The sequence below is a fragment of the Melopsittacus undulatus genome, chromosome 4 (assembly GCF_012275295.1).
Source record: "Melopsittacus undulatus isolate bMelUnd1 chromosome 4, bMelUnd1.mat.Z, whole genome shotgun sequence".
NCBI lineage: Eukaryota > Metazoa > Chordata > Aves > Psittaciformes > Psittaculidae > Melopsittacus > Melopsittacus undulatus.
In genome coordinates, this window is record NC_047530.1 from 6,061,424 (window position 1) to 6,172,927 (window position 111,504).

A 111,504-nucleotide genomic window follows, 5' to 3' on the forward strand; every position below is an offset into this window, starting at 1 on the left:
TATGGGCCTTAAGCTCCCACTGAACTCTACAGTCTGCTTTATAGACCCGTGAAAATTATGGAAATGAGTGAAAAGTAAGGCTTTAAATTTAAAATGAAAGTTGTCTTGTCCAGATATTAGTGCATTTAACTGTTCCTTTTAGTGACAAGCTGGTGCTACAGAGCAATCTCCTTTTGGAGGTAAGGAAATCCCCATCTATTCCACCTCAGTAATGCCATGCTGCCACTGGCTGTTGTTAGAATCACAGAACCATAGAATAGAGAGACAAGAGGGAGGAACTTGGATGAGCATTCAGGTGCTTGTTCTATACAGAAAGACTGCTTTAAAATAAGAGTCACAGAATAATTAGGGTTGGAAAGGACCTTAAGATCATCCAGTTCCAACCCCCCTGCCATGGGCAGGGACACCTCACACTAAACCATATCACCCAAGGCTTCATCCAGCCTGGCCTTGAACACCACCAGGGATGGAGCATTCACAACCTCCCTTGGAAACCCATTCCAGTGCCTCACCACCCTCACAGTAAAGAACTTCTTCCTTTTATCCAATCTAAACTTCCCCTGTTTAAGTTTGAACCCGTTACCCCTTGTCTTATCACTACAGTCCCTAATGAAGAGTCCCTCACCAGCATCCCTGTAGGCCCCCTTCAGATACTGGAAGGCTGCTATGAGGTCTCCACGCAGCCTTCTCTTCTCCAGGCTCAACAGCCCCAACTTTCTCAGCCTGTCTCCATACAGGAGGTGCTCCAGTCCCTGATCATCCTCGTGGCCTCCTCTGGACTTGTTCCAACACTTCCATGTCCTTTTTATGTTGAGGACACCAGAACTGCACACAATGCTCCAAGTGAGGTCTCACGAGAGCAGAGTAGAGGGGCAGGATCACCCCCTTTGACCTGCTGGTCACGCTCCTTTTGATGCAGCCCAGGATACGGTTGCTTTCTGGGCTCTGAGTGCACACTGAAGCTGGCTCATGTGAAGTTTCCCATTGACCATTGTTGTTGCCTTTCTGAATCTCTCATTGATGGGCTGTATGCCAGTGAGTTTTAGTTCAAAACGCGACCATATGTCTTCCTAATTTTCTTGCATTATAACTGTATACCTTTCTAGTCCATTCCCTCCTGCTTCCAGGCAGGTAATACATCACTTTATGGCCCTGACACCATATTTAGTGTTAAGTAACAACTTCCCTACCTTAAATACTGCCTCCCGCTGCCTTAATTACTGCACAGGAACAGGCAGTGGGGCTTGGGGAGCCTCCAGCTGACTCAATCACTTCCAAGTCCTTGTGCTACTGTACCAGGCCTGAGGTCCGGCTATGGATGTGCTATCTGTAAGCACACACCTGAGCTCTCCCCTTTGCCCAAGGCAGGAATTGCCTCTCCGCTGCTCTAAACAGCTTCTCCCTGCCGGGCACTGCCTCCTCCCTCGCCATGCGGGCCTGAGGGAACACCGGGAGCAGTCAGGGCTGACGGGGCCCGTTCAGACTCGTTGTTCACAGAGGACAACGCCGTGAACGCCGAAAAGCGGCGAGGCCGGAGCGGCGGAAGGGACCAGAGCAGGGCGCTGACCCGAAACAGCCGAGCCCGGGAGCGGTGGGGATTTGCCACTGAGGCGGCTTCAGCGGCTAATGGCGGACAGCGCCGTACCGTTGCCATGGCGATGGAGCCGTGTGTGCTCAGGCGGCACCCGTAGTACGGCCCGGCCCCTCCGCCATTGGGCCCGGCCGGCACCCGTCGCCGCGGTGGCGTCTGGGAAGGAGAGATCATGGCGGCGGAGCCGAGCAAGACGGAGATCCAGACTCTCTTCAAGCGGCTCCGGGCAGCGCCGGCCAACAAGGTAGCGGGGCTATGCCGGGCGGCTGCCGGCCTTCCGAGCCGGACTGACGCCCTGCGGCCGCGGCCTGGGCTCGGAGCGGGCCTCGCTGGGCTCCGGGCCGCTCTGCGGCGGTGGGGCAGCCGGGTCGGGGGCTCCGAGAGCCATGGGGAGGCCCCGGGGAGAGGGGTCTGGCCGCGGCGGAACGGGGCCAACGGGTTGTGGGAGCGGGTGGAGGAGCGGAGCCGCCGCCTCAGCCCCCCCCGTCCCTTTGCCTCCGCTCTAGTCGTGCTTCGACTGCGGCGCCAAGAACCCGAGCTGGGCCAGCATCACCTACGGGGTGTTTCTGTGCATCGACTGCTCCGGTGTGCACCGGTCCTTGGGCGTGCACCTCAGCTTCATCAGGTGCGTGCGGCCCGGCAGCGGCCAGAGCCGACCGGGGTCACCCGGTGTGGGAGCGGGGGGGGGGGGGGGGCTCGGTTAGGGAGCAGCGTTACCGCGGAGGGATCGCCTCGGGTTTGGGGATGTGGGCGAGTAGCGTCCTCAGTGCAGGTTTTAAGTCAGCCCTTCCAAGATGGAGTTTCCAAAGCAGTTCGGCTACGTGTTACTTTTGGTAACCTTGCAGAAACGCTGTTTGGTCTCTGGATTGTGGAAGCTGGGAGGAGTGTGGTGTGTGGGTATTGCCATTAAAACAGCGATATGAAGGTTTCTTGTGTTGCTTAGCACGGCAAAAAGAGGAATATTGTTTAATCTTTTCTGTATCAACCCGGTGGGGAAGATGGTGTTGAATTTTCAGCACGTTGTTCTTATGTTAGTTACTTATAAAACTTAGTATGTTAAGTAATAGAGCTGTGATCTTTACTTAGTCAGAGCTAAGTTGAGTAACTGGTATGACACATGCTCTGCCACCTAGCTTTACGTGGTTGTTTTCTCAGTTGCTTTGTCATGTGTTCTTGCCTAATCTGTGGGACGGGCTGAATATGAGCCTCTCATGTTGTGAGATCACATGTGGAATGAAAGCTGTTGGCTGTGCTTTCTTAGCTCAAGCTCTGCCCCCTCGGCAAGCAGTACAAGTGAGAAGTCTAAATTTGGAGGCTGTTACTTGGTGTGAAACTGAAACTGAGGAATTTTTCCTCACTTTAAGAGTTCAAATTATGGGGAGCAAAGAAGTTACCACTGTGTTCTTTTCCCTTTTGCCCCTTGCATTCTGGGGTAGTAGTGGGATGTCTGACTGTTCTAGCTCTGGGCTTACTTTTGCATTTGGTATGTTAATAGAAATAATTGGCTCTCACACAGGTCCACAGAGTTGGATTCCAACTGGAGCTGGTTCCAGCTGAGGTGTATGCAAGTGGGCAGCAATGCCAACGCGGTGAGGAGCCTCTGTAGGCATTTTGCTTGCTTTCCCTCTTGCTAATCCACATCCTCTGGGTTTTGTCCCTTTCCTCTGTGTGGCTTTCTCGGTACCAACCTCATCTGTTTGGTTGTTTTTCTTCTGGCTACCAATCTCATCTGAAATGTGTGCTGGAGGGAGGTGTTTGTCAAGTGTGCTTTGGAAGTCAGGCTGTGTGATCTTGGAATGCACTGTTTTCTGATGTGCAGATCTGTCATTTCCTTAACTCTCATGTAAGTGAGAGGCATAGCTCTCTTAAATGAAAGGTGTTGGTAACACTGATCACTTTGAAAGTTGTGACTCACAAGTATCCTGCTGTGGAGGACAGGGATTGATTTTCCCATGGGGCCTAGAGTGAGACTTCTTGGAGGGAGCTGGTCAATGAGTGGCTGGTTCATGCTGTGTGCTCAGTGTATCTGCTCCTATCTCTGGGAAGCTTCTTTTCTCTGTTGAGTTTGTCTACCACGTGCTTGAATGATCTTCTCTTTCCAGACGTCTTTCTTCCGCCAGCATGGCTGTACAACCACAGACGCCAATGCAAAGTACAATAGTCGAGCTGCTCAGATGTACAGGGAGAAGATCCGGCAGCTGGCAAGTGCTGCCATGGCCAAGTATGGCACAGATGTAAGTCTGAGCAGCTGTCTCCTGTTAGATGTGTAGTGATGGGTGTTGGGTCTTGTGGGATACATTCGTTTTATTTTTCCCCCTCTCTTCAGCTGCTTGTAGATGGACTGAGTGGAGCCCCTGGGCACTCCCCTGACAAGAGTGATGCTGATTTCTTCATGGAGCACACACAGGTGAGAAGAACTGTCTAAACCAGAGAGTCAAGTAGTCACCTGTTCAGCCAGGAGCAGTCCCACTTCATGTAGAGGGACTCTAAATTGTATATTCCTTCAGCAGTAACATGGAAGAACTAGGACTCAGTCATCAGTGTGGGACATAGTCACAGATCTAAACAGTCCCTCATGGGGCCTGTAATACTCATGTCCTTTGAGTATAGGCATATTTTGGAGTTTGGAACACATTTCCTTTGGCTATAAACTGAATACAGGTCACAAAACCTGAAGTAAGTTCAGAATTGTTTGGCTCTTTCTGCAAATGAGTGGAATGAACATCTCCTTGCAGTCTTCCAGTACCTGGGATGTAGCAGATGTCAGCCAGAATACTGCACAGTCTTCACCAGAGGTGGAAAAAGCAGCAAAATCATCAGAAAGCAGCGAAGTGTCAAGTGAGTTCCTTGATGAACAATTATTTCAAGACCCTCACTTCATTTCCAGATTACATTTCTATGCCACAAATGGAAGGGCTGAGCTTTTCCTTTGGCTCAGGTTTGAAGGAGCAGAAGCTTTGTGCACTCTTACGATGTTCAGTGGAGACTTCTAAATCCACTGTTTTGCTTGGGATCAGTACTCAGCTTTTCTTGACATGCACAGAAAGCTGTTTTGGGAATTAGTTCTGTTTCCCTGCTCCCAGACATTATTTGTCCAAACACTCTTTTCTACCCCTTGGATTTGGTGTATTTGGAAATGATGTATGAATGTAGAGCAGAAAACTGTTTCTAGGATGAATGATGACGAGACCAAGTATGTGGGGGCATGGCTGTGACTGGAAACAGCTTTGTGTGTTTCCTGCAAAGTGTTTGCTTCCTTTTCATGTGTTAAAAGCACTACAGAATGAATAACTTGCTCAATGGAGATCAAGTCGTTGTGCTTGGGAAATTGCACATATTGCACTGTAACTTGGCTTGTTCGGGGTGGTGGGGAAGGGCAGAGAAAGTAAAACTCTCTTTAATGTAAGTGGAAGTGTGAGCACATGTAAAAGAGTGGGGTTGAGAATCAATCTGCTGAATGTTCTCTCTGGTTTTGTGCCCACAGATTCCAGCCAGGGCCCATCTACTGACTTGTTGAGCACATCTCCTAAAGCTCCTCTAGGTGAGTGAGACTTTTCACTGTCTCTTAGGCCAGTCTTGCTCTTATTCCTACTGTTCAGCAGTAAGCTCAGTGGAGCTGGAACTGATGAGCCAATTTTTGGAACATCTAAAGGAACTTATCTTCCTGTGGAGCCAGTACTGAGGATCTCCCTGAACCCCCAAACCAAGCCATATTTTACTGGAGGTTTCCTCTTCAATTGGATGATAGAATTCAAAGCTGTCACCTTCCCAAAAGCTTGGTTTCAGTTTTTGAGCTTGGACAAAGCTTGGCATTTGCGTATCTAGAACTTGGCTGGTCAAGGCCACATGGCTGTGGGGTTTGGTTTCTGTGGGGTGTCCCCCCACCCAAACCTTTGGAGGCAAATGAGTTTTTGGCTGTCAGAGTAAAAGAACCTTATATCTGATTCTCCACTGCCATTACTATCCTGGCTACACACACAGCATCCAGCTAGACCTTCTTTCCTTATTGAAAGTGTGTTCCTAGCCCACGGTGGGTTCATCCTGGGTGGAAAGCCTGTGTCCTCAAGTGTCTATTTATTCCCCATGTTTTGTGTCTCTTCCTCAGACATGTCCATGTGTCTATCAACACAAGAGCCTGCTCCTGCCAGAGGTAACTGGCTTACAGCTGGCCTGTGCTGGCTGCTTGTGACAATTCTGCTGCCCCTTCTGTGATTCTGCCTTCAACTCTTAACTTTAGCTTTCTGTGCTTGGAGGGAGGGAATGAGCCAAAGCTTACATGCATCATGTTGGGATCTAAACCATTCCATATCTGGAAAGGGATCTTGCTGATGTTTCTGTTAAATGCTTCCTGACAGTAACATAAAAGCCCCAAACAACCCCAAATCAAATGTTAGGAATAGCAAGCTGAAAAGAGTCTTGGGTAGTATGGATGTTCTGCTTTCTCCTATTTCAAAAACCTATGGTGAGGCTAGAAAACTTACAGGAAAGGCTGCCAAAAGTGATCTAAAGTATGAGTTGACAAAGGTCATGTGGGTGTAGGAAGTAAGAAGACACTTCTATGGAAGAAAAGCCCAACAAGGGTGGTAAGATTTTGGAGTTACAGGTTGGAAGTTGGGAGAATGTCCTGGGCAGTCCCTCTGTGTTTGCTTTGTTCTGACACTTTTCCCAGCCATCTGCTGCTTGGCTCGACCTTGGCTGGTTTTACAAGTGTGGCACGCTCCATGCCTTTGGAGTGACAGGTTCCTGGTGCCAGGTGTTGGGGAACCTGTTGCTTTTACAGCTTGCTGCACTTCAGGTCCATTTTGTCATTTGTTCATGTAGACATGACCTTGGAGTTCTTGCTTCTTTATCCCTAAGGCATTGGTGAGGCACTGGCCTTCATATAGTCTGAAGCTGCAATGGACATGCTTCTATAGGCAACCAGCCTGCAATTGTGGAGCTTCTAAGTGCATCTTTCTTGGCTGGGTGAAGTCACCCAGGCTTCTGATGTGAAGCTGCATGGTGTGCCCTGGACTCTCTAGCAGCTGGATTGTGGTGGATGTTTGTGTGGATTGCTGACTAATTTTGGCTTCTTAAATTAATTCACTTCTGCTTCTTTGCTGCTTCCCTCCTCTCACAGAACTTAAATCCTCCCTCATTGGAAAGAAGAAGCCAGGAGCTGCCAAGAAAGGGGTATGTCTGAGCTCTTGTTTTATGGAGAAGGACGTAGAGCGTGTCTTTTCCCTGGCCCTTGCTTTCTGCCCCTAACAAAGATGCTTACTGAGAAATCCATTTGGGAAAGGGAGAGACCTTTGATTATATCACTGCTTATTTTGAAAGATAGCTTGTATATTAAGGAACAAAAGCAGTTAGGTTTAGATCATGATTCATTATGGTCTGAAGTGTATGTGGCTGATCTCGTAGCACTGGCTAATGGGTTAACTTGTGAGTGTTCTTCCATACTCGTGTTGCAAGCTCTCTCTGGGTCTCTAGGTTGTGTCTGCACAGGGAGATCGAAAGCCTGATGAATACAGCAAAGAGTAGGATTTTGGTCTTTGGAACAACTTATGGTGAAGAAATCACAATCTTTTGGTTTTGTTTTTCAAGCTGGGGGCAAAAAAAGGCCTTGGAGCCCAGAAGGTGAGCAGCCAGAGCTTCAGCGAGATCGAGCGGCAAGCCCAGGTAGCAGAGCAGCTGAGGGAGCAGCAGGCAGTGGAGTCCAGGAAGCAAGCTGAGGAGTCCATGTAAGTGCCCTGTCTGGGCTGAATACCTTGCACACGTAAGGCAGAAGTAATAGAGGTTGATGCTGTTCACCCTAGGACCACCTAATGTGAGTACAGAACATGCTGCCTAGTAGGATGAGTGGTAGCTGTAAGCCAGTATGGTCCTTATGGCAGGGCTCAAGTTATATTGCCTTATTTTACTCAAATTAGCATCCCTAGAGGAGTTCAAGAAGCAGATATGGAAGAATTCTGTATTTGTTGACCTTTGGCTATGACTGAAAAAGGCAAAGCTGAACTGGATGGGGCATTCTGTCAGGGGTGTTGGAGGAGTCAGTGCTTACACTAAGCCTAGTAAAACTTGAATCCCAGCAGAGATGAGATGGGAAGACAAGAAGTAGCTTCCATGCAAGGATTTATGGCAAAGCTGTTACGGGAGTGGGTGTTTTAATGGGTTGTCAAGGTTACTCTCCCCCTTGAACAGCATGGGCTGAGGGGGAGGGTGATGAGCTGATCCCCACCTTCGCTCTTCCTTTAGAGTCACCTCGATGCGACTGGCTTATCAGGAACTGCAGCTCGATCGGAAGAAGGAAGAGAAGAAACTTCAGAACCTTGAAGGGAAGAAGCGTGAACAAGCAGAGAGGCTGGGCATGGGCTTGCCGTCAAGGAGGTATTTAACTGCGTGGCATAGAACAGACAGGTGCCTTAGAAGCATCCTGCTCTGGAAGTTTTCTGAAGGCAGTAGCTTGCTGCCCTTACCAGATAAGGTTTAAAAGTCCCCATATGCTGGACTATGTCTCAAAATGCCCCAGAAGGAATGGACATTCTGACGTTCTAGTTCTTGTTTGAGCTTTTCCAAAGACACTTGTGGCCTGTCAGTGTCTAGCTCTAGAGCCCTGTCCCCCTGCAGAATACCTCCCTCAAAAAGGTATGTCAAGACTTCTGAGGGAGTGGGATTAAGCTAGATAAATGGTGAAGTGGGCTGGCATCCCACAGCTCTCCCTTGAGACTTGGGGCACCTGCCCTGCCTGTGAAGGCCAGATTGAGTTTTAGGGCTGTAGGGTGACTGTAGGGGCTGGATGCTGTTGGAGCCAGGGTCCTGACTGCCTGTCTGTTGTGCTAGTTCTGTGTCACACTCGGTGATGTCTGAGATGCAAGTAATTGAGCAGGAGACACCGCTGGTGGCAAAATCTTCCCGTTCCCAATTGGACTTGTTTGAAGATGCTGGAAGCTTCACATCTGGACCCCCCAAGTAAGACTTGGCTTCAGTGTAGTATTTGGTTTATTCCTGAATTTAATGTCTGGCCTAAATTACCTTATTTTTGGTACCTAGATACAAATACAGTCCCTTCTCATTTGAAGATGCATTTGGCTCACGATGGGAAACAGACTCTTCATGGGGTATGGACAAAGAGGAGGAACCTGAGGTGACCATTTCTAGTATTCGGCCTATTTCAGAGAGGTAAAGTGCCTGTCCCTGCTACTATACCTTGCTTGTGCTTGGGACAGAGGGATGGGACTAGGACCTGTGGGGAGAGATGCTGCTGTGTGGTGACAGGAGACTTGTGCTGCAAAAGACAACTTGGATGGGCAAGCCCAAGAAAAAGGGCTTGAATGAAAGGGGCACTTACTTGCCTGTCATGATACAGCCTTTATGGTCATCAAGGGCTGGCTGTCCTGAGGTGGGGTGTGGAGAACTCTGATGGTAGCTAGCACCTGAGTATTTGTTGCTTTCTTTTGGTCAGCTGGGGTCTGAGAAAGGTCTGTTTCTTTACTGTGTTGGTGAGCTGAAGCTGAATGTCTCCTCTGTTGTTTCCTCAGACCCCCCAGTAGGCGGGAGCCAGAGAACAGGACATTTGTTGTGGAATCCAATGAAGCTCGGCAGAAGTTTGCAGGGGCTAAAGCCATCTCTTCGGATATGTTCTTTGGGCGGGAGGCAGATGCTGAGGTAGATGCATTCTGCAGCGCTTAAGCTGGGTACAGCTCTGGCTTCATCTCCTCCTGTTTGCTCAGGTCCTACTTCATTCCATTCCTTTATAACCATTTTGTTTTGTTTCTTCCTGCAGTATGAAGCCAGATCCCGGCTGCAGCAGCTCTCAGGCAGCAGCGCCATCAGCTCTGCAGACCTCTTTGGAGAGGCTGAGAATGTGAACTCAGGTTTGTTAGCATACAGTGGGGTGAGGAACAGAGCAGGTTTGGAGGACCTAGACTGGAAGGAGTCAGGGTGCTCTTTGGAGCTGCAGGACTCTAGGCTAACTGCTGGTGGTTCTTGTAGGTGGTGTGTCCATTGGAAATGTCCTGCCTGCAGCTGACATTGCACAGTTCAAACAAGGAGTGAAATCTGTTGCTGGCAAGATGGCTGTCCTAGCCAACGGGGTGATGAACTCTCTCCAGGTGAGCTTACACCATAGCACCTTTTGACAGGCTGTAGTCATGCTCAGGGGCTGTCACAGTATCTCACAGTATGGCTTCTGGAATTATCTCAAATCATGTGCAAAGTCCCATGTAGAGACCTCTCTTTTATAGCTGATCACACTACAACAGCTGAGCAGTTCAGTTCTACTTGGCCAGCCTTAACACTCCTGCTGGACAGGACACCTTGTCGTGTCAGATATGCTTTTTCCCCCACAAATCCCAGGTTGAACTTAAAAAGTTGGGGGTTGGAACTACATGATCTTAAGGTCCTTTCCCACGCTAACTATTCTGTGATTTACTTCCTGCCTTTGCATGGCATCCTGTCTAGACCTTGTGATAACTGTCTCTGGAGTCTGCATGAAGTTAGTAGCATGGTGTCTTGGTGTGTTTCCTCCCTAGGATCGTTATGGCTCATATTGATGACCCAGGGACTGCAACACAAAGAGAAGCCAGCAAGAGGCACTGATGCCACCCTTCACCTGGAGTAAACTCTGCAGGATTGTCTTAGTTTGTCTGGGTTGGGTGGGGAGGGGGCCAGGACATGGCTGTGCCCAGGGTGCTTTCCAAATATCTCTGGATTCCACTCTATTAAAATTCAGTGTGCCCTCACACCCACTGCAATCTACTAGCCAGTGGAGACAGGCCTTCTTACAGGGTTAGCCTTGCTGCTGTAAAAGACAGGACAGGAGCTCCTGGCCTGCCCCCATTGGTGCTCCTGTCTGTCTTGGCCTATACCTTAGCTCACTAAGGGGCAGAGAAGGGGAATGCTATTTCTTTAAACATAGTGTTACCTGGGTGCTGTGGACATGACTGGTTTTGTTCTGCTCAGTGCTCCCACTCCATGGTGCTGTGGAGTCCTCTCTGTTTGCAGGGTCTCACTTTGACCATGGGATAATCCTTTTTACTGTCTTCTAAACCAGCGTATATTGATGCATGAGAAAAAAAAATATCAGAGCAAAGATTATTTTTTTAGCTTCTTATTACATCATCAGTGAAAAACGCCCAGGTAAAGAAGTTCTGTAACAGTATTTGCTGGATCCCTGCTTATTTTGTTGCCCAGTTTGAGCCGAGGTCAAAGTCCTGAGCCCTGATTTCACCATGAGGTGAACTGCAGTGCAGCAGTAAGGGAGGGCTCGTTTTAGGCCTGTGTCAACTTGGCTCCCTGCTTTTAATAAGAGTGTGTTATTCCTCTTCCTTGGGTTGCGGTGTTGAGGAGGGGCTGTGGTACCGCCGAGCCGGCACGGGCAGGGACGTGAAGGGTTTCTCGCCGTTGGAACGGGAACGGACCGACCCTTCCACTGCCTGCCCCGTTAAGGTGGCGGCCGAGGAGGAAAGAGCGCCTGCGTAGTAGTGCGACAGGGACGTGTGGGGTTTGCGCATGCGTGGTGCGCTGCCTCTCACAGCCGTGTTAGAGGTACCGGTGCGGCCGCCCCGGGCCGCTGTAGGACCCCAGAGATGGCAGCAGCCTCGCACTGTGCTTTATTGCCCGGGCGGCGCAAGCACGGAGGGGCCGAGAGGAAGCACAGTCATTGAGCAGGGGAATAAATAACTTACAATAAATAAATAGCCCGTCCCGCGCCCGCCACAGCGCGGCTGTGGTACAGATCCGCAGGAGCCTTTAAATAGCCGCCGTGTGTGTTGAATCCATCCGATGGGTGCCAGCTTTGGGGTACAGCTCCTGGTGGTCCATGCTGCAGTGTTCCAGGAACAGCAGGTGCTTGGAGGCTCCCACAGAACCAAGAGGAAGCAAAGCCCCCCAGGGAAGAGTGAGTCTGTGCAGGGTGAGACACAGCAGCCAGGCCAGAGCAAGTGTTATGGCTGTGGAGGCCAACCTGCTGCACTGGTTGCCATTAACATCCTGAGATACTGCTTCTCTCTGTAGTTGTAAAGGGTTGCATGCCAATATGTATGATCCTACAATGCTGATATTGACAAAAAATACCCAGGACTCATTTGAGAACTGTTTCCAGCTCCCCTCATGCTTCTGCCCCCCCAGCACCAGCAGATGCTCTGTGTATTTGCACACCACACAACCTGGGGGCAAGGAATTGACTTTTTGCCTCTGTCTCCTCTACCCCCCTATGAAGCTTGCTTTTCCAAATGATCTAAATATGCTATTGGAGGCTTCACAGAAGGGAACTTGGTGCAGCAGAGGACACAGTGCCATGCAGTACTTATTGCAGCCTAGATTATTTGCTGTATTTGCTTTGGCAAGTCTTGGATGCATGGAGAAGGAAGCAGAGAGAGGTGGCATGGCAATACCTAAGCCCTTTTCTAGGAGTTTTGCTACCTTTGATCACATGCAGGTGCAGCTTTACTGTGAATAAGGGAGCAGGAGTGCAGAGCTGCCACTGGTGATTTAACCCTTCTATTGTCTAGGCCAAGCCTGAACACAACTACACAACACAACACTGGCAAGCAGCCTGCACCGGCACTCCCACTGCTCTAGCAACTGCTGAACCGTGAGGGAGAGCTCCAGTGCTTGCAAGCAGGGCAGAGCTATCGGGTGCTGGTTTATGTTGCCTGCCAGCAGAGGGGAGCAGAACCCTGCAGCTGGAAACAGCTCCTGCATGAGTTTAGAGCTAGGAAAAAGGCAAAGTTCCTCCTGAGATGAGACGGGTGGACCTGGTAAAGGGGACCAGCACAGCCACACACACATACTGGTGGTGTGGACAGAACCCACCGTCAGAGCAGATGCTCTGCGAGGAGCTGCTGCTTCTCCAGTGGGTTCTGGAGAAGCCAAGACGGGAATGTTGCCCACCCTCCCAACCTTCAGTTCTCAGAGGAGTCTGTCTCTTCATTGGAGCCTTCACTCTCAGCATCCATTTTTCGCCGATGGTGGAGAGGTTTCCAGGGACAGTTCATCCGGGGTGAGTTACGCACAGGCAAATTGGCTGCATCCCCACTGGAGCTGGTGGGACCGGAGACAGAGAGCCCTGAAACCTGAGCTACCCTGAAAGAGAAAAGACAAATGCTGGGCAGCATAACTTGTCATCCCCGACTGTCACCACAGCAGAACCCATTCAGAGCTCACACAGGGATGGAAAGATGCTCATGGCACTGAGGGGGAACACCTTGCACCGGTACCTACAAGATTTGCATAGGATTCTTTCTTGCTGATTAAACAGATCTTTCTTTTGGGCTGAGCCTGTGTCCTCCAACACTCCTGGTTTTCACCATCCAAACAAACCTTCCCTTTTGATCAGAGACTGCTGCTTCCTCTAGATCACTCTTTGAGACACACTTTCCCTCTCTGTTTCTGAAGCCTTTGTCAGCTGCACCCCAAAGAAAGAGTCCCTCTCTACTCAGGCTGTTGTGTTAGCTCCTCGGTTGTTTTATAGTAGAGCAAGGGAAGAGGAACAGTACCGTACTAAAGTCTCCCTTAGCATGCTAACTTTGCTGTTAACTGTTGCTTTACCTCCTACTTTAGGCAATTTCACTTACAATTTCTCAAGTTCATGATCCATGGCAGGGTCCACAAACAAGTCTCCTTTATCTGGCAAAGCCCCTGGAGAAAAAGACAAAGTATCAGAGCAGAGTTAGGTTATAAAGAAAAGTGCTCAAGCCATAGCAGCATCCAAAATCTGCCCTGGAAGACAGAGAAGACTCTTCCTTATACCTATTAGAGAAATGGACCCTGAATGTGGAGGATCATGGACAGATAAGGAATGATGATCTATATTCTGTGTCCTTCACACAGGCTGTGGCTGAGCTCATACTAAATGGGAGGCACTCTCAGTGGTCTCACCTCAGAGAGCTTGAAGAGCCCTCAGGACTGGCAGTTTCCATTCACTGCATAAAGCTACCGAGTACTGACTGTCAGGGAGATGACAGAATGTCAATTCAGGCCTCTGCTAATTGCCCTGCATAGTCACCAGTCCCAGATCCTATCAGAGCAATAGATCTGTTGCTGTCTGTGCCACAGCCTGAAGCATGCACTGTACCACCCAGGGAGATGCATACTTTTGTGCCACCTGCCTTTCTTGTGGTGCACTGAGCTTGGGGATCAAAACACTCCACAGATGTAAGACTATTGCCCTCCTCGCAATTCAGGAAAGTCAGGCCTGGTGTACATTGAGCCTACAGGAGTGTGATGGACTGTGCTTTAGCATTGCTTGCTCTCTGGGTGACAGCCTGAAAGGCTGGGCCTGTAATCATGTACCCTTTCTTAGCATAAGGCCAGCATGCTCCTTTGCACATTCAAAACCCTACTCAGGATGAAGGATGAGGTGTAGGACTGGAACAGCTGGTTGACTGTCCTTGCCATTCTCTGAAAAGACACTGACACCTCAGGAAGAGCCCAGAAAGGAAGATGGGGCTCTTAGGAAAGCCCTTCTTCCTAACTCTGTGACAAACTCCACCTTGTACAGGGGTCATAGGAGGGTGTGATGACAGGAATTGCCTCCCATAGCCTGGATAGTGTCACTGCACACCAGGAGAGAAAACCCACTTGGTAATCTGTACTAACAATGCAGTGAGGAATGCTCTTGTTTGTCAGAAGACCTGGGTGTCACACTTAGTACCTTTGGCAAGGGGATTTGTACACCCTGTGGGAACACAAACCTGGCTTCTGGCCCTGGCATGTTGCTCTTGAAGGATAGGCTGGAGAGCTGCTGCCTCACACAGACAAGCTGGCAGCAGTCACCAAAAACATAGCAATGAAGGGACTAAAAATGAGAACCAGTTTAGGTCAGAACTGGTGCCCCCAGGTCTTCCCCTCCTGAAGATGAACAGAGAAGCCTGGCACTAAAATACAGAGTGTCAGGAGATCCAGCGAAGTGCCCAGCCTGCTCTCTTTCATGGGCTCTATTAAAACAATAAGCAGCTAAAGCCTGTTTCTGTGTTTGTAGAATGCACAGCGAGGTCTCCAGGGCACAAGAATTACACAAGTCAGTAAATAACCCTCAAAGGATTCACAAATCAACACTGACACTGGAGTTAGGCTGCAGATTCCAATCTGCCTGACAAACATGTAAGTGCTACTCCAGCCTGAATGAGCTGCTCTAATCCCTACCCCTGTTTCTCAAGGGGAACTAGTGGCTTTGTGAGACCAGAGAGACAGCAGGCATCCTGACTGAAGGCTCCTTTACCTGAAACTGCCCTTGCTGAAAGGCTCTGGGGAGCCTGTGAGCACCTACAGCCCCAGAACTATTGAAATCACCCTTCAGGAGAGATTAAAAGACTGCAGGAAAAGAATCCTCCTCTCTGTACCAAGATGCTAGCACCTGTAAGACTTGTGGCTGCTGCCCCTCCTCTGAGAGAGGCCTCAGCAGGAGATGGCAGAGGGCCAGGGGCCAGCCCCACATTATGGGGAATGAAAACCCACACACTTTGTAGATGGCACAATGGAAGCTGTGGGCAGGATGTGGTTTTTTTTCTGCTCATCTGTTTTCTTTGCACTCGATTAGAAGTGGATTTCATAGGGCAAAGGGGAAAAGAAAACCAAAAAGATTTTGCTTGCTGCAATCCAGGCATCACCTTCCCCAGTGAATACACTGCTTCCTAAGCCTGTTTGCAGAGGAGATTGCAGGGCTGTGTTCATGCACCTTTGATATATAATCTCCATGTTGCTGTGTAAGCAGCCCTGCCCCAGAGGAGCATTAGCAGCTTAAATGGTTTGCTGTAAGAAGGGGCTCAGCCAGGGAGGGGACACTTCTGCTCTATTATGTCACACACCTGTGCAAAAGAACAACCCTTGGGCAGAGTACACCTTTTCACTGAGACTTGTTCTGTAATATAGGGACTGGCAGGGACTCAAGCCTACAAGCACAGGGAGAGGGTTCCTACCCAAAGACAGAGACATCCTACCCTTACTGGCTAGATTATTTGCTGAATGGAGATGAGTGAAGATGAGTGTTTGGGCCTCCATACATTTAAACTTGCCTCCTGGATACAGCCTTGTCAAACACAAAAAGCTGTTTCTGTTCCCCTTTGCAAGAGGAGGAAGAGCACAAGCAAGGCATATGGGACAATATGGAATTGTGAGTCCGAATTGTGTATGGATTACATATTGTCTCTTGCCAATGTAACACTTTGCTTCCATGCTCTAAAACAACTTTGACCAGCATAACACTGAAACAAGCAGTGAGATGCTGCTTGGGAATCCCTCTGGTTCCCCCAGCAGTCTGGTACAGAACTGTGTAGCACTTTGTGTTTTATGATACCACCAGGTTTTCAGTGAGCCATAGATGAATATCCTAGTTAGATCACACTGCCTTGAGGGAAGATGAGGAAGAGCTGGGAAAGGTTGGGCTTTCAGTCTTTCAACCAGGGAGGCAGCAGAGGTTTTCCCATTAGGTGTGCCTTCTGTTCTCAGAGATGAGAGCAGTCACTTAAAATCTGTGGGAGAATAAAGGACTAAAACATAGGATGGGACTTCAGTTCAGTACTGTCAACAGCAGCCACCACCTTACCCATCTCCTGACCCCCTCTTTATAGCCAAATGTTAAAATATTCTGCTAAAGTGATCAGCTACTGAAGAGGTAAACCATTGCTATCTTAGGGCAGCATTTCGTATCTGCTTTTGTCCTTGAAGAAGCTCCACGGCTTCAAGCAGACAGTAAAAGCACAGTGTTACATGTTAAAGTTTAATCCATCAACAAAAAGATGAAAAACTTCCCTCCCCCTTCCTGCCAGCGTAAAATCTGGGGCACAATTACAGAGGAAATTCCCCAGAAATGCAGAATGACTGAAAATCAGGAGCTGTACCACTCACTCTAGGTCTTACCTAGAGCTCTATTGATCCCCTGATCCTTCGCAAGTGCCATAAGGAATCCATAGAAGGTCAGTCTCTGTGCACTACTCAGCATTTCCTTCACAAGAGCAGAAGGTGGACAGCTAGGAAAAGAGACAAAGAGGTCATCTTGTCTATTATCATCTTTTTTTGACCCAAGACCTGGCTCAAACCACAGAAATAAACTCTGTTACCTGTTCTAACACTGTCAACTTGCCCTGCCTCAGTTTAAAACAAATAGCCATCAGCTTGCTTATTTAGCATCACATCTGCTCCCTGTTTTCTAAGCAAGATGTTTGAGCTGGGGTACATCCCTAGGAGCTGTCTTACCTGTCTCCATTCCAAGAACAGGGAGAAAAGCCTAAATTCACTCAGAGGCATACACAGCCCAACTCTTAGCATGTTCTTTCAAAAAGCAACTGGGAAATCCTTTCTTTTAGAAGACAATAAACTTTCATAAGGGTTGTTATGTTGTTATTCCCCTTTTACCAGCGACAGCCATCCAAGGGGCAAGAAAACCTCTCTGAGGATAGCCTAAATATGTAAGAAAACACTATTTAGGTAGGGACTAAATGGACATGTCCCCTTCTACATTCACCTTAACCTCTGGCCCTGACTTCTAAGCAGTATCATCATAGCGATTCTCACTCTTGCCTAATACTTCTTAAAGGAATTCATGCAAAATCAATCTACCTCATGAAGAGGAAGTGTTGAACAGTCCATGTGGGCTGTGTTATTCACCAGGCAAAGGTGGTTATCAAAGCCTGGCTGAGTATTGAGCTATCGGATGAAAGGCTGGGAATGGCTTCCCTCACAGTGCTGTGCAGAGCCTGACCTACCAGATGGGCTCACGGTGTCCTTCCCATCTGAAGCAACAGTTCAGCAGTAATTTTGTGCATGACAAATTTGGATTCAGGCACCTAAACCAGGATTCAGGAGAAATTTGTGTCCTGAGCCTTTTTGTGGATCTAACCCATGACTTTCTAGCAAGACATGTGCTTGCTACCTGCAAGAAACTATGAAGAGTCAAAGCTATACAATAAGGCCTAGTATTGCTCCATCACCTGCTGAACTAAGGCTAGCCTTGTGCCTGGATCTGTAACTGGAGACCAGCTCTATCACAGGCTTGGGTACAGACCAGCAGTGTGATCTTGTCTAGGTATTAAGGCTTCGAACTCCATCCACCCCAGTGGGCCTTTTCTGTGCTTCAATACCCAGGAATGCAACTGCACTTGTTTATATCCTCTAGTTAACTCATGGTAGATGGAAAGTGTCAATGCTGAAGTGATAAGGAAAGCAGAGGCCCAACTCAATCCATTATTTCAAGAATCAGCTCAAACCCCATGTTTTTTAGGTCCAGGGAATTGTTCCTCTCCTTTAGTTAAAGTGGTTCAGTGTGATCTCTCCCTTTATACTTCTCCATTGAGATCTATTTGGGAGTTACAGCTTGTTCAAAGTCCTGTATTTCATCACAGCTCCAGCCTCACAAAGGGTCTCCAGAGACAGAGACTTCAAATCTGTGTTTTGGACTCCATTCATACCTGTATTTTGATCTGTCACACAAGGACTCTAGGCACTGGTAGAACAGAGATGCCTCTACCCCATCCAGTGGGCTGCAGTCACTGGGGGGTTGGCGCTGCCGATGCTGCCCAGAGGATGATGTTGGTACAATCACAGTATTTGGATTCTTACCAGCCAACAGATCTTGATAAATAGCAGCCACACTTTCCAGGAACTCTGAAACAAACAGAAAGTTACTTAAAACTCAGGGCTACAACCAGCAAAGTATCCTTCTGACCTACCGAACCTGGGATTAAACTGTCAGTCCCTGCTCTGTGTTTTAGTGTTTTACATAGCACCAGCAGGAAATATGCACAATATTACAGCACTTGCATGTCCAGGTCAGATAATTATACAGGCACAAACAGCCCTTTCCATATAAGTTGCTGGCTTCTTGTCACAATGATTATGAAAGGCCACTTAACTCTGTTGAACAAGATTCTTCTCAAGGAAATAGAGGCTAAGTGGCATATGGATAAAACAGTGGAATGAGAAAGCTAACCTTGAACACAAAACTGGTTTGCAAAGCTTAAGAAGTTCTCCTTCTCCGTCTCTTGCCACTGATTAAGAACTCATCCAAGTTAGGAACAAACTATATGGAACCGCAACAGGAGGACAGGCAGCAAATTAGGGCTCCAGGCTGTATCCCAGCTTGTCTCTGAGCTGCTCCAAAGTAAATATAACATGGGATCTAGAGGAAGGGCCAGGGCAGGTCAGGGCTAGAGTTGGCAGCAAGCCTCTCCCCAGGCTCCCCAGACTACCCACTGTTTACTGCAAGAGCCTAATTTTAAACAAGTTTGTTTATGGATGTGGTCAGCAGTTTACAAATCTAGATTCCATTTGGAGTGGTTCGCATGTGTGTGGGTTGGTGGGAGAGCGTATGACAGGCTGCGTGTGTGCGTTGTGCCTGGCCAAGCAGGACACGGATGGGATGGTTGAGTGTGTGTGTACACAAGGGAGGGCTTGTGAGGATTTCAGTGCTGAGTGAATGGCAGTGTAACGCTGTGTGCGAGGCGGCTGGGGAGGCAAGGCAGGATGTCAGCGGGCCCTCAGGCTGTGCCGAGGCTCTGCAGAGCAGTGGAAATATTTGTTTTAGCAGGGAACAACTTTCCAAACACATTTGGTGTCCCTGGCTCAAGGCACTGCAAGCCTGGTTCTGCCCAACCTAAAAAGCAGTGGGTTTTGAACTCTTTTTCTTTGACTAATTGTCATGGATAATGTTGTGATATGCACAGGGGACTTACGGGGAAGTCTATTACAGACAAGTACTGAGAAAAAGAGAGTTTTGTATTAGCTGACTCTGAACTGCTAGAAAGATGGGAACTGACAGCTTGGATCAGATCATCAGGCCACCCAAGTGTACTCTCTGACCACAGACTATGCTCCACCACAGCTTCTAGCCAGTGTCTCCCAGTATCCAAACCTGGCCCCTTCTGCATGTTCGAGGCCAACTGTGAGCTACGTCCATCAGAGGGAGCTATTTAAGTGCGAGTGAGCAGGAATCCACGAGCTTATGTTGCTCTGTGCGGAGAGAGAAGTGGCAGCCCAGCAGTCTCCAGCGCTTGGAAGCACACTTAACTTTGATGGAGAAAATGCTTCACTCTTTTTTCCCCACTTAAGCAGTTCCCTCAATGAGATTCCCCTTCCTCAACCACATTTTAGGGGGCCTAGGGCAAAAAGGCCAATGTAGACCAGTATCTGAAGGGGTCCTATAAGGATGCTTGGGAGGGACTCTTCATTAGGGACTGTAGTGACAGCACAAGGGGTAATGGGCTCAAACTTAAACAGGGGAAGTTTAGATTGGATATAAGGAAGAAGTTCTTTACTGTGAGGGTGGTGAGGCACTGGAATAGGTTGCCCAGGGAAGTTGTGAATGCTCCATCCCTGGCAGTGTTCAAGGCCAGGTTGGACAGAGCTTTGGGGGACATGGTTTAGTGTGAGGTGTCCCTGCCCATGTCTCCCAGAACTGGATGATCTTAAGGTCCTTTCCAATCCTAACTATCCTATGATTCTATTTTAAAGCAGTCTCTCTGTATAGAACAAGCACCTGAATGCTCATCCAAGTTCCTCCCTCTTGTCTCATGAACTTTAGTTCAGGGGGTTTTAGATGTATATGTGTGGGTGAGCATATGTAAAATACACACAGAGAAACTAATATAGTTTGATCTATGCTTTCCCTGACAGGAATTTTAAGAGAAGTATCCCATCTAGTTAAAACTCAAACAGGGGGACAGAGGTAGAACAGGATGAATGACCAACAATATGAGGAAGGTAGATGGGGATTATCTGTTCACTTCCCTTCCAACTAGGGGCTCTCAAACCAGACCAGAGGGACTAATGGCAGACCTGCAGCTCCTTGCCAAAAGGTGTGGAGGTTACAAGTTTATGTGATTTCAAGGGGAGGCTGGAGAAGTTCTTGGGAGAGGAGTCCACTGGGGGTTCCTAAACCCATGGAAAGCATACCCAGGTCAGAAACACTGTGAGCTGAAACCAGCTCATAGTTGGATGAGCATTAGGGGAAAGAATTGTTTGTTTCCCTTTCCTTTCAGGGCACCAGCTGGTTGGGCTTTTCTTGCCCTATCTCCAGCAGGGACCAATACTCCAGAGGCAGAAATGCTGTATTAGGGAAAAGAAAAACAAATGTTCCTAGTAAAAGTTAATAATTAGGTGCTAACATACTCTACATAAAGCTGGGAATTCATGTCTCAAGCCTAAGACACATACATGCGTAAGTCATAACAGTTACAGGTTCGTCACAAAAATTGGAACCTCCTTATGAAGCTTTCCAATCTCTTGGCATCGGTGATGCCTTTTATCTGTAGATTCCATTCTCTATATATTTTCTCTGAAAAAACATATCCTCACAAGTTTCAAAAAAGGGCATGGCTTGGGAAGCTGTAAAGGTGTAATGCTATACTGGTGGGTGAATTCAGGAGCTTCCCAGCATTTACCTGAGTAGTAGAACTGGATCTGGAAAGCAAAGAGGAAATCAGAGAATGACATCAGGCAATCCATAGCATCATCCATCAGCACAATCCTATGACAAGATGAGAGAAACAGTTTAGCATCTACAAAAGAACTGATGTCTGTAACCAGGGATCCCAGATCTAGAGAAACTGCAGCTGAGGATTGCTACCGGCTTGGCCCAGTATAGGAGATTAGGAGAGAGGAATGGGATCATCCACTGCTGCATGAATGTGGACATCCTAATATCAAATGAAGGCAGCTTAAGAACCTTCAGTGAGGAGAAGATCCTGAATGTCAATGCTACCACACACTGCAGCTACACTGTGAACAGAGCAGTGATGTGGATGTCAAGCATTCAATGCCTGGTGGACGTGATGGAACGAGTACGGGCATAAAAACTGCAAGGCTGGTTGACAAGGCTACACAAAGAGTAACTGTGCTTCAAAGACAGTTATACAGGTATTAGATTGGTGTGAGCAGAATGAGACTTATCCTATCCTCTGTATACCAGAGTTCATCAAACTGGGATATTTTCAGATTCATGAAGATAAAAATTAATTCCCAAGCTATAGTCACACAAACTCCACTTGACTGCAGAGGAAATAACATTGCCCCAACCATCAGCTTTCTAATTACACACTGTGAACATCCTATCCTCCCTTCCCAATGCATGAATCAGTCTCTTTTCCTATCTATCATGTCTATAATTTGTCTGTCAGGTCAAATTTCATGGAAACTGAAGACTTCTTGGGTCAGGGACAATGTCTTCTTTCTCTCTGCTACGTCCCAAGTTCATGTAGGGAGCCACACGCACCGTGATGCTGAAGCATACTTCATGATATGAAAAGTATCAGCCACAGGCTATAAAGATGACTTATAATTGAAAGCCAAGTCCAACTCCTCATTTCATGAAAAAAACTCTGGATTGCAGAAGTAAGTTAGGGCAAAAACATTCATAATGCTCTGGTCATACGGATGAAAATGTCAGTCTCTACAGAGGGAAAGAGAAGGCTTTGGTGAGACTGTATAACAGTCTTCCGATACCTAAAGGGCCTGCAAGAAATCTGGAGAGGCAATTTTTACAAGGGCATATATTGAAAGGACAAGGGGGAATGGCTTTAACCTGACAGAGGGGAGATTTAGATTAGATATTAGGAAGAAATACTTCATTATGAGACACTGGCACAGGGTGCCCAGAGAAGCTGTGGCTGCCCCATCCCTGGCAGTGTTCAAGGACACAGGGGCTTGGAGCAACCTGCTCTAGTGGAAGGTGTCCCTGCCCTGTGGCAGGGGTTGGAACTGGATGAGCTTTAAGGTCCCTTCCAACACAAACCACTCTATAATTCCACAAAAATCAAGCTTGGGCTGACCAGTGACAGAGTGGAAAACAGAAGGCAAAGACTCCACTTTGATGGGAAAACCCATAATATTCAGACAATACTAAAGGCAGTTGTATGTTTTTTCAACTGTGTGCAGGTCTATTGACCCTGTACAGTCAGCATCTGGCATATCATGTCATACAAGGACTACCAGTTCATTATAGCCAAAGAATAGGTCATCTAGTAAGATCCTTCTGAACGTGAGCCCAAACACAATTCATGGTCCAACTCCTGCAGCATCAATGTTCTAAACACATTGCTGGGGAAACGCTGGTCTGTCTCATATAAAAGACTCCAGGGGGCTGTGTGGGAGGCTGACCTAGAAGAGTCACAGGATCTTGCAAGACTTCCCTGCCACTCAGACCAGTTCTGTTCACTGTGGCAAAATCAAACATGTAGAGCAGCTTGAATTAATTATCACAAAGAAGAAAGACTGGGGCTAAGAGGGTCCCCAGGAGAAAAGCCAGTATTTAAAACAAAACCCTTTGAAGATGTCAAAGTGCTTCTGATTTATTTATTATGTTCCAGAAGCCTCCTCTCCTCCTGTCTAAAGAAGCAGTAGCTTCAGTTCTTAATTCTCACTAATAAGCATGTTACTGAGATTGTCAGTGGCCACATCAAGGCAATGGCTTTGAAGCTGGCAGGCAGAGCATCTTCATCTCTCAGGCAATGCTGCTCAGCCACTGGTGTTTCCAACCACTGTTTAAGCACTGGAAATGAGATTGGCCACATTGCTGATGAGCTGCACTCCCTCCTTTGAAGCAATGCTCTGCCTCCCAGATATCCTGAAAGCACAAGTTCTGAAGCCTTTGCCAGTGTATTTCTCCATCTTGGAGATGCAGGAGAACAAGAGTGGAGAGGTTTTTGTATCTATTTGTTATGCAGAGAGGCAATACTATATCACCTTCATGTCAATCGACCCATTTTGCTTGTTAAATCTAAAGCTACAGTCAATAGCAGTGCTCTGCAGCACCAAGTCATAGTGTTTTACTTAGAAGAGAGCAGGATGAAACAGGCAGAGGTCTGAGAATGTGCTGGACATTTCTTGGCATTAAAGACAGTGAGGAGCCTCTAAGGAAGGCTGTACAGCACATATGTGACGGCACAGTGTCTAAATAGAAGCAGGTGCACTCTGGTGCTGGGTTACTGACTCCACTTGGCCCAGGAGCCTGCACTCCGGAAATGTTGAGAAGTCTTTAAATCCAATACAATCATTTATGAGGAGATTGACTGCAGCTGGCTATTTCCCTACATAGCCAGCTGAGTGAGCAGTCAAGGAAGCTGGGAGAGCATCCTATGTGCACTTCTTCCCTTAAATAGCTGGCAAGGAGAGAATCCTTACAGCCACGGACTGTAACCCAGACAGCAGGACCTGAAAGTCGGAAGTGTGACTCAAAAGAGTTCATCAGTTAGCTGATATTTCAAGGGATTCTTTATTCATTCTTTCTTGTCCAAATTAGACTTTAAGCCCTTAGGGGTACAGATGTATTTACAAAGTTAGTAGTCGGCATTCAAAGAATAATGAAAATCAAGCAGAAGCTTTGGAAGGACCTGAAGAAAGATGCCTACGCTTGAAGGATGCTGGTAACAAGTACAGTGGTCTCCCAGGACTGAAGCGGGTTTGGCTTGCGGGAAAGCCTTCCTGCAGTGCCAATGAGGAAACTTTATGATCTACTGATTGCAGTTAAAATCTCAGACTAGACAGGATGTCCCCAGGACAAACTCTAGACCAGGCAAGTTGAAAGGACTTTTACTATTCTCTGCTACCATTAAAGGCTAACTGACACAATCTGTCTTAAGGCCAAACTGGCTCAAATGAGCCTTCAGGGACTTGGTTTGTTTACTGATACATGGAGGCAAAAATAGGCAAGATCATACAAAAAGGGCAAGACCTGCACCCTCAGGCAATCTTTTAGTAACAGGGGTACAGACTTGCAAGCCCTACTTCCATTAGCACTGATCAGTGCAACGTGAGCTCCCATACCACATAAAACAGCACAGGAGCTGTGAACTACTCAGCTCTCACTACTCCAATGTGGGCAGCAAGTTCCTTGTGTTTCTATTACAACGGATAAGTCAGTGCTCAGGTACAGATCTTGAAATCATGGCATCAAACCAGAAAAATCCCTTCATGTTCTGTCCGTCTGCAATTTCATGATTCAGAAGCCAAAAGGTGTCTCTGAAGATCAAAGGTATCTCTGTAGATTAAGATCTTCAATCTGCTAATGGCTATAACCCTTTGAAGAGAAAAAAAACCATCCAAGAAATCGCACAGACACAGAAAACTTGTTTTTTTTGGGGGGGGAATGACTTCTGCATTTGTGTAGCACCAGGAAGAGAAAAACAGAGTGCGCTGGTGTCATGCAAACAAAACCTGTATTGTTGTAGTCTCTGTTCTTCTACTCTGACATTCCTAATCTTACTCCCAGTATTTGTTATCAGTGCATAGCAACAGCTCCTGGATGAGAGAGGAGTGCACTGTGCTGTGAGATCATCTCAGTCATGCTGCACTGAGACTACAACTACTACTGCTCTCTTCCCAGACACAGTCCTGGCTGTATCAGTCAATGCCGTGGCTACTCCTGCTGCTACTTTATTTAACTCCTTTTCCAAGCAACTGAACCACTGGGAGTCTGCAGGCTGGAGAAGAACAATGTCAGTGGGTTTGCATGTGCCCTTCATGCTTAGCAAGGACTCAGTCAACTGGTGCTAGAAGACAGGCTGCAGAGTTCACCTTTCTAACTGGCAGAGACCAAGGAGGACAATGAGAACTGTAGAGCAGAAAGGGACAAGACCATGAGCAACAGTTGGAAGGGAAGAGAAAGATGGTTTAGAAACACAAGTTTTATTATAATTCTTCAGCTAGATTAGCTTGTAACAGAATAATAGCAACGTGTCAGTAAATCTTCAGCCAGCCAAAAGCAGGAGTGAGGTCATCCCCACCTGAGCCTGGGTGCCTCTGACAGAGATCTCATTTCCCTCCAACACCTGCTCCCAAAGCCAGCTTGTCTGTCTCTACAGCACACACACAACAGTGCAGCAGGCCCCTGAATGGGGCCTCTAGTTTACAACAGCCCTGTGGATTAAATTCCTTGACACAAACATCAGAACATGTGTAGATAGGCTGAAGTCTCATGCACCATCACAAATTCCTGCTCAGCTCAGCTGGAAGCCTATGAAATACACACCAGTGCATGGGACTGGTGCTTGTGTACCCCCATGAAAGGAAGCAGCAGATATATCCTTACTACAGGGTTAGCATTCTTTTTCAGTCTGGCACTAGAGGCCAAGCAACTGTACTCTGTGGAGCCCCAAAGGCTCACTGATGAGCTAGAGGGAAGAGCAGTGCTCAACTTCTAGTTTTAATTGAACTAACACAGCTTTAACTGCAGTTCAATTTGGACAGCAGCACATAGGAGCCAGGGAAGAATTCAGAGAATCAGCCAAGTGAAGTACTAGCAGATGGAGAACACTTTCCTTTTCCACTTGCCTTTCTTACTATAAATTTCATGGGACTCTGATGCTAAAGAAAGATAACAGAGTGACAAATAGAAAATGAGAACCTTTTCATTATTTAGGCTACAAACAGCAGTAATAACCTGACCATGTGTCCGGATCCTGTTTCCAACAGTCTTATGTGGCTCCCTGAAATAAGCTACATTTCCATGACCCCTCTGCTGAGGTGGCTGGGAATGACAGCATGTATTCAGTAACCTTGCTGTGTTCTATGTGTGTGTGTGCATATGCACTCCTACTGAGATCTGAACTGACCCCCTACCCCTACACATGTGTATACCTTATTACATTTTCACTATCAGATAGTTAATAATCAACTGCCTGGGCTGGACTGGAACCAGCAAGCACTATCAGTAAAAACTTCCATATCACCTTATCAGTGCCCTGAGCCATCTATTTGCTTTAGGCCTTGTCTAGGTTAAAGTAAAAATTCAACCAGATTAGTTACCATGTTCTTAACTAATGTACTTGAAAACACTGGCAATCCTTCAGAGGGTCCTACCTTTTCAATGGGATCAACCAGAGGAAGCTGGGGTGAAGGGAAACATATTATAAAGCTGGTAAACAGTATTTGAAATAGAGTTTAAAATCATGGCAGTTAAGAACACATTGGCTAACATTCTTTTATATGCAACTCATCTTCTGAATGCACAGCCAGCAGCAGCATTCTGCACTGATCTCTCAGCCCCTGTATACCTTTAAGTATACACTCTTTCTCATTGCTAGAAAAACACCCTGTTCTTAACCTCAGAACATGGTATCTCTTTCCCCCAAAACCTTGAAAGCTGAAGGATCCTGTCCATACCTTTACCCACAGATTTAGTTCTTAAGTCAGATCTTGCCTGAAAGAAAGGACGAGGACCCACCTTGCTGCTTTCTGTGTGAGTTCCATTGGGAAGTCAGGGCAGAGCAGCTGCAGCAGGCAGTGGTATTCCTGTGCTGTCAGCAAATCTGCAGGAAAAGAGAGGTGAGAACATTGTAATTCTGTTATAGGCTGTTCCCTCCCCTTGCTTCCTCTCTAGGAAAAAGAACCCCACATATTCCCTTCTACTCTCAATTCAAGTAGACTAGGTACTAATGACAATATAACTGCTCCTTAGCCCCTCAGAGCTGAGCTCTTCACATGGAGTTTCCAGCAAGGACTATCAGAAAGAGGCCTGATAAAGGGGAAATCCTATTGAAGAGACTCCAGCAGAAAGCCTGCGAACAGGTAGGGATTCGGTGTGAAAAAGGGATGACCAAACCAGGGCAGTTTCAAGTGAGAACACACTTTGGTTTGTCTTGAATATAACCATGTGGAAAAAGGAATCATTTCAAAGTTGCTTAAATTTGCTGAAATTCACTGGCATGGTGTCATTCACCACAATCCGCCTGAAAACCATCCGCAGAACATCTGGCAGCAGTAACAAAGACAAACAAGGGGTTTGGGTTGTGTATGGAAGGCTGCAGTGTATAAACCACAGACGTTATTACTTTGGCATTCGGTAAGGCAGCTGGATGGTCTCTTCTGGAATAATGTGTACAAATCTGGTCACTGTATTATAGGAAGCACAGAATGAAGATCCAAAAAACACAAGAAAACCAATCAAATGATTCATGTTTTAGAGAGCAACTTTGTGAAAGACTGGTACAGAAAGGCCTCTGTGGTTCAGCAGAAGTCTAAAAGAGGTGACTCTTAGTGAAGCTTATAGGATCCCAAGAGAATGGAAACATTCTGATGTCAAAAAGCCCTGCATGATTGTATGTTCACGGTCCAAAAGGCTGTGGACTGGAGTTCAGAAGATCAGCAGAACAGCAGCAATTTTGCACTACTTCTATATACAGAAGAATGCAAAGTATGGAAGAAAGAGCCAAGGGTTGAAGTAGAGCCAAGTGGTAGCCAGGAAGGGGATCCAAAGGGCACAGGCATTAGGACTGAGGTACAGAGTGTGAGTTCTCTTGCCACACACACATCTTGGCCTTCCTTAGGCTCCCATCCAAACAATCAGCCTTGTCCCAGATAGAATCATGGAATCATAGAATAGTTAGGGTTGGAAAGGACCTTAAGATCTCCAGTTCCAACCCCCCTGCCATGGGCAGGGACACCTCACACTAAACCATATCACCCAAGGCTTCATCCAACCTAGTCTTGAACACTGCCAGGGATGGAGCATTCACAGCATTCCTGGGCAACCAGTGCCTCACCACCCTTACAGTAAAGAATTTCTTCCTTATATGTAACCTGAACTTCCCCTGTTTCAATTTAAACCCATTGCCCCTTATGCTATCACTACAGTCTCTGATGAAGAGTCCCTCCCCAGCATCCTTATCTCCACAACTCCTCACAGCCTGGCAGATCAACAAAAGCGAGGGAAAGGGAAAATGGTACCCCTTTGTCTGCTGTTCCAAGAGGCAGATATGCAGTATCAAAGGCACATTTCACTGTAACATCCAACCCAGCCACATTAGTATTTTCAGAGCTGACTAAAGAAATAGTGTAGGAGGACTGTCATCAAAATCAAGTTACAAACTTTTCCTTTACCTACATTACTGGCCAGGGAAGCAGAGGAAAGAAAGGTGAGAATGACTATTTTTAGTTCAGGAAACCCTATAGCTGAATAACACTGCTGTCAGACTCTTTGGCATCCATTAGAGACACTCTCTAGACTACTATACTTTAGACTGCTTTTGGGTGGACTTTCTATCTAATGAAGCACCTTAGGTTTAGGGTCATGTTAGAAAAGGTGATTTTGCTCTGTCTGGAAAAGCTAACTCAGCTCTAACCTGAGGAAGTCCTAGCCTGTGCAGAACTACACCAGGGATTTGTCCAACCTGTTCTACTGTAGGGATAAATGCATCAGAATCAATCTTCTTCCCGTATTTGAATCCTGAGCTGAGTTAAATTCCTGCGACTGCAGTGAAACTGCAGATGTCTGGGAGAATATGGAGGGCACTGTAACTTTGTGCTGTCATTTCTTACTAAAACACACATCAGAGGCTGCTCTCTATTGGGGACAGTACTTCGGTCCTTCAGTCAGTGTGTATCTGAGCTCAGTGATGGTATCCAGTGGAATGGTGGGGTTTCCTCCTGCAATGTAAGCTAATGAGTTCCTTGAATGTCATCAAGGGAAGTATCACCAAATGTTATGTAAAACTGCAATTGGTTATTATTTAAAAAGTCCCAGTTATGAGGAGCAGGAAGAGGCACATTTTTAATTGAATTTTCAGCTCATTGTTTCTCTTTCATGGCAAAGAAATTTCATGGAAAGAAATTTTTCTTCTATGTTATTTTGTTAGATCAACAGTCATTTATAGCAATAGAGATTTTGGCCATCAGCTAAGAAAACTCTCGGTACCTTTCTATGTAAGGTACATGCAAGTCTCATAAAATCATATTCAACAGGCTCAGCATAGGAAACAGGTTACAGGAAAACAGAGAAGTTTGGCATAAAAAGGCTCTTTTGAAACAGGCACTTTCTCATAACTGAAGAGGACAACAGCATGGACCTCTTACCACTACTCTTCAAGGATTTCTAAATGTAGCTGTGAATAATGCTGGGAATTAAAGCTCTGATCTTTGCCTAAGGAATCTACATGTTGGTCTGAAGGAGTCACAGCATTTGGAAGCTTTATGCAAAACTCAATTTACATTTCTTGTTTGCTTAAGTTCAAATTCCTGTTTATGCATCCCTAAACCTCTTGTTTTCCATTATTTTTTCCTTTCATTTGCCACCAGATGATTATAACTCTTCATACTGCATCTTATCCTATGTATTGAACTGATAACTATAGTTAAACCTTTTTAAGTGTATTGCACCCTTTACACCCCTCCTTCCCTACCCCATTCATATCTCTTGCTCTGCTTTGATCCCCTTCAGATTTTCAGTGTGATGTCCAGCAGTGTACAAAGCATCCCCCATGCATTCAGAACACACAGGTTTGAGGAGGATAATCTGCCCACTTGCAGCAGCAAAGCCAATTTTCATTAATTCTGAATCTTGGTCTCCTCTTTGCTCCCCCCGAAGGTGAAAGACTTCAAGGATATTTTTGAGGCTGAGGTTTCCTGAGAAGGTTGCACTTTGTCATGGCCTCTACAAGCATTACTTTCGAGGCATGGAGATCTCCTCCTTGCTAGAAATGACATACTTCTAAAACTTATAATCATTTACATTGTCTTTTTCTCCTCCCTCTTTGTACCCAGCCAAAGCATCATCCCTATTCCTCCATCACAACAAAACAACACAGAGCAAAAGCAGGAGTCTGCTCAAAAAGATGGGCAAAGGGTGGCAGAGACCCTCTCCAGCCAGCGCATAGAATCATAGAATCTACCAGGTCGGAAAAGATCTTTAAGATCATCAAGTCCAGCCATTACCCCAGCACTGCCAAGACCACCACTAAACCATGTCACTGAGGGATCAGAGGGTGAAGTTAAAACAAAAACAAGTGGAATTAATTGCAGTTTCACTCTTTGAGCAAGTGGTTTGTTTAGATGGGAACTGCACACAAAGCTGAAGTGGTGCAAAGAAGTCTTTTCTCTAAAGGAAGAAGCCCTTTGCTTCTTTTGCCTGGAGAAACAGCACCGAGTTAGTCCTTGAAGACTCTTTTAGGCCATAACACAGCTCAGCCCCAGGCGCCTGACCGATAAATCCTATCAGTTCCTCAGAGTACAGATGGGTACCTATTACACAGGAAGGGGGATCACCACAGACCTTAGGAGGTGTCCACAGTTTGCCATGATGACTGTTTTCCTATTCCCCACTGCAAGGTCAGTGAAGACCATGCAAAAATTTGCATTTGCCCATGCACCCTATTGCCTGCCAAGAGCTGCTTGGAATAAACAAGGGCACTTCTGGTGCACGACCACATTGCTCCTTCCTGTCTCCAGGCCGCAGCTGAGTAAATAGTGTTCAATGCTGCCTGATCAAGAAAGAAAAAGAAGGAGGAAGGTACCAGTCAGAATGAGTGAAAACTGCAATCCACAACTGCTACTTTGGTTGCTACCACAAATTACTGTATCTCAAGTTCCAGTAACAAATGAAGCAAATCACGGAGAGTTTAAATCTGACCCCACAGCACAGGGCAGGGAGCTGCATGCACTCTACCATGCTCCAGCAGTGGAACAAACTTGGTCATACTTGAGGATGGAGAGAGATTGCATGTTCATTTACAGTTGAACATAACACTTTGCTCTTCTACTGCAAAGCAACTAAGAGCAAATTCCAAAGTGATTCTAAAACATCAGTTCACTAAGAAGAAGAAAAGTGGCATGGTTAGAGTTGCACAGGAAGAACTTTAACTGTTCATTCACGATACTTGCTATACAGCTCTTCAAACTCCTGCCCCATCCTGTTCTGCTGCTGCTACTGTGCCACTAGCAAAAGCCTGATTCTTCCCTACAAATCTTACTGTCTGTTGAGTAGCTTATAGTCTTTTAGTGCCTGAGGCAAACTCATCCTCATGTTTCAGGCATAGTGGAGAAGGAAGCTGATAAATAGTAAAAAAACATCACTTTCTGTAAAAAATGGCTTATCTTTGAGGAACATGACGGCAACTGCTTGTATTTTCCTGACTTTTAATAACACACATTCTGTTTTTTACCAGCTTCAGTTCTGGTTTATATGTGGCTGACAGATGGCACCTGACCCAAAGTGATGCGAGCTCAAGGAATGTTAAATGATGCGTTTATGTTGCTCTGTCAGTGTTGTGAGTGAAGCACAGACACACCTGAGCTTTCTTTACATTAGTTACCTTTCATCCTGACAGCAGCCTAGCCACAGGAGCCTGGAGCTCAGTGAAGGCTGTAAAATCTACCCAGGAAGTCAATAAATATTTAGGACTTAGCCTGAATTGCAGTCATTGCTGCTGTAGCTAGGCTGCTTTTGACACAAGAAGTAGCTATCTACAATGCTGTCACAACACTGTGACAGTTTTAAGTATGCCCAAAGCAGGAGAATCTTTACTGCATTTGGTGTATGAAATCTGCCCCAAAAAGTCACATTAGTCACTTCCCAGAAACTCAAAGATTGCCTGATGAATATACATTAAAGTTCCCTATTCCCATCATCTTTTATGTACAACCACTATTCAAACAGGCTGGAGCCCTGGGCAATGTAGCCTTCCCCTTTGGGTTATGGTAGGACACAGAGTTTCCACAAGTTGCTTTTCTACCACAGTCATGAAGTCATTCAAGAGCCATAAAGCCATCGAGCTGTAAATCAGTCTCTTGGAAATATAACAGAGAACAGACCAATAAATAACAACTATTTCTTCTAAGTGTTGGGAGAGTCTTTCCTGGCCTTTAGCTTTTAATGTTTCTGGTATAAGTAAGTATCATGTCCTTAGGATTCTCTCTGTATTCACGCAAGCTTGTAGAAACGAAGAAAATCAAACAAAAGCCCTAAAAATTAGTCTGGATGTTCTTGTGCTGTCTATAGGAGCTGTGATTTTACCAAATAACCCAAATATAAACATGAGGTTTGATACTACTGCAGCTTCACAACTCACATCTGGCTAAGAGCCCATGCTCTGCACATGGCTTGCTCCCCAGATACCTATAGCCTAATTTCCTCCATATACCTAGTGCTAATAACAACCAGAAAGCCAGGACTTCTAGGAAGATTAATCCATGTGTAGGACCTACCTAGCGACATACAGCTGCGTAAAACCCCCATTTCTTCCTCAGAACACTTTCTAGTCTAAAAAATATAAAAAGTTTTCTTCCTTTTCAATGAGTAATTCATAAAATTTTGCATTTTATGAGCTATTATGAAAAGATCTGTTGCTGTTAGTCGTGAGAATGATTGTTTAGATATGAATTTCCAACAAAATAAAACCATTTAAAGGCTTATTCTTTGGCGAATTCTCTTTCTCCACTGAGAAGAAGAGATGTAAAATAAACAGGAACCAGATCCAGAATGTGCATCTGCCTAATTTTAGCTCCCGATTTTCCTTATTTTTCAAGCAAACCAACAGCTCACATGATTATCCCCACAATTTGAGATGGAAGCTTACATAAAGCTAAACTAAACAATACAGAATAAGCACTGACATGCTTTTCCTTATGTTGTGTGTGTTCATGGAAGATGTGTGCAGCAGGATTCATTCTGCTCTTGAAGCTCCCACAATCATTAGAAAATAGTCCTTGGAGCATAGGAAGATCAGAAGAAAACCGAGAGAGACCCACCTGTTACTTCTAAGCAACAGGGAAATGCCCTAGAAGGTAAAGGTTCCTGCCAGGTCAGCTGAAAAGCAACTCCATGTTTTAAAAGAAGGTTTTCTAGTGAATAGTTTAAAGAGGGTAATGGTCAAATCATGGATCAGCATAGGAATCTATGCTTTTCACAGAGTCCCTGGCATAGGTAGCTTTAAAAGACTATGTGGCTTTGTACCAACATCTGGCTTAATCTCATTAGACACAACCCCCCCATTTCTTAGTTTTAATAAGTGGATGCATTAGCTCTGCCTTCCTGATGGTGAAGCTCAACAAGCAGCGAGGCCGATCTAAAACCTTACTTAGCTGAATGGGGCAGGTCTCATCTCCCTCTCTTCTTTCCTTCCCCCTTCACTTGCTGCTGGCCATGTGGTTCTATTACCCCTTGCACTCAGCAGAAAATTCAGCTTTTTCCCTGGGCTAGTGAATGGGGCTGACTGTCAGGAATATGGGATGAAAGCTCCTGCAAAGCCAGCTGTGGCAGGGCACAGCCAGGTGGAGCAGAGGAGCAGCAGAGAGAAACGACGAGGCAGGCTCAGGGAATTCCCCACTTAAAATGTTTTAATCCTTAATGTTCAGGATGTATGCAAGGCATTGCCACAGGATTAATGATCCTCCTAATGAAAAGCAGGTTCAGCTTTACTGGCTGTACTTGTACCGTATCAGCTAAGGTGGTTTGTGAGCACCCTGTTATCAGACACACTCTTTTAAGACAGAACTTTTGGCATCCTTACTATCCCAAGCATGCAGGTAAGATCAGGTTATTCACAAACCCCATTTACTCTTTCCACTGATAGCATTTAGGTCCTCCCTGAAAGGATCCCAGGGCAACCTCAGGGAAGGAATCCATAAGACTTTGTGTGTAACACAACAGCAAAGCAGAGAGGTAACTGAAGAATGCAGGGTTGCTGGAGTTTGGTTCTGTGTGTGGGGCTGTCTTCCAGGAGGGTACCTGCACCCTGGACTGCCTCTCCTGTCCTACAGGAGCACTAGCAAAATCCTGCCAGACGTCAGGTTGCTGCTGCAGGTAAGGAATCTTCACAAACAAGATGCTTTGTACCCTACAAAAGGAGCATGGCTGCAAACAGTAGGCTTAGATAGGTGACTCTTGTTCACAACAGGTAGAAAGACCCAGCTTATGACGTGAAAAAGCAAAGAGTGACAGAGATTTATGAGATTTGCCTGGTTCAACCTGTGTCAGACTCAGGACAAATATAGTGGAGAGCTAAGCAGGCTGACCTGAAAAGATCTGCTGGGGGAGTGCTGCAAGAGCGAACAGTTAAAGGGGATTAGCACTGCAGTTGAGAAGAAAGTCAGTTTTGAGGCACCCAGGTAGAAAGGAAAAGATTCTGCTGATGTGAAGACTGAACTCAGTTGTTGGAGGCAATCTGGACAGCTTGCATGAATGGTAAATACACTGAAAAGTGGGGTTGTTGTGGGCAAAGCTCCAGCAGCATTGTATTTTAAGTGAGCTGAAGGGTTTCTACAGAGTAAAATCAGAATGGTTGGAGGTTGAAAGGATCACCAGAGGTCATCTACTGTAACCTCCCTGCTCAAGCAGGGTCACCTAGAGCACATTGCTCAGGTTTGTGTCCTATTCCAATGCTCAGTCACCCTCACAGTAAAGAAGTCCTTCCTCATGTTGAAGTGGAGCTTCCGTGGTTTAGTTTATGTTGGTTGCCTCTTGTCTTATTGCCTGGCACCACCAAGAAGAGTCTGGCCCCATCCTCTTGACACCCTCCATTCAGATACTTATATACATTGATCAGATCCCCCCTGAGCCTTTTCTTCTCAAGGCTAAGCAGACCCATAGAAAACCCTCTAGTTGATGTGTTTTTCTGCCCTTTGATCTTGAGCCCTTTTATCAATAAACCACTCACTTAGATTAACAAAAACAACAAAAAAAGAATTTATACAGAACTGCTCCAATTCTATCTCCAAAATCCAGAATCTTGCTGTTTATATAAACTTTAATCATTCTCTAGTCCCTTTCAAATTCCCCATAATTATCCTTTCAGTATCAAACGTTTCATGTGGCAGCATTACTTCAGCTTTGAGTGAATGTTACTCAGGGCAGGATGAGCTGTGCCAAAGGCACAGTCCAAGCCTATCATCTGGCATGCTTATGTGGCTAGCATGGCACATCCACAAACTGAACAATTTAAACTTTCATTAGCAACATAAAAAGAAGTGCTCAGCTCTCATGGCTGTAAAGAAAACATTCCAATAGTGGAAGAGTTTAACTGATGCAGTGTGGGATTCCTGAATCCACACACAGCCTGAAACGCAACTCAAGTCTGAACTTTCCATCTACTTTGGGAACCTTCATGCTATACCTGATGTAACACTAAAGATGATGTTAACTCTTTAAGTTCTTGTTTTAACTATAGAATGGGACTTGGAATGAAGTTGGAGCTTAAAGAATTCAGAGATCCTGAAGTGCAAGAACAATAAGAAAGGACAAGCAGCCACAACCTCTGTATTTCCAGAAGTACAAAAAGAAGATAGAGGATGACAAACAAAAGAGCCTGGTTTAAATTTTCCAGTATATTATTGACTACAGCAACCAAATAGTGGCTTAACTTTATTTCCTACATGGACAACCAGTTTTCCTCATGCAGTTTTCTCTAATGCTTGCAACAATAACCTTGTGCATATTCTGAAGCACATATAATCCTACAGATATGCTCAGCTCATTGAGCATGATCCAAAAAGACATTTAGCTTTCTTCAAAGCACACAGGCCTGAAGCAAACAAAGCGCCTAGTTTTGTGGACTACAGTATGCAAATGTATGACTTCCCCTCATGTTTCAGGGGCATTAAGAAGCCATGCAAGAAATGTTAAGAATGTCCTAGCATCTGAAGTGTGATTATAAACACGCTGTATGTTCTTGGGTCACTGTAAGCCTGTGGAATCCCAGAATCCCAAGGGTTGGAAGGGACCTCGAAAGATCATCTAGTCCAACCCCCCTGCAAGAGCAGGGTAACCTAGAGTACATCACACAGGAACTTGTCCAGGCGGAACAGCAGAGATCACCCCTGGTGAAACTCACTCTGTAGGTAGTTACAAGGAAATTACATTAGATAGTAAGAGGTACTTTAATCTACCAAATACAGGCATAGCAAACACAAACCAACATCAGACTGGCTCTTAAGATAGATAGATAGACTAGAAAACTAGAAATACTGCACCATTTCAGAGGGAGAGTAATTTGTAACTGAAGTGCTGTGACATTTGACATCCTTTGTGTGTCAATTGTGAAATGATTTTTTCCTTTCACTGTAATGTCACTAAAGATGTAACTAGCAGATCTTCCAAGCAATAGGTGAACTAATGAATTTAGACTGCTTCTCTCTTGTTCGATGCTTGATTTTTATCTCACTATGAGTTTTCAGTCACTCATTGAGAAAATAATGAAGGCAGTGTCAGAACTAATTGGTGTTGTAAACAATAAGGAGCAAACATTCCTGCTGGAGTTCTGGCCATCTGGGGGGCAGACTGCTCAACCACTTGAAAAGGGACCCACAGCAATTTCAGAGTGAAGTACAGGAATGCCGGCAACACTTCACTGGAGGGGACCATCAACATTTCCCCAAGCTCTCAAACAGCAGCAATAATCTTTAGACAAGATGTGGCTCAGCCTCTAGTCAAGAAAACAAGTTGTCATTAAGCTTAAGATCAAAACAACTAAAGAATTCATAGCTACACATCACGAGATGGGCAGAGTACATGGGCAGGTGGTATGCAGCTGCATCTCATGCAATACAGGACCTTACATACAACTCCTCCCTCAGATACGTACTAGGTCTAGTGACAATAATGGGACTATGGCCAGGGAGAGGCACACAGTCTTCAGTTACTGTATGGTATTTCCTTTCTGCTTTGGAAGCCCCAGGAAATACGGCTGGCTGGCAGACAGCTCATCTCTGTCATGCTCACAGGGTCAGGGAGCGGAAGCAGTGACATTGGCCTAAAAAGAAAACGAGGTTAAGGAGGACACACAATGAACTATGGAAATGCTGTAGGTTGCTGTAGCAATCTCAGAGCAAAGATCTCCTTTACTTTCAGTTTCTCTCTAGCCTGACCTTTCTAGGGAACACCAATTTGCAGTGAACTGGTTCCAGTACAATCAGGTATTTTCAAATAGCTTGAATTTCCCAAGTGTTCCAGACTTCAACATGGCATGGGAAAGCATGAAGTGAACTTTTTCAGCCATCCCTTTTCTCAGAACAATGAATGAAATGAAAACATTCTGGACTTTTGAATTTAACCATCAGTTAGGAAGAGGCTTTCAAGGAACTGTGCAGTTGCTACAAACACCCCAAGGAAGAGAGACAAAACATTTCAGCATCATTTAGATCATAATCAAGGATAGCCTTGTGTGTCTTCCCCTGTCCATGCTCCACATTGGCTCTTAAATAATCCACTGCAAAGTTAACTTTACCACCTTCACCAACTGCTGTCATCACAACAGGCACTGAGAAACTCTTCTGAAACATGTCCATCATGAGCCCAGCTAGGAAAGAAACAAGCTCAGACTTGTGAAGAAGGGAGAATCCCTCATGCCACCAAAAGTGACACCAGAATGCAATGACACAAAGCAGTCAACTCACTGGGCTTGAAACCCAAGAAACTGGTTGTGAACAACAAAGAACACCTTTCTCTGTGCACTTGTGTCACCTGGAACAACGTGACCACCTGACTACATAGGAATCTTCCAAGAACTGAAACCCATTCACAGTCCTGGCCATTCTTCGACTTTACTGCACAGTGTATCTCTATATAGGTTTATATACAGGCTCTGTAGTACAATCCCAAGCACCTAGGCTGTTGGCCAGTTTTCTTTCACAAAGTATAATGCTGAAAACCGACCGAGTCTGAAAGGAAAGGACATTGTTTTCAGGAGCCTCGGAGTCAACACGTAAAGCCTCTATTCATAAATATAAGTATTGCAGCATCTGGACCTCTGCTTGGGCAGTGTTGTTCACTCCTGTAAAATTCCCTCAAACACACCGATACTGAATCTCTTTTCTAAGTGTAAAAACTTCAGCAGCAAATGAACCTCAAACCAAACAAAATTAATGAGAGAACAGGCTGGAGGAAGGTAATCTGGTTAATGACAAGACTGAAGAAGTCATCATTAGTTACTTAGAAGGAAATGCAGTGGAGCATGTAAGCTCCACAGAGAATGTTTGGAGCCCATTACAATATCAATGAGCTAGATTAATGATTATAAATGACCACCACTACAGAACTGGTCTGAATGCAGAACAGAATGAATGCACTCAGAGAAACCTGAAACAAGGCATCCAACTACCCCTTTTAAGGGTATGCTTTTGGCTAAGGTTCTATAACTCTTGATTTTAACTCTTGCAATACCCCAGTGAGCTGTGTGCTCTAAAAAAGAACTCTTTAAAAGACTGAGAGAGAAGGAAATAAGTACATTTCCTCCCTAATTCACATGGAGAAATAGATGTTTAATACGAATTTAATACAGATGTTAATTTCTAAATAATGAAACTATTTGTTTTGGTTTACATTCTTTAAGCTTCCACCCAGCAACTTCTAAACAGTCCAGATGTCCATTAATCCTTGAAGTTTCTCATGAACATCATGCATCTCTGTCAAACTTTAACTGAAAATGCCACCTGTTTTACAGCTAAATACACTTCCAGGGGCCATCTACCATGAACCACAAGTTAAGCATATTTTGCTGGAGGAAAGATCAGGCAAATGCCCTAAATCCTGCAGCATTATGCCCTAACACTGATGGTATGCATATATTATGGTAATCAGGGAAGTGTAAGAAACAAGACAAAAGAGCGACTCTTGTTGCAGAAAGAAAAAGAACACTTTCTTGTTGCTACACAGGGCTTTCTAGAGGGGAAAAAAAGGCCATCTACTGGAGGACAAATGTAGAGATGAATCCATACTGCAATCCTGGCTTGTGGAAAGTGGAACTAGATAGAGTTCAGTTGATTAATCTTTTTCAGCATTATAATGAGGTGATGCTCTGCAGGACCTTTGTAAGGATCTTTAAGGCAGAGCAATAAAAAGGAATATCACTTACCTGGTTAGTGGTGGGATGATAGCGTGCTGAGCAAATGATTTTGACCAGATATGATATGCAAGTGATTTCTCACCAAGGAAGCATGATCAGTGTTCTGTGAATGGACTGCTTCTATGATGCAGGCTACTGAGAAGACGATGCAAAGAAGAAACAAAACATAACCTCTAAAAGATGTAGGACAGCCCTTACTTGGAATAAAGAATGGCAGGAATCCTAAAATCCCAAATAGAGTTACTGCTGCCTAACCCAGTCAATGACAACAGTAAGATGGGCCATCCATAGTAACACTGCATTAACCTCTACCAGCAGCTGGGACCTCAGGGACATTGTTCTAACACAACTGTACTCTTTGTGGTTTCACTTACATTTCTTCGTCTCCTATGCAACAATATCCTGACTGTTCAGCAAAAAAACCCATCATGGAAATGTAAGTATGATAAATCCTCAGAGTGGGAGTCAAGATGAAAGCTGCTCTTTAAGCATCTCCAGCCATTGAAGGCTTACAAAACACATGTTCCTTTTATTTGCTGCAACATTTGCCCTTCTTTCCCCATTCGATATTGAGACTTACGGAGCAAGTCTGAAACTCAGATGGTGCAAATCATACAGCAATATAGCTTGAAGAAGTACTTAAATGTAATGGATTTCAGCATATGTTCCTGACTCAAAGGAAATGTGCTGGATCTTTCAAAGCAGAGCTTAAAAGCTGGGGACCTATTTGCTCCATGCAATTATAAATGTTTCTTAATGCTGCCCTGTTGGGAAAAAAATTGCTTCCTGGTGTTTCTGGCAGAAGAACTGCACCTAAATCCACCACATCAGATGTAGCTGCATTTTACTAGTACTCTATGTGAAATGGATGCTAAAAGAAGGGATAATATACAAATGTATTAATTCATATTCCTCCCACTTCCACAACAGGTTTAAAGGTAACATCCACCCTTGCATTTGTCTTTCACATGAATTATCTCCTGTCTGGATCTGTTTCAGGCTTTGCTGTTCCAAGTCCCCACCTACATGCAGTACGAAGGGCTCTGAAACTAGTAGTTCTAGCTCTTAAGAGATTCAAAATTAAATTATTAATATATAGGGGATCCCAAAGGAAAGCAGAAAACATTCCACCTCCAAAAAAAGTTTAAATATTTCACTTGGAGCACTGTGTACAGTTCTGGTGTTCTCAACATAAAAAGGACATGGAACTGTTGGAACAAGTCCAGAAGAGGCCATGAGGATGATCAGGGACTGGAGCACTTCCCATACAAAGATAGGCTGAGAAAGTTGGGGCTGTTCAGCCTGGAGAAGAGAAGGCTGCGTGGAGACCTCAGAGCAGCCTTCCAGTATCTGAAGGGGGGATATAGGGATGCTGGGAAGGACTCTTCATTAGGGACTGTAGTGATAGGACAAGGGGTAATGGGTTCAAACTTAAACAGGGGAAGTTCAGGTTAGATATAAGGAAGAAATTCTTTACTGTGAGGGTGGTGAGGCACTGGAATGGGTTGCCCCATCCCTGGCAGTGCTCAAGGCCAGGCTGGATGGGACTTGGAGCAACCTGCTCTAGTGGAAGGTGTCCTTGCCCATGGCAGGGGGTTGGAACTGGATGAGCTTTAAGGTCCCTTCCAACCCAAACCATTCCATGATTCTATGTTCACCAGAAAAATACGAATTATAAGAAATAGCTCCTCACTTATTAGAGAAACACAGAAGTGACTCTCTGGACTTGAAAGCCTGGGTCTACGTGCCAAAACAAGACTACACTTACCAGCTCCTGGAATTGGAAACTCTGACAGGTAGAATAGGGGCCTTGAGGATCCATGGTGGTGGACAAGAAACAATGCTCAAGTTCAGGGCTTCCAAATTATCTCCAATAATGGGATGTTTGGAAAGTCACATTGCATGACATGTTTATCAAGGGAGAAAACAAATCTCACTATTTACTTTTGCTCTTTCCTTTTAGGAGGATGTTTTCTGGGATTTGGTAAAGAGCAAACAGATGAGTGCTGCAAAGGGAAATAGACTGAGAGCCTTTATGTGTACATCTCATTTTCACTTGCAGCTTTGTATACACAGCTGTGACCAGAACAGACTTTTGCTGAATGAAGGACACAGAGTTCTGCACCCACTGCCACAGCTCAAGGAAGAGCATCATTACTTGCTTTGCAGTTAATGTTTGAAGTAACAAATCAGTGAATTATCTGGGGATTTAATGAGCTTTTCTTCAGATTTCCTTTGCTTTTTGAACTGCTGTCTCTATGACTAAAGTCTTTCCATGAAAACAGTGTACATTTGAAAGCTTTTCACTGCTAGACAGATTAGGTTCTAATTTCAATGTCTGAGTAAGAATGTTAACTATTCTAGACGTTAAAAGGAAGCAATGAAAACACTTTCTATTATACCTATTAGGAAACCAAAAGAAAACCATACAACTGCTACAAGTCTCTGGTTAGCAGGATTATGTGGAGATGCAGGAGTGATGTTTGTGGCTGCAATAACGTGCTTTCAGATGCTAAACAGGAATAAGGGCAGAGTAGTTTTGATGAGATAAAACTTGTGCTCTATAAAAGAAGTATAATTTATTACTCATCTTTCCAGTATTTCAATTTTTCTAAGTGTGAATACAGTACTTAAGCTGAGCAACAAACCCAACATTAGTATTTAATGATAGTGATAGGCCAGAAAATGTCCATATTTGACTTAAAATGTCCAAAAGATAGAAGGAAAACAATTCTCGAACGCAGGCGTGAAATTAAAGCAGGTGAAATAGTATCTAGAATTATTAAGCAGAAAGATAAAAGCACATAGGAAGTCAGGGATTCAGGCACTTTATAATAGGTTAAAGTTGATTATAAACAGAAATCTGTAATCCTTTTTTGAACCTGGCTATCATGGCCTGCAAGCATTAATGGGAATAGAAAACATGGCATGAATGAACAACCTAGAGAACTGAACAGTTACAAACAGACCTAACAAAGATGATACTGTCCTCACAAATCTGGGACAGCAGTTACAAGACTTGCATGTTGCAGGTAGAAAAGACACCACTACTTCCCTATACAGAGATTGAAAACAAACAAAACCCTAAACCCCAAAGGACTGGCACTCTCATTTCCACAAAAGAGCTTAAGACCACTTAGAGAAAGAGGTTTCTTCTCAGGTAAAGCCTGATCTGTGATACAGAGGCAAACTAAGATAGAGAAGTGAAATATGGAAGAGGCTGGAGGAACTCTGCATGATTCCCAGGTGGAAGATGACAGTATACCTTGTACAGAATTATTCCATCCTGCATCAGGTCTGAGACTGAAGAATAACAGCTATCACACAAAGGAATTTCAATGGTTTGTCCAGCTTGGCAACTGTGACACTGCTAATTCCCACTGTGCATTTAGTGCTTCTGGTATGTGACACACGATTCTTATGTGGAATTGCAGTGCTGAACGTGCAGCTTTGACTTTCTTGCTCTTAACGTTAGCTAGAGCTGAAGTAGAACCCATAAGGCAAACCAACTTACTTCCTCTTATTTACATAAGACAGGTACAATCTCGTTCTGTTCTCTTAAATTACATGCCTCAGACTTTTCACTTTCAAAGCAGAAGGCCTTGGGTCAAGAGAGACTCTTCTGTCACAGAATGCCAAGGAAATTAAGGTACCTAATTCATCAGAGACCCTAAGATATGCTATTGCCTCTTCAGTACAGAATATCCATGGGACAGAGTCATGCACTGAGTCAGCAATGCAGTGCTAGCTAGATGCTTCAGTTATGGGTCTGGTTGCAAAATCATGTTGAATGTTTTCCTCCTTAATTTGGGCAGATTATCACTGAAAGCCTAATTGTGCGTTATTGCTAACTGAGTGGATGAGAAACAAATGAACAGAATCCCCAGTGAAGAGATCTGAGAGCACTGCAAAGCAGTCTCTAGTGTTCTAAACAAAACCTCTCTCATTAAACTGGTTAATATTTAAATTTTTTAACTGTAAGAGCTTATGTGTTTCTATTTCTAGGGTTTTCCTTGTCTGTTCCAAGACAGATCATCCTGTGAAATTGGAGCCCAACATCAGCTGTACAGAAGGAAGGTCTTTAAGTGATAGTACATGATACCACATTTAACAGCGTTCCTGTGCCAGTCTGCATAATGAGTGGGGGATGAAAAGCAATCGTTTTTCTTCATGTACAGCTCAGTGAGGACAGTTCCAAGCCTGCCCCACAAAACTCCTTTAATAATGCAATCCAGAGCCTTTGATTTGAGGAACATGCAGAAGAATAAACAACCTATTAATCTAAATTTTCTCGTTTGCCTGAAAGTACAAAGCGGCAATGAACAAACCTCTTGGCTACATTAAGTGTACTGAAATGCAAAACTGCTTCTTTTCTCACCCTACAGTTACTCAGGAAAAAGGAGGGGGGAGAAGAGGGAAGGGAGAGAACAGGCAAGGGAAGCAGAAATGGTTTTAATATAAATTGCTCAGTCAAAACATTGGGCACAATGAATTCTGAAGAAAGCTTTCAAGTATTGCCACATGAAGGCACTTTAATACAAGTGGATATGCTCAGAGATGAATGCAAGAGATAGGATTACTTAGTAAAGAGTAAGAATCCTCAGGCTAACCAACCCTCCATTGAGCTGGTACTGTCAAGACGAAGGAACCACTGGTAGCAGCTTGATTGATGTTTGCAGTGGTTTTGTTTGTTTTGGGAAGCTGCAATACAAAATACAGGTGAACACCTTGATTAATGTCTGCAGTGGTGTGCTTTGCTCTGTTATTCTAATGTACTTGCAGTCAGCAGAGGTGTTTTCATTATCCATCCACAGATTTTAACATCTGAAACAGAATTGTTCTAGAAGCACTGTCAGTCTGACTCAGACACAGTCTGCTGTGTCCCAGCACCACCAGTGTGGTTGGAGGATATGTTTAGGCATTTGCCTAAACAGTTTTGGCAAAGGTTCTTGCTTCCCCTACAGCCTTTTTCACAGCTTGAGAAAGGCAGAGAAATATTCAAGTTGCTTGTCAAAGCAGCTTCACTATGTCTATGGTTTGGGTAAAACATGCACAGTTTCAGTCAAGCTCTCCTCTGTAGGTATAGCAAATTATAATGTACCTCAGAAAGTTATTAAAAAGAAAAAAGCTTCTTCACTGGCTGTAACATAAGCAGAACCACTGTAAACTGAGGAAAGGGCAGGACCTCTACCACAGAGGAATTACTATCTGTGGGTTAAACATCCATAAAACTTTTTGTATTGAACACTCAGGAAGAAGCTTGAAATACCTGCAATGAAGGGTATTTTCAGTCAGTGCTCTTTGAGCCAATATACTCATCATCTTTCTGCTTTGGCTCCCTCTCTTTGGCACACAGTTAAAGCCAGACCAGACAAATTTAGCAAGCTGCTGATAGCTTATTCCACACTTGTAAGCAAGAGATCTTAAGTTATATATAAATTGTTTTCTGAGGAAGAGAAGTTTCATGGTGCTAAGAGCAAGTTTGGCCTGCGAGGCCCCTTATATCGCCACCGAGCCAAGCTGTAATACAAACATAGGTATTTTACTGGCTTATCTACTGAAAAGGGCAGCCCTACTCTCCTCCCTACCTCTCATTCCCACCTTTTCCATTATGTCAGAACAGCTGCATGTACAGCCCCATTGTGAACGGGACATGAGACTGATTTAACTGAGAAGTAGCTTTTTTTCAAGGTTACTTTCTGCTTGGATCAGCTCTGTGCTGTCTTCACTATACAGCCAACTGCACCGCCAGGAAGAAAGGGAAGAAAATTAGGAGCAAAGAGGAAGCCAAAGACTACTCCTTCCCTCACCAGTGCCAACCTAGAAGTCTTTATCTAGCCACAGGCTCCATTGTCTTCCCTGGGAAGAAGCAGTTCCCTTGCAAATCACCTTGTCGAACAGCTGGCCACAAGACTTCCTTCTCTTCTTTCTCCGGTGCCCCAAAGCATTGTTGTATCACCTTCCTCAGAATGCAATCCACAAAATGTCTCTACCTCTGCAGCAAACAGGACAGAATGCCAGGCAATATTTTACAGATCATAGTACCTGTGACTAGAAAAGGCAAATGAAATTCATAAGATTCCTGGTTAAAAAACCCAATAGTCAACACTAGGGAAAAAGCAGGAAATAAATCTCGTGGAGAGTTCAGTTTAACTATCTCCTGCATCATGCAATTTTAAATCATTAAGGAAATCACTTATGGTTATTAAAGCTACAGAATTAAAGGGATAAATCATTCCAAATTTATCTACTGAAGAATCTCTTACAAGAGTAAAATGTTGAACTGAAGTTAGGGAACAAGTGCCAGGTGCCTCCAATTATATCTTCCAGTAGCCACTATCTGAAGAAATTTAGGGTCATCTTAATTAAGGACAAATGAATCTTTAACCATTCACCTTTATAGTCAGCAATGGTGCGGGAGCCTCTGTTTTGTAGCACTCAGAGGCTGCCTTTTAAACAGTTCTATTAAACAAGATAGGAACATCACTTGCTCTGGGCAAAAAACTCATTAGGTGCAGCTAGTTCCACCCTGTCTCTCTTATGTGTTTGTATTTGACTTGGAAAGGTGCATCTCCTTCAAGGTTTTCCATCCAAGTCAATTTTCTTTCCCAGTAATGGGAGTATCTACCCTTTTGAAGTTGGTTGGTTGGGTTTTTTTTTTTAAGCCTTACTCATGATTATCAGGTGCTTGCAAGTGTAATAACTAATTATAAAATTACCAGATTAGATTTCTGTGGAGAGAGCAGGTTATTAATAGCTGAAGAGTTCAAAATTCCAAAAATCCACCCACACTTGGACTGAAATGCCAACATCAGGCACATTTTGCCTTTGCTGTCAGTTTCTATCACTATTTAGACATACTCCTCAACTTTACCAACAGCAAACAGCATTACAACAAACAACTCTAACACTGGAATAAACTGAAGAGTGAACAGCAGGTGGAAGAAGGTGATCCTGCCCCTTCTGCTCTCGTGAGACCTCACTTGGAGCATTGTGTGCAGTTCTGGTGTCCTCAACATAAAAAGGACATGGAACTGTTGGAACAAGCCCAGAGGAGGCCACAAGGATGATCAGGGACTGGAGCACCTCCTGTATGAAGACAGGCTGAGAAAGTTGGGGCTGTTCAGCCTGGAGAAGAGAAGGCTGCATGGAGACCTCATAGCAGCCTTCCAGTATCTGGAGTGGGGATATAGGGATGCTGGGGAGGGACTCTTCATTAGGGACTGTAGTGATAGGACAAGGGGTAATGGGTTCAAACTTAAACAGGGGAAGTTTAGAATGGATATATGGAAGAAGTTCTTTACTGTGAGGGTGGTGAAGCTCTGGCACAAGGGTGCCCAAAGAAGCTGTGGCTGCCCCATTCCTGCAGTGTTCAAGGCCAGGGTGGATACAGGGACTTGGAGCAACCTGCTCTAGCGGAAGGTGTCTCTGCCCATGGCAGGGGGTATGGTTCTATGAAAGACCTGCTTTTGGATCTTCATAGTTTATAAATCTATTTTTTCACTCACTAGAATAAAGATGAGCAGATATCAACCTGTTTAGAGATAAAAAAACTCTTACAGAAACTGTAGAGCACTGCCCAAGTACTGACATTTTCATCCTATGACACAATTTCCTGTTTCAAACTGAAATTTTACCTGTTTACACCTTGAGATGTTTTCGAAGTCATGCAAAGAATAGAACAAGGCTTAGTCCAAGCTTTTACCTAACTTCATGGTCAGGTAATAAAATGAAGGGATTTTGCTCCTTTCCAACCCTAACTATTCTATGATTCTATGCTCAGCACATGGCATAGGAAAACTGTTAGTATTAATCACTTATTCCAGTAGTGGAGGATCTTGTTTATCTCAAAAGAAAACCCCAAGGAAAAGCCATTTAAAACCATGACATTATATTTGTACGGGTAAGCATTGTAAATGTCATCAAATGTTAAAATTAGGAACATGCAGAAAACTTTATTGACCTCAAGCCTGGATAAATTATACCATCATTTCCTCCATTATGCAAATACTATTCTTAAGCTTTATATTACTATGGCATTTTTCCTAGTTTCTTCATAACATCTCTAATTCTTGCATACAAATCTCTTTGTCACAGTGGTGCCAAACATCTTTATTGACTGATTTCTGTATTATGCTTTATTTGGATGGAATGTCACATATTTTCCTTTCCAAAAGGCACACAGCCTACCCAAGATGAAATTCAAATAAGAGGCAAGATTAAGTTCTCTGCCAAACAGTGACAACATTTTAACTACCTTTCTGATATATCTCAACTGGAAGATTCAAGTAAAACTCGTCTAGTATTAGCATAGATATCTTTCATAAACTCCCAAGCAGTAAAAAAATAATGCCATGTAAAACAGAGCCTGCTGATAACAGTGAATGATGGTGAGAAGCCAGGAATTTACAGAGAGCTGGAAAGGGAAACCAAATGAAAGAGGTAAAAAGAAACATGGGACAAACCCCTCGAGTTAATGATATGCATATCAGGAGTAAAACGTAGTAATGATAGTGCTCTTGACATTTTCCTCCATGGGGAGAAAAATAAAGTGGTGTTCAGAAGAAGTGTGCGCTGTATTTAATGTAAGGTATTTCATGTAAGATGTGTCATCCTTCTTTCTCTGCATAATCCAAACCATTTTCCATTTCAGAGATAATTCGGGGAGATGTCAGCAGTGGAGTGGTACTTAACATATTCAAATATTAAAAGCAGATGTTCGTAATTTCTGTCAGGGTTTTGAAGGGGGTTGGCTGAGGAGCTCTCGGCACTGCTGAGAATTCATTTTCCAAGTCTGAAACACCTGGGAAATTTCACAGGACTAGGAAAAAAAATGGAATTGCATTAGCACTTAAAAAGTGTAAGAGCAGGGGCTTACTATGACTGAAGTGGCTACAAGCAAGAGCATGCAGTACATCAATGAGTGCAAGGATGAGGTCAAAATAAAGCCTGAAGTGCTGCCATCAGTTGAGATACTTGAGGCATCTGTACATGGCCAGCTACATCGTATTCCCAAATAAAATATTCAGACAGGGAATATTGGCCTTCATTGGTTACATTGGTTGACTGGGGCTATTCAGCCTGGAGAAGAGGAGGAAGATCTTAGAGCTGCTCCCAGTGCCTAAAGGGACCAAAAGAAATGTTGAGACGAGCTTTTTATAAAGTCGTGTAGGGACAGGACAAGGGGGAATGGCTTTAAAGTAAAAGAGGAGAGTTTTAGATTAGACATTAGGAAGAAGTTCTTCCCTGTGAGGGTGCTGAGCGCTGGCACAGGGTGCCCAGAGAAGCTGTGGCTGCCCCATCCCTGGCAATGTTCAAGGCCAGGTTGGACACAGGGGCTTGAAGCAACCTGCTCCAGTGGAAGGTGTCCCTGCCTATGGCAGGGGGCTGGGACTGGATGAGCTTTAAGTTCCCTTCCAACACAAACCATTCCGTGATTCCATGATTCTAATATTTATCAACAAGGAAAAAATATTTCTTTGTGAATTAAGTAATCTTTTCAATTGGGGATGTAAGTCTAGATGTAAAAAAATATCAAGTAACAGCTAGGCTTTAAGAGATACTACACTTCATAGTGAACAGTGCTATGAGTAAAAAACTGAATTACTCAAAATGACCACCAAACACATTAACAAGATAACTGTCACAGCTCAAAACAAGGATGAGGAATCACAATTAGGATGTGTGTTTCTCCTGGGATCCCCAAGAATACCCCCGTAGTTCTACATTCTGAATCAATTTTTCAATTACTGGCCTAGGAAAGAACAGGAATTCATGATAACATTTGTGAGCCATATGGAAACTCAGACAACACCAGAAAGTTAAAAGGATTGAGTAGTAACATAAAAAATCCTCACTGACATACTGTCTCACATCTAGCTTAGAGTATCCCCATACATGAAATACTACATCTAGAAACAAAGAATGCAGAGGGCTACACCTGTGTAAGTAGCTTCTATGAAGACAACTGGAAAGCAATGTGACCACAAATGCTCGGAATAAGGTAATCAGGAGAATAATATGGTCCTCAGATGAGTAATCACAGCAATGGGAAGCAGAGAGGCTGAGTTACCAGTTACCAGTCTGAAATAGCCACAACTCAGGAATGATGGTGAGAATTGAAATGGAATCAAGTGCTTCATGTTCTTACAAAACCTGCCTCACAGACCTTCAAAAACCTATCAAATAAACAACCTTCCTCCCCTGTCAGGACAGTTTCTTTCTCACCTGGCCCTTTTATCATCTCAAGCAGTCTTTACAATTGATTGTTTTCACACAGCAGCGTGCAGCACACACAAGGGCCACCCTACCTACCACATGCCTGCAGAACTTCACATCAGGCTCCCTGCCTCTTCCTGTGCTAAAGCATGGGCGAGCACACGGGGACAGTGTCCGAGAGCAGGCTATTTCCAGCAGCCCCCCTTGTCATGAAACCTCAGTGCTTCATGGGGACCGGGCTGTGAGCCAGTCTAATTGCTCTGGCAGCACCGGCTGACTGCTTCCTCCTGCTCTTATTCCCAGGGGCCCTTCGGCCCCTTCAGGATCACATGACTTAATCAAACCTGAATGCCCTTCTGGAAGATATGCAAATTCAGTTGGACTAAAGTGTTTTGGCTCAATACTGGTGTAACTAAGTGAAGTTTAATGATGTGCTATACAGGTCACGCTCTATGACCTAATGGTTCTTTCTAGCTATAAACTCGGCAAGTGTATTACTCTCTAAAGGAGGTTTTAACACAAAATATTAGTCTACTCATTATATTACCTAATTAAACTGGGCCAAGTATCAGTACAAAGCAATATGACCTGTATTTAAGGCTAGGTTTGTCAACAGTGGATTTTTGCTCTGATAAACTGCTAGGTGATTTGAGTTTGGCCATGCTTGCAAAGCACCACACTTTGCATCTCACCTCTTGTGTGCCCTGGCACTGGTGCAGTTCAAAGTGCTATTGTGCCAGAAAACTAACTCCAACAGCAGAGGTACTGAACTGTTTTCTGCCAGTTTAGCATGCTGAGACAGATCAGCACAGGATCAGACAAGTGCTGGAGCTGCCCTCAGAAGGATGTGAGAAGGCAGTATCTCACTAGCCAGCAATTAGACCAGGTTATGCTGACGTGGTACTGCAGCTTTAATGAAGGCGTTAGTAAAGACTCAAATGCATTCAAATCAGAGAAGACAACAGCTTCAGTTTGTGATTTATCTTAGGCAAATGACCAGAATAGGTTTCTTTTTCCTGCTCTTACCACAACAAACTGCATCACTAGGATATCCTTCTCTTAAACACTGAGCTGAAGCCTTTTCCACTGTGAAGTGGGATAAATCAACTATAAATGTTTCATAGCCACATGAAGCACGGTAGTCTGGTTTTAAAGCCATTTTAAAACTGAATGTAAAGAAAGACAAATTATGTTGCTTTCAAGGGAGTGAAAGTACAATCTCTAAAAGAACAGGTTTCAGCTTGCGCTATTCCATCTTGCCCTGAGCAACCCATTTACACTGTGTGGTGGAACACAGAGTCATGTATATTCCCTTTATTTGTATTAAAGGTACAATGTGGGATCATAAAATGCATTACAGGCCAGAGGGATTAACTGAATATTGAACAACTCTACAGGACACGCACATGTACTTTCATGGTTCTCTTTCATCTGTTGAGATCAACTAAAAGAACCAAGGAGACTCTTGGAAATGCTCAGATAAGGATAGCACCAGTTGTTCTAGGTACAATAAGGCTTCTGGGATAAGGTGGCAAGCATTTCACTGGGTACAGGGATCAGTTCTTTCTAAACAATAATGGTATTTCTACCTTATCCAGCCAGCTGCATGCCCTTGTCTACGTTACTAGAATTAATACTACACAGAACTCAACATAATTTGTTGTTTATTTACAACCGCTCTTCTCACATGCTAATGAGTGACACCAGCTCTTCAGAGAGAGAATTTGCTCTTCTTGCCAACCCACCCTTGGCAGGCTCTGCCCTTGAAAGAGAAGATTTCAGGGAAGGACTGAAGCCAACGAGAGGGAATGCAAGGGAGGATAGTATGATACGAGAAGAATGCCTGCAATTCTACAGCGAGAAGACCCAGCTGCCAGTTACTCAGACATCTGAACTCACAGATACTAAGCTGTTTCATCAACAAAAGGTACACATTTAGACACTCAACTGCCAGAAAATGAGTGCTCTTCTGGGCTCTATCCTGCCTTATGTGCACTTAGAATTGAAGGTGGATGCATTAAGCAATAATACATTCTACCATGCTTCCAGCCCTAAACCAAGAAAAACATCTTTAGTAGAACACCATCATCTCCACACTAGACACAACCTATGCAGATAATGCAGTTACAGGGCAGCTTCTTCAACCTCCCCTGTGACTCGGATAAAACATTCTGGGATCCTGATTTTGTTTTTCAACAAGGACAAACTTAAAATCCTCAAGAATTTTGAAACTCCTTCAAAACCAGTGAAGCCAATCATAATAGTGCTGCTGGGCCTTTCCAAATCACTTGACACCACTTGGAAAGCAAGGGGATTGCATGCTGTAGTTTTATCAGAATACATCTATTCAGTGCATCCAAAGCTTGCAGTGAAGTGGGTACACAAATGCATTAAGAACCAATTGAACTGTGATGATTTAGTGATCCCCAGACTTCTTTTGGCACTCAAACACGGAAGTCACATGCTAAAGCTGTAAAAGACGAGCACTAAAGGATACCTTGACAATGATCATGTTTATAGTTCTAAGAATGAGCTGAAACACACTTAGCATTCAGTACAACAGGGTACATGTTTCATCAGGTATGTTTCAGTTTGTACACTGAAGGTGCAATATCTATTTCTTCAGTAGCAAAGCTGATGGTTTTCCACCTCCACTTTGGCTGTCACAGTTCACTGCTCTTTGTTTGCCAAACCAATTGCTTGAGCAGCTGTGTTAGAAATCTGGTAACAAAAGAGATCCAAGTTAAAAATAAGCTTAAAAAAATCAGTACAGAAGTCGTGAAATGACAGAACATCACTGAGTAGATCTGGACATCACTCAGCAAAGGGAAAATAAATCTTTGTGCAGAAAAAGCAGCAGCCTACATGGCACTCCAGTGGCATTCAAGTCCCAAGAAGCTCCAGTTGCAGCAAGTGGAAGTCAATATCAGAGACTGAATCTAAAGTACTTTCTGTAAGATGCTTTTACTTACTACTACCTCTCAGTGTGTTTGCCTTGCTTATTTGTTGTTTCTCCTCCAAATCATCACAGAAGGCAACTAGAATGCTAACATTTCTTTAGGGCTCAAGGATAATAATATCTGTCATATCTGCATTTACCTTGAAACCCTTTCATGTTTAAAGTTATCTGAACAAGGCTCCTGAAGAGCAGAAAAGTCCCTCCCAGATACCCTAGTAACTCAAAATCTCAGTATTTTGAAGAGAACTCTCTTGATATTTTCTTTAAATCAGCTCTTGTGCATAAGTAGAAGTTATTTCATCCTGGATTTATTCTGGTTTGCTTGTCTGAAACAAAAGGTTTTAGAATAACTTCTGGCTATAACCTCACTTGGAGTATTGTGTACAGTTCTGGTGTCCTCAACATAAAAAGGACATGGAACTGTTGGAACAAGTCCAGAAGAGGCCACAAGGATGATCAGGGACTGGAGCATTTCCCATACAAAGATAGGCTGAGAAAGTTGGGGCTGTTGAGCCTGGAGAAGAGAAGGCTGCGTGGAGACCTCATAGCAGCCTTCCAGTATCTGAAGGGGGGCTATAGGGATAGTGGGGAGGGACTCTTCATTCGGGACTGTAGTGACAGGACAAGGGGTGATGAGTTCAAACTTCAACAGGGGAAGTTTAGATTGGATATAAGGAAGAAGTTCTTTACTATAAGGGTGCTGAGGCACTGGAATGGGTTGCCCAGGGAGGTTGTGAATGCTCCATCCCTGGCAGTGTTCAAGGCCAGGTTGGACAGAGCCTTGGGTGATATGGTTTAGTGTGAGGTGTCCCTGGGTCCCAGGGGGGTTGGAACTGGATGATCTTAAGGTCCTTTCTAACCCTAACTATTCTAGGATTCTAAAATTCTATGTTCCACACAGGCTTGGTTAAAGGAATATGTTTGATGACACAGCTAACTTCCTGATGATTCAGGCTTCTCTACAGTCAACTACTACTACATTCTGGTTCCAAATTGATTACTGTTGTGTAACTTTAGGAGTCATGTAAATTCTTTTTGCTACATCACCTGCATATTGTCTTACAAGTCAAATAAACTTTTTTCCAGGAGTTAACTTACTAGCAAGCAAATATCCAGTGTTTCGAGGCTGCCTGAAATACCAGATTAATTTGATGCTTTCCTAAGCCTCTTCTCAAAATACCTGAGAACCATTCCTTAGCAATTGAGTACTGAGGTCTGTGCCCTGCAGAGTGGTAAAATGCTTTTCTATCTATATCCGTATTACAGAAGAAATGCTCAGAAAAGAAAAAGCAATTAGGATTAATTTGCTTGTACAATGCCACACTCATAAATTAAGTTTTTACATTTTTAATATGTTCAATTTGTATCAATCAGAAATAGAATCAACCAAATATCCACGAGTTAAATATGAGATGTATTTGAACAACACCTGATTTATTACATATTTGCAAATGCTCAAATACAAAGAGAGGAAGCAAAGTGTTAAGGCAAAGCAACAGAATTTAACTATCTGGCTAAAATCAATGGTCCACCTCACCCTCTGCTGCAACTATGCTGGGTCTGAGACAGCTCAAGATGATTGTGTACAATCTCCTGCATGTGTGTGATAACCTTCTGCAACCAAACCACAACAAACAGAGCCACCACTTTCATATTTCCTCCCCGCAGGTCTGGTTAGCTTTCACATGAATAGATATAGCTTTTGAAATCCAGTTCTACCTATCATAAAGTTGTTCCTTCCTTCCTTCCTCCAGAACTGATTTTAATACCATCTGAAGAACTGCTAAAAGGCAGAAAAATTCCCATAGGAAAAATCTTCTGAGTCTGAATTGGGAAATGAGGAGGAGAAGAGGAGGATGGGGAAGAAAAGGAAGACATTAAAGGGTTTTGATATTAAAGGTTTTAAATTTCAAGTACTTACACCAGTTTACTTGCTCTTTTTTGTGTATTTAAAAAAGAGTTATTTTAATGGAAAGAAGCTGCAAGGAAGTTTACATGCATCTGTCTAAAATTAACTGCTTACCACTAACAAAAATGTGAGAGTACCTTAAGGCCTTGATTCCATCAAATTTGATTTATACAGATGTTTAAGTAGTCTCAGTTTTACCTATCCAGCCAAAACTTGTATGCAGAATGACTGCTTAATCTAATCAAACAGGTGTAACTCCAGGTTATAAATAGAGAAATGAAGGTACATTGAGATTAAGTGATTTGCCCAAGACACAGATTAGCAGGATCAGGATTCAGGAATTGCCACTTTGAATTTCTCTGCTTGTCCCACATGTGCTGCAGCACAGTACAACAAGGAGAGTAGAGAAAGGAAGAAAATGCTTACATCACCTACATGGCATCAACAATAAAATGCCAAAATCCTACTCAGCATCAACTATTTGCCTACAGATTCACTTTATACAAACCCAGAGCATGCCTATTATCAGACATAGTATTTTGAGTACACAAGAACTAATCTTATTTTAAATCAGCAGACCACCTTACAAAACAAAGCTACAGGCTGTGTGTGCATGCAGGGGTGTACAGACAGATGCTGCAGATACATTCTTGTAACAGAGAAAGCCAAAAGAAATAACGAACAAAGTTCTCAGTTGCTGTATTACTTCTTTAAAAACCTGCTTCTCTCAGAAAGGGAAAATGTTTGATTGCTGCATCTGGGCAATGCATTTGCATGGCAAGGTTTTGGTAGGAGGAGGGTTACGGGGTGTGGGGGGGTTTATGTGAGAAGCTGTTAGATGATTTCTCCCCATGTGTGATAGAGCAAATAGCATTCAGCTCCAAGATCGACTGCTGCTGGCCAAGGCTGAGCTCATGAACCCATCAGCAACAGTGGTAGCACCTCTAGGATAATGTATTTAAGAAAAGGGAAAAATCCTGGTCAACAGCAGCTGGAAGGAAGGAGTGAGAATGTGTGAAACTAACAGCTCTGCAGGTGCCAAGGCCAGTGAAGGAGAAGAGGAAGGAGCTGCTCCAGGTGGTGCATGGCAGCTAATAGTGGAGCAGATACCACCTGCAGCCCATGCAGGACCCCACACTGGAGCAGGGGGATGCCAAAGGAGGCTATGACCCCAAGAGAAACCTGCACTGAAGCAGGCTCCTGGCAGAACCTGTGGACCCATGGAGACAGGAGCCCACAGTGGAGCAGTTCATGAAGAACTGCAGCCCATGGGAAGGATCCATGCTGGAGAAGTCCATGGAGGGCTGTCTCCCATGGGAGGGAGACCATGCTGGAGCAGGTGAAGAGTGTGAGGAGTCCTCCCCTCAGGAGGAAGGACCAGCAGAGACATAATGTGATGAACTGACCACAACTTCATTCCCTCTCCCCCTGTGCTGGTCAGGAGGTAGAGAAATTGGGAGTGAGGTTGAGCTCTGGAAGAAGGGAGGAGGAGGTGATTTAAGATTTGGGTTTCTTTCTCATTACCCTCTTCTAATTTGATTGGCAATAAATGAAATTAATATTCCCCAAGTCAAATCACAAAATCATAGAATCATAGAATAGTTAGGGTTGGAAAGGACCTTAAGATCATCCAGTTCCAACCCCCCTGCCATGGCCAGGGACACCTCACACTAAACCATATCACCCAAGGCTCTGTCCAACCTGGCCTTGAACACTGCCAGGGATGGAGCATTCACAACCTCCCTGGGCAACCCATTCCAGTGCCTCACCACCCTCACAGTAAAGAACCTCTTCCCTATCAAGGAAGTCTGGTTTGCCCATGACAGTAACTGCTGAGTGATCTCTCCCAGTCCTTATCTCAACACATGAGCCTGTCATTGTATCTTCTCTCCCCTGTCCAGGTGAGGAGGGGGAGAGATTGAGCAGCTTTGGTGGGCACTTGGTGTCCGCCTGCTACAGCTGGCAGTGCTTGCTTTCTGAGAAACAGATAAATAGCATTTAACTAGGGTTTTTTTTTTTCTTTCAATATTAGTTCTGCAATATGTCTTAGCTAGAATTCAAGGGAAGTACTTCAGGAGATTACAAAATTGATTTCAGTGTCTATTGATTTGTTTAACTCCTCTAGTTTAATAAGATTTAATACAGCATTCATTTTGCTTTGCTTTGCTTAACGGATACTTCAAACACAAAAGTTGTAGAAGATCTATAAGGAAAGGAAAGAAAAGAGTCACGGAAACAGAAGCTTTCCTAAAAGGTTTATTCATGAACATTACAGAATACTGGGTGTCAAACTAAAATGCAATAACACAGCCTCATTAGAAAGACACATTCTGCTAAGGATTTAATGTATTATTCTGTAGAATAGCACATGTTTGAAATGCACAGTGGAAGGGTAATTTTTATGCTGCCTAACTTCAGGCATCAAACTTCGATCCTTGATGAAAAGGCTGCTCTACCTAAACTCCTATATAATAACTAGAGAGAAAGAGAATGAATCTTTCTCTCTTTCTATAGAAAGAGGACAGGACCCTGTGTTCAAAACTGCTCTATCATTAGTCACTCTATGCTGGCTATCAAAGATGCCTATGAAACCTAGATTTCTAGTCTGGGCATCAAACTTGTATACTCATAGGACGTGACATACCCGAGGTGCCACAGAGGACAAGCTCCAGCCACTATTCTTTAGCTCTAACTTTAGCTTCACCACTGCACATACTCAACTTTCCCACAGCAGCCTCTTTGGAGCAAAGGCCAAGATTCCCCTTTGCTAGGTTTGAGATCCAAAGCTCAGCTTTTAAGGCTGTATTTCCAAATAAACAGCACAGTGTAACATAACCAGATCAGGTTTTAGGCTGCCGAGTTTCACCACTGAAATAAAAGGACTCAGAAGATGGCCCTTCATGGAACAGATGTGTTTAGGAAATCTTTTACAACTCGCCTAGCAGGCTGGACCTAAGGGGGAAGAACAGTATGCTATTTCATAAGGTGGTCCCTTGAAGAACAACATGCTTGAACAAGACTCTACTAGTTAGTACTTTGAAGCTATGGAAAAACAACAAAAGACTGCTACCTCTATATAAAAGGGAAATACTCTGACTTTACAATGAGGGAAGATGAATGAAGAAGATACTCCAGCATATGAAATAGTTGCTATTTTGAGATCCTTCAAAAGGGAAAATCACATGCCAATTTTACTTTAGAAGCTAGCAACTTCTATACCGAGACTGGCTTTCTAAGTGCTACAGTTACCAGATAAATACCAGAATGCTTAAAAGCCAAGGTACTTTCAAAGAGGATATACATTACTAATGCACACACATGAAATTACCTTCCCCTCCTAAAGAGCAAAGTATTGGTGTGAAAGTGATACTGAGCATGTGGTTCTACAATGGAGATGATGAACCTGATGACATAAGTGAACTCATCTGTTACCTTGCTATAAGACTTTGTCTAGAAAAGCAAGTAGCAAAGCGGATTATAATACTGAACTTGAAAACAACTAAAAATGCATCCTACATCATCCCATGTAGGTCAGGCAGTGATCTGCTATTCTAAGGCAAAGATTACTGTCAAAACTTCTAAAAAGATATCAGATTCTTACCATTTATCTAAACAATATTGCTTTATACTAACATTTGTGTGCTTTCCTACTTGTCTCATGGTAAAAGAAGCCTGAACAATACAAATTTAGCATATAAAACTGAATTCATAATATCAAAAGGCTAGATATCCTGATTTTACCTCTGACACTGTAAGCTTCAGCTAGTCACTTCATTTCTCCATTTCACTTTCTAGAACTGTAAAGTGAAACTGATATTGTCAAGGTTTTGGGGAAGCTTCATTCCTTAGCATCTGTAAAATACCTGGAGATCCTCAGAGAGCAGAAAAGTGTCATGATTAATCATCATTCTGAAATAAAGACATCACATTTGAGGTTCTGTCCGTCACAAAAGGCACACATGAAACACTTCTCAGTGCCTTTAGGACAATTACAATTGCTCAGTCATGTCAAGGGCTTGAGAAAAGAAGAAGTTTCCAATCAGAGTAGACAGAAAACAACGTTCTTCCATGAAAAAGCTGCAGTGTTAACTGTTTAATATCCTAATCAGGCTGACTAGTATCTGCTTTGCACCCTAACTTTGCACAGCACAGCAATCCCTTTGCCACTGCTGGCAGAAATTAAGAACTACCTATTAGCAGCATGGAAAGTGGGCATGAGAAAGAGGAAATAAAAAGCTTTGTTTCTTTCCAAATGTTTGGTTTGCTTTAGGTTTATTAAGTACTCCATGTACTCTCTAGCCCCCCTTGATACTATTGTTTATTCTAACACCAGGTTACAAATAATACACAAGTTCTACAGGGGAATCTATATCAGGTGATATAAATCCTGACCACTTCTGGGACTAGACTTTAATGCAGGAAAAGCTCAGAGAAAACAAGATTTGACAGGTACCTCTATGAGCACCAGCTTTTATCCTACAGATTTGTGGTTCTTGGCTGACACTGAAGTCTAGGAAGGTGTGAACTTCTATGGAAGCTTTTCCTGCACCTGAAGCATTTCTAATGTCTTTGTCTTTATAACTGAAAAATCATTGCAAGAAGCTTTAAGGAATTTATCTACCTGGCAAAAAGCAGGACCAGAGCCCTGGATTTAAGGAGAGCAGGCTTCAATGTTTTCAGAGATCTGCTTGGAAGAATGCCATGGGATATAGCTCTAGGGAGAAAAAGGCGTCAAGAAGACCTCGTTGATATTCAAGTCTCTTCCTCCAAGCTCGAGAAAGGTCCATTGTACTAATGGAGGTTATGAGATTCATGCTTACTAAGAGCATGGAAGGCAAATCATTCTCAGATCATCTTATGAAGGAAGGCATCAGACTGTACATTATCACATCATGTCCCTGCAACAAATTCAAAATGGATCAAGAATAACTTATAAATATTACTGACTAGATTTCATAACTCATCTGTGGATTACAGGTAAAGTACTACCTTATCCCCATTCCACAAAGTAGTAGTAGTATATCAAAGTACTAATCATGCATGCAGATTGCTTCTGCTGATACTCATCTAGGATTTCTGAAAGGTGCATAACAGCATAAACCAACAATCCTTTTAACCATACACAACACATTTATTCTTGATCATACTGATTTAAACCAGCCTTACAGACATTTATTGAGGCAAGGCGACTTTAAAGTGATGAACAAACTTCTACACCTAAGCACAGCTGTACTGTTCTACTAAACTAATTCAACATCACACATTTATTCAAACATGGACATACTGAATGGCACCAGCTACAGAGCAGGGACTTCCTGAGAGACAAGGAGTTTGTAAGCAACTTGCCTAAAGGTTTGCTGGAAGAGTTTGGCAACATTGCTACAGAATAGAAATTCAGCTCATGTCAGTCCTTTTAACACCACAGGGAAAAAAATCAGTTCCTCCAGATAAATAAATGGCATTCCCAAGCTTATTTTACTGGAATAACTGAGTTTAAAATTGGTTTTAAGTATAACTAATAAATGACAGGGAAGTGAGATGGTGTAGTTGTTCAAATTCACAATCAATAAACAGGCAAAAAACTTCTGGCTATAGGTCAGCTCTGCTTAACTCCATAGACGGAGACACAGCCTCTAGAGTTAGAAGCACACTATATAAATCAATCAGGTTAACTTAGGAAACTAGGGACTGAATTTGAAGTGATGGAAACTATACATAACAAGACCACCAGAGAGGAAAGCTGTAAGAAGCAGCTGGGAGGATAAAGACACAAAGAAAACTGGTTCAGAGATTTATCTGTGCAGCTGCACAAAGGTACTTTAAAAAGATAGCCATTTTAAAAGGTAGATAATACTTCACTTATCACCTAGGTCACTTTGAGGAGTTAATTGCATGTGTGTAAAGGAGCGTCCTTACTCTTCTATTCACACTGACCTGGAACACACATTCTCTAGTCATAGTGCTCTTCCTTAGATTGCATCTACACTGCTCACAGTAGCTCAACACAGAGATGCCAGAGTTTATTTTGCAGCAATGAGTTACATGGATGCACTGTAACAACACTCCCATATGTCAGCTGATCTGCTGAGATAGATCAACTCATCTCAGGCTGCTGTTGAAGAAACAGAACTCTGCAACTTCCAGGTCCCGAGCTAGTATCTTGAGTTAGTGCTGAATTGTATCGTGGAAATCTAAGCCAACACTGAGCTTGGATTGTCTAAATAAATGCTGCATTTCACAACACAAACACTTCAAGCCAACAACATGAGGAGAAATAAGGTTTATGGTTCACTGAAAAGGGATGAAGATAATTCTTTCCTCAGTTCAGCACTTTCACATCTTGGGATAGATTTAAGAGCAACAGGGGTCTGAAAGCAGATGTGAGCTTCACAGTATAAGGAATCAAAAGAAAACAAGATTTAATCTTGTGATTTTTAAGCCTTTTTAAATGAGATTTAAAGCTGAACAGTAGACCAGAAAGGTCATAAACCATCTTAATTAATGCTGCTAATGCTTCATAGATCTTCTACTGGCTGATCACCTATGCATACATAGTATGCAGATCATCTCTCAAGACCTGCCATAAGTGAAAGAAAAGATAGGCCAACTTCATTTAATATAAGAAACATGGAGCATTCAGAGTCCCAGCCCAGATCACACAGCTTAGAACTAATTTTATTCCAGGGAACTTCCCCACAATTTAGAATACAAACTCTTCAGGGCCATACTGAAACCTAAAACAGTCTTAATTGAAAAAATCCATTTCGGTTGTTTTGCATAAGAATGCTGTCATAGGGATGGGAAACTGGCCAAAAGACTGCAAAGCAAATGGTAATAATAATTACCAGTCAAATTTTGGATAATTGCTTAGCAGAATGCAATAGTGATCACTGTACATAAGCTCATTTATATGTTTCATTCAACTGAGAGAAAAAAGAACATGTAATTTAACTTGCCAATGACACAATCAGTGAAGAACTCTCAAAACACACAATATAGCCAGAAAACATTAGAAAACAAACAAAAACTTATTGGTTTTCCAAAAAAAGGACATTTAGGGAGATGCACATCTAGAATATGGAGAAACATTTGGAAATTAAGATGAGCTGGTGCATGTTCAGAGATATAACTGAAAATGAATTGTAATATAGGGTAGGGTAGAGGGAAAGACTTGACCAAACAAAACCAGGTTAGATAAGGAGGACTTCCTGTGGACTGCATTTAATTTCACAAACTGCATTGACAAAATAGTATGGACTGAATTTAGGGAGAGGCTAGCTGAACACTGCCCCATGTGCTGCTACTTCTACAAATGATTACTGCAATGCATTTTAGATCTATGTAACACAGATGTTTTAACTTACAATGCTTGCAGATAGACCTCACCATCTCTAAAATCCTCCACTTATTTCTCCTCATCTTCAGGAATCCTTTGTCCTGACATTCCAGTCATCAGTGGTTCCAGACAGAGCTATGTTAATAAATCATAAACAGCAACAGCTATAATTTCAGGGCAAAGGAACTGAGAAGTGAGTAAAGAGTGGAGATCAATCATTTCAGCCAAGGCTATTTCCCTGCAGAGTGACCTTCCAGAGAACACTGCATTAAAAACACAACTTAATTATCTTTAGGATATACTATGAGACTTTACTGATTCATAACAACTTTATTACAATAATATGTATAAAAATCTGATTTGGTTTTAGTAACAAAAAGGAAAGAGCAGAAGATTCTGACATTTGTGGCAATCATCACTGTATTGTTGTACTCATCTCACTGAACAGAGACTGGCTAAGCTATAACAGCTTACAAGGGAGGGAGTAAAAAAACAGGGAGGAATTTAATATATAGAGTTACATGTGGAAATATTAGAATTACACTAGTGAGGGAAGGGGGTTTGGAACCTCAAGTAATTTTAACATGCATTAAAACAGCATTTTTCAAGAAAAGAGTGGTCCTTCTTGCTCTTCTCAATCTCCATGTTAAATGAATTATTTCAGCACAGGACAGATACCACTCCTGTGACAGAGATTGTGTGCTTGGTTGGGGTAAGCTTCTCTTCCACAAGCTCCAAAAGTAATCAGGCTTCCAATTCCCTAATTCAAGCGAGCAGAAGCAAAGAGGCAGCCATTACCCCATGTGATGAATGTGTAAAACAAGATATGTTTATGAAGAAGATTTTACTTCAATATGAGCAGTATTTGCTCAGTACTTTTGTCTGAAGCAGGGGTAAGAGTCTGCAGAATGTATCCTCAGCCCATATAATCCAACATACTTTCTCCAGCAGTTCTATGCTTCAGTGCTGTGTGCATCTAAATAAAGTAACAGTCACCCCCGAGTAGAAGCAAAAGATCCTGTATCTGGAGTTGAACCATTCCAGGGCTGTATCAACAGTATCAAACAGCAGCTATTTTTGCTCGAAGCAATGGGAGGGGGTGAAAGGGTGGAAGCTGTTAAAAAGCACTAAAGAAAGCTTGGGCTCTAGAAAAAAGTGCCAATGGTCCTGACTGAGCTTTCTGTTCACTTCTCAATGCATCAGGCCTGGAACAAGTTTCTCAGTGCAAAATTTCTCTAATTGGCTGGAAAGCATTTAAGGAAGAAAAAAAATCTTTTTAATTAAAAACAGAGAAGCAACAAGACATGAAAGCCATGGGGGTTGGGAGAGGCATATGTTGACCTTATGAAGCTTCAGAGCCGAACTCTACAGGGGCTGTTTAAACTGAGAAAGCACAGTTTTAATTAAAGAGTCCTGAGGAACAGACAATTCAAAAGAGCAGGTCAGCTAGATTCCAAGAGGTCAATTTAAGCAGAAGCAGAGGGAAAACAAGACTTCTGGTCATTTTTGCCTTCCTCTGGGAGAAATCTGTTGCTAACCGACTATTATGCTCTGTGCTTCTCAACAGAAAAGCTAAGTTGTCCTCTAACCACCTCTATGGGTGTTGTGTGCCACTGCTAAATGTTTACAGGAGAGAAGGAATTTGGTGAAGTCCACCCCAGACATGGAATCACATTCTGAAATAAGCCTAATTGTGTTCCCAATGCATGGAATCCCAGATATGCTTATACATACTTGAAAACAAGGAAGGATCTCGCTAATCTTCTAAAACAAGTGGAAAATCCTGTACAAACAACATCCAGCACATCACCAAAGAGAAATCCTCCTCTTAAAAGAGAAAACCAACAAACTTTCTCTTTACTTTTTGAAGTGTGTTATGTTACTATCACATTTAGTGCAGCTAGTTGTTTTTCTTTGCTGTTTGGAGACAAAAGGAGAAATCAATCTAGCCTCCAAACAAAAGCAGTTACAAAGGGCACGGTAACTAGAACACATTAAGTATCAGGCTAACATAAGAAAATTGAACATAAAAGCTGTAAAGAACTCTCTGTGAAGCCCTACTTCCCAGTAATTCAAAAGAATAAGGAATTAAGAAGAAAAGTAGTATCTACAGTAGTTTCCCAGGAGAAACAGTAATGCTAGAGCATTACATGGTTCTGCACATACAGGGATTGTCACATCTAAGTATTGCTTCTGTTCAAATAGATTTCTCTCTTATTGGCCCTTTGAGAACTCCTGGCTTGATGCCTCTGCTTGGGTGATCAAGGTGTATATTTCAAGTCAAGGCATGGTTACTTCAGCACTAACAGACAAAGCAGCGAATTTCCCTGCATCAAGGAGGAACAACTAGCAGTCGAATGAAGCCATCAGCTTACTCACTGGTGAGACATCATCTGCTCTTCTAAGACTCCAATGAAACACTCAGAAGTGGAAATTGGGGGTTTGGTTTGTCTGGGGGGCTGTGAGTTTCTGTAAGCTAGGATATTGCCTCCTCTTACATCTCTGATTTTATTCTCCCTTGCTTCCCTGCAGCCAGAGTGCAAGCTTTGATGCAAGATCTCATTTATTAAGCTGACCTATATCTGCACGGAGCCAGCATTTATGCAGTTTATCAGGAACACATCCTCCACAGATAGGAAAAAACCCACCACTCACTCCTAAAACTGAGGTTCAAATCTGGAATGAAACATAAATGAGAAGGGAAAACGGCAGTAAACACTTTGCTGGCAACGTCCTGAGAAACACGGAAGTTAGTGAATGTAATGCTTTAGATGAGAGGAGATAAATATGCCTTCATAGTTCTTCACAGACATAAATCCATGACAATACTGAAGCACGGAGCAATCCCTGCCCAGGAACAGGAGGGAAAACTGGGAAAAAGCATAATCTTGCTAAAGAGGGCAAAGAGCATACTTTCATTCTTTTCTGCACATAGAAATTGCATTGAAATAAAATGGCATTCAATGAATAACTCTCCATATACCTGACACAGGGCACCAAGTACAGAAAGATCCTAGTTTAGGTCTCAAAAGCCATATACCAATGTTAATCCAAACTATACTGCTAACTTCAGAACCAGCAGGTTGTTTGTCCCATGCTCTGTAGCACAGTAGAAGATAACCATAAACAGAACTTCTCACCAGGACTCCATCACTCACTTACCTCCCTGTAGTGGGTTGGCCCTGGCTGGATGCCAGGTACCCACCAAAGCTGCTCTACCACTTCCCTCCTCAGCTGGACAGGGAAAATACAATGGAAGGCTTGTGGTTTGACATGAGAACAGGGAAAGCTCACTCAGCAATTACTGTCATGGGCAATTGGGGTTGTGGTCAGCTCATCACATGTTGGCTCTGCTGCTTCTACCCCACATGGAGGACTCCTCACACTCTTCCCCTGCTCCAGCATAACCAGCGCAACCCTGCTCATGGAGGAGACAATCCTTCATGAACTTATCCAACATGAGTCCTTCCCATGGGCTGCAGTTCTTCCTGAACAGCTCCAGCGTGGGTCCCCCATGGGAGTCACAAGTCCTGCAGCAAACCCGCTCCAGAGCGGGCTCCTCTCTCCACGGGGCCACAGGTCCTGCCAGGAGCCTGCTCCAGTGCAGGCTGCCCACAGGGTCACAGCCTCCTTCCAGTATCCCGCTGCTCTGGTGTGGGGTCCTCTGTGAGTGGATATCTGCTTACCATGGGCCTCCATGGGCTGCAGGGCACAGCCTGCCTCACCATGCATCATGGGCTGCACGGGAATCTGCTCCATTGCCAGGAGCACCTCCTGCCCTCCTTTTGCACTGACCTTGGTGTCTGCAGAGCTGTTTCGCTCATGTATTCTCACTCCTCTCTTCCAGCTACTGTTGCACAGCAGAGGTTTTTTTCCCCTTCTTAAATACATTGTCACAGGGGCACTACCACCACTGCCAATTGGCTCAGCCTTGGCCAGCAGCACGTCTATCTTGGAGCTGCCCATCACTGGCTCTATCAGACATGGAGAAAGCTTCTAGCAGCTCCTCACACAAGCCACCCCATAACTCCTTCATTACCAAAACCTTGCCCCACAAACCCAAATCCTGCACATTATATAATGTTTAGATGGTCAAAATTGTGTCATTATAAAATGAGGTGCTGTAGCAACAAACTACCCATAGACTCATGACTCCATGCAAGCGTCCGTGTTTTTGATTTGATACATACATGTGGTCTTGTGTTCCACTGCAGTGATCATAAAGAAGCAACTTAAAGCTAACTTCTAGAATAATCCAATTGGAATATGTACAACCAGCCATGCTTCTAAAGAAAGCTCCACAGTGAAAGTCTTACTTACTCTGGGCACCACTTGGTCTGACTTTTTCCTATTAAGAAACTCATTCTACAGTTCAGATCATCAATGATTTTACTTCTGGATGCTGCTGTTTGCTGTATAACATGATTCCTTCCCATGTTCATCCAAAAGCAATGTATTTCAAGGAAAGAAATCCATGTCTAGTCTATGCCCGAGTGTGGTAATAACCATAATTCACCCACCATGTTGCACACATTCAGTTTCTTAGTAAATGAGTTTAGTTCTTAACAGACCATGAGTGTTCCAAGTTCCCCTATACATGAGCATAGCAGAAAATAATCCCATAGCAAATAAACCCAAAATGACTAAAACAAAGGTTCTAGTCTGTAATTACTGCTAGAGAATCAGAGAAATTGGACTGAGCAGATGAAAATACAGACAGGAAGTTCTCTGAAGTGATGCATTTCTGTCTCTAGTTAATGTAAAAAGAAAATGTATACAAATGTATATATACACAGGTAAACATGCCACATTTGCTCAAACTAAAAATCACAGCCACTGGACTTTGAATAATACATAGAATCATAGAATAGTTAGGGTTGGAAAGGACCTTAAGATCATCCAGTTCCAACCCCCTGCCATGGGCAGGTACACCTCACACTAAACCATGGCACTCAAGGCTTTGTCCAACCTGGCCTTGAACACTGCTAGGGATGGAGCATTCACAACCTCCCTGGGCAACCCATTCCAGTGCCTCACCACCCTCACAGTAAAGAATTTCTTCCTTATATCCAATCTAAACCTCCCCTGTTTAAGTTTGAACCCGTTATCCCTTGTCCTATCACTACAGTCCCTAATGAATAGTCCCTCAGCAGCATCCCTGTAGGCCCCCTTCAGATACTGGAAAGCTGCTATGAACTCTTGTAAGGCCACAACCACAGAGTAGCAACATCCACCTGAGCTTTTGCTCCTGTGCTCCCTCTTCCCCTTCAAAGTACCTTGGTGTTTACATTTTCTTCCACAACCTTTTCCATATTCACATAAAACTGCTAAAAGAGAGTGAGATACTCTTCAGTTCTTTCCAACAAATCCAGGTGCCCATCATTTGGCTAAGATCAGATGCCAGATATATGAAGCCTGATGAAAACCTGCATTGAAAGTGCAGCAGTGGGTACTTTCCATCAGATAGCTTCTTCTTAATTTGTCAACAAGATTTACCGACACCTGCAGCTCTAGTGAATGACTTCTTTATTATAATCTAATTCTCCTACAGGAATGTTCTAGGAGTCTACAATTTATCTTTCCTGACTATGACCTGACCTCACCTCAGGTATGTCCTCACTACATACTGGTCAGCTTAGTACCATACAGAAGCACAGTCAGTCACTTCAGCAGCTAACTACAGATTTTGTCATGTTGAACTACAATTGTCTTCTTTCCAAGGATCTAATGGCATATGTCAAAAAGTCAATAGCTATTCAGAGTCTTGCAAACTCCATTCATCATGAGCAGTGCTGCAAAGCTGAATCAGGAGATGAGGTTTTATCCACACTTAAGAAAGGGTCCTAGTCCTCCCTAAAACAAGAAGTGAGGCCGAATAGCCTGAAACAAGTGAGGCTTATAGAAAAAAAAACCCCACCAAAATTCACATTTGTACAGCAACATTCAGTATATTTGCTTAAAATACTAAATTAAAAACTTAAAACCCCATAATTTTAGTTGCATGTAGTTACATGAGTTTATTTTGAACTCTGGCCAGTTCTGTAATACCTAATATACCGAGTGCAGTATAAGAATAGTTAGACAAGACAGCACAGTGCTGAATAGCTATTTTGGCATTGGAACTTTTTCCTTGTGGGTAGGTGTTGTGGTTTAACCCCAGCAGCAACCGCTCATTCACTCCCCCTTTACCCAGCCCTGGTGGGATAAGGAGGAGAATCAGAAAAAGGTAAAACTCATGGGATGAGGTAAAACCAGTTTAATAATTGAAATACAGTAAAATATAGTAATAAGGAGGTGGGGGTAGGTGGGAAGAAACAGAGGAATAAAACTCAAGAAACACAACCCAACAAACACAAGTGATGCACAAGAGCATGAGAGACTGAAAAGTCTTTCATCAAGGTAAGCACTACTGAGCAACAACTCACCATGCTAGAGCCCAACACGACCCTACCTCCTGCAGGGCTCTCAGTCAAAGCTCTTGGTACCCCAACTGCCCAATAATCTCAGCACCTACTGCCCTCATGTGCCGTACCCTGTATTCTAACCATCTCTGGGTCTGCTGCTCTGCTCCCATCCACCAACCTCCAGCACTTTATTTTTGTCTATACATCCTCACACACAGGCCCACAACATCCTCCCTCTGACGGAGTGTTGCTTGAGATGCTGTTCTGTAATGGAAGCAGCACTGGAAGCAAGGTGCTCCTATATTACTTCACATAATGTGAGCATTTATTAACTATTCCACAGGCAACTGTGCTGGTGTCTCCCTGTTAACAACATTAGAACACACTGTGAAGTGTCAGTATTTGTACTGCATCAGTAGCCTCGCTGATGATTTCAATGTCAAGGGAACAGGACAGCAGCAGATGCTAGAATACTTGCCTCCATTCTTCCCCACTGTACGGAAACACCTCCAGAAGGTCCGAAGGAAAGATGCCCTGTTATGAGGAGTAGCTTGAACAAAGCTGAACTCACGGAACAAGATGTGTGTTCCTTGACGCACGCTGTTAAAGCTGTGGAGATAAAGTCAAAACAAAAGAACATTAGAAAGCTGAACCAATGTCAATGTTCTGGGGCCAGCTAGAGCAGTGGCAACAAAACCACTGGCAGTTACATTTTGTGAAACCCAATCTCCAAAGCTTAGACCCATCTGTTCTCTAGAGAGAAAACCATCTGCAAAAACCACACACTGAAATTTAATTATAGGAATTAGAGGTTTGTGAAAGTCAAATTCATTCTAAAGAATCCCAGAGCAAGGGGTGTCCAAGAGCCACTGATTTGAAACCAACCCATTGGAAAATGGCTGGCCAAGAGTAACTTGTTTATCTGACCAGAAGATGCCCTTTCTTTTAATACCGTTGGTACTTTACTGCTATTCTCACCACAGTTTTCTGTGAAACCACTGAAAATATATAAATAAATAAATAAAAATCCTCTTCAGAAGCCTTGAGATTTAATTTCAAGGTCACTGAAACTTGTATGTATTGCATGTATATGCATCATTAAAATCTGCTGCAGTTGCCATGAAGAGCAGATGGACACTGCACTAAACAACACCTTGCACTAGTGTATTTAGAAGAGAGTACGGTCATTATGATGGATTGTCAATTTAATATTCACATTCTTGCATTTTAGTACAAATTTCTCTTATTTGAGTTGTAAGCACTTTATGGTAACTTCATATAGCAAGCATATGGAAAACAACCTTTTCTAAGGTTTCTCTGAAGTGTGAGCAGCTCTCCTTTGGGCACGGTAAAGCTCAACATGCAAGAACAATAGGAATGCAAATACAAACATGATCTACCAAAAGGTATAATGACAGGGCTGCCTCAAAGATAGATTTTGTGCATTTCACTCTGCATCATGCAAGAGGGACTAAGCCTTCAAACACTCCAGAGAGATCATTAAAAACATTCACTTGGGACAGCAGCTTAACTCCCCCGCACAGGAGAGAATTAATGAAAAGATGGAAGTTCACTTTCATCACAGCAGAACCTCTCCATAGGCAGCATCTCCACAACAGACAAAATCCAGTGGTCACTGTGAACCCTCTCAGTCTGCAATTTTAAATCATCTCTTTAAATATAAATAGCTTAAACCACTTGATCCTGCATCGTATAGGAGAGGGTCTGACATGGCAAAAAGAATTATACCAGAGAGAGCTGAGTGAAATGAAAAAGTCATGTAAGAACTGGGAGGGGGCTGCAGAGAGAAGCCAATTCAATTTCACTGAAAAGAATCACAGTTCCTGGGTTTTAGTGTCGTGGTTCTCAAAGACATAAGAGTAAATGGAGGTTTTTGGCATGTGTTGACACCTAGGTGCAGAACACTACTTTTAGCCCGCCTATCCAGGAGGAAATGCAACTCAAATAAGTACAATCACCTTATGATTAAGAAATACTCATGACTTGTGAATTCTGGAATTAGAAATACTCTTTCTGTACATATCATGGACAAATATATTATTTTGTATTTATGAAACCTTATTTGGGCACCAGTTCTGCATAAACCAGAGGAAAACTCAACCATTGTCCCAAAAGATTAAATAAATAAATCATATGCCTGATCAAAATATGCCAGGATTACAGGAAAGGGCTCCCCTGACTATCGTGTAAGTAAAGAGCATTCATTACAACTTGCTGTAGCTCACTGCCTTAGAGTGACTGAGCTTAGAATAAGGGAAAGTAACTTGCACAAAGTCCCACAAGATGCCTGTGACAAAGCTGGAAAATGGGATTTCATATCTTCTCATCCCAACCAAACAGCCTGCAAGACTTTTCATTTCCAATTTGCATTGTTTGGCTGATGATTTGACAGGCTGATGGAGAAAAGAGGGATATGAATGAAAAAAAGAAGAAATGTGGTGTAATAGGAGAAGGCAGCTTTTAGAAAGAGGAGATATGTAACAGAGATGTTCAGGAAGAGAAAGAAGATGAAGGCACAATCATACAATTAAATGCACCAAATTATGTTGCTCAGAACTTCAGCACATGCAGCTTCTGGAAACAGATCCTGGCACAACTGTAATGGAAAGGTCCAGACATGAAGCTAACATACTATTAATTCACAGCAGACAGCGCTACTATATTACTCCTTAGTTCTAATAAGTGAAAACTCCAGTCACTTGCATTTTCAGCATGGGATGGCTCTAAAGCTAGCAGGCAGAAGGGTATGATATCATTTGTTGTTGCTTACTCAGTCAAAAGAGTGGGTGGATATGTTGGAACATCAGCACACCTGGATGTGCTGACAGCCAAGTGCCGCCAGCTAGTTGAGTAAACGAGGTACTATATTGCTTTCATTCCTCATTTCTCACAATAAGATCTTGTTTAACTATACAATGGAAGGATTTTTCCTCCCAAAAGCTCAAGTCTGCAAGCAGGGGAGGCAGAATTTTATCCCAGTTGCAGTGCTGCATTTCAGAGACACTACTTTACAAATGTCTTCTTATAAGCTGGAAAAGTTCAGCTTGAAGGAGCCAGCCTTTCACGGAGCTATCCAGCAAGCAGACCAAGGACAAATCAACAGGTCTGTTTTCAGGCAGGGTCAAGATTGTTGCAAGAGATAGGAACAGTATACACTTTGAACAAACTGTGTATTTTGAAATTCCTTTTATCATGGGTAGATTATAATGGCACAAAAATAACTTGGTCACATTTTCCTTAACAACTCTCTCGAGGTATAGCTACCATTAATGTGGCCAGTGGTAACGGACTGCAGGTAAACCCTTCTGGAAGCTACAGAAGCAGTGAAAACCCAAAGCTGTTGCAGTTATTCCAACAGCATGTAGGGATTATGACCAACACTTTATGTATGATTTTTAGATATGTGCCAACAGACATCTTTTCCAGTTTCTCTTGAATGCAAAAAGCAAACAGGCTGCAGACTCGGAGGAATGGCTTAAGTAAACAAGATATCAACAGCAAAGCAACACACTTAGCGTTCAACATTCCCAGCAAGTTCAACAGCTGCTGAGATTCTCCCCTTAGGATTGCTCAGTCTTCCTTCTGTCTGTCCTCCTCTCACTGGTGGCCAGAGTTCATCAGCATGTCTGCAGGAGAAAGACTTCTGAATGAACCAGGGTATCTCAACAAGGTATTAGCTTGTCCCAGAAGAAGGGAAAATAAGTTTTTATTTCTCTGGTTAACTTCTCCTTTCCCCGTTTTGGGCATTTAGAGCAGCCCTCTGCAAGAGATTCCTTCAAGAAAGCTGTCAACAGCTCTGTAAGCCTCCAAACCTCCTATTGCATTGCCTTGGCCCTCTACATTACCAGTGAATAGCGCAGGCAAATTAGAGCATTAACAAAAGTTACTAAGGACGTGATTTTAATTTGTCTTGCTGAAACTGAGACTAGAAACTGAACTGAATGTTCATTGGTTATTTCACAAGGATTGTTATGCAACTGGATATTCCATTAACAAAAGAACTTTTCCCTTTCACTCAAGAGAATATTCTGGAGAAAGACAAGCAAAGTAAACCAAGGTTCTCACTTGCTGGGAAGACCCAAAGCAGCTTTTGCAGTAAGGACTTCAAGATGCTCACTTTTTCACTCCTTTCCATGCCCCAGAGCAGCCAAAGCATAGAACTCTTTCAATGCCACTGCTGGGAAAGCTGCCTCTTGCAGCACACCCAGTCCATGCTTGTGGGATGGCACATGCACATGAGGGGCACTAAAAAAGGTTTGGGAGGAGACTGTGCTAGAACAGCCCCAGCTCTCAGAAACGGCTGTGCTGGGAACTCCAGCACTCAGGTGCTGCTTCCCTGAACAGAGCTGCTTTCAGTGAGGCTTTGTCTTTTGTGTAATTACGTTTCGGCAGCTTGCCAGAGTTCAGAAACTTTCAAGCACTCTTTTCAAACCTTTGGACTTCTAAATAGACTGTACAAGTCCCAGGATACTATGGTAACATCCCAATTGAAACCCACTACAGTCAGCCTCTGCTTACTGAACTCGGGCAAAGCCAAACGTGCACAATGCAGAGAGAGCCCTGAGTCCCCAAGAAGGACAGAAGAGCTTGCCAAGACCCTGCTGTCGCTCTAGCAGGTGCCACCTTTGGTTACCATGCAAAGAGGTGAATGAGCTCACAGGACCCCTCCTCTACTAAACAGAAAACAAGGAGATGGGACTGTTATTCCTTAACTTCCAGCATTACTGCTTGCATTTTCCATCAAAGCATGATGAAGGGAGCAAATCACTTTGAAGGCTTATCCTGCTTTTCCAGTGTGAACAACTTCCCACACACACACACAACTTCTCAGTTACACAAGTGTCTAAGTCATTAAAACAGAATCAAGTGTCTTATGGTAGTCTCAAATGCAAAGTTGCTATTGGACACTACATCTAAACTGACTGAAACATCTGTAGAAAGAAACAGTGCAGAGGACCAGATGTCAACATTATGGGTATCTCAGGGTTCATTTCCTCTTGAAATACGCTCTGGATCAACTCTAGGCTGGTCCCATGGGCTGAATGCTCATTTGCAGTTGGAACACATCTTCCAGTTCAGCTCCATCTGAAAGGAACTTGGGTCACAAGCTCCAAGACTGCTTCATGGTGTGAACCAAAGCACAGTAAGTAGGGATAATCAGAAGTATTAGGATTAGAGACTGTGGTACAATAGGTAACAAAGAATTAGCTCTAGCAATGGAAAATACTGACATTCAAAAGGCTTTAAAACCCAGGCAGTTTCTGTTGTTAAATAACTCATCCACACACAAAGCATCCCCAAGTGACCAATCCCACTTACCCCAAGGCTATGATCTGAAACAGCAAAGTGAGGTTTACCTTGCCTGGAATGAGGCCCAAGAGGGAACGCTTATAACTGTACATACACCATCAGGAAAAACAAATCCCAGTTTCACTGCTGGGATGAATAAATTACTGCTGCAGGAGTGCAGTTTAATTTTATTCTTCACCTCCTGGTTTCAGTGTACTACACTACTTGCAATATTCACACCAATCATGGGACTGTTTCCCTCTTTGAAGACAGCAGAGAAGCATCAGCATTCCTGATTTCAAAGCTGTTTTATCAAGTGCTTTGACAAATTCCACAGATATTAAAATTTGGGACAATGAAGTCAGCCTCAAGGAAATCACCATCTTCCTCTAATGAAATTAGCCGTGCTTTTTAGGCACTTCCTCTGAAATGCATTAGTAGTGTTAAGATGAAACAGATGCTGAAAGTTATTCCTGATGACTGGCTTTAAGGAAAAATCCTTTTTTAACAAGTAAGCAGATAGGAAATCATTAACACTCAACATTCTGGCGAGACTGGGTGATGTAACACCACAAACAGCCTGGATTTTCTGAGATCCTTTCTGTCTCACCCACTCAAGTTTATTTCAGCTGAAGGGTGTGGAAAGAGGGAAAGAAGTGACACAGATTTTAATGATTTGTTTTCAAGCTTCTTGGTATGGGCCCAGCAACCTCTGTATTCATGGCAGCGTTAATACAGGTGGTACAGAGATTATCCCAAGTGCTGTTTGAAAGGAAATGAACCACAGCACCTGTGACAAAGCTCAGTGTAGGCAGGGAACAAGCTTTCTTATGTTGCTTTGTAGCAAATCAAACCCTCTGGGACCAGTCTACAGTGTGGAAAAGGAACGGATTAAAGGAGTTGCTGTGCTTGCTGTTTATTACCCAGAAACCCTTTATCTTTTTTAGAGTGTGTGTGTCCCCCCCTCTTAATTTTTCCTATGCTAGGTCAGTAATTTAACACCTTGAATCTTTCAAATCAAAAGCTAAAATGACTTTACTGCATTGAATTATTAGCCCAAGATTAAAAACAAAAAAGGCAAATGGGGGCAGGGGGGGATCTCTAAAAACAGAGGCCTTTTGATCAGAGCAGCATCCTGCAGTTTGCTGTAACTCAAGCTGGCCATTCTTATATAGTAGGAATTAAGGACTCCCCCTGCCAGGCAGGGCCCTATTAAAACACAATAGCTGTTTGAAAAGGGTAAGCAAGCTGATATGGATATAATAGACCACATATTGGGGCCCCTTTCTGCTCTGAAATAAAGCTGCTTCTTAGAGTTATGAGCTGGGAAACCTAGTATTCAGGAAGATGGGAAAGGGCATACAATGGAAGATGGTAAATAGCCCTGCAGAAGCCTTCCAAGGTGCTTAAGGGAAAAGTAAAGAAGCCTTCAGAGATAAGCATCAATCACCCAGGACTAGCTCTTTGAGGCTGCTCAGGTGGTATTTCAGGCCACATGGGGTTTCAATGAGGCTGGAAAGGTCTTGCTGGTATAAAGAGAGATTTACTTTTTATAGTAGAAAACACAGGGAGTTGTGCACCACAGAGACAGCTGCATGAATACCATTATAACTGAGTTTATGGAGATCCTTGCCAGTTGCTACCCAGCTTCCCACAAAAACCCCTTGCCCTTTCCCCCCAAACCTAAAATAAATAAAACAATCTGGAATTATACCTACCCCCAAAAAAGCTGCAAACTCTCCAGCTAATATATTTAGCATTTGTTCAAACTGGTCCAACTCAACATTTTGGGGCAAGAAGAAAATTCCCTACTGAATTGCTGTATAACCTATATGCTGAGGGTATGGGAGATTCAAGTCCTCAATAGGCTTTATTATCATAGAGCCATGATCTCCATTCTTTGCCTTCCTTTATTAACCTACAGATATATTTTTGCCCTCTCTGGCACACTGTGGAATTCATTCACTAGCTGCAAGATGCTGCAGAAAGCGCACAGTGAGCCTGTGGCAAATGTAAGAAGACAGCACTAAACACTATTAAAAACACAAGCAACACAAGGCAGTGTTTGGATTTCCTCTAGTAACAGCAACTCTAGAAGTAGCTATGGAGTTGACATGGGCTGGATACTGATTTTGATACCAAAATGTCAATGTCCACTGAAGGAGGAGTATGAATTCGAAAGTGACTGAATAACTGCACCCATCTTGTGCTGCTGAGATCAAAGCATAATGCCAATGAAGGCAAACTTCATTCAAGCTGATTCAAGGCCTGCTCACCCCACTGCATGTAGTCTCCTGTACTTCTTATTCTAAGACAGTTTTATATTTTATAAGTTAGAGTTTTAATTATTTCAGAAGGAAGCAGCACAATCACCTTATGACTGTGATGATCCAAGAACTACTGAAAGATAACTTTCTGACTGCTCCTAATGGATTCAATACTGGTGCCATGAATGGAGCTCCCATATTTGCTCGTCAATCTTGGTTAGACTGAAGGATTTCAGAAGAAGAAAGGAACACTTACAACTAATACTCTCACCTATTCAGTTGCTTTGGCAAGATTAAAGCACAAAGGCTGAGTAGCTTCCAATATTTCCATCATTGCAACAAATGAACCTTGCTGAGATTCCTTTGTATGGATGAAGCTTCAAACTTTGACAGTAATGGTAACTCTGTATTTAGAGGTTGCTTAGCTAAACCACACTGTGTTCAATACAACTGCTTGGCTACAGTGTTGACCAGCTACAGTTTGCCTAATGAATTGAAGACAGGCAATAGGATTAATTTTGCAGGACATGAGGTTACTGCAAGTCTCCAAGGCTAATCTAGTCTGGAATTTCTATGGTTGCAACTCTATACTGCATAGAAAGTCTCAGGTTCTCCAAAGACATCCAGATTTCTGGGAACTTGACTTCTTTTCTTTTTTAAGAAGAGGAAAATAAGCCAAGTTTTAAAACCATGCATTTTTTAGGCAAGATACAAGACTTTCAGCAGTTTGCTGTTCATGGTGAAGGGATTTTCTCCTATAAAGGATAAGGAATCCTATTACAGGATCTTATCATATCTCATTGCAGGCATTTGCCGATTTTTACAGCTTGGCACATCCAATTTAGGAAAAAATGTGCATTCATTGGCCTTGTCCATATTGAAGCATGCATACTCTTAGCAAAGCAATTAGAAATGCTCCCCAAGATTTGGTGGGACACCACAACATTTAACAGATGAAGAATGAATACACAAGTCCTTCCAACACCACAAAACCAAAAAAGCCCCAACTTCTATTCTGACCTATCTTTTCTTAAAGATCTCTCTGGGGAAAACCCAGTGTTCCTGAAACATACACTGCTTTATTTCAATTGAATACAAAGTCTTAGAAGTTTAGACAGATGGGAGCCAAGACGGCCTCCAAAACTGGTTTCCTACATAGATATAGTAGCCTAGACTCTCACTAAAATGCTTCATTAAAACCAGAACTGTATGAGTTAACCTCATCAATAACTACACCTTTCTGTTACTATCATGTATACAACAGCATTTCTCAGCTTGAGACACTGAAAACTTCATTGGAAGAAACAGTATGTTAAAAAAAATCCATACAGAAAATGATAAAAGTAAGCCTTGTAATTCTTAAAAATAAAACCCCTCCAATTTAACAAGGGAAAAAACACCAGCAAGTGCCAAACTTCCTATGTTTTTTCAAAGCTGCTATTCTCCAGTGCATTTTTACTGAATTCCAGGTGCCAATTTCACATGACTAAACCTGTTTTCTTCAGAACATTTATACAGAAGCTGCAGGAAATCCAATCCTTACATGTGACCAAGCATGTAAAGAGATTACTGCTTTATATATACACTGCAGATTGTATGCAAAAGGCTGCAAATAGTCCCAACTACATCTGCTGTGGATATGTCACTATTTATCTTCTGCATTTTCATAGAATCATAGGTTAGGGTTGGAAAGGACCTTAAGATCATCCAGTTCCAACCCCCCTGACATGGGCAGGGACACCTCACACTAAACCATGGCACCCAAGGCTTCATCCAACCTGGCCTTGAACACTGCCAGGGATGGAGCATTCACAACCTCCCTGGGCAACCCATTCCAGTGCCTCACCACCCTAACAGTAAAGAACTTCTTCCTTAGATCCAATCTAAACCTCCCCTGTTTAAGTTTCAACCTGTTACCCCTTGTCCTGTCACTACAATCCCTAATGAAGAGTCCCTCACCAGCATCCCTGTAGGCCCCCTTCAGATACTGGAAGGTCTCTACACAGCCTTCTCTTCTCCAGGCTCAACAGCCCCAACTTTCTCAGCCTGCCTTCATATGAGAGGTGCTCCAGCCCCTGATCATCCTCATGGCCTCCTCTGGACTTGTTCCAACAGTTCCATGTCCTTTTTATGCTGAGGACACCAGAACTGCACACAATGCTCCAAGTTAGGTCTCACAAGAGCAGAGTAGAGGGGCAGGATCACCTCCTTTGACCTGCTGGTCATGCTCCTTTTGATGCAGCCCAGGATACGGCTGCTTTCTGGACTGCAAGCGTACACTGAAGCTGGCTCATGTTCATTTTCTCATCAACCACCACCCCCAAGTCCTTCTCTGCAGGGCTGCTCTGAATCTATTCTCTTCCCAACCTGTGCTGTGCCTGGGATTGCTCCAACCCAGGTGTAGGACCTTGCACTTGGCATGGTTAAACTTCATGAGGTTGGCATCAGCCCACCTCACAAGCGTGTCAAGGTCCCTCTGGATGGCATTCCTTCCCTCCAGCGGATCAACCAAATCACACAGCTTGGTGTCATCAGCAAACTTGCTGAAGGCGCACTCAATCCCACTGTTATGTCACCAACATAGATGTTGAACAAATCTGGTCCCAACACTGATCCCTGACGGACATCACTTGTTACTGGTCTCCAGCCGGACATTGAGCCCTTGGCCACAACTCTTTGCGTGCAGTCATCCAGCCAGTTCTTTATCCATCGAGTGGTCCACCTATCAAACTGATGTCTCCCCAATTTAGAGACAAGGATGTTGTGTGGGACAGTGTCAGACGCTTTGCACAAGTCCATGTAGATGACATCAGCTGCTCTACCCCCGTCCATCAGTTCTGTAGCCCCATCATATATTCCAACAATGACTCAGCAAGAACAGCCGAGCTGTTTTCCAGGATGATGGAAGGATGATTGTCAAACAGAGATCTCAGTGTTGAATATATATTGTGCTTTCTCAGTGGAAGATGGACAATAGAACATTGCCACAGTTCACCAACTCTGGCTTGAGAGCCCTTTCCCTTCTGCAAGAACACAGACTGAAACAGTGCAGAGATCTGTGATCAGAAATGCAAAAACAGTGGTAAGGCAGGAACCACCCAACACCAGAGATATTAAAACCAAGTAGACTGACGGACAACATACAATGAAACAAAGGACTCTGTGGCATCCCAAAAAGGATATGATGAGCACTGTGAAATACCCAACTGATGAAATGAGTTATGGCAAAATACCCACAGAGAGCACATATGCAGGAGGCTCCTTAAAGATCTACTCAGGAACAGCAATGACTTGCATATCTGTTTTGTGTAGTGCCAAAGGCAGACAGTGGGATGGACTGGGGAGTAGAAAAACTGTATTACAGCTGTCCATAACCAAGAAAAATTACTTCTCCGTTACCTTCTGAGATCAGAGAGATTGATTTTCAGCAATTCCTCGGATTTTGTCCTTTTCCCGCTCTCACTAAATTATCCAAACTTGTTTCAAGAATACATTTTAACATCTGAAGTGTCACAAAAGTCTGATTTTAACTCCCAGGTGGGACCATGTCTACATCTCCAAACCTGTACTAGTAATATTATCAACTATGATGGAAAGCAATAAAAATACTGGAAACAGATTTATGTTAAAGTTATGATCTCAAACTAGGCAGAAGATTGTACATTCAACTTTAGCCCAGAGTAAAAAAGCATAAACACAGTTATCTCTGTTATATATAATCCTAATGCTTGTACCATTTGCCAGGTTTTTGGACTTTGGCTTTGGGAAAACTTCAAACATCTGTTCTTCAGTTTTATTAGCTATCAACACTGCCAACATGCAATTGGCTTTAACCATCTTTTAAGGCCGCTCAACTTCATAGCAAATGTGTTGCATTTCAACATTCAAGGCTGTAAGAATGAATACAAATGTACTCAACTACATAAGGTCTCCATAAGGTAGTCAGTCCATTTCTGATGCAACTATTCGGACAGACCATCAATAAGTATGGAATTTCCATGATGTAAAGGTGTAGGAAAGAAGTGGGCAAAGAGCACCACTACACCAGTGAATACATACTAGAAGCATCATAATCTGACAACACTGCATATAAAAGTTGTGATTGCTTTTCTTCATATACCAAGCTGCATACTGCAACTCAGCTCAGTGTAAGTGAAGGGTTATCTACAGATAACTACCCTATCCTGCCAAGATGCTGAGATCAAGTGCTAACAGCCATATGTTATGGCAAGTTCTCTTGATGTTTCTGACACCAAAACAGTATTACAAGTTTGCTGAGTGGAGCATATTATCACATGCAGCATCAATATTCATATTCAGTGCTCTCTTACTCCTTCAGCTACAAGCCTTGCAAGATTGTTCTGCTTATCCAAAAAGCTTCTCGATCTTTTTATCCTCCCTATATTTCCTTGTGAGAGTTTGGACTCATCCAAGTATCAGCTCACCTGTAAGATCCTCAAGTATGTGGGAAGAAAATACTGTATTTTCCAATATATTGGCAACATGTACAAACTACAGTGGAAAACAGTGTGTTATTTCCATTAACATATGCATTTTTCCCAGCTGTTTACTCAACAGCAGTCATCCCAATCAGCATATTTGTCAGGCTTGGACTTGCTGCAATGTTTGTTGCAAAGAAACAACTCTGGGAAAATCAGGAATCCATAGATCATGGCTGTCAGATGAAGACACCAACACTGTTTCTGCTGTCAAGCAGTTCTGTGATAAAAACATCACACTTCAGGTGGCAGATCTACAAGTTCTGGACAAAATTCACATCATTTGAATCACAAATAAACTGAGTAATCCACAACCCCCAAATCTTCTACAGCTCTCATACAAAATGTCTACTCCATGCACAGTAGACAAGAGGTATTGAAATCACATTTCTAATATGGGTTGGAGAAATTTAGATTACAGGAAAAGACTTTGCCATTCTTACAGCTCTCCTCTGTAGAAATAAGACTGGAAGGCAATAAATGGACTTTAAGAATGGTTTTGTGTCCATTATCAACTCTCTAAGTGGAGAAACACACTATTGCAGGTTTCCAGAAAGGCTTAACAACAAATTCAGTCCTGTAAATCCATGTACTCTGTGGAGAGAGACTTTAAAAATGTCTTTCTTATAGCAGCTTATTCACATTAGCTGCAAAATCTACTCCTCAGAGCTTCTGGCACGGGTGCTGTGTCTGAGTGCATATATTCATTCTCTCTCCTCTGAGAACTGAAGAGCAATGAGAGGCTGACAGCACTCTTATGCAGCGCCCTAGGGATCAAGGAATCCCAAGCAAAAGCCTGTCAGGAATCATCAAGCACATTATCCCAGCTGAGATTTTCAGCCCAAAGGGCTGTTCACAGCTAGGTCACTGACAGCAGCAGCTTCATACCAACAACACGGCTCAAGCTTGCATTGAGTGGGATAATTTTGTCTTTTCCTCTTCAGAGAAGAAGACATGTAGGAATCCTAAGAGTATTTGAGGAACACATGAAATATTACTTCTGCAGTTGCTCATAAGATTATATCTGAGAGAATACCAACAATTTATGTAAGAACCTGAAAGTAGCCTCTTGGAGGTAACAACACGGATTTGCTCAAAACATGCAGACCAAAGATGAAAAACCCCAATAACCAATGCTCCTGCCACAAGCAGTTTGATTGAGAAATGCTAATGAATGGCTCCATCTCTCAGAAGGGGAATCTGGCACAACCTGACAAAGCCCTAAGGACCTTCTCACTACTGTTTCTGCTGTTTATACTACAATTGTGCAAAGCAAGGAGACAACATTCTACAATGCTAGATGTTGTAAAGTACATGCAGTACAATGTCAATTCTGTCTTGAAAAGCTTACCCTAACCTTACAAACAAGATAGAACAAGTTACAGTGAAAAGGGGAAAGGTGCAGAGCAGATGACAGCAAGATGATAATGATAAAGCCTCTATACACTGAAATGAAAAACAAATTGACGGCTCTAAGGTAGCTCTAAGAATCTCCCCTCTTTCCAAGCAGATAATTCAGCTTATTTCCAGTTGCCAATTAAGTCTGTCTCCAGTGAATGGCTTAATTCTCATGGGCATCCCATCTGTCCCATTCCTGGCCCTTCCCCCTGCATTACCTCCTCCCCCAAGGGTACTGAGACTATTTTAAAGAGGACAACATTGTTTAACCTACAGATTTATTTAGGTGATGTTCTATAGCAGTACAGGACTGAACAAGCCAAAAGTTTTCCTGCTACCAAAGCCTGTGTCACTGCTATTGGCACTGAAAACCAAGAAAGCAGTATCATATTTGTCCCTAAGGAATGAATTGAACAAATTGTTCCAGCCAATCCAGACAGCAAAAGAAAATTAGGTACTTTAGTTGCTAGAAGTTGATACTTCTCACCATGATAACATCTTCCTATCCAAGGATCAAACTCTATAGCACTAGCAGTCCTGTTACTGTGAACAAAGCAATTGTTTCTTTGTGTAGAACAAGGCTCTACACAGTGCAGAGCTGGTATTTTGAGGCTCACAACAGATCTAAAAGCAGTATCTGACCCCAGCCCCCACAAATACACCCATCACAGACACCTTCTCAGATAAGCATTATCAAACTGTCACACAAGATCCAGGCAGGGGTATTTTGAGTTTGAGCCAGCAGAAACATCCTTTACATGAAAAGGGAATCTCAGACATCAGTTTGCAGAGCCGACTGGAGGTAGTGGCTGTATCTGCAAGCTAAAAGCAAGATGTCTTTCCCAGTCATGCTCCAGCTGGCAGGTGGTCAGGGAGACATTTCATCAGAAACAAAAGAAGACAAGAAGTGTATTGAGAGGCACAGGACAGCCTTTTCCTGTGCCTTCCATTTGCTTGTGTTTGGTTTATCAAACAAGCTATGGAAGTGATGGGAAGAAGAGTTTCCTGCCTGAGGTAAGCTATTACTGATTAATACTTCTGAGCTTTCCAAAGAGGCTTAAACAGAGTATTGCATCTACCTGCAGGCTGGAAGAGAAAGCTTCAGGTAAAAGGTTAGCCCAGAAGCAAAGCAAAACTTACTGGTAGAAAGTCTCTTCCTCAAGAATTCTTTTTGCTGCTTTTCCATAGAATCACAGAATAGTTAGGGTTGGAAAGGACCTTAAGATCATCCAGTTCCAACCCCCCTGCCATGGGCAGGGACACCTCACACTAAACCATGGCACCCAAGGCTCTGTCAAACCTGGAAGAGACAGCAAAAAACAATACAACAATCACCAACTAAACAAAGCCCCCTAGAAAACCCACACACAGACTCCCTTTAAGATCCCAGAAAGTATAAAGTGGGATGCTCTGCACATTCCCTCTGTGTGATCAAATGCATTAGCACAGGGGCCCTGTTTTTCTTCAGTACAGAAAAGATCAAGAAAACAGGATGATAAATAATGTATAGGAGGAACATGTTCCTTTAAGATATGTTGGCAAAGAAGTTAGGCTGGAAGAAGTAAAGCAGCATTAGTGTGTAATTACACAGAGGGCTTTCAAGAGTCTGCATTTCATGGAGATTCAAAAGCAGAGCACGGATTTCTTGGGTTTGTAATGAAGAAATACTAGTAGCATTTTAACATAGCTATAAAATTAGACTAGTCCTAAGAGAGGAATAATTTTACTAGTTTAGCTAAAAGATGTGGGTTAACTGGCAGAAAGGTGATTGATCCCTATTCCTGTAAGAGTTAGGAGTCAATCAGAAGAGGGGGGCCTCAAGGTACTCCCAGGATTGAAAGCAGATGTCCACATGATCAGGACAAATGAACAACAGAATTAAGTGGGAGAAAAAACAATACCCTTGAAGACTGAAAATATTCTGGAAGGAGAACTGAAGAGATGAAGGTCAGGCCCCTGCAATCAGCAATCTCAGTGCTAGGCTGTGGATAGTGGTGGAATACAAACCTAGGAACAACTAGAAGCATTCATTGTCTGCAAAACACTTACTGCTTGGTCCATACAGAGCTATGTGACCACACCTTTCAGCTCTGAAATTTCACTCAGGTTAAGCTAAACCCCAATAAAATGTTCTGAATTGCCCATAAAAAGAGTTGTTGTAACTGGCATAAAGATTAGAAGTGACTCATGGTGAGGTGGGGCATTGCAATGCATGATGGAAAGGCCATGGTTGCTCTTCAGTGGTGAATCCAGCAAGAGAATCCACTCTTGAGAAGTGTGCCCTCTGAGAAGAGTTTGGAGAACATCCAATACGTGTCCTTGGCACACTAACCTCACTATATCTGAAAAATTACTGGACAACCTAATACCAAGTCCCTTCATTACAAGCAATTGCAGCATACTTCAAAAATTTGCACAAGCCGATCCTCCCACTTAGAACAACTTGAAACAAGGGAAACATTGGGGGAGTGCACACAAACCTTCTGGAATCTCTCAAGGATACTGAGAGTAAAGATAAAAATCAAGATCAAGCTTATTTGCTTGGCAGAGCAGTGCAGCCTTCAAAGCATAGCCCGAATAAATGTTGACAGTTCTGTGGATGAACAGAATTGGGCAGTGAGGAGCCCTGGCAGCCACAATATACAACACTTTCATAGTAGGAAACTTTCTGTTCTCAGTCTACGAACACCCTTATTGCCCTAATTGGATAATTTATTCTCCACTTTAAGATCTGAAATGCAAAATTATTTCATAGAACTATAGAATGGTTTTGTTTGGAAAGGACCTTAAGATCATCCAGTTCCAGCCCTCCTGCCATGGGCAGGGACACCTCACACTAAACCATATCACCCAAGGCTTCATCCAACCTGACCCTGAACACTGCCAGGGGTGGAGCATTTACCACTTCTTCAGGAAGCCTGTGCCAGTGCCTCAGCACCCTCACAGTAAAGAACTTCTTCCTTATATCTAACCTGAACTCCCCCTGTTTAAGTTTAAACCCATCACCCCTTGTCCTGTCACTACAGTCCCTAATGAAGAGTCCCTCTCCAGTATCCTTGTAGCCCCCCTTCAGATACTGGAAGGCTGCTCTGAGGTCTTCACACAGTCTTCCCCAGGCTGAACAGCCCCAACTTTCTCAGCCTATCTTCTTTGTTTAAGAGTTTCACAGCTCTCAAAATGACTAAGTCTGTTTGTGCAGGGACACAGTTTGATCTGCTGAACTCCAGACATCCTATAAAAAACAAAAAAGGGGGAAGGGGAAGACAGTGACTAGTGCTATATTACAGAAAACCCAAACATGCAACTTTTTCCTGTCTTTCAAATCACTTTCACAGAACACTTGGTGTGCACAAAAAGCCATTTTAGAAATTCACATCTTACTTCAAAAGTAAATAAACGGGAAAAACATGATCTGCAGCACCTAAGTGGATCAGAGGGCTGTGCTCTGTTGTGACAGTTTTGTTCGTTATAATAATCTTAAATTACTATTTATTCTTTCAAAGGTGAAAGAAGAACAGGAAGTGAAAAGAAAATGGTTATCATGTCATGGTGCCAAAATCCTACAGAGAAGCAACGTGAGCAGTTTCAGAAGTGTGGAAGACCTCTTGCTCACTGTTTGATTTCTTTAAGTATATATGGTCAGAAGTTTAGAAAAGGCCCTGAGGTGTCAGCTTGAAAGCAGGTGCAAACCAAACCTGATCTTGAGAGATATTTGAAGGATGATTTCAGCAGGGTATTTTAGAGCTACCTTGCCTTTAACTCTGGCAAAGAATACCTGTTGGTGGGTGGAGGTCACTGTAGTCATGCTCTTTATCTTAAGCTCTTGTTTACTGACTATTTGCTCAGCTGACTAATGTCAGTATTACTTTCTGTGGAAACTCACCTACACCAGATGGAGTATCATGATTCCCAATCACATCAAATGCACAGGTCATACCTTCATTTGTCCCAAATACCTACCCTTCGTCATTAACTATCTGCAACCATCACTTAACAGTGACCACTGCAACTTGCTCAGAACATGGAAGTACACTGTTTGATAGTAAGAGCTGAACTCCTGATACCACACATTAACTTTGGTAATCTACAAAGAGGAAATGCATTTTGGTAGTTTAAGCTATTTTATAAACAACAAAAAATATCAATCTCCTTATAAAATCCATGGAATATGAAGTATTTCTGAGGTCTTTCAAAATCAGTATTCATTCTAATTACTAAACTATTAGAGAAAAATTAACAGTAAAACTAAACAGCATTGACTAGCTGTTTGATTCTTGTAGTAAAATTGCCTTTACACTGTTTTGCATGAGCCTTCCAGATTTTGCCACATGGATGACTCACACCAAGTGCAATTTGGAAGTACGTTACTGAGAAAAAGAGATAACACACTACCAAGAAATCCTCTTTTCTTGTTACAGTGCCATCTACCCAAAAGATCTCTTCTTGTAGCACCATGGCCTGTATCTTACCTCTTCTGCCAAGATGGTCAAACCACACTAGTCCTGAACTGCTTGTTACTCTATCTCAGAAAAAGAGAAAAAAAGCTTTAAGCATTTCCCCTTAGACTTGCTGCAGTATTTATCTTAGTTACCCATTCACTACTGAGAATCTCACTTGTTTAAGTTGCGAATGTGCACAGGGCAAAAAATATAATGCAGGTTGTGCAACCAGTCAAAGCAGCAACTTAGGCCTCATTTGGAGATTAAAAGGACACTGATGTAAGAAAAAAAGCAAAACAAAAGCCACAAAAAAGCCTTAAAACTGTGGTCAACTGAGAGAGAAAGCTACTCCTATGCTTTGAAATCCTTTGTAGTACCGCTGTACTACAGCAGTAGTACTACTCTCTACTTATTCTGTAGTACAAAGACTGTTGTGAAATACTCTGCATGTTGATTTGCCTCAGAAGAAGATAACAGGAAAGGAAGCAAACAAGGAAAGATTTGCAAATGGGCATCAAAAGACAGAAACATACAACCACTGCAAGCACATGCATTACCAACGGGCTTTTAATGAAGCTGTCTGGAAGAGTTTTAGACATTGTGCAAGACATCATCAAGTTGGCAAAATATACAGCAACTGGCTATGTCAACATCAACAACACAGAAGACCAGCACAAAACTTTTTCCTAAGAGCCTTTCATCATCTTGTTCAACAGGACAACCACCACACAAGGAGACAAAACAGTTCAAATTCATACTCAGAAAAAGGAAGAATGAGTGCTGCTGAAACCAGAAGCAGTCTCTGCTTTTGGTACTAACAGTCCTGATTAAGTCAAGCAGAATTTAGAAGGTTCATATGCTTTTAAAAGCTCTGTTGCCCAAAGTGACTGCTCCACATGAATGTTTGTGTCAAGAGAGGTACTGAACTGTATGAAACCCACGCATGTTTCCAAAACATGCCTAGGGAGCCCTTGGCTAACCCAGTGAAATCCAGCATTCACAACATAATCATAATGTGTCCAGCTCCATTCTCCACGTACCCTGACTGTTTCCCAAAAGCCCTCCTCAGGCTGGCCCTATTGGCAGTGTCCCGATGTACTTACTATTCAGTGAAGAACCTGGCAATGCCATACTGGCTAATATCTTCTCTGTTCTCCAGCAGCTGGCTCACTGCATCCTCCATGTACGTGAGGACATGTCTTTGAGCTACAAATAAAAGACAGTAAGAGACAGAAGTTAGAATATAAGGGGCCTGCAAAACCCAGAGCCAGACCAGCCTAGTTGTGTGCCTTACACAACAAGCTACACAACAAGCCAACAAGCATTTACTCCCTTGATTAGAGCAGAGGTTTCACTCTTCCAAATACTGATAGTCAAATTCCTGACCTAAATCCTGCTTTCTTCCCTGGCCACACAGAGTTAGTCATTAACAATGCTGACCCTCTTTTAAAATCCTCTGAGATTCTGGAAGAGAAGGAAAAAGGAGTTGTGAGGCTGCTTCACTGGAAAATGCTTACTCAAGAGGAGTTCTTGATCTCTGTTCTGAGTCACTGCCATCTTTCCTATATAGGTTGCCAATGCCATATCGATGGTGCTGTTGCAGACCTGTGGGTGTTCCCTGCCCTTCCCTCCTTACTAAAGCCAAGTAGCTCTAAGGTTGTTCTGCAAAGTTTCTTTTTCCTAAAGGTGCAAATATAAGCACATCTGTTTTCATACAAGCACCAGTGAATGTTCTTGGAATGGCAGGTGGGGAACATGTCTTAATGTCAAGAGAGATTTACATTGCTCAACAGTCTCAAATAACTGCATAAACCAAACATCAGGAAATTTCAGAAGCGGTGGATCTGCCAGTACCCAACCACAGAATGCCACTCACTTGTAAGCCTCCTGAGTAGATAGTTTGGTACAACACAAACAATTTTGCTGCTTCTACAGGAGGCAGACTCTTTACAAATCAAGCTCTTGCCAGGGAGGAAGCAGCAGAGATTTGCCACTCAGCCCCTTTGATGTTTTTGGCTAGAAACCAAGTTGAAGCAACAAAGAGCTGAGTCTGGGGTGATGCGCCAGCTACCAAGCAGAAGAGCTTCCAACTCTACAAGTTCGACAATCAGAAGACAAGTCACAACGAACCCAGGAAAATCATTCCTAACCTGGAAAGCACACAAACCCTGTTCCCAAAGCACACACCTCCATCCTAAACACGTATGCTACTGCACCTTTGCAAGTAGTGTCGTGTCCTAAAAAGAGCAGGAGAAAACCCTTAGGGGGTATAGGAAAAGCAAGGGCTGATCTTGCTCCTCGCCAATCTGTTCCAGACTTGGCAGCATCATTCCCTCACCAGCAACTGGCCAACCTCAGACCCACATCAATATTCTTCAAACCATTTTAATTTGTGCTTAATATCCTGGTAAGAATCAAGCCTGTGCCACTTCATTCACAGCATGGAAGTCCCTTTCATCTTAGTGTGGGGCAGGTGGACTTCAAGAGAGACCTGGAAATGATTATTCCCAGTGGATACAGTGATTAAAAGTATGTATGAATATTGATTGCTATCAGGGGATTTCTCTGCCTAGAACACATTTCAGGACAATGGTAAAATTGGTTAAGCACACCCTGGAAAATACCTTGCAGCTGATAGCAAAATGGTGAGCCAAAGGTTCAAAGATATTATCTGGCACTAAAAGATGCAGGGCGTAGCTTTATTTAATTATTTTAATGCAAAGGGATAAATTTAATTTATGTGAGTGATTAAAGAAAAATAGCTCTGCGCACCTGTGTCCCCTGAGGGAGGAATGAGTCGTGCAGCTCAGGCTCAGGCTCCAGATAACAGCAACTGGGGAACTTGATTTCAGCCCATCCTTTCCCCCTCTTCATCATGCAGCCCCTCGTGCCTTCAGAAACTCTCACCATGCCTCTCTTGAGTTGTCAGCAGTACCAGATTAAGCCAAGAAATGGTACTAGAAGACAGGCTTCCACTCCTCTCAGCCACCAAAACCATTCTCAAACCCTTGTGGGGAAGCATACACTCCTTTCATAGCATCGCCCCTTCTTTAGAGTCATTAAGCCCTTCCCTAAAAGCCTATGGGAATAGACAGGCATGGTCTCACAGTGCTACACATCATGATGTGGCTGACCTCTGTAACAAACACCTTTGAGTATGCTCCTGGAGAATGAATTAACTTTCAATAGAGAATTTCAGATGTTTCTGTCGCACTTAAAAATGGATGCAAACATATATGGTCACTGTTGAACACAGTCATTGGTAAAGGCTATTTCTGTTAAGCTTTTTGTTGTGTGGCCTAAGGATGCTGGCAAAGAACCACTCTCTATTTCCAAGAAGGTAGGTAGAGGTGTGGGAGAGAGAAATTGGTGAGCAGAGAAGCTGAAGGAAATAGCACTTGCAATCTCTTTGAGAAGTGTCTCTCTTCAGCTCTTTGGCTGCTGTTTTCCAGGTAGCACAGTTCATGCTGCCAAACCAAACTCCAGCTCTGGCTTCCTGTTCACTGGCTGCCCAGTTCCATGGGATGGTACAAGTAGTATGTTGTATAACCCAACCAATTCTACCCTACACAGAAAAGCCATAGAATCAAATCTAATTTGCAGGCAGGTTCTAGCAGGACAGAGAGGCAAAATAAAGTGCCAGGAGTCTGGTTATAGCAAAAATAGAAGTTCCATAATTTATACAAATGGGCTTTCCATAACAAACACTGGAACATTATCTATTTATGCAAGCAGAGTTAAAAATCTGTGGGGTTCTGTGCAAAACAAATGAGCTGATTCTGATGGTTTAAAAGATACTGAAAATTCAGAGAGATGCTGGTGTATTGGAACACATGCTGCTCATATTTTTGAGGCTTACTTTGCAATAATAAGGTAGCAAATGCAAAATGTAGAATGTAAAGTCCAAATACTGTGCTATTACAGCTTGCTGTCTCTATTTTATTCCTAATACAATTCCAGTATACTGCAGCTTCCACTCACGAGGTATTACAATATGTTATCATCCTAAGCATTTATTTGTTTATGGCTTGTTGCAACAAAGGCTCTCCTCCCTACTTACACAATACTTTCCAAAGCAACCCATATTTGCTAAACTGTTCCATGAAAACTCATGCAACTATCCCAAGCAGTAAGTGTTCCTGCCACACTCATTTGACAAGTGCTACTCTTTGCTGTCAGATTTAAGAACTACTAGGCAGCTTTCAAGGAGGATCTGACAAAGTTGAGCAGAGTCTCAGGGCAGCCCATGACCTGATGTTAAGCAGATACCTTTGCACAGAATACCTTACTTCTTATCATTAAACCACTAGCAGTGATGTTGCTTAGAGCCTCTGTTCAATGAGTAGCAACATGGACAGTACAGCTCCTCCAAAGCTGCTGCTGCAGCACTCAGGAGAACGGCCCCTGATGGTATTACCACCACATTCACATGCTCACATCCCACCATCATCCACTTGCCCAATGTTTGAAGTGAATTTTGGAATGAATGCACTTTTGGCTTAGAACCAAATCAAGGGATAACAAGGGCTGATCAATTTAGGCATGGTCAGACTAAGTCATATAAATCTCCAGCTTACAAGGAAAAGGCAAAATGAGGATTACACCTACAGTCAAACCACAATGTCTATGGACTTCACTACAACAGATTAGACAATCAGAATTAACTCGATTTAGACATAACTGCACTAAATATTTTTGCATATGTATTTAAAATAGTAAAAATAGTCCTTTTATAAGCCACAGAATTACCTGTTTCAGTCTTCTTATGAGAACAGTCTCATTCATAGGTTTGATTACAACAAGCATTGATACTTGAAAAATCTTGAAGGAAGAAGAAAATGTAATGCGAATAACATCACTGAATGATAGACAATAAATGCACTGAAATACAGCCAGAAATTCAGGAGGAAGGAAGGAAATACCTGTCCCCTTTCAGTAATAATAGTGCATATGAACCATAGAATCATAGAATAGTTAGGGTTGGAAAGGACCTTAAGAACACCTACCTCTAACCCCTTGCCATGGGCAGGGACATCTCAGACTAAACCAGGCCACCCAAGGCTCTGTCCAACCTGGCCTCGAACAGCACCAGGGTTGGAGCATTCGCAGCTTCCCTGGGCAACCCATTCCAGTGCCTCACCACCCTCACAGTAAAGAACTTCTTCCTTATATCCAATCTAAACCTTCCCTGTCTAAGTTTTAACCCATTACCCCTTGTCCTATAACTACAGCCCTAATGAAGAGTCCCTCATCAGCATCCTTAGAGGCCTCCTTCAGATACTGGAAGGCTGCTCTGAGGTCTCCACGCAGCCTTCTCTTCTCCAGGCTGAACAGAACCAACTTTCTCAGCCTATCTTTGTATGGGAAGTGCTCCAGTCCCTGATCATCCTCGTGGCCTCCTCTGGACTTGTTCCAACAGTTCCATGTCCTTTTTATGTTGAGGACACCAGAACTGCACACAATGCTCCAGGTGAGGTCTCATGGGAGCAGAGTAGAGGGGCAGGATCACCTCCTTCGACCTGCTGCTCAGGTTCCTTTTGATGCAGCCCAGGATACGGTTGTTTTCTGGGCTGCAAGCGCACACTGTTGGCTCATGTTAAGTTTTTCATCAACTATATTTTATCATCAGCAGTGCTCAGGAACAGAGAGGATTAAGACTTCAGAAGTAACTGACACAAATAGTACCATGGCATGTGATACCTACTTCAGCATGTATTAGCAACACAATCCCATTAGCCATATTGGTTTTGTGTAATAGTTTCCCAGTTTTACAACTGAGATACATATCCCAAATGCTACATTGATAAGAAGTTTTTCTTCCCAATAAGTCTGCATTTTCTAAAGGCAGAGAGGAAAAACTGAAGATCAGTGCACCAGCAGACTTACCAAGAAGTGATGCTGCCTGAAATACTTGAAAGGAATAGCAAACATGAGATGGCCAGAAGACGCAATAAAAATAGCAGCAAATGCTGCAAAAGAAAAAAGAAAGTGCAAAACAACCTAAAGAAGGAATATGACTGGAATAAATTGGTATCAGATAGTAAAACACACATCACATACCTTGTTTAAAAAAGCAGCAGAAGAGCCCTACAGCAAAGGTAAGTCCTTACTTATCAAATCAGCCAGCTACATTACTACTCAACTCTCCCCAGGAGACGACTTCTTCTGGAACATGAGCAGTCTACCAGAACAATTTGTACTGTATGCACATAAGAGGGCTTTTGATTTTACGGCTGGTTCATTCCCTGCATATCTGGATATGCTGAAAAATCATGAGTGGGAATTCCTGGATCAACCAACCAGCTCTTATTACTTCTTTGCCTTCTCAACTGAAGTGCCAGAAATATACACTATTTGATGCAATCTACATCAATTCATTTCGGTTATCAGAAGTTCAAAAGCATAATAAACTGTAATGTATATGGAGTTATTTCTGGCATTGTTTTAATCTCTGAGAGCATATAAAGTAAAAACTAAACACCCTTCAAAATTTATTCTAAAATGAAGCTTAACTAAGGACACTACTGTATGACCCACACTGGAAGGACACTTCTATGGTAACACAAAATTGATTTCATGCAAGTATTACCAAAACAATAAAGATGCAAGAAGGAAATAGTAAGGATATAGACTGTAAAAACTGGAAGTTTTTCCAGCATTAATGGTCTTTCAGGATGCTCTTTTTAATCTTTTCAGATATGATAAGAAATTTTGTCTCTTCAGATACTGCTAAGGAATAGCCTGAGCAAGAGAAATACATAAACAAAATAAGTGACCTCAAAGCTAAAGCACTGCAAGAGCTGTATAGTTCCTTCCAGCTTTGCACAGCTTCAAAGTGTAAGTTCCTGTTAACCCACAGAATTCTTTTGGTTTTGAAGGACAGCACATGTAATGAAGTACAAGTAGACTAGAGATAACGCTATGATGTGAGACATATGTCCTCAACATAAAAAGGACAGAGAACTGTTGGAACAAGTCCAGAGGAGGCCACGAGGATGATCAGGGACTGGAGCACCTCCTGTATGAAGACAGGCTGAGAAAGTTGGAGCTGTTCAGCCTGGAGAAGAGAAGGCTGCATGGAGACCTCATAGCAGCCTTCCAGTATCTGAAGGGGGCCTATAGGGATGCTGGGGAGGGACTCTTCATTAGGGACTGCAGTGACAGGACAAGGGGTAACGAGTTGAAACTTAAACAGGGGAAGTTCAGGTTGGATATAAGGAAGAAATTCTTTACTGTATAGATGATGAGGCACTGGAACAGGTTTCTCAAAGAAGTGGTAAATGCTTCATCCCTGGCAGTGTTCAAGGCCAGGCTGGACGGGGCTTGGAGCAACCTTGTCTAGTGTGAGGTGTCCCTGCCCATGGCAGGGGGTTGGAACTGGATGATCTTAAGATCCTTTCCAATCCAAGCCATTCTATGATTCTATGAAATGTCCTGTTCCTCAGGAACACACTGCCAAGTGGCCACACAGCATAACTATACTGTATTTTGTATGTTAACTGTTTCATACTCAAATGAGAGCTCTGTTTTCTCAAGATTTCTCTTGGATTTCACCTATTACTTTTGCATTAAGGTGGAAGTCTTGTAGGGCTACAGCAGGTTTAGGGATAAAACCTTAATCTTCTGGAGAAAGTAGAAGACTGAATCTAAGAAGATTCAAACTTAACCGACATTTCAACAAGCAAACTCTTATACATCAGTGGGGATGTCATTCATCTTTCACATTATAGTTCTCCTATCTAAACAACAGAGCAAGGAATAATTTAAAATACATAAATAAAAGTCTTTGTCTTCTCTTTGTAAGACCAGACTATTTCAGCCAGATTGCCTCACTAATGCTCATAATGCATCAGACTAACAGGAGACTGTCAGTTGAGATGTCTGGATAACAAATCAACCTATATACTGATTATGCTGTTAAAGAAAATGATTGCACTTGGATTCTCTAACCCAGTGTTTCTTAAGGTTGCTCAGAAGAAGAGTAAAGCCTCAGTATCTGCAAAGTCTGTACATAACTTAATCATAAAATCATAGAATGGTACGAGTTGGAAAGGAGCTTAAAGTGCATCCAGTTCCAACCCCCTGCCATGGGCAGGGACACCTTCCACTAGAGCAGGTTGCTCCAAGCCCCTGTGTCCAACCTGGCCTTGAACACTGCCAGGGATGGGAGAGCCACAGCTTCTCCGGGCAACCTGTGCTGGAGCCTCAGCACCCTCACAAGGGAAGAGCTTCTTACTAGTATCTAATCTAAATTGGTTTAAAGCCATTCCCCTTTGTCCTATCACTATATGCCCTTGCAAAAAGATCACCTCCAGATTTCTTGTGGACCTCCTTTAGGTACTGGAAGCTGCTCTAAGGTCTTTCCAGCCCCTTCTCTTCTCCAGGCTGACCAAGCCCAACTGAAGTTCTCTGCTGGGAGCTACTCAGCTTTGTGAAAGAACCAATACCATGAACGTTTCTTCCAGTCATGAAGCCTGAGACCTTTTATGAGGGAGACGAGGAAACATGACCATGTTTCTGGCACTTAATAGCCCCATGCTTTACCAATAAGGCACTTTCCTAACAGAGCATTTGTGTTCTTACATGTCTTATATTGGCAAAGGAATAAAGGAAAGCACATCCTGGAGTTGAGGAGTAGAAGGGAGGAGAATCCACAGTACAATAAAGTTCAGAAATTCATAAAAGTCTACTGCTTTTTCTCCACAAGAAAGAGGGGGAGGGCACACAAGGGGGAGCTTCACAAGACAGCTGCATGAGCAGAACAATACACTAAATGCTCCATTGCCTGCTATAAATAACTGAGCAATCACCAGTTATTAAACCATAATGAGGAAGGCATGGAAAAGTGTCTCAAATAGACCTCATTTGCCTACTGTAGTTCCAGTCTCATTCATCAAACGAGAAGCACATTTTCATCACTATCCCCAAACACTAAATGTTGTTTATTCAGTGCAAATACTGTTTAAAATGTCCTGCTTGTTACAACATCTTCATTGTAGCCTTTCTGCCAACTCCACAGACCTCATCTCCTTTCCTATTCACTGAGCATCAATCATCTCTTTTCTCCTACTTACAGCTTCACAATCATTGTGGCATGAGATCTGCTGCCCTGTTTTTTTTTTCCAAGAACTCTGCTGTACAAAACCTTTGCAATTATTTTTCATCTTAAGGGAACACTGAATTTTCCCCCTGTTCACTTCTATTTTAACTCACAACTGGGATGTTGAAGAATTGGATGTAGAAGAATCATCTCATATAGAAAAAAAAAGTAGTGTGGCAAGCAGCATGGAATATTATTTTGGCCATTTATTTATTGGCCAGGCTTTGATATTGAAAAAGGGGAAAAAAGAGGTTAGGTGAAGCCTGCACATTGCAGGTCAGGAAAGACAGTGCCATCTGATCTGGCAGACTCAGAGAATACCTTATGTGGCAGCCTCAGGCAGCACAACTTCAGAATGAAATTGCAGAGAGTGAAACTTGTTACAATTGCTTACAACCCCCCATCACACAACTACATTGACAAGCCTTTGAGGCACACAACAGAAGAAATACAAAGAATGGTGATTTCAGAATGCCAGGTTAAGGTAGAAAACATAAAAGCATCTATTCCCTCAGTAACATGGTCTAGTGGTGGTCTTGGCTGTCCTGGGGTAATGGTTGGACTTGATGATCTTAAAGGTCTTTTCCAGCCTGGTGGATGTTATGATTCTATGATTACGAGAATATATGGAGAGGCAGATTTATTGGAGGGGAGGAGAGGTTTTTTTTTTTTGTGAGGAGGTTGTTTGGTTGGTTTTTAACCACTTTCCTACTGCTAATACACAATCCAGTAGGACATGTGAGCGGGTTGGTAAGCTATAAAATCTCACTAAGACAAAACCATTGTTACTGGTAACATTTAGGGTTAATAAGGATATCATCATGCACCAGACACCTTTTCCCCTCTAATGCACTGCAGATATTGTAATCTAAAGAGAAGGACATACTAAGTGATCAATAGAAATGGCTCTTTTACAAGTTATGGCTTGACCTGACACGCTCACACATGTGTCTTTTTCTGATCCCACTGTTAGAATAATTTTTAAGGTTTTACAAAATGAAAAGGGAATTGTAGATCAGAATGACCTACTTTAAGCAGGCCAATAAAGCTGCTTGCACCCAACCGTCTCACACATCTCTTAGAAGTCTCAGTTCTCAAATTCAAATGTGAAACAGAAAACCTGTTTATTTTTACACTTCAACCATTTTTAGTGTGCTTCTGAAGTTGTTTTGGGAGATTCAATCTTTACCAACAAGTTTCACACAAGTGCCTATTTTATTAAAAACAATAAAATTAACTTAAAACTAAATTGGTTCATTTTGCAAGTTTCAGCCTAGAGCAACTCTGGAAAAGTTACGAGTCTCTCTGTTAATGTGTAGGTTGAAAATGCTGATGTAGTGTGATAGACTAGCACAAAACCAAAGGGTGTATCTACATGGCACACTGTGATACTGTTCTCAAATACCTGAACCAGCTCCAGAACTGAAATCAGCAATAAGAACTTCAGCAAAGCGAGTCTCCTGAGAATCACCTCAAACAGACCGCAAACTGAGCACTAAAGACTTATTTCTGCCCTGAGTTTCTTCAACGCAGACTAGCATTGCAGTTATGTAGGTAGGCACAGAGTACCCTAACAGAAGCCCAGCGGCAAGAGCATAAAGAGATTTTACTCTAAGACAAATTAGATCACTCCTTTGCTAATAAGTCATCTTTCTTTAGCACTGTGATGTGCTTTGAACTAAGTCAGATGCCTCCTCATTAACACTATTGCTAGGCAAAACAAACAAGGCTCTTTTAGCCTCCTCCCTGCAAGACAAGTTTTCCATTTACTAGAAGCCAGCAATATTTCTCTAGTCTTATGCCAATTTTGACTTATAAGAGATGGCAAAATCACGGTGGAACAAGTAACACAAAACAATCCATGCCATTTCTGACCTATCCTTGTACATGAAAACCATGGTAAACTATAGGTACCTTTGAAACAGTTATTACCAAACGGCCTCTTGGGCCTAGAAAGTAATGGCTGAAGACTTCCACTTCAAAAATACTGTCTTGAACACATTCCAAATGCTTACTACTTGTAATTCATCTCCTCTTTAGCAATTAAATGAAGTCATATTGACTTTATTCCATCCTAATTATTTCTATTTGACATATTAACACTGAATCACTTTGTTCCTTAGTTTCCTGGAACATCAAGCAATAACAGAGACTGTTAGAGACAACTTAAAAGGATGCAGGCTGTAAGAGTGACTACTTCATAAACTAGATTTCCATTTTATGTAGGAAACATTATCAGTATTGCCTTATTTCAGAGGAAAAGGTGACATTCAAACCATCTCCCAACATAAGAAGCGCACTCTTTCCAATGCTGGGAAATGAGCATAAAATAAGGTTTCTCACATAGATCTGTCAGCAAAGCAGGTTGATAATGGGCTAAATGAGGTCACAGTCTGCCATAGAGCCCATGGACATTGCTTGCCGCTACTCACACCGTGCAGATGAGCCAAGGGAGGAGACCGCAGCTCACCACCTTCACACCGGCGCTGCCCTGACGGTCACCACACGGAGCTCCCTGTGCCCAAAAGGGCCCCACAGTCACCTCAGGGGATCACCCGGAGAAGCAGCGCTCTGTAACACCGACCTGTACCCCCCGATGTAGCCCCCTCCCCAGCCGAGAACGCAGACACCGAGTCAGCCCGACCCGGCCTGCCGCAACCCAGCTGAGGGGCACCCCACGGGCCTGCAGCCAGGCCGCAGGTACCGCCGGCCCCACCACATACCCTCCCCATGCCGGGCCCAAGAACACCCAGGGGACGGGGCCCTCGGGGGGCTGCCCTGTAGCACCGCCCCGCTCCTCACCCAGGTACTCAGGCCCCGGCAGCGAGAGCCGCTCGGGGCTCAGCATCCTCCTGCCGCCGCTGCCGCTCCCTCCCAGCTTCCGTCCGTTTCCAAGGCGCCCGACGCTCCCGGCGCTGCTCGGCCGCTCGCCCCGGCTGGGAACACGCCCCCTCGCCGACAGAGTTCCGCGCCCAAAACCGCCCGGGCAGGCGTCATAGCCTGAGTTTAGCTCTCTCCCTGCCTCACCATCCTTGAGCGGGGGTCAGCGGCCTCACGCTGCCAGCCTGGGCAGTCTGCACAGGTCAGGGGCTGCGGGAAAGGGTGGAAAGTCGTGAGGTACCCTGTGGGAAGGGGCTCCGGGAGTGCATGGTGACATGGCAGCCTGGCTTTGAGGAAGGGGCCATGGGCAATATGGCAGCCTGGACTTGAGGAAGAGGCCATGGGCAATATGGCGGCCTGGCCTTGAGGAAGGGGCCATGGGCAATATGGCGGCCTGGCCTTGAGGAAGGGGCCATGGGCAATATGGCAGCCTGGCCTTGAGGAAGAGACCATGGACAATATAGAAGCTTGGCCTTGAGGAAGAGACCATGGACAATATGGCGGCCTGGCCTTGAGGAAGAGGCCATGGGCAATATAGCGGCCTGGCCTTGAGGAAGAGACCATGGACAATATGGCGGCCTGGCCTTGAGGAAGGGGCCATGGGCAATATGGCAGCCTGGCCTTGAGGAAGAGACCATGGACAATATGGCGGCCTGGCCTTGAGGAAGGGGCCATGGGCAATATGGCAGCCTGGCCTTGAGGAAGAGACCATGGACAATATAGAAGCTTGGCCTTGAGGAAGAGACCATGGGCAATATGGCGGCCTGGCCTTGAGGAAGAGACCATGGGCAATATGGCGGCCTGGACTTGAGGAAGAGGCCATGGGTAATATGGCGGCCTGGCCTTGAGGAAGGGGCCATGGGCAATATGGTGGCCTGGCCTTGAGGAAAGGGCTAAGGGCAATATGGTGGTCTAACTGTGAGGAGGGGCAATGGACAGCATGCTCCAGGCCTGTGAGACGCCTTAGGGAGAGGAGCTAGTGAAGCAGGCAGGTAAAATAGCACTAGGAGATACATGTGTAAAGTCATTCTGGTTAGATCTAGGCTGGAAATCAAAAGGAACCTAAAGCCAGGGATGGTTTGGACTACAGCTGTGGGGGAAAGGCTGTAATTTGAAGGTGAGTGGTAGTAAGTTAATGAAGGGCACCTGTGTAACACTCATATTCCAGAGAACAGGGACTGGATGGCAAGACCAGGAAGGTCCTTTACAACTGTGTCCTGTCCACACCACTCCTGCTTTTGTGCAACCCTTGTCCTCAGGGAGGGAGATGAGGAACATCAGGAACCTTCCCTCACATGAAAGTAGGAACTAGCAGAAAAGTCTTGAGCCACAGGCTCTTTCTTATCTTGTCTGGGAATGGTCCTTCTCCCAGGGATGTAGGAGAGGCAGAGCTCTTCACATGGCTGGAGGCAGCCCTGCAGGCTCCTGTTCCCCAGAAGCTGATGGGGCTAAAATTTCCAGATTCACAGTTTCTTGTATCACTGTTAGAAAAATTCCAGCCCAGGGTGTAATCCCAGGAGTTAAAGGAAGGACTGGAAGCGTTATCTGTGCTTTTACTGACAAATACAAAAGAGGGGAAATTAAATAAACCACTTGTGCATACATATAACCTACCCTTATTCCACTGTAGGAAAGACTTGAGTATGACTATTATCAATCTAGTCTGAAAGGGCAGCCACAGTTAAAAATGGCAAAGAGGATGCTATAACTTACCAATACATAACCCTCTGGTTATGTGCTGTAAATAGCCTGGACTACTCCTCTGTCTTTTTCTTGCTTTGTCTTTAAAAGGATATGGCTTAGATATAAATATTTCAAAGATGGGCAGAGAGAATTATTTAGGGAGCAGACAATGAAATACTCCAGTGTGAAGAATTACTGGAAAAGTTAAGATTGTCATAAAGAGGATAGGCATAACGTGTAAAATGATGTTATCTAAAATCATTTGTGCTTATTATAACTGAAGCTCATTAAAGCATCCTATCTATTCAGTTTTGCTATTTGCACATTTGGGTATAGGCTGTAAATTTAAAGATGGGTATTTTTTATAGCAGATGCAATTGGATTGTAGAATACATGGACACAAGGGGCCAGGAATTTAGCTGAATTTAGAAAGGAAGTAGATACTTTGAAGCAGAATGAGAAAACACAGGATTATGTTGTTACATATGAAAGCATATTGGAAAAAGAGCACAGTAGGAATATGAACTGTCCCAGTTCACAGTGAAGCCACTCATCTGACTAATGCGGTTTTGGAAAACATTTTTCCTAACATGATGTCTCTTCCATAACTGCTTGTTTCAGGGTTTCTGGCACTTCTCAGTGAGGTATCTGATTCTAGGCCATTGTTGGAGAGGAGAAAGGGAATTTGATAGACCCCCTGTGATCATTAGGTTCAGGAGCACAGTTCCTGCACTTTTAAAGCTAGGCTCAAGGTCTTTGTTTTCACAAGAAATCCTTTATCCCCAGCCAGGCAGTTTCACTGATGTTCAAAAGCCAAATGTAAAAGCCTTCCCCTCTCATACCGTTGGTCAGCTGAGCTGGTGGGAGCCTTCTACAGGTTGGGCACTGTTTCTTTTTTGTTGTGTAAACCACAGTTTATCCTTGATCGGTATCTGGAGCACTCATTTGCAAGAGGCCTTTAAAGTCCAATTTTAACTCTTACATTCTAATATCTCTCTGTGTGGGCATTTATTTATTTTATTCTTGTTCCTGTTTGTTCTCTACGGGTTGGACTTTGTTATTTCCTTTAAGCCAGCTAAGGGAATCCTTTTGGACACTGAGCCCATTTGTGGTTTTAATAACGATAAGTTTCAGTAGTAGTGGCGCCTGACTGTTAACAGCTCAAAGAAAACTATATAAAAACAAGATGTTGTTTCTGGAGCCGTTTATAGACTTCCCTGTTTACTATTATTTCTCTTCTGGGCTTGGCAGAGCCAGGATTAGGTGATATATCATCTGCAGCACTCACCTGTTCTCTCATGCTCATGACTTGAAAAGGGAGAAATTCTGCCAGCCTGACCATAGGCATTGAATTTTCTTTTCCATATTGATTTCAGATCCTTAGATTGGAGCATTTTAACAAATTGGGAAGCCTTTCCTGGGTCACTGGAAAACATCTGCTGCCTCAAGAGGGGTGAATCTAACAGGGACTTAATGTTCTTTTGCATCCAGCTGGAATAATGATAGTGAAAAAAAAAGTGGTTTTCTCTGCAACAAACCCTTGGTAAATTATCAGAGGTACAGGTCTTACTTTAGGGCAAACCTATGGAGGACACTTCAGGGTCACCATTTACCCTGGGAATCATAGTGATGCTTACATTTCTTAACTAAAATTGCTGAGTTTTGTCCACCTAAATCAGTATTTCAAGAAGGATTAGTTGGACTGCAGGGGTACATCTTGTGCACACCCTCTTTCAGATTTCAAGTGACCTTAATTTGATTTAGCTTAATTCACTTAAAAGTGTGGTTTCAGTAGTCTTTCAGAAATCATACCTTTGGGTAAATTGAGCTAATTTACGTATACGAAAGTCCATGTGAGCACAAGTGTGAAAATAGTGGTATAATTTAAATTATGCCATGAAAGAAAATGTCTTTACTGTGTTACCATGCATGGACTGCAAAATTCCTTTCTATGACAGTTTTATAGGTGTTTCTCAGTAATTTAGCTTAAATCAGATTTCTGTTTTCCTCCATTCCCACATACTTTGCCCTCACTATGTTAATTGCATAGCTTACTTTTGCTGGTTTTATATTCACCTTCCTAAACGATACTATCATTGTTGAGCTGAAATATTTTGCTTTTATTAGCCAAAGTTCTCCTGACAAACAGCTCCTCTTTCAGAGAGAGTATTATATAGAATAATAAACAGGACCAAATATCAAGCAACAAATTCCAGAGGAAATGCCTTGTTTTAAGCAGACCGAGTCATTTTGTCTGGCTTCTATTACTTTGTCTTGGAATGAAATATTTTATTTCCTTAGAATTTTAACAATTATTGTTAAAATAGCTATAATAAAGCCTTGACATACTGGAAGAAAGTTAACTTTTCTATTTTTCGTTGTTCAGGTGACAGCTGGAAATACTATTGCTTTACGCATTACAACTACAGTGTATAAAGAACTAGGCCATGGGCAGTCTTCAGTCCTGTTCATATCCATGTGACTTGTGTGAAATTAATGTAAGCCTGTTTCACACAAACATGGGGAAACTGTCTCTAGCCCTTGTTCATCCTTTAGTGTCCAAAGCCTTGTCCTGTTCTAAAGCAGTTAGCTAAGAACCTGCCTTGTGCAAGAGTTTGCTTTTGCTGGTGTGATGTTACTTTGTATTGTTTGAGGCTTCCCACACATTTGCCAACTGAGCTTTACCTAGTCCATAATAGTACAATTGCAAGTTCAGTAACAAAATGTGTTTTATTGTAACACACACGAAAACCAAATTGTACTGAGAGGAGAAAAACATTGACTTAAACAACTGTCAATCTTTAGTGATAATCTGTTATTTTGGGCACCCTAGCAGAGATAAGTTTTTGAGGGAGGATCTGAAAAAAATGGAGAATATGAGCTTTGTGTGTTATTATTTATGTAAACTATTAGAAATCTTATAAGTGCAATTAGAATTCTATTATGCAAGATGTTCTAAAAATCTATGGCGCTGGAGCTGGATGATTCATGTGTGAGTCAGCTGCAAACCCATAAAAACCTCCCATTAAGTTCCTGATTTAATAATTATTTTTATGAATTGTGACCGAACTCTCTAAACACATGCACTAAAAATAAGATTATCTTAAATAAAGAGGTCGGCCAAAATCACAATGAAATTATGTGATGGAATCTGTGTTTTCATGTTGTTGATTTCTCAGGAGACCTTTACAGAGAAAGATCCAGCACTTTTAGTGTTTGTCCTAATCTGAGCCTTCTCAAACTGAATGAACTGTTTTTCTGGTCCACATGCAGCACAGTGGTTTTGCACAAGTAAACGCATCATTTTTCTCTACTAATGCAGTATTAATACTAGTTTAACTCTTCAGGTCAAACCTAGACAAACAGGTAGGACTGATGTAATTCTTTAAGATCAAGGGACTCTAGAGAAATAAGATTCGCAAAGTTTTTATCATTCCTAACATCTACCTCAAGTTGAAATCTGTAAATAACTCCTTGTTTTCCAACTAGTGATAGAATGTGAGGACAGCAGCAGCTCTCTTAAATAGCCAGCATTTTGTACCACTAAAGGGCTTAAATTTATCATGTGCAATTGTACCTGTAAGTCTTAAGGATACACTTAACTGTTAAGATGTCATAAGCATGCAGGAAATTGTGCTGTGAACATTGTGCCTTTGTAGTTTCTTTTTTATGTACTAGTTTACCTGCATTTCAATCTGGGTTGCTGGGATTTTCTTTTTCTCCTTGAAATTCTGGACAGCAAGAAAGTAGAGATCTGATCTCATTTCCAGATCTCTCTATATTGATGAACTCCATGTTCACCCGAGAATTTAGGTCTAATCAAGCTTCCAGATCCTTGTATATTAAATATAAAACATTCACCTACTCTTTAGAAGAATCTACTCTTGAGAATTTAGAAGGCATACTTCTAAATTCAGGGTGATCTGCTTATCAGATGAGGGAATATCATTGTGTCAGGTCCTGTGGCTTACAGAGGCCACATCTTCATTTTAAAATCAAGGACAGCTCTAAGTTGTATGATAGATTCCTGGCATGTATTAAATGCACTGATCAAATTCTGATTGGTTTGGAGCTCAGTGTTAGCAAGCAAAGTTGGCTTTTTAGGTAACAGCAAACTGTTGAAAGACTCTCCTTCAGGTTTTGTTCCCATTATCTTGTCAGAAAGGAAAGGACAACATCTTTAAAAGTACTTAAGTACCAAGCAAGTGACCCTCCTCTGCTGGAATGCTGCCCCACTAATGATGCAGAGAAGAAAAACAGCCATTTCTGGCAGAGTTTGCAGGATCTCTCATGCCAAACAAAAACGTCTAAAATGCCTGGTAAAAATAAATATCACTATGAAATTCTGGCACAGGAAATATTTCTGACAGCCAAGACTTTGCTCATCCTGGGAGGTAACCTAAGAAGGCCTGCAATTTTCACTCTTTATTCCTACTCATTGAATGTCCTTGCAAACTTAAGCTGCCAGGCTGCATTATCTATTAGACCAGGTGTCTGTGTGAAAGAATTATCATAAGTAAATGGCTTTCTGTGTGAGCAAGAGAGTGGGCAAATCTGTGTGGGAGTGAGCTGTTTCTTCTTGGGCTGAAGTGAAGCAGTAACTCTGATGGCTGTTCTGGCCAGCTGTTAGGGGAAAGGTGTATTACTTTGTGTGCAGTACAGAGACATAGCATATCCAAAGTGCTTGCCTTATAATGTCTAAATGGAAAAGCAAATGATAGAAGCAAGTGGGGGGGTGGAGGGGGGAATGGGGAGAATAACCAAAAAAAACCCCAACAAAAAACAAAACAAAAAGAAAGAGATCACAGATTCATTAAAATTATTGAAGAACAATCCTTAGTTCTGCTCGCTAGTTACACAAAAGAGAGTCTGAGTATTAGGGCTGTTGTGAGGGAGCACTTTGGAACCAGGCAGCTATGCAAAAACTCAAGTCAGTTGTTGGGTTTTTTTTAGTGAAGCACACACACTGGTATCCCAGTCATTCACTCTGTACTGTAAGAGTCCAGTAATTAATATTCTTTCCTTTCTGCTACATAATACACAAGGTGTTTTCAGGAGTAACATCACTAGAAGAGAAGAGACCAGAAGATGATACAATGATTGGCGTACTTAGAAAAAGAAGTTGAGGAGCAGTGGATGGGAGATGAAAAGTAGAGTATGCAAATCACTTAGAGAGAGAAGATAATCCATGGAAGAGTGAAACAGCAAATGAAGATTATGGCAATTAATTATCAACAGAATAGAGGGAATGTAGAACTTCTTCCAAAATATAGTAGCAAATGAAGACGTTGATTGAGTTTTATCTGAGGAATGTATTTAGATTTCTCTCTTGTCAACTTCATCATGGTTGTTTCTAAACCAGAGCAAAATAGATTGACCATTCTGCCTTTGAAACTGATAATGACATGTTAGTAAGAAAATATCCTCAAGGCTCCAGCTCTTTATGTGTTAAACTCTACACAGTGTTAATGAAAGAGGAGCTGTTCCTTGAACACTTACAGGTTAGCTGTAGATCTGAGTTTCTCCCAAACTCTGTGACTAGAATCCACTTCTGATATTTACTAAGCATACTCAGTGTGCTCTGAGTTAAGTGAAACAGAAACCTGTACTCCCTGTGACAGGGGTTTTGCTGTGCATTAAAAGCATGGCTTTGTGCTTGCTGAAGTCATCAATAAAGTTTCCATCAACTGTGCTGACCTAGAATGAAGCATAAATGGAAATGCAATACACAGACCTATGTTACCTCGAACTCAGCTTGCTAACATGATGTTAATATGTTTAAGAATCCTGAAATGGCAATGAGATGGCTGGACACAAGTATAAGTGGCTAGGATGGAGGTTGGACATGTGAGCATAGGTGTGGGTGGCTGATTTCAGACTCATGTGGAGGGTGTGTGCAACTCTGGATCTTTCTCCCACCTGTGCTTTTATACAGGTCTCAGTGCTGGTAAGAAGCAATTAATTTGTTCCCTCATTCACAATTATCAAGAGCTAATATGAGAGAGGGAGAGGTGTTAAGAGGCATCTCTGATTCAGCCACCTGATAGGAAAGCAGATGGTTGACATGCTGTATCTCTTATCAGAAAGACTCAAGGGTTATATCTTGTGCATGCTGGCAGTACTTGCCTAACCCATCATGCCAGTAAGGTATTAGAACTGAATCATCTTCAAGAAAGAAAACACTCTTTATCTGTCTGTCTACATTTTTACATCTCCATAGTGGCAGGGCTTCTGCAAACAAGAAAGGGTTGTGAGCTGAGGGAAAGATATGTTTGTGTCTTTCACATCTATTCCTGTGACTACTTGTTTCTCTTACGAGTATTCTTGTTTTCTGAGAAAGGAAAACTCAGCCTGTCAGAAATACTCCACATACTGAGACATAAGGTCACCTTTCTTTCTGTTTGCGTGATTGATTGCTACCACAAACTTTTTAACTGAATACAGAGACTATTGATGAGAAACCACATTAACAGGTTGAAGTCAAAGGCAGACGCTGGTCTTCAGTTCTTTGGAAAATGCTTCTCTGCACAGTCAAAAATTAATCTAGGAGCCACAACTTATTACTTATCTATTTGAATGTGTTTGGAGAATAAAAGGGGTTAGGCTTCTGTCTTCAAACTGAATCCTTCTACTGCTAGCTTTTAAAAGAGCATTTTCCTTTTATGCTCATCCTCTTTCCTTGTCTTTTTTTCTGTGCCAGACTCAAGGTATTAAGCTGTGCTCTTCCTAAGGCTAGGCCACAGGCTACCTTTGCAATGCAGACATTGTGCAAGGCCTGGGTAAATGCCATTTCACTGCAGGGAGGAGTCTCAGCAGGAATAAAAGAGGGTGTATTTGCATTATTTTTACATAGAGGATGTAAGGGAACCGGCAAAAGAAGGAGCAGAACCAGCTTGCAAGACACCCAGGAAGAGCTACCATCTCAAAGAAAACATGAAGAAAGGTTTGGTGTTGTAGGTTGGTTTTTTTTTTTGTCCCTAGTTTGAAAGTCAATTTACATACATAAAGTTTGGGGTTTGGGTGTTGTTGGTTGGGTGTTTTCCCCCAGAGTGGAAGGCTGAGCAGCCTGGCAGGTTGATTTCAGTCCCACTTTCCAGACACACACACACACAAAATGAGGGTTTCAGATGATGAAGCTGCACTTTGGTCATTAAGTTACAAAGGGCCTTTTGCAAGATTCTTCCTATCTCAGCTTCTGAATGTAGCCATTTAATGTAATCTTCAGTTTTGCTGTTCTGCACTTAGAATTGATGGTGATTCACGAGATGATCACAGTTTCCCAAAATAAATGTGCAATTGGAATGCGTAAAAGGCAACAGACAGATGAAGGGTGAAGAAAATGAAGTAACACATAAGCTGTAACTTATTAACCTGAACCTGATTTTGTTGTAAATGGCGCTATTGTGGTAGCACTGTAGCAGTTGGCACGTGGATTACTTTTTTCTGAAGAATAAGTGGGCAGGAATTTGAGAAACACTGTGAAGGACAGTGGTGACAGGGTCTTTACATGTCCAACAGTGAGTTCGGAGGCCCAGCTGATAACTGCATCTTCCTATGTATGGGTAAAATCTTGACACTTCACTTGCTTGGTATTCTAGCCTACCACCTCTTTGGTTCAATGGTGATACTGACATGGAACTGATGTGGGTAATGTAGGAGTAATGATAGAAATTAAAAGGGCCATTGGAAAATCCTGTAGTCTGATAACATGGAAACTGTGATTTTATCTTGAACCTAGAGCTCTGTTAGGAGCAACTTGCTATTTTCCTGGCTCTTCTGTTCAGTTAGAGGAACTCACTGGTAATACAGAATCTGATCAACCAGAGCACAAGGTTTGTAATGATCTTTCCAGTTAGAATTTTCCAGATTATATCCGTTGTGGAACTTGGGTTTGGGAGCAGTCCCAAAAGATCACCAAGTCCAGCCTGCACCGCATCAAGGCTAAATATATTAAGGCTAATACCAGCAAGCTTACCAAACTTTGCTCCTAAAACTTTCCAGTAGAAGTTTCCAGCCATCTCCAGTGTTGAAAACCCCTTAGTTGGAATGCTGATCAGCAAAATCTTTTAAGCCTTTCTTGTCACAAATCATGTTGACTCTTTCATGTCTTTCTAGTGGAGCCATTGAGGATAACTGATCAACATCTCTCTAATGAGCTTGTGTATATCAGAAAGCTGCATCTCGCTTGAAGCTTTTATTTTCTTGACTGAGGCAAATCTAATTCTTTCAGCTTTTTCTCAAAGGGGTTGTTTTTTACACTCCTTATTCTTGTTCTTTTCTTGTTTCTCTTCAGCTGTGTTTATATTCCTAAGGTGTTCAACTAGGGACAGACTCAGCCACTTGGGACTTCAGTACTATGCAAAGTTAAGGAATCAAACAAATTGTCTTGCACATGACACACCTGCTGGTGCATTCCAGAATTAAACACATTTTTTGGCAGTTGCACTGCACTGTTGATTTATGTTGTTTGTTATCCGTACAAGCCTAAGAGCTGTTCTTACTGTATTTCTGTCTAGTCAGGAATTCACAATATTTATTGATGTCTTTCCTAACAATAATAATTTATATTTCTCATTGCTGTTTTCTAGCTTGTTGTTTTTTTGGACAACATGTCTGATTTGTCAATAGCATTTGGGGTGTCTGATCTCATCCTTCCTGGTGTTTGCATCTCCTGCCATTGTTTTGAGGTTATCAGGTTCTTTATCACAGGCTTTATAAGCATAAATATTGCACCATCTCAGTTGTCAGTGAACATCCTAAACAAACAGAGCTTAGGACAGACCCTGAAAGGTGTCTTTCTGAGGTGCATTTGCATTTTGATGATTAACCACTAATGACCACTGTGGTCTTCTTCTATCAGATGCCTGCACACCTTCCACTAGTTGTATTTAAAATGTTCATTCTGTGGAAGTGCCTCATGAGATTATGCCAAAAGCCAGACAAGATGTATCATGTCCATTGCCTTATGCTTACCCAGTGAGCTGAGCATCACTTAAAAAAGGGAACCTGGTTTAGAGCAACTGTATTTTGCCCGTTTTCCATGTGTTTTTTTCATGCTATGAAATCAATTCAGGCTATCTCAAATATTTAAAACACAATTACTCCAAACATTTCTGAACATAGTAATTAAGCTATCTGATCTGTCATCTAGGAAACTTGATGTGTGGAGAAGCATCTTCCCAAGGAAGGAATGCTTTAAAAATACTTCAACAGGTAAGACCAAAACTGTCCATCCTGTTTTTTTTTCCCATTTTTAAACCTCTTCTTAAGTTCTTTGCAGTTTAAAAATAGTTAAAGTGTAATATCCCCTAGTAATCCTACCCGGTTCTGCTTCCTTTCTTTTTTCTTCCAGTAACACCATGTCCTTAGTTTTCTTTTTCCTGACATAGGGTTGCTATTTAAAATCACTCTGAAAATGATGCCAGCTTTTAGTATTATTTCATAGTATCTATTTTCTGTCATTGGACTGGTTTATTTCTCCAATCTGTCTATTTGGAGGGGGGAAGAATTACGTCTGGAAATGGTTACTAGGATAATAATCTTCTTCCTGTTCCCTTTATAATGACTGGTGGGTTTTTTTGATTAAGCGTGTTGTCATATAAATTAATTGTTCATTATATCTAACTGACTTCTTTCTCATCTGTCTCACAATACTTGTGTTATTTATCATTTATCAGTGGTCTATAAATTATTACAAGCTACTTAATAATGTTCCTTCCTCATAGCTGTGGGTAAAAGCAAGTACCTTGTGCACGGGTTGAAGCGCATTCTGATACTGATATTGTCTTTCTTGAAGTGAAAGAGGCAAGCCCTAAGCATATGGCTAAGTTTTAACAGCATTATTTATCAACCCTTCTACTTTTCTTTCGCCAAAAATATCCATTTTACACTGCGTAAATCTACTTTCCAGTTATCCCTCAAAGACCCCACATGGACTCAGGGCTCTATTCAATCGTAGTCTTGCATCAACAGGTAGGAAATTGAGAGGTTTATAATATAGATTTCCATCTGCTCAACTGCAGCCTGTTGAGGAGCTTGTTGTGAAAGCCAATCCTTCTTGCTTCTCTAACATTTCACCAGGGGATTTCAAAATGATTTATAAGACGGATATAATTTAGGGAAGTTGAGCCTGGACAGGAAAGTGATTTAGCAGAATTCAGTGCAATATGCAGAGGACTGGTAAACACACTTAAGCACAAGTGGGTAAAAACATTTGTTCCCTGGGGAGAGAAGCACTGAAGAGCTAACAAGTGAATTTATTTGTGTTTAGGACAATATCTTTCAAGAGGCTTTTGTTTCAAGCACAGGAAAATACTCCTCTCAACTGCTTGGAAGACTGTTCCATGACCTAAGTATATAATTATCAGGAAGTTCTGGGCCCTGTGTCTGTGCTTTATCACATTCAGTACTTTGGCATCTAAACTTCTGACAAGCTTCTGTGAGCCTGAAGTCAGCCAGGACTGCTCTCATTTACACTACCTGAGGATCTAGCCTCAGTAGAGAGTATAAACTTAAATGGGGTTTGGTTTTGTTGCCCTGTGTTTTAGGGGAATGCAGTAGAGGTTTGGCACATGAGCCAGTCAGCAGCTCCCAGCCAGAATGATGTTCATGTTTTCTCTCTCTTAGCTTCAACCTGCTGTTCCCAGCTCTTACACTTCAGTCATTCTAAGCTCTGGTGTCTTGGAGTTTATTCCTTTATGATAATTGTGTGTCATTCCCATGCCTCATTCTGCCCCTGCTTCCCAGTCAGTGTCAGCATAGAGAGGCTTTTTAATCTCTGCACCTCAATCAGTTCCTCTTGGCTATCTGTATTTATTGTTATTCTTTTGCAGCTTTGTACCCCTTGCCTATCAAATGCACCCTTGGGACAAAACTCAACCCACTGCACAGAACTCAATGCCATAGTCTACCTGCTATTGCACTCATGCTATGTAAAGTGGATTTGTTCCTATCTTGAAGCTGTCACTCTGAACATAAAGCAAAACGTCTGCATTTTTTATACCTTAGGGGCCATGTATTGTAAATTTACACATGATCTGCTGCTTACTACTGTTTGCTGTGGTGTTCCTGCTCTTGGGAGTTCTCCTCCTCAGGGAAGCTCTGTGTTGGATTATTTTTCTTTACATTGAGCTCAGTTTGTCAAGGCTCAGCCCCTGGTTTAATTTCATGTTGACATTTTTAATACTATCCCTTGTCTTCACTGGTTTACACTTTATTAATAGGAGTGGCAGAATTGTCTCAATCACATGCTGTGCTGTTTGCTTGCTCTTGTGATTCTTTAAAGGAGGGGATTAATTGCAGCTTCCTCTGGATTCATCTGTCTGAAGGCTTTAAATAAGACCATTCCTGTCACTGGCCCTTTGGTGTCAATTTGACAAAATTCCCATCTCTCCCTGTGGTCCAGGGTTTGGACTGAGTCAGCTTTCCATTCAAGTTAATACTTTGAAATCAACTGAGATTAATTACTTAACAACAGTTTCTTGCCTTGCCAACTCTCTGTATTAAAATGTCAAATTGTGCCACAGAGGATCATAAAACTGGCTTGATGTCCAGCCTCTCTGCTTTTAAAGTCACCACAGATTCCAGAAGGCACAGGAGGCAGTTGTCCAAGTGCTAATTTCTATTCCTATAACCAACGACCCTGGCTCTTGTTTAGGGTATCTAAGATTCATACATCAGCAGCTGCCTCCGGACACTGTGACAGTAACACACCAAGCAGCAGAACGCTTGGCCTGAACGGAGGGGGAAATGAGACTTTTCTCTTGGATAGCAACACATACGCTGGGCAAAGGGCTTGTGAACGTGGTTCTTAGAGGCTCTCAGTTTCTGAAGGGTGCTTAGCAAACGGGGATGGGACAGGGAGAGGAGCTCTGCCATCTGTCTTCGGTACAGACAGCTGGCACATGCCGGGAAGCGCGCAGCCACCGCACGGTACCGGTTACCGCTGCAGCGATGCACCTTGGCGGCGGCAGCGGCGCCGAGGGAGTCTGG

General features: G+C 42.9%; 2 protein-coding genes across 3 annotated transcripts; one reads left to right on the plus strand and one right to left on the minus strand.

Annotated features, from left to right (window-relative positions):
- The first annotated feature begins 1,715 nt into the window (after window positions 1-1,715).
- On the plus strand, window positions 1,716-10,669 carry ARFGAP2 (ARF GTPase activating protein 2). Its single transcript, XM_034062457.1, has 16 exons — window positions 1,716-1,835; window positions 2,098-2,216; window positions 3,108-3,180; window positions 3,694-3,825; window positions 3,918-3,998; window positions 4,327-4,429; window positions 5,076-5,132; window positions 6,711-6,763; window positions 7,178-7,314; window positions 7,829-7,960; window positions 8,414-8,542; window positions 8,624-8,752; window positions 9,112-9,238; window positions 9,357-9,447; window positions 9,566-9,684; window positions 10,105-10,669. Exons 1-16 carry the CDS (start codon window positions 1,764-1,766, stop codon window positions 10,123-10,125), a joined length of 1,575 nt encoding a protein of 524 aa, XP_033918348.1. The 5' UTR covers window positions 1,716-1,763; the 3' UTR covers window positions 10,126-10,669.
- A 713-nt stretch (window positions 10,670-11,382) lies between these two features.
- CSTPP1 (centriolar satellite-associated tubulin polyglutamylase complex regulator 1) lies at window positions 11,383-97,827 on the minus strand. 2 transcript variants are annotated; one of them, XM_031053582.2, is made up of 9 exons: window positions 97,753-97,827; window positions 86,954-87,056; window positions 68,416-68,546; window positions 26,727-26,811; window positions 20,950-21,035; window positions 17,980-18,175; window positions 16,433-16,542; window positions 13,150-13,213; window positions 11,383-12,658 (listed from the first exon to the last, which is right to left on the minus strand). In XM_031053582.2, exons 1-9 carry the CDS (start codon window positions 97,796-97,798, stop codon window positions 12,478-12,480), a joined length of 1,002 nt encoding a protein of 333 aa, XP_030909442.1. In that variant the 5' UTR covers window positions 97,799-97,827; the 3' UTR covers window positions 11,383-12,477. The 2 variants fall into 2 exon arrangements, with proteins under 2 accessions (XP_030909442.1, XP_030909443.1); XM_031053583.2 differs by lacking the exon at window positions 97,753-97,827 and adding an exon at window positions 87,291-87,377.
- Window positions 97,828-111,504: the final 13,677 nt, after the last annotated feature.

Coding starts and splice junctions, on each gene's coding strand:
- ARFGAP2 (XM_034062457.1), top strand. CDS start 1,764: ATGGCGGCGGAGCCGAGCAAGACGGAGATCCAGACTCTCTTCAAGCGG. Junction 7,961..8,413: donor ATGGGCTTGCCGTCAAGGAG/GTATTTAACTGC, acceptor CTGTTGTGCTAG/TTCTGTGTCACACTCGGTGA. Junction 9,685..10,104: donor GGGTGATGAACTCTCTCCAG/GTGAGCTTACAC, acceptor TTTCCTCCCTAG/GATCGTTATGGCTCATATTG.
- CSTPP1 (XM_031053582.2), bottom strand. CDS start 97,798: ATGCTGAGCCCCGAGCGGCTCTCGCTGCCGGGGCCTGAGTACCTGG. Junction 13,214..16,432: donor GGGGATCAATAGAGCTCTAG/GTAAGACCTAGA, acceptor CTTTTTCTCCAG/GGGCTTTGCCAGATAAAGGA. Junction 12,659..13,149: donor GATCATGAACTTGAGAAATT/GTAAGTGAAATT, acceptor TTTCTCTTTCAG/GGTAGCTCAGGTTTCAGGGC.